This window comes from Chionomys nivalis, chromosome 9 (assembly GCF_950005125.1).
Source record: "Chionomys nivalis chromosome 9, mChiNiv1.1, whole genome shotgun sequence".
NCBI classification, from domain to species: domain Eukaryota; kingdom Metazoa; phylum Chordata; class Mammalia; order Rodentia; family Cricetidae; genus Chionomys; species Chionomys nivalis.
This window is the reverse complement of record NC_080094.1, coordinates 71,429,761-71,573,939: the sequence shown is the minus strand read 5'-3', so window position 1 is coordinate 71,573,939 and position 144,179 is coordinate 71,429,761. Positions and strand designations below refer to the sequence as shown.

The window sequence follows — 144,179 nt, the reverse complement described above, 5'->3', positions numbered from 1 at the left end:
TTACGAAATATATTTTAAAAACTATAATAAAAAAGAATTTTTGCCCACCTTAAATGCCCTTGTTTTCTATGCCACTCTTCTTATGTGAGGTCATGTAACAGAATGTAGGAGGTTGTGGAAACTCTGGCACGGAGTCAAAGGTGTCTGAACATGTCACAAACAAAAGTTAATTCAAAACCAAACGCACACCACGGTGTTTCTGACGATTCTGAGCCACGGTTCACCCTATGACTTCTGAACACCCACTGTACACACCACAGTGTGCGGGCCATCACATCACACGGTGCCAACCAGCACGGCTGACAGCCCTGGCACAGACTCCAGACATTTGTGTATGATGAACTGCAGGCTTCTCCTAGGATCATTTTCTGCTCTTACAGCAATGTAACGGTTTAGTTATAAAAAACAAAGATTTCATACTGCCCTGCCATTATTCCTCAGTGTATAATATCCGATTCATATAATTGAATTTGGATGTTTGGTTTCTGAGGAACTTTTGTTTGGATCTCTGATGTGAGATTTATTTTACAAAAAAAAAAATCATTAATTTTGATTGGGATTAGGATAGGATTTTTAACAATTCCTAAAATGACTCCAAGCATTGTTCTGCCAGTTTATACCGCACGTTTATGGAGTTACGTTCTCGCATCTGTGATTATACAACCAAAACGGCAACCAACTGTGAAGAACACTACCGTTCTATGTCCTAAAGTATCAAATTCCATCCAAGATGTAATTCTTTATGCCAAATAGGCAAGCATGTCCACCTCATTAGCATGTAAATTTTAATCCATCTTTAGTAAATGGTAAAATTTTATGCATATGGAATAATTACTTTTAAAATTTCTTTATGATTTACTGTCAGGAAGTGATTTATATACCTATCATATATACCTATACTCCTGAGATTACACAAAAGTTGCTTGGGCCAAAAGATATCACAAGTGGAAAACAGTTAAGATTCCCTGTTCTGCTGGATGGCCAGAACTCTCAATCTCCAGGGTAGGGGAGGCAGACAAGCAAGATAAATCAGCCTGGCATCTTGTATTTTCTTAGTGGATTGGAACAGTCTCCTGTCAACAAGTGAACATTTTGGAAACACTCCAATGGGTTAGAATTGGAGTCTTAAGGTCTTAAGAATGGCTACTGTGTATATATAACAAGCAAGAACCAGGCCAGAAAAGGGTCTGGAGTCAAAAGGGAGGTTGGCGGGTGGCTGAGGCAGGAGCACAAAGGGCAGATAACAGGAGGTGCCCTGGCAGCTGTCTGTTGGTTGCTAAGTTCAATACAACATCAAAGAAACCACACAGATGGCCATACAGGGTTAGGCTAGGGTCAGGGGACCAAGTTGGCCTTTCACCTGGAGCTATGACTTCTGCTGACCGTGACCTTTTGGGAGGGAAGCAAGAATGGCCTTTCTACATTTCATCAAACCCAGAACACCCAAAATAAAAGTTCTGAATCCTCACCTACAAACAAAACACAGGCAGAAGCTGTGTTTCCAAAGGAGCCTTTAGAACAATAAGGTGGGGGAAGAAGGTTGAGTTCTATGTGAATCCAACCCTTCCATCAACTAATGTGAGAGTGGACAAGCCAAATTCTCAGGGCCCTCAGTGTCCTTCCAGAAACCGAGAAGGTTGGGCTACATATGTCTAGAGGATCTTGAGCTTTGTAGATGCTCAGATCATTAACACATAGGGATATCTGCATGTACAGACATCAGGATGCTGCTGCACCTACTGCAAGAGCAAAATCACATTAATAATGGCCACAGCCTCGCTCTGCTTCTTAAGCTGGTTCTGGGAAGGGAACCCTTTCTCAGAAACCACAACTGCTGAAACTACTCCAAAGCGCTGACACTTAATTCCTGTTTCCTAGCCTCCTGACTAGGGAGCCGGCAGGACTGCTAATGGGGGTACTTTCCTTAGATTCCAGCCACAAACTGAAAAGGGTAAACCACACTACCCAAGACCTCTCCAGCAGAGGGTAACTGTGGTCCAAAGCCAGAAGCCTGACTGTGGCTGGTGGATTCACAGCTCTGGCTTGGGGATGCACGGGGTTGCCCAGCAAGGATTTCCAATTTTCCCAGGATAACGTACTCCAGCTCTGATGAAATATTGGCTGCGGCTAGCTTCCCCTCTACTCACATCCTTCTTCCCAAGACTGCATTCCATCAACAAATGGACTTTCCATAAACCTCTGAAAAAAATTTCCCTCTCTAAATTCTAAGTGCCATACAAACTTCAAATCCTTCAGTGAATGACCTGCTGAGCATCTATGCAATGGATCTGAAACCCCATGCTAAACAAAACTGAACATGATCAAAGTCTATGGGATTTCACAGTCTAATTGTGAGAAAAACATACAAATGAAAGCAAAGGCTACTGTTAACTCTAACGGAGAGGGTATGAAAAGAAATAGGCCACGTTGCTGATGGGAATAAAGAGATAGGTGCAGAGGGAAACATTTGGGTGTGCTGATTAGAAAAAGTTTGCCCATGACCCTGACGCTAAAGCAAAGACCTGCAAAGACCAGGAGCCAGTTTTACAAAATGCATATGGGACAGCTGTAGTATCTAGAGGACCTGTTTATGAAGAAAAAGAGGCAGCCTGTTTCCTAGATGAGGGAAGACAGGTTGGTAGAAAGCTCAACTGATTCCAGGAACTGAGTAAAGTGAATCAAAAAAAGGGGAATGAGAGAGGTAAATCTGATAGATCTAAGATAACACAAAGATTAGTGGAAATCTGGTGTTTTTCCATAAATATTTTCCTCCTTAATTCAATAGGAAAGTGTTAAGCATTTTAAACAGGGAGCAATATAATCTTATTTCTATTTTCTATTTATTTTATGGACAATAAACTAAAAATTGGAATAAGGGTATAGAAGCCAAAAGTTGAGTAGAGAACTAGAAAGAGATGATGGAGGTTTGGAGGTTTGGACAGATTAGTGTCTTAGCCAGTGTTCTATTTCTGTCAAGACACACCATGACCAAGGCAGTTCTTATAAAAGTAAACATTTAATGGGGCCTTGTTTACAGCTTCAGAGGTTTGGTTTATTGTCATGGTGGGGAGCATGGCGATGCACAGGCAGACATGGTGCTGGAGAAGTAGCCGAGAGTTCTACATCTGGATCCTCAGGCAGCAAGAGTGAGTCAGCAAGGTCACACTTCCTAATTCTTCTCAAGTAGTACCACTTCTTGATGACTAAGGATTCAAATACCAAAGCCTATGGAGGCTGTTCTTATTCAAATCACTACAGTTAGTGAGTCATAATTCTTTTAGGGAGCCCTGGAGACAAACAAACAGAAACTGATGGGAATAGCTATCAGTTGCTATAGGCACCTACTATCTAGAGGTCGTATACAAGAGGGTTTCTACCAAATAATTAACTAACCAAAAATGCCAATCATATTAAGGTTGAACAACTCTGGGCTGAGGAAGGACAGAAGAAATGGAAGGAAAAGTGCATTTTGGGGTTAAAATGGTCAGGAAATTCAGATGGCTTAAATGAGGACAGTGGACTGGGAGTCAAACAAAGGTTGATGTTCTGGTTTCTGTCTTGAGAAACGGGGACTGGAAAGCAGGGCTATGCCCTCATTTGCCATCTGATACACAGAATGGGTTGCTTAGTCAATCACTTAGTCTCAAATTCTAGATCTATTTATCAATTGTAGGTTCTGAGGCAGAGCACCGCAAAAGTCACACCGATACTGAAGCATGGGGCTATATAGAAAGATCACTGAGGGGGTGGAGAGGAAAAGCCTGCTGTGACTCCAATTTCCCATCCACAAAACAGGGATAAAACTTTAAAAGTCTGATGTAGGGGTTGGTGAGATGGTGCAACAGGTACAACGGCTTGCCTTGAAAGCCCAGTGACCTGAGTTCAGTTCCCAGAATCATGGCAGTGGAGAGACAGAACCAAAAACTCTCAAAAGTTGTTTCCTGACTTCTACCCATGCTCTGTGGCAGGTGTGCACCTGCAGTCAACACACACACACACACACACACACACACACACACACACCACATCATCATCATACAAGATAAATTATGCAATCATGTTAAGTATGTCAATAGGGAACGTGATATGTACCGGGTTACTTTCCTTGATTCTTTTTCTTCTTGTTCCTCTTATAACCTGAGCAAGCCTCCTAACAGCTAGCAGATAGCTCAGACACATGAACTTGGCTTGAAAGCCATGAGCATAAAGGTGACAAATAGATACTGCTTTCACATTCATGCAAAGACTATGGAGAGACTTCCAGACCTGAATCTTGTGTGCCCAGTGGAAATCAAGGAGAATAAACAATAAGGGGGAATCAAGAGAAGGAGCTTAACAACAGGGGACTGAGAGGGAGCAAGTAGTGAAGAAGGAGGAACTGTCCAAAGAATAGCCAAAAGTAGCTATCTAAGAGGGGATGCTGTATTGGGCCAGGAGTGGATATGTAAGGGGGAGAGGGAGATGCTGGATTGGGCTGGGCAAAAAGAAGATGGAAAATTTCCCTTGAATTTCAAGATCACGGATAACTTTTCCCATTTAGGAGATGGGAATATAAAACTAATTTAGAAAAAAAAAACAAAAATTAGTGGATGATGATAGTGGTTGATAGATGGGATTCCCATATAAAGAAAGCATGAGAATTCTTCCCAGAGTGTAGCTCTGGATGAGGGTCTGAAGATGGATGGAGGCAAAAGTGGCAACAGAAGGAGTAAACACAGGACACTTCTTAGTCCCATTTTCGGTGATGGACAGAGAGGAAGCACATCCTGCGTGGAGATGCAGGTCTCAGCAGAGGATGTAAGGAATTGGAGAGGGGAGAAAGCAAGCCAGGCCATGATGGTTGGGAGAATCTTGCAGCTTGACTGACTGACAGCCAGCGTTCTTTATTTATACAGAATTTAGTAAGTAGGGATACTTTCATGTTGTTCCAAAACACAGATCACATCATTTTTGTTTTTGGACAAGTGTTTCACTTCCTTTTGTTCATCTTTTAGTCATCACTAATAAACTATGATGGAACAGAGTTATTATTTCTCATCATTTTCTCTCAAGTTTTGACATCGCTGATAAACAGAGTTATCATTTTTACTCATTAACCCCATAACCCAATTTTTAAGAATCTAGAAGCATATGACAGCCTGTTCTTAGGCCTGTTGTTTTTGTGGCAACAAGGACATTAGAACAAAACAATCTTCAAGTCATTCCAAGCATACTGCCATGCTCCCAAGCAATGTATTATTAACTCTTAATGGTCAGAGTGCCCAAGAAATGTCCCTAGGCCAAAGCTGCTGCAGTTATTATTCAAATTCTGGCATAACGCAATGTTTATAATTTATATCTTCGTATTACTTTTATCATCTTTCTACATCATTCTTTGCCCCTTATCATAAGTCTATGCAGGACAGAGGTAGCTTCAGTTAGTCTAACTTTGTTGCTGATATATGCCACACAATTGCCTGGGTGTAGAGTGTGAAGAGACTTGCAGTCTGAACTGTGGCCAACTCCTCCGGCCCACCGAATCTTGTTGACCTTTCTAAATTTGATTATCTTGTTCCTGAGTAAAGGGACAGATGTTTCAAAAATGTGTCATAAAGAGACCTCTGGCTTCATGTGTGTCACAACCTCCAGGGCTTAAGGAAGACATTCAAGTAGATAAGGACATCTCCCTAAAGCGGGGCGGGACAGGGCAGGGGGCATAGTATGTGCGGGATTGTCCTGGGGAAGCTTAGAAATAGCATTCCTGGGAGAAGGCACAAATGATTCATAAGAAATTTTCCATGAACCCAATATCCACAAATTGTCCAAATATTGAAAGTCTCTCAAGTATGCAACAGGTGGGGATGAAAACCAGGGGCGGCAACGCAGCCGTCACCCGTGCCTCAGCTTTGCTGCATCTCTGCCAAGCAGCTGTGCTGGCTTTAAGACTTCTGCCATTCCCATCAGTAATGGCTGTGCCGTCTCCCCCTTCTTTGTTTGCTTGTGAGCTTATGCTCTGTTCTGAGACAAAAGTGAGAGATTGTAAAAATCTTTTTGTAACCTGGGAAACCAAGGCGGACTCCAATCGAGCTGAACTAACGGCTGTAACTTGTTGACGCAAAGACTGAATGTTTATAGTTAGTTTAAAACTGTTTCATAGGCCATGGAGGTGGGGAAGTGGGTTGTTCATTCATAGCATTTACCTGTGAGAGGCAGAATTCAAGTCAATTACCTGAAGCTTACAGGGACCCTTTTTAAGTTTACAAAAAGGAGGTAAAAGACCATTAAGATTCCTAAAACCGTTTATTTGGCCTTCAGGAGGGTACCAAGGCCTGTCATTACCTTTGTAATGAAGATTTTTTTTTCTTGTTCATACTAGTTCCATGTTTCTGAGGCAAAACACAAAACCTAATGGTTCAGTCATAGTTTGTCAGCTTCTAAAATTTCCCTAAGTTTTTCTTCTTAAATGATGTGTTCCAGATGCTGTATCTTATACTCATTGGTACCACTTAGTTAATAATTTCTATAGAAGACTCAATTTCCTATACATCTAATTTTCCCAGGGAATCACCCTAAGTTTTATTCTTAACATCAGCTTTCACAAGAGCTGTTACGCTGTCCCACTCTAACCTTCAGTGAAGGGCCCTTACCAGCAAGGAGTCCAAACACTAAACACGTCAAAGACATAGGCAAGAGTTGTGCAGCAACTTCCAGCAAGAGAAGTGAAGTCCAAATCATCTGAGCACTGTGGTCTTTGCCAAGCAGCAGCTCCAGAATGCTTGGCATCGCCAAATTATTTAAAAAAATAAAGAAAGAAGAAAGAAGAAAGAAAGAAAGGAAGAAAGGAAGAAAGAAAGGAAAAGAAAATTTGGCCAAGATGAGGAAACTCGATGGAAGACTATTAGTAGGGATGAAGTTTCTTCCAGTTTTGTTTTCTCAAGATAATGTTATTATGTAATGTGTGTATATGGTTGGGAATACCATAACAGAAAGAAAAAATAGAGATCCAGGAGGAAGAGGAGATGGGTAAGGTATCAAAGTACTTTGGAAGATCAGAGTAGATAAGAGAGACAGACACTCATTTGTTGGAGGACTGTGCTTTAAAATAGGAAGCTAGAAGACAGCACAGCTGTGCACACAGACTTGTAGCTTTTGTTTTTAAAGTCATGGGAGGGTAGGGTGTGTCTTCCCACTGTTCTTTCTTTTCTTTTTTAACTAAATTCTTCTCATTTGAATTGTTTGAATAGGGATGAGCTACACATTTTTCCCAACTCCCCTTTCACCCTTCCCCTCCTCTTCTACCTTCCCCTCTGCCCTCCACACTCCCAATTTACTCAGGAGATCTTGTCTTTTTTTCCCCTTCCTAGGCAGATTCATGTATGTCTCTCTTAGGGTCCTCTTTGTTACTTAGGTTCTCTGGGGTTGTGGCCTGTAGGCTGGTTGTCCTTTGCTTTATATCTATTATCTACTTAGGAGTGAGTACATATTATATTTGTCTTTCTGGGTCTAGGTTACCTCACTCAAGATGGCCTTTTCTAGTTCTGTCCATTTGCCTGCAAATTTCAAGATGTCACTGTTTTTTTGTTTTGTTTTGTTTTGTTTTTCCACTGAGTAGCATTCCACTATGAAAATGTACCACATTTTCCTTATCCATGCTTTGGTTGAGGGACATTTAGGTTGTTTCCAGGTTCTGGCCGTTCTGATTAATACTGCTATGAACACAGTTGAGCAAAGGTCCTATGGTATGGGTTTCCATCCTTTCAGTATGCGCTCAAGAGTAGTATTGCTGAGTCCTGAGATCGATTGATTCCCAGTTTTCTGAGAAACTGCCATACTGATTTACAAAGTGGTTATACAAGATAGCGCTCTCACCAGCAATGGAGGAGTGTTCCCTTCACCCCACATCCTCTCCAGCATAAGCTCTCATCAAAGTTTTTGATCTAGGCCATTCTGACAGGTGTAAGATGGTATCTCAGAGTTGTTGTGATTTGCATTTCTGTAATGACTAAGGATGTTAGGCATTTCCTTAAGTGTCTTTCAGCCATTTTAGATTCCTCTGTTGAGAGTTCTCTGTTTAGGTCTCTACCCCATTTTTTTTTATTGGATTATGTGTTCTTTTGATGGCCACTTTCTTGAGTCCTTTGTGTATTTTGGAGATTGGTCCTCTATCTGATGTGAGGTTGGTGAATATATTTTCCCATTCTGTAGGCTGCTGTTTTGTCTTGTTGACAGTGTCCTTTACTTTACAGAAGCTTCTCAGTTTCAGGAGGTCCCATTTATTAATTTTTACTTTCAGTGTCTACACTATTAGGGGTATATTTAGGAAATGGTCTCCTGTGCCAATGCCCTCAAGGCTACTTCCCACTTTCTCTTCTATGAGGTTCAGTGTGGCTGGTTTTATGTTGAGGTCTTTGATCCATTTGGACATGTGTTTTGTGCATAGTGATAGGTATGGATCTATTTGATTTTTCTACATGCCAACATCCAATTATACCAGCACCATTTGTTGAAGATGCTTTTTTCCACTTTATAGTTTTAGCTTCTTTGTCAAAAATCAGGTGTTCATAGGTGTGTGGATTGATATTAGGGTCCTTGATTCAATTCCATTGGTCTACCTATCTGTTTTTGTGCCAATACCAAGCTGTTTTCATATCTATATCTCTACAGTAGAGTTTGAGGTCAGGGATGGTGTTGCTTCCAGAAGTTCCTTTATTGTACATGATTGTTTTGACTATCCTGTTTTTTTTGTTTTTCTGTATGAAATTGGGTATTGTTCTTTTGAGGTCTGTAAAGAATTATTTTTTTATTTTGTGCTGAGTCTGTAGATTGCTTTTGGTAAGATTGCCAGTTTTACTCTTAATCCTACCTATCCGAGAGCATGGGAGATATTTCCATTTTCTGATGTCACCTTCAATTTCTTTCTTCAAAGACTTAAAGTTCTTGCCAATCAGGTATTTCACTTTATTGGTAAGGGTTACCCCGAGATATTTTATGTTATTTGTGGCTATTGTGAAGGGTAATGTTTCTCTGCTTTCTTTCATACCCTATTTATCATCTGTATATATAGGAAAACTAATGATTTTCTTTGAGTTAATCTTGTATCCTGCTACATTACTGATGGTTTTTATAAGTTGTAGTAGTTCCCTAATAGAATTTTGGGGGTTAGTTATGTATGCTATCATATCATTAGCGAATTGCAAAAGTTTGACTTCTTTTTCAATTTGTATCCCTTTGATCTCCTTTTGCTGTCTTATTGCTCTAGCTAGAACATTGAATGGACAGCCTTATATTGTTCCTGATTTTAGTGGAATTGCTTTGCATTTCTCTCCATTTAGTTTGATGTTGGCTATTGACTTGCCTTTATTATGCTTAGGTATGTTTCTTATATCCCTGCTCTTTCCAATACCTTTATCATGAAGGGGTATTGAATTTTATCAAAAGCTTTTTCATCATTTGATGAGATGATCATGTAGTTTCTTTTTTCTTTCAGCTTGTTTATATGGTGGGTTACACTGACAGGTTTTCATATGTTGAACCATTCCTGTATCTCTGGGATGAAGCCTACTTGGTCATGGATGATGATTTTTTCTGATGTGTTTTGGATTCAGATGTTCAGAATTAAGATTTCACCTTGATGAATTTTTCCTGTGACAAATATGAATTGACCTTCTTCATCTCCATTGACTAATTTTATTTTGAAGTCTATTTTGTTATATGTTAGGATAGCTACATCAGTTTGTTTCTTGGGAATATTTGATTGAAAAATCTTTCCCCAACACTTTAATCTGAGGTAATGTCTGTCTTTGTCGTTGAGGTGTGTTTCTTGTATGCAGCAGAAGGATGGATTCTGTTCTCATATCCAATCTGTTAGCTTGTGTCTTTTTATAGATGAGTCTATTGATATTAGGGGATAATAATGATCAGTGATAACTAGTCTTGTTAATTTTGTTTTTGTTGGTGGTGGTAGTATTGTGTATGTATTTCTCTTCTTAGGGATTTACTAGTGTGGAATTATCTATTGCCTATGCTTTTGTGGATGTAACTAACTTCCTTGGGTTGGAGTTTTCCTTCTAGCACTCTCTGTAGGTCTGCATTTGTGGATAGGTATTGTTTAAATCTGGTTTTGTCATGGAATATCTTGTTTTCTCCATCTATGGTGATTGAAAATTTTGCTGGATATAGTAGACTGGAATGGCATCCATGGTCTCTTAGTGTTTGCATAATGCCTGACCAGGACCTTCTGACTTTCATTGTTTCCATTAAGAAATGGAAACAGATCTTAATATTCTTTCTTTACTCTGTATGTTTAGTGTTTTAATTATTATGTAGTGAGGGTACTTTTTTGTCCAGTCTACTTGGTGCACTGTAAGCTTCTTGTATTTTCATAGATATGTCCTTCTTTAAGTTGGGAAAGTTTTCTTCTATAATTTTGCTGAATAAATTTTCTGTGTTTTAAAGCTGGACTTATTCTCCTTATATCCACATTATTCTTAGGTTTGGTCTTTTCATGGTGTCCCACATTTCCTGGATATTTTGTGTTAAAAATTTGTTGAGTTTAAAATTTTATTTGATGGATAAATCTATTTCCTCTATAATATCTTCAACACCTGAAATTTTCTCTTGTCTCTTATATTCTGTTGTTTATGCTTGAATCTGTAGTTCCTAATCTTTATCCAGATTTTTCCATTTCCAGAGTTCCCTTGGTTTGTGTTTTCTTTATTGCCTCTATTTCAGTTTTTATGTCTTGAACCATTTCCTTCACCTTTTTGATTGCTTTTTCTTGGTTTTCGTTAAGGGATTTGTTGATCTTTTCCAATTTTTTGTCATTTTTTTCATTTCTTTAAGGGAATTTTCAATTCCTCCTTAAGGGCCTCAATCATTTTCATAAAGTTATTTTTTAGTGTCATTTTCTTCTGTTTCATCTATGTCGGGACATGCATGTCTTCTTGCTGTATGTAGGACCACTAATTTCTGGTGTTACTGTATTGCTCTTTGTGTTATTTAGTGTATTCTCACCTTTTTGTCTACCTGTCTTTTCCTACAAATAGTATAGGTAGAGCTTGTGCTTCAGGGAGTTCCTCTTTCTTCAATCGGTGTAGCTGGGGGCTGTGGCTCGGTTGAAAGCTCCTTCAGGTGCAGGCAAGGCTGAGTCTCCAGTGATGGCTCCTCCAGGTATAGATGAGCCCAAGGCTCAGATGGTTGCTTCTCTTAATGCAAGTAGGGCCACTACTCTGGTAGTCACTCCTCCAGGTGTAGGCAGGACTGTGGCTAAGATTCAGGTGGTTGAATAGTTTCTGGAGGCCTCTGTTGTCACCATCACTATGTTGTGTCTTGGCATAGCCTGGTCGCATGGTGGGGTGGGCGGGAGGTGATGCTGGCACAACCTGGTCCCACGGCCCCCATTCTTATTTTCATAGTGAATAGTGGAGTGAGGTACTGTTGGAGGTTGCATTTATTTATTTGAATACAGATATTCACCTTGGAAACGGGGATACTAGCTATGAAAGGTAGAATTGCTGAATGTCTTTTGTTACTTATAATTAAAAATTTCAAGGGAATATGGTGAACTTCATTCTTTTTATTTTCAATTGTCACATAGTAACTGTATGTATTTATGGGGCATATGTGACATTGCAACACAAGCAATGATCAGATCAGGGTAATCCGTCTCTGGTTTTCTCCTACAAGGACTAGCTGTTCAGAAAGCAGCATTCTCATTGGACTCATTGAGGATTTGGAGTTATACCATGTAAATAGGACACAGGATGACACCATAAGCCTGCAAGTGTTTGCAAAACAGTGCTTGTAATACTGGGCCATGGAATCTAAGGTAAGATGTGAATACAGGGCTGATATGCAGGGGGGAGTGTCTGGGAATCAGTGGATTTGCCTTGTGCTAGAATGATAGAGGAGGTGAGAAGAAGGGTCAGATACCAGAGATGTGGCCCCTACATCTACATTTCAGAGATGCTGCCTTAGGTTGATGTAGTCACAATATGGCCAGATGAATTGGGGAGTAGAGGGCATAGGGAAATAACTGTTACTGTTAACTGATCAAGAAACTGAAAAGCTCGAGCTGAACTTGACTGGTTGTTTACTAGAAAGTGGAGTCACTGAGAATGACCATGGTGTCTGGCCAACAGGGGAAAATAGAGGTTTTAGGTTCTTAAGATGTGAGTAACAGCGAGAGGACATTAGGCAGAGAAGAGTCAGGTGGGTAAGAACTAAAGCACAAGAAGCTGCTTCTTCCACCACCTGACCCTCAAGTCCAAGGGGATGTGAACAAATAAACTGTCAATTCAGAGACCAGGGGATGGGGTGCTATACTCCAGGCACTGAGATCCTGCTAGGGAGATGAGGGATTCAAAGAAGACTCACTTCTACCCTCATCTCTACAAGGCAGAGTCACTTACACAACTCAAGAACTGAACCTGTTTGCTCCAAGCCTCCCTCGCTCCTTCTTTCCCACCCTACCCCTCTCTTCCAGTGTGAAGCGAGTATTTTCAGAAGTCTGCAGACAAAACAACCACAGAGCAGGCTCATTAAGTGGTGTAAGCGATTCAAACAGAAGCCCAAGCTTGGACCAGTGTGGATTAAGTGAAGCCTTCCTTTATGGAAGGTACCCTGTTCTGAAAGCATTCTGGAACCTCCAGAACTCTGCTTTAAAACACACTTTTAAGTTTTGTCTTAAATACTACAGAGTCAAAACACCTTATGTGTTTTTATCAGTAGTGGAGAAGCTATCCAACTAACCCAAAGCTGATTTCTATTGTCTTAATTTAAATCTGACCCACACCCTTACATAACACAGATGCTCTCCAGGCACTCCTGGCAAGTGCCCAAATCAAGAATATCACCAGCATTACGAGTAGAATAAAATGAGACACTGAAGAGGAAGTGACTTTTCCAGTCACCATCAATAGGGGATCGAGACTATCTGTGGAGCTTGTCACATGGCCGTGTGCTTCAGCATACAGCACATATACATTTACTGTCCCCTCCCTCAGTGCAGACATTACTGGCCTATCACAGAACAATCCGACTGAGTTTAGTTACAAATCTATTGCTCTGAGAGCTCCTATTGGTTGATCAGTGTGGGCAATAGAAAGGAAGTATCTCTGCTGTTCATACCCTAGACTTTCATTTCCTCTGTTTTCTCTGCTCTCCATGAATCATTGTCTCTGCTCAACTAAGGAGACGAGTTCAGCTTCGATTCTGGCCCTCTACACTGGGAAGATAATCTTGGTAGGTCTATTGCAAGTTCAATATAGGCTGAAACGTAGCCCCAGAACCCCTTTTCCCTTCCCCCTCCCCCCCCCCGTCTCCTCCTCATCTTTCTTTTCCCAGTATGAGGCAGCTCGGTGATCTACTGTCACTAAATAGCTGAAGGAAAGTGGGAAGGCAGTGACATGAGGTCTCGGTAGCATTTCAGGTCAGAGTCTCTGAGGTGTTAGCTATCAGTGAGAGTTTCTGTGTAGACATTGTAACAGCAGAACTTCAGGCATGGTCTCACACTGCCAGATGACTGCTGAAGATGTCTCCTAAAATGAAAGGAAACAAAGCACACCTCCTCTTCAGCCAACTGAATTTGCAACCCAGGATTTTTTTTAACTTTGGAAGGGAATCAGGTGCAGGCCATGTAATGAAGACGATGGGTTGGGGAATTGAGAATAAGTGAGGTGTTACGGTATAATGCTGGAAAGTCACTTGGCCTCTCTGACCTATGGTTGGTCTGTGAAAGATACCAGTTAACTTAAGACTTATTGGTTCCCAGCAGTCCCAGCATTCTGGGTCAAGGTCACTCTTATTTGAGGAACCCTGTCCGCATCTGCAGTCTGGCAGTCACTGGCAGTGCCACACAGGGGCTAGCAGAGGTATCTTTAGTTTCCACACATTAAATGACATCTATCATTCTCTTTCTGCCTCAGTTTCCTGTTTTGCCCAATGCTATTGGGGACCCAGGAGAGTTGAATCGGTGAGTCTAATATCTTTCTCCCCCTTCCCTTTCCCATCCCCCAGGCATATGGCAACAACATCTTCATGGCGTCAAAGTGCTTCGTAGGACTTGTACAGCTAAGACTAAAACCAGAAGCAGGATAGGCAAGCTGCCATAGTAGCCAGGACTCAAGGCACTCTCTCTGAGGCTGCAAGGTTGCTGTGAACAGTCCAAGTGACACCACTCAAATTCTCAACTGTGTCAGGCTCCTCCATATTCCTACAGCAGAGACATGTACTTGCTAAACACTAAAGGTCCACAGAATATAGGACCAATCTAATCTGTCCCTGGAAGTCATTGTAGAGATGAACAAAAGAGACAAGTTATAAAGAGACAGCCACTGAGGCAGCTCAAGGGACCTAGCTCAGCAACTTACATATCACACATATCCCCAACCTGACATTTGCTGGGCTTTGTCCTGGGAGTTGGGATCCAGCCTATAACAAGCACTGGGAATTTGCTAGAGGAGGAACTCACTAAGCCCATGGGCAGCCACACTAACCACGAAGACACCTCTGTCTGGCACAAGAAGTTCAAACAGAGAGATAAAGCTTTCACCAGAAAAAGAAAATTTTTCTCTTCAGCACAAATATTGTCCCTGTAATTTTTCTCAGCATGAGATGATTGCTAATTTAGGCTCTTTACATGCTTTTCCAACAGAGACCTGAAATTTTGGTATTATTCTATAGTGTCCCGGGTCTGCATTCAGAAAGATTATGGGCTTCCAAATCTCAGCCCCAAGTCTGCCCTACTTTCTAAACCTTAGTTCCCTTATTTATGATTTTGTGTGCTTGTTTTTTTTTAGGGGCTGGGAAGATGGCTCACTCAGGGAAGTGCTTGATTCATGAGTGTGTGTATCTGAGTTCTAATTCTAGGACATATAAAACCCAGAGAAGTGGCACATGCTGGTGACCCAAGAGCTGGGGAGATGGCGATAAGTGACTATTTGTGGCTCAGTGGCCTGCTAGACTAGCTTATTAATTAAGTTGCAGATCCCAGTAATAGACCCTGTCTTAAAAAGAAAGGAAGGAAGGAAAATAAAGAGAAAGAAAGAAAAGAAGAAAGGAAGGAAGGAACAGAAGAAAGGAAAGGAAGGAAGAGAAAGAAGGAGAGAGAGAAAGAATGTAAGAGATTTAAAACACAGGAGGGTACAGAGTGGCTGGCTGGAGAAGAAAAGTCATTATCATAGGCATTGCTGGTCTTCTCCTGCTGTGTACCCTAAAAACCAGGACGCCAACATTTATGATATCAATTTGACTGTTTTTGGTATTACCAATGGCCTTCTGATTGAATTTGAGGCTTGCTCCATGCTGGGAGGGATGGCTTCCAGGTACTGTAAGTTTAGCCAACAACTCAAAGTCTAGGGAGGTTATAGGCATAGGTGGAAAGTTATTACTGTTGTTTAATTATGCTGGCATAGTGTCACATTGCCTTTTAGATATCTATGTGTAGGAGGAGGCTGCTTATTCATTCCATCCACCCAGAACCAAAATAACCACACAAAAACTATATTATTTAAAACACTGCTTGGCTCATTAGCTCTAGCTTCTTATTGGCTAACTCTTACATATTAATTTAACTCATTTCTATTAATCTGTGTATCACCACATGGCAGTGGCTTACTGGCAAAGTTCCAGCGTCTATCTCCGGCAGGACTACATGGCTTCTCTCTGACTTCATACTTCTTTCTCCCAGCATTTAGCTTAGTTTTCCCTGCCTAGCTCTGTTCCCCTATAGCTCTGCTATAGGCCCAATGGAGTTCCTTTATTTATTAATAGTATTCAAGCATACAGAGGGAAATCCCACATCATCTATGCTTATACCTATGGACTAAAGCTGCTCCCAACCTTAATCAGAAATTCTTCTTCTCACAGTGAACAGTGAGCAGAGACTCATGCTGTCCCGAATGCTGAGAATGAGCGAGAACTGTGATGTCAGCCCTAAATGAGATATTTACACCATCCCCTCTAAGGCTCAGGGGACATATCTAAGAACTGAAAGTATATAAGAGTCAGAAGGCAGGGTGAAGAGTTATGAAATGTCATCTGCTAGACCACATACAGTCATTGCAAATGTGTCTCTGTAGATACCTGCTGAGTCCATTTAGTGTTGCTCATGTGCTGTGTATTTGGGGATGACCACTTGGGACTAGACAACCTATGAGGCCTTCTCTGGAACATTCCATTGGGAGCCAGGGATCCTGCTGACGTATGTGACTGCTGAAACTTCTTTGATTGCGTTTGTGATGTCATACACGGTGCTCACTGATGTCCCAAGGAGATGCCACTCAGCTTTACTAAGCATTGTTCCATGTGAGATACCGAGATGTGCTAAACCGTGTCCTGCTTTGTGTTGCCTGTGGTAGAAAAGATGGTCCCCTACTTCTCACCTATCAGCCTGTTTCCTTTCCTAACGAAGCCTCCATTTATGCTTCTTTGGAAGGAGGGGTTCAGATGTGCTCCACTAGAGACTGGCAGAGAGTACTACCAACTACCGTGATGACTGACCTTGGGAGCAGTATTGAGTTTCTCCTTTGCCAAATGAAAAACAATATTGGAAATAGATCGTCCCCAGAACTGGCCTGGTGTGCCAACGGCATCTGCACTCAAGTTTACTCATTTTGTTTTCTTTTTTTCACTCTGACTTTTGGACATTTGCTAGATTTTCACCTGCTAAACTAGCTATAGAGGCTTGATATAGAGAAACTTAGCACACAGAAAAAATAGGAGGGATGAAATAAAACAGAAAATGTTGCCTTTAAGGGAACATTAGCAATTATGAATGCCCTCCCAATCTCATTTAGTGAGTTATGGACAGCTCAAAAAAGTGGGATTCCATATGTATGAATGGTTCTGAATTCTTAAAGAATGAATTCTATTTTTATCCAATCTTCTCATTGCCACTTGTATTGGAAATTAAGTGTCACAGTAACTGCTCTAACTTAGTAGAGAGGGAGTAATGTCTCATTAAAATGTGGCTGAGCCTCTTCTGTTAAGACTTACTTATAGAAGTTGACCACAGTCAATGGCTCCTGCTAGCAAGACCCACAACAAGAACATGATGAGATAAATGTCTCCTTTCTTTAACATATACAATAAATGCTGACTGAAGGGGCATCAGCTGTGCCCAAGTGCAAAATTAGAGAAATAAATGTCATTTATTCATTTCAGGAATCAAAAGTCAAAACCAAAGGATAATCTTCTGGGTCTTAGTGCACTTGGGAATAAAGAGTCAACAAGATTAACCCTTTGAACAGAACTTGCTGGCTTCTAGAAGATTCTTTTTAGAGTCATGTGTTGCCTGTGAGATTCTTTCAGAAACTAAACAAGCTGGGGTTGGGGAGATGGCTCAGCCAGTGAAGGGTTTGCTGTGTAAGCTTGAGGAACTGAGTCTAGATCCCTAGTACTCATGCAAAAAGTCATGTATGGCAGTGTGCACCCCAGTGCTGGGGAGATGAAGGCAGAGGAATCCCTGGGGCTTGCTGGCTAGCCAGTCTACCTGCACCAGTGAGCTCCAGGATCAGTGAGAGACTCTGTCTCAAAAACTAAGGTGGAGAGCAATAGAGGAGGACACCTAAATTTTTGGCTTCTACACTCAAGCGCAAACATGTGCACACACATGCAATTCCTAATAAACAAGAGCAACAAAAGCAGCCAGACCAAGTTGTCAGTATCTGGTCTTATAGCGTTTAGTTTGTGAGGTGCTGTGACCCTGGTTCATGAACATTAACATTTTGCTGGAAAATTAGCATCAAACATAAAACTAAAGACTCTTTTCTTGAGCGTATGACTGGCTAATTGCTCTTAGTCATTAAGCAGGAAGAGGCACTCTGGGGAGAACACTTGGGGGAAATTACATATAACAGAACACAGAGCCAGTGATTTAATTATTTCTCACATTCCCCTTTCCTTTGAGGTTAATTAGACAACACCCCCTTCTCCACCTTATCTCTCTGTTGAGGTCATATCAGCTATTATCTGCCCTCTAGTTTATTTTAAATCACCTGAATAATTCATTATACCAAGCATCTTATCATCTTTCTTCCATGTCCCATTGCTCAAGAATAATTAGCAATGAAATATTTCAAACCCACAGAACAATAGAGTGGTAAACAAAGCCACCCAAATTTAACAAAGCTTAGGCCTCTTTTATAGTTGCTTAATATGTTTCTAATAAAGCTCCCCAGTTACCTCTGGCTCATTTACCAGATATATAGTCTTCTGTATATATTCTTGTATGTGTATTAGGTATTTCCTTGACTTAATTATTTTATCAGTCAGCTAATGATCTTTACTGTTTCAGTATGGCCTACTCCATAGGACAGGGCATGAAGACAAGGTTTAGAGAGCTGCAGTATGGCTTTAAGCAGTAAAGAGATTGAATTTCCAAGCTCTAATCCCTGCTTCCTAGCTGATAAAATACAGACAAATATCTATGTCTAGTTTCAGTAGTCATTATCAGAATATGCGTCTGTTGTATGAATTAAACACTGCTCATAAAATCCTAGCCCAGTCCAACCAGAGCTGTGTTGGCCAAGAGCCAGTTCCCTTACATGGAAATTCACCAATATTATCCCAGTGAAAAGGCAATTTGTTGCTTACATTATTATTATTATAATCAACATCATCATTATTATTTTAAACTTACAGGTAACTTTCCTCCATGCCTCTGATTTTCAAAATGGATGGGATTTTTATAGTGTTTTGCTGTTGTTGTTTTTGGTGGTGGTGGTGGTGTGTATGGTGTGTATGTTCATGTGCTCAGTCATTGTGTCCTCACCAATAAGGCTAGAGGTCAACCTCGACTATGTTACTGAGGAGTTGTTCACTTTGTATTTTGAGACAGAGTCTCTTGTTGACTCAGATCTCACTCAGTATGCGAGATTGTGATCTGCCTGTCTGTCTCCCCAGGGTTGAGATTGTAAGCACACATGCCACCATGCCCAAATTATTTATGTGGGCCTCGGGGATTAAAGTCAAGGTTTTATATTTGCAAGGCGGACACTTACCAACTGAGTTCTCAACCCCAGAAGTGTATAGTTTTAAAACACTCAAGCTTATGCAAAGTCTAATGAATCCATGAGATAAGGTAACTGTGAAGAAAAGCCTCTCGGAACACATAACTATTTGATCATCATTACCTCTGTATTTTCTCTCCTTCCTAGCCTTAGGCTCATCAATTATTCATCATTAAAGCAAATTGCTCTCGAAAGATCTTGTTCTTTTTAATTACATAGCTCTCAACAACAGTTAAACTTCAAAAATCACATGTGGTGTTTACAGATGCGTGCGTACACACACACACACACACACGTAGGCACATCACACCACATGACCTCATTCATCCAAGGCATTCTAAATCTCTGAGAGTGATGGGGTAGGCTGTATGGAGGTGGGAGGGGTGGCTAATGTTTTGCCAAGGCAGGTTTGTAAACCTAGGACTGAGAACCACACTGGATAAACTACTCAAGGCGGGATCTTAATATGTAAGGATTTATATTTGGGGATTAAGTGGGAAGTCTTCTGTTCAAAAGGAGTAAGTTTGTAGGTGGCATGATGCTAGTCCAAGTCTTCTGCTGAAAATTACATCTTCCATAGAAACGATGTATTCCCTGGTCCAGCCAAGCACTGTATAAATCAAAACACATGTCCACAGCCGGGACAAGAGCATTAGGACCACCTAGCTGGATTCCATTGGAATGAGTCTATGTTAAACCATGCCAACATAATTGTAAACAATCTCCCTAAAGAAGTTAGATGAAGAGGAGCCAACAACCCCATCAAACATCAACAACATACATTGGATTTAACTCAGTTTTCTCGAGGGGGGGGGAAGCATAATGCAGACACTACAGAGCCTTGTGAACAAACACCATCACATATTAGAAACTGGAGCTCAGAGACATTGGCATGAAGCCCCTATTTTCCTTACCCAGTGCTTCCATTTTTTCTCCCCATATCCTCCTTTATCCCAGGAGTTATAGTTGGGTATGGGGCAGGCACATACTTACTGACTGATCTCACAAAAGCCACATGCATCTGCAGCTAGAGACCTTTTGAAAATCACGCCTCTCTTTATTTATTATGGTTTCCATGGCAAGAAGAAAATAAAAGGAAACTGTTTAACAGCAAAGACAATACGAGAAGCCCCAGCTCTCAGGCAGGCAACAGTGGAGCGTAAGCTAAGCTTTCTTCCCCTGTGTGGACAATGCTGTGGAACTCGCACCAACCAGATGGTGACTCTGGCAATATGTAGATGTAATTCATGAACAAAAGACACCCTTAGGAGAGGCTGAGGGGGAACCTGGGCTTTCTTTGAGGCCTTTGTTGCCAAGTTTTCCATTCAGGGGCCTCAAGAAATCAGACGAGTAAGCAAAGATTTCTGGTCCACCTAATTTGATAATCAGGTTCTAGACCGGGTCACAAGCCTAGCTGATTTATTTCATCAAACAGGTACCTGGAGTTTGGGCAACCCAGAGACTCCACTGGCTCTGTCCCTTAGGCTGGAGTCACGGATCATACTCTCGAACAGCCTGGATAGTTAGGTTGTCTCATGCATATAGGAGACAATTTCTAAGTTGGGTTGGGCCACTCCCACTCTGAGAAATCTGGTTTATCACCTTTTATGACTGAGATAGCAGTGAACTTCCCCGGCCTGTATTTTGTCACCTTGCATTCTGGTGTCTTGGCTCATGCCAATCACAGTCTTTAGATCTCCTGGGTCCAATAGCTCGGTGCTCACAAAGCCCTGGAGACCTGAGTGTGGGAAGAGCAGCAAGCGCAATGGTTTCTAGTAAATTCGCTGTGTTTTATTTTTTAAGAGAGGGAATTCCCTCAACGGACTTACCTCACACTAAAATGGTCTTGACACCAGGCTCGCCCTATATTCTTCACACTGGTACTTTACAACGACTTTTTATAGCGGTAGATTCCTCTGGCTAAAACATCGAGGGAAAGCCCCTGACTCTCTAAGTCACTCACATTTCTGAATGCCTTCTTAGGTGATTCATGCTTAAAGCCACATCCGAATTCAAAGGAAAGGGGCAGACAGGTCAGTAAAAACACCATTTATTTCCCAGGCTTTCTGGACTCGGTCATGTATAAAGAGTATCTAATTAATAAAATCTTGCCAACCCCTGAGAACCAAGAAGCAGAAGATATTGTCAAGGGGAAAAAGAGATTCTTTTAACAAAGAAAGTAAGTGTGTCTGTGGGTCTGTGTGTGTGTGTTTGTGACTTGAATTGCTCTTCTCCTTCCACCATGCGGGTTCAGGGATTATCTCAGGTCATCAGATATGATAGCAAGCACCATTATCTACTGAGCCACTTGACAGCCCAGAAGAGACCCTTGATGGGACAAACTAAAGAAGAAAAGATACATTCTCCAGATTATCCCAGGAGGATGGGGATGCGCAGGTGTCACTAGCTTGGGAACCATCCAATCAGTAAGGTCAATAGTTATGCAGATAAAAGCACAGTTCTCGTCTGCCTAAACTTGATCCTGTGGATGGGTTTTATGCTCAGGGTGACTTTGAATTACTTTATCCCTGTCCTGATGGTTCTTACAGTGACACTTCCCACATCCATCAACCTTTACTTGAAGATTAAGGTTTATGTAATGGATTCAATGGTAGTTCAGAAGGAGACGAAGATGGGGTGAGGTAGGGGAAGAAGCAAAGTGAGACTATAAGGCTTAACTTTGTCTGGTTGACAGAGTCATAATCTTGGGGAAAGATGGTGGAGATTTTGTGTAAATGATATGGAAACATGACTGGAAATTGGAAATAAAGGCTTACACTTCACTGCCTGGGTGGTAAAGCCAGCATCATTGTCAGCCGATCTACTTACTGAATATGCACACCTGCTGTGTAACGTTTACTTTTTTCTTTCCTCTCTTCTTTCTTTCTTTCTTTCTTTCTTTCTTTCTTTCTTTCTTTCCTTCTTTCTTTCTTTCTCTTTTTTCCTTCCTTCCTTCTTTCCTTCCTTTTTACTCTCTCTCTCTCTCTCTCTCTCTCTCTCTCCCTCTCTATTTTTTACAAGATGTCATTTTAATTTTTAATGTTTTTATTTATGTATGTGTGCCTGCATGCCAGCGCCTGTGTGCGAGAATATACGTGAGTGTGTGGGTACCCTCAGAAGCCAGGAGAGCAGAGAAAGGGGTTAGATCCCTTGGAGCTGGTGCTATAGGTAGTTGTGAACGGTCATGTGGAGGCTGGGAACCAAACAAGGGCGCTCTTGCAAGAGCAGCAAGAACTTAACTCCTAAACCGTCTCTCCAGCCTCCTAAATATTGGTTTGTTTTAAAAGACAGAGTACTTAGTTCAAGCAGTCTGACCTTGAACATTTGTTTCTTCTCCCTTCATGCTCCACCATGCCCTGTTTATGCTGGGGTATGGATCAAGCTCGGGGCTTTATACATGCTAGGCACACTCTACAAACAGACCAATAACCCCCTTTCCAGATCTTTCTATTGTCATTGTTTTAGCAGAGATGGTGAATACATCCTCCCTCCTCCTCCTCCTCCTCCTCCTTCTCCTCCACCTCTTCCTCCCAGAAAGCCTCCCTGGGTCACTTATCCATCCACAAGTCACCATCAAAGTAAAGGGAGCAAGGCAGTGCTGGCCATTGGTGATCTAAAATTTTATCCTTTGAAATTCTTATTTACTCTGGAATTCATGGAGTTCAAAGTTGGTAATTGTCTTAGTTAAGGTTTCTATTACTCTGAAGAGACTATGACCACTGTAGTCAGCCTTTCCTTTGGGTAGCCAACCAGCTTCCAAATAAAGATATAGAGTGTTGTTATTATGGATGTGCGACCTTAGCTTAATCTTGTCCCACTAGCTCTTTTAACTTAATTTAGCCTGTTTCTATTCATCTACATTTTACCTCAGGGCCTTTTAAAACTTTCTTTTATTCTATATGTCCTGCTTTCCTGATTCCTCCGTGTCTGTCTCTGTCTGGCCCCTGTCATCTCCCTGTCATCCTCTTGTCTTTCTCTCTGGAGTCTAAATACCTCCTCCTACTTATTCTCCCTGCTGGTAAGTTCTGCCTATACCTCCTGTCTTGCTATTGGTCATTCAGCTTTTTATTAGACAAATCAGGTGCCTTATGCAAGCAAGGTAAAACAGCAACACAACTTCACATAATTAAACAAATGCAACATATCTTTGCATAGTTAAATAAATATTCCACACCACAGAAACTCTTATAAAGGGAAACATTTCACTGGGGTGGCTTAGTTGCAGAGGCTTAGTCCATTATCGTCATGGTGGGACATGGAGCTGTGTAGGCAGACATGGTGCTAGAGAGATGAGAGTTCTACATCTTGACCCCACAGGCAACAGGAAGTGGACTGTGACACCAGGCATAGCTTGAGCATAGGAGACCTCAAAGTCCACCCCCAAAGTGACACACTTCCTCCAATAAGGCTGTACCTATTACAACAAAGCCACACCTCCCAATTGTGCCATTACCTATGAGCTTATAGGGGTCAATTACATTCAGACTACCACATTCCACTCCCTGGCCCCCATAGCTTATAAAAATATCATAATGCAAAATGCACTTAGTCCAACTTTCAAAGTTCCCATAGTCTATTACAGTCTCAACAATATTTTAAAGCCAAAGTTTACAGTCTCTTCTGAGATTCATGTAATCTCTTTACTGTAATCTCCTATAAAACCAAAAACAGATCATATCATTCCAATACATAATGCCACAGGATGTACATTACATTCCAAAACATAGGAGAAAGAGCATAGCAAGGAAATTCTGGACCAGAGCAAGACCGAAAAGCAGCTGGACAAATTCCAAAATCTGTATCTCCATGTCTGATGTCAAAACACTCTTCAGATCTCCAACTCCTTTCAGCTTTGTTGACTGCAGAATACTTCTTTCTCTTGGGCTGGTTCCACTCCCTGTTAGCAACTTTCTTTGGCATCTCTAACATCTTCCAGGCTTCTCCTTCACAGTGTCACACAATGGCTTCTCTGGGCCTCCATTCAGGGACAGCCCTGACAAAAACCTGGCCTCAGTGGCTTTCCTTGGTTGTGCATGAATAATCCAGGACCCTGTTCTTCTATCCTTGATTCTAAAGTCAGAACCATATGAACAAAACTGCCAAGTTCTGCTGCTTGCTGGGGCTGGAACATGGTCCCCTTGTATTATAATGTCTTCACCAACTTGTGGTTTTTGATGGTTTTCTTTACTGCCTAAACTTGGCTATCCTGAAACTGGATCTGTAGACCAAACTAGCCTCGAACTCAGAGATCTTTCAGTTACATCTGCATCAGTTTCCTGTTTTCAGTGGTTTCCTTTACTGCCTAAGCCTGGCTGCTCTGGAACTTGCTTTATAGACCAAGCTGGCCTCAAATTCAGAGATCTGCCTGCCTCTGTCTCTGAAGTGCTGGGATTAAAGGTGTGCACCACCATACCTGGCTCTGAGTTTTTCTTTAATCCCCTTTCACAAGTTGGAATTTTAGCTGGGTGGGTTCTTTCTCAGAGGTCACCACTCCCTTTATTCCATTTCCTAGTCTGTTTATCTCCTTAGATACAGGACTTAGCTGCATTCCACTCCCTGGTGCTCTCTTTCTTTTCTTTTTTTTTTTCTTTTTAATTTTTTTTAATTTTTTTATTTTTATTTATTTATTTTTTATTGAAAAAATTTCCGCCTCCTCCCTGCCTCCCATTTCCCTCCCCCTCCTCCCACTCCTCTCCCCCTCTCCTCACTCCTCTCCCCCTCCCCCCACTTCTCTCCCCCTCCCCCCACTCCATTACCCCTCCCTCTTGAGTCTGAAGAGCAGTCCGGATTCCCTGCCCTGTGGGAAGTCCAAGGTCCTCCCCCCTCCATCCAGGTCCAGGAAGATGAGCATCATGAATGGATAAAGAAAGTGTGGAATATATACATATTAGAGTACTACTCAGCGGTAAAAAGCAATGACATCTTGAATTTTGCTTGCAAATGGATGGAAATAGAAAACACTATCCTGAATGAGGTAACCCAGACCCAAAAAGATGAACACGGGCTGTACGCACTCATAATTGGTTTCTAGCCATAAATAAAGGGCTCTCTTTCTTTTCCAATTGTACATTTTGTAATTTTCCTTTCTCACTTTACTCCTTTTCATTATAAGTCTTCATTAGAGTTACCACTAATAACCACTTGAAAAAGATGGTACTAGGCTATTTCAAGATTTCCTCTGCCAATAGAACTAATCCCAAACTCTGCACTTTAGGCTCAGGCAAACCTTGCAGACAAGGGCAAAAGCAGCCAAATTCTTCACCAAAAAATCACAGGAACAATATCTAGGCCACATGCTAACATTCTTTTCCTCTGAAACCTCTTGAACCAGACCAGTTCACAGACCCTCAGCACCACTGTCTTCCATGTTCCTACTAGGATGGCCCATTATGCCCCACAAAGCATTCATCTGCTTTCCTAATCCACAGTCCCACAGTTCATATTCCTCCAAACAAAAACATGATCCAGCCTCTCACAGCAAGATCTCAGACCCTGGTACCAACTACTTAGAGTTTCTGTTGCTGTGACATGGTAGCATGACTACAGATTCTCTAATAAAGGAAAATATTTAATTAGGGTGATACAGGCAGACATGGTGCTGGAAAGGCAGCCGAGAGTTCTACATCTTGATCCACAGACAACAGGAAGTGAACTGTGACACTGAGCATAGTTTGAGCACAGGAGATCTCAAAACCCACCCCCACAGTGACACACTTCCTCTATCAAGGCCATACCTACTGCAACAAAGTCCCACCTAATTGTGCCAATCCCTATAAGTTTATGGGGGACAATTACATTCTGATTATCACAGTAATACAGGGTGGCTATATTTTTTTGAAACAGTGTCTCTCTCCATTTTCCAGGCTGGATCTGAACTCATGATCCTTGTGCCTCAGCCTCCTGAATGCTTGCATATTTGGTAATAGAGTTTTTGTTTTGCTTTATTTTGTTTAGTTTTAAGAAAGGATCTCATTCTCTAGCCTAGACTGGCTTAGAATTCACTGTGTATTTTAGGCTAGACTAGAACTCACTATGGAACCCATGCTGCTGTTAATCTCTCAATGATCCTCTTGTCTCAACTTCTCAAGTACTGATACTGTAGATATGAGCCATCATGACTGACAAACATTGCAATCTTAAAGTCCTTCAATTTTTACTCACTGATAAAGCATAAGCAAGCAGGACTAACTTAGCAAGTAGGGAAGTTTGTCTATAGAAAGCATTTCTACATTTCCCAACAACCATGCCATCTGAAAAGTTGCCTCAGGTGGAAAGTTGCCTGTATGAGATACTTTCCCTCCATTCCTCCCAGCCAAATGACTTTGAGAAAAGACCTCTCTTTGCTGTACTTTAGTTTTCTTGTCTTTAAAATAAGCAGCTGGTCAACTGAGCCATCATGTCTCTTCTGGCTGTATCTCTAGGCTTTGCACCTAACTGTAAGTTTGACAATCTGAGAACTTGTGGGTATCAAAAGGGCTTAAAAAATGATACTATTTAACACTTAAGCACTGTATATGCATTGATTCGTTTAATGTCCTCAATAACTCCACAAAGTAGATATTACAGGTATGACCTCTACATTTTAGACAAGGAAAAAGGCATAGAGACTGAGTAATATTCTGTGTCATATGCAGCTGGAGCTGGACTACGTACATCTAACCACCAAATGCACAAGATAATTAATATAATCCAAGAATAAGGTTTTGATGTGTACACACTTAGAAGGTAAGAGAGCTGTCTGAGAATGAGCTTATCAATCAGAAGACAGTATTTGCAGCAAATCACAACCAAGGCTACAGTTGTTCTCTCTCTCTCTCTCTCTCTCTCTCTCTCTCTCTCTCTCTCTCTCTCTCTCTCTCTCCTTCCCTCCTCTTAACAGATTCCCTCACATTATCCAGGGCACAACAGAACCATGGAAAAACACAAGTTCTTTGGAGAGAAATTGTACAGATAGGGATGGCTTAGGTTCAAAGATAACATGAGCAGCTTGGGATGTCTTTGTCCCCTACTGACCCATCTGTGCACTGAAGTGTTCTGAGGTGGGACACATTCAAATGATACTGGATGAGGGAAAATGCCAGACCAGGAAGAAAGAATGACCCAGAGGAAGCGGGGGGGGGGGGGGAATGGTCTCCCAGGTGTTTGCAAAACAGCCACTGTTCTGACCACCAGCCTGAGTCTCCTAGAAGCAAATGTATTCCACTGAGTCTGACCCTTGCTCGTTATAAAACCAGGCCCATTAAGAATCTGTAAACCAAACACAACTCTGCTTGGAAAGTGACTTGCTAGGACCTTCAAAAGGGTAATGATGAGAAGCTGTAATGCTGTCTGGGTTCTGAGCCCATGACAAGAGGACCACATCCTGAATGGGCTTTTTTAATATGCCATTCTCATATTACCATTGAGTTTTGTAAAAACCATGCTCAGTGTCATTCAGTTCTGTACCCTTGGGCTTTTTCATCATTAATCCTTTGGCATCCGGGCGGAGCTGCTGGGCACAGCACCATATAAACTCCAGTTGCTGTTGCCCTTATGCAATCTAGCACACCTATAAATCAACACCACCTTAGGAGCAGAAACAGCAAGGCAGTGCCCTTTGATACATCTCAGGCTCTGGTGGGCACGGACACGTACTGTTGATTATGCAGAAGGAATTCCAGATACCAATATTTCCTTTGATCCCACCAACCCATATACTATTATACTGACTTGAAATGCCATGCTTCTTGAGTTAAAAAATACCCCATAATAAGTTGTGCATTCTTTGCTACTAAGCCATTGATTTTCTGACTTTATTTCATAATTCAAAAGTTATGAATCATCCTTCCTAACTTCTGAGCCTAAAAAAAGGTTCTTTTTTTCATATACTGTCTTCTTTCTGTGGATTTATTTGTGCTGCAGCCAGATGCATTGGCAGACCACATTTCTCTCTGAAGACTGCACTCCCTTACTTGTTTGACGATAGCTTTTCTTTTGAACACCCCCTCTCTGCTTGTCCTTTTTCACAGCTATGGCCACAGCTGAGTCACACCTGGGCAGAGTCCTAGCACTCAGCCTTCACAAGAAACAAGAGGCCTGTTTCCTTGCCTATCTTCTCTCTCATGGGTCAGTGGGCACATTTAATGTTTTGCTTCCTTTTGGAGTGTTGTTTAAAGACAATACCCATCCTAGTTATTGGACATTAATTTTAATAGCAGGTAATGTCAGAGACTTCACTTAAGCCCCAGTTCAGGAACTACTATATTCCAGGCACTTCACTAGATGCTGGAGACGCTCAATGAAGAATCATGATGGGTTCTCAGGAAGCTCACAACATGGTGAGGATGGGAAAATGGTCCAGTTAGTGAGTGCTTGCCATGCAAGTATAAGGAACAGCACCCATATAAAATCCAGGCACGGCAACACACATCTGTAATCACAGTGCTATGGGAGGCAGAGACAGGTGAATCTCTGAGTTCACTAGTCAGCCAGTCACCAAATCCGTAAGTTCCAGGTTCAGTAGGACCCTGTTTAAATAAAGAAGGTGGCCTAAAAAGATGGAGAAAAGCAACTGAGAAAGACATCTGATGTTGACCTCTGACCTCCACATCCACAAACGTGTTACCTGTATGCGTATGTGCACATGTGAACATGTATACTCACATGTGTACACACACACACATTATGTATAAACGTAGCCAGAAGTTCTCTAAAGAAAGGTAAGCATGGCAATTAGTTACAGGTGTAGAAGAGAGTCTAGTTCCACTCAAAAAATACCAGAAAAAAAAAAAAAACCACTCTACAGTCCAAAGGGATCGTGATTGACCTGGACATAAAAGTTAGAAGCCTAACATCTAGGCTGGGGCATAGATGCAAGCATGGATGGGTTAATGTGAGTGCAGACGAGGGGCATACATAAGAGGCAAAGCCAGATCGTGAAGTAAAACCCTTTGTCCAAAGAAATTTGAAGTTTATCTTAAAGTAGAAAAGAGCTAGCCAAAGGGAAAAGCCCACAATTCTGACATAGCATGGTGAGCTGGTCAACATTTGTCAGCACGCTATAAACTGCAGTCAGCTGGGAAGAGAGGGCGGCCCTCCATCACTGCACTATGAATACACAAGTAGAATGTTTCTTGATCATTGATTAATGTGGGAGGATCCAGCTACTGGGGGCAGTACCATCCTTAGGCAGATATTCCTGGATGGTATAAGAAAGCAGACTGAGCAGGACATGAGGAACAGGTCAGTGGATATCTCTCCCCCATGGCTTCTGCTTCGGTTCCTGCCTTGAGTTCCTGTTCTGACTTCTCTTCACAATGGACTATAAATTGTAGAGTTACATTTCCTTTCCCAGTTGATTTTTGGCATGGTGTGTATCACAGCAACAGAAAGAAAACTAGAATGCATGGTACTGTGGCTGAAAAGGATCAAATCCCTGCACAAAAGAAGATTGAGTCCCTGTTAGCACTGTCTTACGTTGCTTCTTGACCTCAGTAACAGCATCACAGTATGCGGAGATTCTGAGCAGATTGGCTAAAACTTGATGCCAATTTGCGGAGAAACTCAGGGACAAGCACTGACTTTCAAGCACTGAAGGAGCTATGCTGACCTGGCATGGTGATGTGCGCCTATAATCCCAGCCTTAGGAGGGGCAGGCAGGAGAATCAGAAGATCAGGGTCAATTTTAGCTATGTAGCAAATCTTAAGCCAAACTGGGGAGCTCCATGAGACCCAAGGAAAAGCTGTAAGATCTTTTGTGCTTGTTCAGACCTGTCTTCTACAAGAGGTCAAAGAGTAGTGTCCACCCTAGAAGTTTCCTGGGACAAGATCATCTGCACAAGGTCATGGAATGAAGGTCCCATATGATGGAGAGCACTCTAACTGATAATTGTAGATGGGATGACGTGTAGGACAGATCAAATATAGGATACTGGGTATGATATGGGAAATATAGTTCAAGGATCACCATACCTGTTCCATGACAGTGTCATTGCACAGAATATCTCAGCATTTCTAAACTGAAGAAGCTGAAGTAAAAAGAACTAGATTCAGCGGCCTAAGCATGAACACTGGCAACGACATAAATCCAATCACCAGCCTTTGCTCCCTACCTCTTCTGTATGCCCAAGAGTTGTCATTAGACATTCTCCCTTTCAGAGCCTGCAATCACTGCGGTAAGGATGCTTTTAAATGGAAATTCACTACAGAAAGAAAAGAAAGAAAGCAATAACCGCAAGCCACTCTAATCACATCCTATTGTGACTGTAGCTGCAGCAGAGCTCAGGGGCCCCTGAGTGCTTAAGGCTTATCATAAGCCTGGCGATCACTCAGGCAGACAGCTAGACTCCCAACAGTCCCCCATTCGTCCTTCTTTTGTGTTACTCTATTAGTCTCCTTAGTTTTCCCTAAGAAATATTAGTTAACATTTACATAAATAAACAAGACAAATGTCAAATAAATAAAATAAAAAATAAATGTCGAATTAATTAACAGTAACAGAATTAGGGGTTCTGTGGTCCTTTCATCTGATTTCACAGCTCAGTAGCCTCCCTGCTCCCCAGCAACCTGTAATCTTTCCCCTTACATATGTATTTCATAATGCACTTTTCGGGGATTTAAAAGGAATTTAAAATTTTCAGTCAAGTCAAGGCACTTCAAGTTCCACCAGTAACTTCTCTAGCCAAGATGTTTCACAGGGACCTCAAAAGCAATTTCAAAATTACCAGCTCAGTCGCTCTGTCCAGGTATGGCTCAGCCTAAGAAGCTGTTTTGTTTCCTTGCTGTCTGCCATACACTCTTCTTCCCTTTTGTTTGCATGTGTGTGGAGTGGGTGTGTACTTGCGGCTAGAGGTCAACGCTGGCTGTCCTCCTGTGTAGCTCTTCACTATACTTGTTGAGATAGTTCCTCATTGAACTCAGAGCTCGATTCAGCTCCAATAATTGACCAGTGAGCCCTCAGAACTCTCTGGTCTCCATTTTCCAGCTTTTGAACCAGAGGTGTGTGTACGGCTATGCCAACTTTTTTACGTAAGTGCTGGATAATGGAAAATAAGTCCTCACTTTACTAATTGAATCATTCCCCCAGCCCGTGAAAACACTCTCAGGCTATCTCACACCCTGATACTCCTGTGGAGCCAAAGTTTCTGAATTATGGTCAGGAGACAGATCCGGGATGTTATGTGCTGATTGCAGGTCTAGTGAAGCAGGTATAGTTCTGAAAGCACTCACGGATATATCTCTTTCGAGACAGGGTCTATATAGCCCTGGGTGTCCTAGAACTCTCTATGTAGAACAAGAATTGTCTCAAACTAACAGAGATCCACCTGTCTCCCTCACAAATGCTGCGATCAAAAGCATGTTCTATCAAGCCCGATGCCATGCAAGAGGATTTTTTAAGCAACATTGAAAACTATCTAACGGGTAGTCTCTAAGTATCTTTCTCTGAATATTTTCAAAATGAAAATACTCTCTTGGAGAAAACAGAAGCAAACATTATTCTATTCCATATCTTCTGACTTTAGGTGGCTCTGTATTAATTTTAAATGATTATAGAAACATCATTCTCTTTCATTTATTGAATAAGCACCTCACCACCACAAGAGCCAATGATGCTCCATCCTTGAGCATTGTTAAACAATAACACAGAAATGTGGGCTGCTGATAGAGAAAACTTTCCCCATGAGTCATTAGTCTGCCTCAGCCAACTAGCTCACAATCTCATGGTTCCAGCTAAGTAGCCCGAAGCCCTTCCCACTCAGTTCTGCTTCCTTGGTGGCCTCTGCCCCTAACTTATGCTTAGGAACTGAAATTGGATGTTTTTAAACTTCTGTAGGATAATAGTGGTGCTAACAAACACACCCTGTGCCAACTGTAATAGAAACAGGCAGCTGAGTCCCAGGGTGTGCTACAAAAAAACCCCTCCGGTGTCAGTCCCTTTTCACTGTTGATCCCGTGGTGTCCCAAAGGAGCCAGTATGTACAAACAAGACCGGAAGAAGAAAGAGCCTATCACTAGCAGGGCTCCTCCTTCAAAGACTCTCAGTTCACCATGATGATTGGATGTTACGAGGACTCTGTTCCTAAATGTGGTTGTCCAACATGACCCCCTGCAGAGATGAATTTTGTTTTGAGAGGCAGTACCATGTCTTACCTCAGACTTACTTACTCCCAGAGGTGGGGTTCTGAACCCCTTTGCTAAAGAGAACAACTCAGAAGCCAATGCTGTGTTCTCTTTTCCCTAGCACCATGGGGAAGGTAGCTGTTAAAAGTTATTGTCAAAAGCTAAATGATATGAATTTAGGATTAAGTAAATCATATAAAAATAAATACTCAAAGTTTGCATTTTAATCATTTTATATTACCTGTGTTCTTGAGCAGTTTTACATCCACTGGACCTTTGTTTGCATGCTAATACTAATTTATTTCTCCAGATATTTATAGTATAGAAAAGAGCCAATGGAGGGAACACACCAGTGCTCTGGACTTGCGAAAATGGTGATGCAGCTAAATGCTGAAGCTTAACCTTGAAAATGTTGATTTGAGGAAATTTTCTTCACTGTCGAATTCAGAAAAGTACTCTCTTCATTGATAAGGAGAATTCCATCAGTCTTTCCTGCTTCCTATGAGGGCACTGACTGGTTGACATCTCTGTCAAGAAGCCAAACACCAGCAGATATGCCTGCCAGGAGCTGTGGTCACTCAGCAGGCAGAACCCTAGTTGGGCTGAGTTGTGAAGATGAGTTCTATGAAACCAGGGAAGCATCCTGTGAGGATGACCAACGAAAAATGTCCAGTAAAGAGAATTGCTCACGCTGCTGTTTGTAAATTCTATTGTCAGAATCTTTCTTCCCTAGAGAATTGCTTGCTACACACTTGGCACCAGACCACTAAGCCAAGAAGCAAAATGAGTCTCTGGCTGCCTCTAGTCTCTAGATCCACACCTCAACTCTCCACCAAGAAAAACACAAAACGTTACATCAAAAAGCTAAGTTTTCCTTATGACTCAAAGTAGACAACTTAATCTGCTAATCCGGCCCTCCTCAGTGAGGCTGTCTGTCAAGCAGGAATGCCTTTGGGTTGATATGACCACACCCCCATGTGGAAAAATGAGTAGTTAATCCTAAAAGATGGCAGTCTTGGTATCATAGTCTAACGAATATCCTCCCCTGGAGGCACTCCCACTTGTGAGTGGAACCATTCCCTGGGCTGAGCATCCAGCACTCTCCCCATTACAGACACAATGTGAACAGCTGCTCCCTGCTCCTTTCTCACCATAACCTTAAAACCAAGAGCCAAATAAAGCTTCCAGTCCTCGGGTGCTTTTGACGGCAATGAGGAGAGTAGCTGCTTCGGAAAGTTGATGCTGGCTGCCTGAGGACTCTCGAGTAGAGGACTCCACAAAGGAAACAAAGGGGTTTGAATGTCCCTGTCAAATCTTCAACTTGTTTCTGGTTCAGGAATGTGAACTCTCCATCTTCCAATGAGTGGACTGCAGGTGAAAATCACTTTTTCTAACATATTATGTTTTTATTTAAAAATATTTGAAGTCGTATGTACATGTATAAGTATGTTCACATGAGTATAGGTGGCCTTTGGGTCCAGAACAGAGCATCAGATCCCACCTGAGCTGGAGTCACACACAGGTGGTTGTGAGCTGCCCAGTGTGGGTGCTAGGAACTGAATTCAGGCCTTCCCAAAGTAGTATTCATTCTTCCCCATTGAGCATTTATTTAAATACTCACATTTATCTAAATGCTCACATTTACTTAAAAATCTACACTGCTTGGGTGATGTGGGAAGTCCTTCTGTATGTGTTGAATTTATTGATTAATGAATAAAGAAGCTGCATAGGCCTATGATGGGCACAACAGAGCTAGGCAGGAAAACTAAACTGAATGCTGGGAGAAAGAGGGCAGAGTCAGTGGGACACCATGTAACCACTGTAGAAGACAGAACCTTGCTGGAACCTTGCCAGTAAACATTAAGCCTCGTGGTAAAATATAACATTATGGAAATGGGTTAATTTACAATATAAGAGTTAGCCAGAAATATGCTTAAGCTATTGGTCAAACAGCATTACAATTAATATAGTTTCTGTGTGGTTATTTCGAGTCTGATCGGGCAGGAATGAACAAGCAGCCTCTGCCAACACTTGAGATTTGAAGAGATTTTTGTAAAGGTAAAATAGAATACAACCAGGCAAAGAAGTAGAGAAACTTTAAAAATCCTATTACTTATTTGATAACTTCAGGCAAATGCCAATAACCAACAATAACCATAAAAGAGTTTCCTGCAGAATGCAAGCAAATTTTGCTTTTGAATAGCCAGTGCTGCCTCTAATCAATTGTTGACCGACCATGTTACGCTTAGTCCTTCCTTCCCTATGTGACTATACAATTGTTAATATGTTCACAGTAACAGAAAAATTGCATGTTCAATATTTTTCATGAGCATTTATCCATTTTGTGCATCTCATTTTCCTTCCTCCTTTCTATATAAACTCTGGGAAGAATTGCTCCAACAGAACAGAAGTCCCCAGTCCTTAGAAAAGAAGTGTTTGTTGAAGATCAGCCTGACAACTCAAGGGGTCCTGGGTTGGGGGAGTCAGAGCAATCTACATAGCCTGGAACAGTGCAAAGAATGAAACTTGCATTTACACTTTGTGCTTATGCAAAAATCTATGAAGAAATTTTCAAAACAATTTGAGAAAAACGGAGATATATTTTGATTGATGAAGGTCTGATATTTGCATTAAAGTGTATAATTTCAACCACCAAGATAATTATTGTATTATTATTATTATTATTATTATTATTATTATTATTGACACAGGGTCTTACTGTGTTGCCCCGGCTGGCCTAGAACTCACTATGTAGATCAGGTTGGTCTCAAATTTATAGAGATATACCTACCTCTGTCTCCAAAGTGCTAAGATTGAAGGTGTACACATAACACTTGACTTTTAAATGTTGTATTTCTTTTTCTGGAACATGCTTTTCCTGAGCAAAACCAAAAGCCTTTTTGGTCACTGTCCAGCAATTTATCTCCTAAATAAAAAGAGATGGTACTTTCCTGTTTGACCCTAAACTTACTTATTTTTATTTTTTGTATATTGGTGTTTTGCCCAATGTTTGTCTGTGTGAGGGAGTCAGATTTCCTGGAACTGGAGTTACAGACAGGTCTGAGCTGCCATGTGGGTCCTGGGAATTGAACTTGGGTCCTTTGCAAGAACAATCGGTGCTCTTAAGCACTGGGTCATATCTCCAGCCCCAATCCTAAACTTTTTTTTAAAAAAAGAATGCTTTGTCTGTATGCATACATGCATGTATGTATGTATGCATGTATTACATGCTACACATATGTACCTTAAATGCCAGAGAGGAAATCAGGTTCCCTGGAACTGGTATTATAGATGGTTAGAGCCATCATGTGAGTGCAGGGAACCAAGTCTGTATCCTCTGTAGGATAAGAAAGAACTTGTCCTACTGAGCTATCTCTCCAGGACCCTTGGCAACTATTAACCCATACCAGCCATCTCCCTTTTAGTTATGAGAATGTTAAAGAAACACATCGTCCATGAATATAGAATCCACAGATTGCCATAGGAGATGCTATTGGAAAATTCAACATGCTGTTTCCACCTTATCAAGAGAGAAGCATTACCCTGTTCATAAAAAGTCTTGTTCACATGCTAATCGAAACCCCAGGATTTTCTAACAATTCTATGCTTTAGAAAGAAGAACCTGCTATGAGACTCTAGGGCCAAGCTATGGGCTCAAATCCTGACAATGTAAGCCATGTCATCTTGAACAAGTTATTCTCCTTTTGTGACATGCTGGTAATAGGTAATGCCTATGTTACTGATTGTGGTGGGGTCAATGGGTCAATAGTATATATATATATATATATATATATATATATATATATATATATTTCACAGCAATGCTGTGAGCTCAGTAAGTCAGTGACTAGTACTAAACTCATGCATTTTAAAGTTAGTACAGAACAGAGTGAAAAGATCTGTTTCTACTTAAGGAAAACTAAGCAACTAGAAAGCTCGAAAATCTATATTGATTTAACTGTTTAGAAGACAAGAAAGTCCTGTAATCCCCCAAATAGTACTTAAAAAATTAACAGTTATGAGTTTTCCTGCATTTCAGCTGTTAGAAAACCATCCAAGGGGCTGGAGAGATGGCTCAGCGGTTAAGAGCATTGCCTGCTCTTCCAAAGGTCCTGAGTTCAATTCCCAGCAACCACATGGTGGCTCACAACCATCTGTAATGAGGTCTGGTGCCCTCTCCTGGCCTGCAGGCATACACACAGACAGAACATTGTATACATAATAAATAAATAAATAAATATTTTGGAAAAAAAAAAGAAAGAAACCATCCAACTCAACCTTTCCTGACATTGTGATGACTCACTTGGGGAACAAAAAAAGTAGTACCCAAAAGCCCACAATACTGAGTTTCCATTTTGCCCAGTTCATAGGCTCATGAATCTGCGGCCTACAGTAACAATGACGTAGGCTATCTCTGAAAAAAATGGGTAAAACTGCAATATTTAAAAAAACGACAGCTTGCTCTCAGAAACAGAAACATCTGTGCAATTTAAGATTTTTTTCTCATTCTTCTGAAGTTACAGCAAACCATGAATACTTGGAATACATCATGATATTTAGATTAGGATTTAATAAGACAAAATATATTCTTATTATCTTTTAAACAATGATTTGGTGTCGTGATGAAACACCTGTGTTCAGCATACTGAACTTAGTGATACAGTCCAATCACTTCGCAAGCTGTAACTACATAACTTGAGTCAAGTGCGTAAGCTAGGCTCCCACACTGCAAAAGCTCATTCCAACCTGATTCCAATACAATATTTACATTAAAGATAGTAAAGACTAAAATTAAAACTTGAGAGCCTGTGGCCCAGTGGGCAATCAGCACCAAGCCCAAAGACCCAAGTTCCAACCCTGGGACCTATATGGTGGGAGCAGGACTGACTCCCCAAAGATGCCTATTTACCCCCATACAAGGGCTATGACTTGCATGTACCCATCCCCCCAATGAGTAAATAAATGCAAAAACAAACAAACAACCCAAAACCTTAATTTTTATTTGCTTAGACAAATTTGCTCTGAGATGAAAACGCAATAGTTACAACCGCCTGAAAACAAATGTCAACTGGGTGTCACTGTAATCCCAGCACCCGGAGGCCACCCTGGACCACTTAGTGAGTCAGTCTCAAAAAGAATAAGAAGTTATCAGATTGACCCTTGAAACTAAAACAATAGGAATAGAGATTCCTAAAATATATATTTGCATATACAAGATACCCCCAAATGATTTAGAGGCTGGAGAAAAGGTAGGGGTGTGGACAAGTAAAAATATATTTCAATTAAACAAAGAATGAGTGTTTATTCCTAAATGAAACGCCCTTTCTTTGAGCCACTGATCTGGCCAAGAACATTTTCATTGTGACTGCCAAGACATAAAACATTTTGACCCTGGAATTTAAGTTATTGGAAAGGTACTAAGACAAACTCTTGGAAAACAAACTGGTTTACTTGATTACTAAAACTAGAGAAACAAGAAAAAAGGAAGGGGTGAGGGATATTGAAACCAGTAACTTAAAAATCTGTCTCAAATGTCACTTCCTCTATAAAATCTTCTCAGTTGCACACATGCTCTGATTATAGAACTTGTTAAATTATCTCCAGGAGCATAAATACCACTTACTGTTTAAGCTGACTGCAGGGACGGGCTGCTAGCCAGGCACAGAGATATTCACAGGAGCTGGGTGAAGAATGGCCCTCAGCATTCACATTTTACTTATCATTTGACAAATGTCAGGTTGTATTGTTTTGAAATAAATGACATTATTTTTTTATCCTCAATAATAGGTTGCCTTATTCTCTTCCTATTGCTATAGTAAAACACTCTGACCAAAACAGTTAAAGGGAGAAAAGTGTTATTTTTGCCCACGATCCCAGGTTTTAGTCCATTATAGCAAGAAGGTCATATATGAGGGAACTTTGAAGAGCTAGTCAGATGATGTGTCGTCAGCACCCTAATGCTGTGAAGAGACACCATGACCGTGGCAACTCTTATAAAGAAAACATTTAATTCGGGTGGCTCCCTTACAGTTTCAGAGGTTCAGTAAATTATCATCATGATGGGGACCATGGCAGTATGGAGGCAGACATGGTGCTGGAGCTGAGAGTGCTACATCTTGACCAGAATGCAGCAGGAAGTTGACTGAGACACTGGATGGTATCCTGAGCATAGGAAACCTCAAAGGTCACCCCCATGCTGATACATTTCCTCCAACAAGGTCATACCCATTCCAACAAGGCTGCATCTCCTAATAGTGCTACTACCTATGAGAATTTGGGGGGGGGGGCAATTACATTCAAACTATCACAGACACCATGATCAAGGCAATCCTTATGAAAGAAAGCATTGAACTAGGGATAGTAGCTGGAGCAGTAGCTGAGATCTACAACCTGATCTGTAGGCAGAGCCCCCCTGTAGGCAGGGTTGGGGAGGGAAAGAGGGAGGGAGACAGAGAGGAAGAGAGAGAGAGAAAGAGAGAGAGAGAGAGAGAGAGAGAGAGAGAGAGAGAGAGAGAGAGAGAGAGAGAGAGAGGAGAGAGAGAGAGACTGGGGCTGGGTTGAGTTTTTGAAACCTTAAAGTCTACTCCCAGTGACACACTTGTCCCAACAAGGTCATGCCTCCTAATTCTTCCAACTATAGCAAAATGTCCCATACCCTAATGAACAAGTATTCAAATTTAAGAGCCTACGGGGGCAATTCTTACTTAAACCACCACAGTCAAGAGCAAGCAAAGAACAAGGAACTAATGCATGCTAGTGGTCAGCCTGCCTTTTTTATTCTGTTGAGCACCCAGCTCATGAAGGGTTGTAGCCCACATTTAGAATAGGTCTTCCCACCTCAAAAAAATCAACTATAAAAGTCCCTCAAAGATGTGCCTACAGGCCAACAAAATCTGGACAATTCCTCATTGAGATCCCTCCCCAGGTGATTCTAGATGGTCTCAAGTTGAGAATGAAAATGAACCATGATAGATTTATAATCATCTTACCATTGTATCCTTTTCTAAATTAATGACATTTTACTTTTTTTTTCTCTTTTGTGCCAGATACTATATCAGTGTCACTCACCCTCAAATTTACTCTTAAATTCTGCCTGCTTTATAATTCCATAGTGTATTTTATGTCATTTTTCCTTTACAATAAACATGAAGCTAAATTTCTTCAGCGGAAGACATCAGAAGGATGACTGCAGGATCCAGCTGCTGATGGCTTACTAATAGAGAAAGTGATACTGGTTCTGCAGTGTCCAAAATGGCAGCCATTGGTTGGCCTGATAATCACCAACTTATGTTTTGCCCAGTACATGCACCACGTGCCCCAGGCCTCCTGCCCTCAATGTGTCTTTAGTGGCTATCCACATATCGGGTCTGGGTAAGCTAATGAACTTTGTCACCAGCTATTAACCTCTGACTGACTGGAGGCCCATGGACAGTTATTCATGTGGAAGATGGGAGCAACTGGAATTGAAACTAAGGTAACTATTTGGGGTTCTAAACATGGACCAGATTCAAAACTAAGATGTTCTTATTGAATTTATTTTTAAATTATTTTTTTAATATAAAACAGGATGGTACTATAGAGCCCAGGTTGCCCTTCAAGTCATGACCATCTTAATGCCACTTCCCAAGTGCTGTGTACGATTACACCTGGCCGAGCTATTCTTTTTACTATCATCTTGTTTCTCATATGGTTTCTAATGCATATACTTCAGTGATATTCTTGCATCTCCATCCTTAGTAACTGGGACTGCAGGCAAATGCTGCTGCACCTGGCTCATCTATATCATATTTTTATCCCTAGAGGTACTAAGCCCTTAAAAAATTTTGTGTGGGGGATAACTTTTTTTAAAAAATTTATTCTACTTACATTATATCCTGATCACTTCACCTCCTCTATTCCTCCCACTCTCCCTCTTCCCCAGATCCACTCCTCCATTTCAAGAAAAAGTAGGTCTACCATAGATATCAACCAAACATAGCATTATGGTGTAGGAAGTCCTTCTGTCTATGTGTTGCTTTTATTGGTTAATGGAATAAAGGAACTGCTTTGGCCTGTGACAGGGTTGAATAAAGCTAGGCAGAGAAAACTAAACTAAATGCTGGGAGAAATAAGGCAGTCAGGAGAAGCCATGTAGCAGCCAGAGACAGGTGCCAGGTAGAACCTTGCTGGTAAGACACAGCCATGTAGTGATACACAGATTAATAGAAATGGGTTAAATTAAGGTGTAAGAGCTAGCCAATAAGAAGCTAGAGCTAATAGGCCAAACAGTGATTTAATTAATACAGTTCTGTGTGGTTATTTCAGGGCTGAGCAGCCGGGAACAAACAAGCAGCCTCTTACAACAGATTGGTGCTCCAACATGGTTGACTATATCCACATAAAACCTGACAAAGCTTAAAAATAATTCTATACACAAAAGAACAGAGTTAAGCATGGCTTAACACTGTGGCTCCTTTATGAGGTTTTTCTGATTCAGCGGTAGCCAAAAAAAAACCAAACAAACAAACAAACAAAAACAAACAAAATATGTGCAGCTTCGAAACAGTAGCTGCCTGGGCCATGTAGCCAGTGAGAACTCTGGCTCTTTCTGAAGGCAGAGCATTTAAATAGGGTTTGTGAGCAGCATTTTACAAACTGCTTAATGGCGTGACACAGATCCACTGTATGCCTGGAACTGGGGCTCGCAGAGGGGGTGAACAGACCCCCACCATGATGAACTGGGAAGAGTAAAAAGACAAAGTAGCCTTAATTACTGCTTAGCATTTTAAGAAGTGCTCCTGGACAGAAAAGGATTTCAGATACACAATAGGACAGATTCAGACATAAAAGACCTCTAAACAAGACACAGTATGTTTAAAAAATGTACATAGGCTTGGGAAAGAGAAGAAAAAGAGTATAGAAAGTAATAAAAAAGTAAATGTTTTGTTTTTTTTTTTTTAATTTTTAAATTTTTATTGTGTTTATCACTATCAAAACACCCCAACCCAGAATAAAGTACAAAACAGTAGTGGCTGTCCCCTGGAATGGGTAGGTTGTGGTCATGGCTCACTGCCTGTGGGGGTCACGTGTAAATGTTGCTCTGAATCTCATTTGTTGTCATCAATTTCTTCAGTATTTCTGTGCTTTCAGGAATGTTCTTCACCAAATGGCCAAAAGATACTTAAGGTCATGCTCAACCTCCTTAGCGATCAGAGAAATGCAAATCAAAACAACTTTGAGATATCATCTTACACCTGTCAGAATGGCTAAAATCAAAAACACCAAGGATAGCCTTTGCTGGAGAGGTTGTGGAGAAAGGGGTACCCTCATCCATTGCTGGTGGGACTGCAAACTTGTGCAACCACTTTGGAAATCAGTGTGGCGGTTTCTCAGAAAAATTGGGATCAACCTACCCCTGGACCCAGCAATACCACTCTTGGGAATATACCCAAGAGATGCCCTATCATATGACAAAAGCATTTGTCCAACTATGTTCATAGCAGCATTATTTGTAATAGCCAGAACCTGGAAGCAACCTAGATGCCCTTCAATGGAAGAATGGATGAAGAAAGTGTGGAATATATACACATTAGAGTACTACTCTGCGGTAAAAAACAATGACTTCTCGAATTTTGCATGCAAATTGATGGAAATAGAAAATACGATCCTGAGTGAGGTAACCCAGACCCAAAAAGAAGAACATGGGATGTACTTACTCATAATTGGTTTCTAGCCATGGATAGGGGCCACTGAGTCTATAATTTGTGATCCTAAAGAAGCTAAACAAGAGGGTAAACCCAAGGAAAAACATATAGATATCCTCCCAGCTATGGGAAATAGACATGATTGATGGGCAAAAAATTGGAATCTTGGGGGTGGGGTGGGATGGGGATGAGGGGTGATGGGGAGAGAAAAGTGCGAAGGAGAAGATGAGGGGAACTGGGGGAATCGGGGAGATTGGGGATAAAGGAAGGTTGGATAGGGGAGCAGGGAAACTCATACCTTAGGTAAGGGAGCCACCTAAGGGTTGGCAAGAGACTTAAACTTGGAATGGCTACCAGATGCCCAGGGCAATGTCCCCAGTTAGTTCATTGGGGCACCTGAGGATAGGGAACCTGAAATGAACCTATCCTATAATCATACTGATAAATGTTTTTTTTAAAAAATTAAAGTCTTTAAAGAGACAGTACAGACAGTCATAAATTAAAGGAGTAAAGACAATAAAATAAATATTAAACTTGTAGAAAAAGTAATAGAGTAAGAAAAATAAGTCACGTAAAGATGGAAAATACACAGAGAGTCTGGATCATGTATATTATTGTGATTTCTTTGAACTTTTTGACTGTAAATGAGCTAAGTACAGAGAGGCATTTCATTGTACAGGCTGCTAAGCTAAACCAACATATACATATATATGATTTTTTGACTTCAAAATATGGGTCTAAGGATATGCTGCTTTGAAAAAGAGGTTCTGCTTTTCTTTCCACAGAAGATGAGAACCTGTGGATTAATTCCAGACTAATGGTGTCTAACGGACCAAGACCCCCCAAAAAGTCACTGTGAGCACTCCCAAAAAGTTACTTCACCCAACAAAAAGTAGGAAGCATGCCCTATGCCCAAATTACATAAATGATTGTTTATAAATGTTCGTTTACATTTAAAGGGAGATATGCTATAAAGATTTGCATTGGTATGGATCTTGGTTTATTGATATAAATCTAAAGTCAATTTTGTTATCTGTATATTTCTATTCTTGATTAAGGTATTGCATTTATGCAGCCCATTTAAAAAATGTAATATATAATTAAAAAATATAGGTTAATAGAGTCATCTATAATAGTCAAGTTTTTAGTCATATTAGTTAGGTTTTCTAGATATATAGAGATATATTTCAGTTAGATAGGTATTCTTTAAATCTTTCAGAGACCTTCAGAATATGGCATTTAAAAAGTTTTAAGACTTTAAAACTTTTCATGACAATGAGACATATTTGCTCCTGGCAGCACCAATCTACTTCAAGAGGATAATGGACATCAAAGAGGCTCCTCATTGAGTTTATTAGTCACTTGGGCAAGAAACTGTTCTTGGCTGGACTGCTTGATATTATGCTGTATGAGCTGGACATGCAGGACCAACAGTGATATATATGCTGAACTTGCTTAAAGGTGAGATGGTCCTTCAGGGTTCCTGCTACATGAAAGAGTATGCCAGACATTCTGCAGGATACAGAAGAAAGTGACTGACAAACTGCCAATATAGGTGGAACTGTCTTTGAAATTTCCGGCTTCACGGAAAACTCTGCTAGATACTATGGGCCAGTAGGCTGAAGATGGGTGACCACAACATAGAAGAACTTTGGGTGACTGTCCAGGCAGTGAGATGTCGCTGTCAATTCTAGAGTTTTGGAAATTGCTTACAGTGCACTTTCTGTTAACTTAGGTAATATTATATCCTTCTGCAGTCCTTAATGGAGTTGAAGAATAGATAGTAATAGTTTTCCTTAGTTATGATAAAAGATAAAGTAGACATAAATATTGTAACTATAATTCTTGCTAGATAACTGTTTTGCTATATGTAATTTTACTATGTTAAAGTTAAAACTTTCCTTTTTATTAAACAGAAAAGAGGAGGTGATGAGGGATTCTCCACTGTATGCTGTGAATACCATTGGTTGATAAAGAATCTATGTTGGACCTGGCAAGGCAGAATAGAGGTAGGCAGGGAAAACTAAACTGAATGCTGGGAGAAAGAAGGCTGAATCACAGGGAAGCCATGTAGCCCCACCAGAGACAGATGCTGGACAGAACCTTGACAGTAAGCCGCAGCCATGTGGCGATACACAGATTAATAGAAATGGGTTAAATTAAGATGTAAGAGCTAGCCAATAAGAAACTAGAGCTAATAGGCCAAGCAATGATTTAATTAATACAGTTTCTATGTGGTTATTTCAGGGCTGAAGCAGCCTTCTACAACAGCATAACAAGATGAAATAAGATGAGGCACAAACCCTCATATGAAAGCTAGATGAAGTAACCCAATAGGAGGAAAAGGATACCAAGAACCTGAAAAAGATCCATAGATATCCCAGCTCCCACTGTTAGGGGTCCCACAAGAACACCAAGTCACACAATAACATGCATGCAGAGGACCTAGTCAGACCCATATAGGCTTCCTGATTGCCACTTCTTTCTCTGTGAACCCATGTTCTCCTAGTGTCCTTAACCCTCCTTGTTTCTATAATCCTTCCTCTCCCTCTTCTGTATGGTTCTTCAAGCTCTGCTTCATGTTTGTCTGTGGGTCTCTGCATCTGTGGATTGTAACATGATTATCTTTTACTTAACAGCTAATATCCACTTATGAGTATACACTATGAGTATATTTCTGGGTCTGGGTTACCTCACTTTCTAGTGAGTTTGCCTTTTTTTTTCAGAGCTGAGTAATATTTCATTGTGTAAATTATCCATTCCTTGTTTGACAGACATCTAGGTTGTTTCCAGCTTCTGGCTACTACACATAAAGCTGCTATAAACACAGTTGAGCAAGTGACCTCGTGGTACGATAGAGCATCCTTTGGGCATATGTCCAAGAGTTGAAGCCCTTTAAAATTTTTAAGATTTGGTTTTTTCTAAGGTTTTCATTGGGAGTTATATATAAGTCATGACACTTAACACAATATTGCATAAATGTATTTTTAACGAAAACAAAACAAAAATATCCCTCAGTACGTCTTGTGCAATCTTACCAAGACACAGAACTATAAAGAGAACATGAACTAAGAGCAGTGATAAGGAAGCACACGAAGTGACCACTGAAGAGCTGCGGTGTAACCAGCTCAGCAGAGTCAGAACTCAGGAGGCATGGTACACTTTAAGCTCGTCCCACACAGACACGGGCTCCATCTGAGGCGCAACTCGTCCAAGATCAGTTCATATAACCTCCAGTCTGCAGAGATTATGAAGGAGGCCTGCTGGAAAGGAAGGAGTAGGCTTTCCCACACAGAGCTGACGAGATGACAGAAGATAAGCAGCTGCCACACAAGCGAGTTTTCCTGCCCTCCACAGATAAGAATTATTAAGGCACACAATAAGTTTACTGCCAAGGCTACCAATTTCAGGCCAGTCTGAGCCTAGCCTTAAAATACTCCTGATGCAAGCATGCAAACTTGAATGCGTACTTAGAAAAGGACAGTCCCACAGAGCCGAAGCCACAGTGTTAGGAAGGGTGACTGTCAAGCTCCATCTTATAGCTTCTTGGTAAAACAGCATGCTCTGCTAAGTGGACAGAGCCATGGAGAGCCATGGAGAGAAAGTTTAAGTGAAGTGTGGGCCAAATGTTTGTGGCACACACCTTTAATCCCAGAACCTGGGAGGCAGAAGCAAGTAGATCTCTATGAGTCCAAGGCCAGCCTGGTCTATAAAGTGAGTTCCAGGACAGCCTGAGCTATTTAGTAAGACCCTGTAAAAAGTTTAAGGGTAACATACAAATAAGAACTCCTTATATTTATAGTTTATACTTTTTAAAGGCCATAACTAACATAACATTTGGCTACAACAGTCAAGACCTACCTGTCTGTGATAGGAGCAAAGGAAGATATCATAAAGAAAAAATTTAAAGCATTGAAATGTGAAAATCTTGACTTATTGAGCTAATATTTTCAGAAGCCTACCTTTCCCTTAAATTCATGTCCTCTGTGGTATAGTTTAAATCAAGGAACTTTTGAGAACATTCGCTAGGACTCTTCTGAAAATCAAAGAAATGACTTTAAAAATGTGAAGATGATCAAAGAAACAAACTAATAGAAGTTAGTATCCTTCCAAAGTTCATCACACATGCCCTTTGTACATTTCAGTTACGGGTGCTTAAGAGATGGCTCAGTGGTTAAGAGCACTAGCTGCTCTTACAAAGGACCCAGGCCAGTTCCCAGCACTGACGTGGCAGCTCACAATTCCTGTAACTTCAGTCCCAGGTGATCAGATAGCCTTTTCTGGCCTCTGTGGGCCCCAGACATTCACATGGCACACGCAGATGCCTGCAGGCAAGTGGGTTCATTGTTCTATAACCAACTAGATAAAACCACTCTGTTCAAATCGTCATTCCAAAACCAATGCAGATACCAGAAAAATAGGTAATCAGATAGAATTATTCAAGATAACTTTATTAAGACTAGTCTTGTTCCCCGGGAGCAGGCCCAAGCTAGCAAGCTCCCAAGGACAGGGCCCAGCCCAGTTCTTCCACGGGATTAGGCTTAAGTCAGTATCATCTGCAGGAACAGACCCAAGCCATCCGTCTCTATGGCAACAGGCCCGAGCTAGCAATATCCACAGGACCCGGCCTGAGCCAGGGACCTCTGAGGGACAAGCCTGAACCAGGGACCTCCGCGGGACCTGGCCCAAGTCACTGATATCCGCAAGTGCAGGCCAGAGTCAGCTACCTCCTTGGGAGCTGGCCCAAGCAAGCAATCTCCATGGGAGCAGGTGTGGAAGACCTCTGGGATGGCAGAGTGACCTCCAGGTGCACTGAGCGACATCCAAGGTGACTGGGACTATGGCCCCAACTCCGCCATGAGGAACAACCATCCAGTCTTAGATCCATTGGCACCTGGAAGAGTGATCACCAAAGACATGGCCCCAACTATACCAATCAGATGAAAAGATGGGTAGACAAGATAAGAATACACTCAACACCACAAAGAACAACATGGTACCATCAAAAACTATGACAGCAAGACTGGAACAGTCCAATATAGATGAAGCAGAAAAAAATGACCTAAAAAATAACTTTAGGAGAATGTTTGAGGTCCTTAGAGAAGAAATGAAAAATTAGGAAACAACCTGCCTCAAGATCCAGCAATACTGCTGTTGGGTTTACAACCAAAGGATGCTCAATCATACCACAAGGACATATGTTCAACTGTGTTCATAGCAGCATTATTTGTAATAGCCAGAACCTGGAAACAACCTAAATGCCCCTTGACCAAAGAATGGATAAAGAAAATGTGATACATTTATTTATACAATGGAGTACTACACAGTAAAAAATCTTGAAATTTGTAAGCAAATGGATGCATCTAGAAAACATCACATTGAGTGAGGTAACCTAGACCCTGAATGACAAATACAATATATACTCACTCATAAGTGGCTTTTAGACATAAAGAAAAACAAGCCTACAATTCACAACCCCAGAGAACCTAGACAACAAAGAGGACCCTGAGAGAGACATACATGGATCTAATGTACATGAGAGGTAGAAAAAAGGCAAGATCTCCTGAGTAAATTGGGAGCGAGGGGCTCATGAGAGAGGGTAGAAAGGGAGGGGGGAGACAGGGAGGGGAGCAGAGAAAAATATATAGTTCAATAAAAAAAAATAAAAAATTAGCTACGCAAAAAAAAAAAAAGATCTTGATGAAGAAACCCACAGAAACAGCTGACCTGAGCTAGTAGGAGCTCACTGACTCTAGAATGACAGTGGGGAAGCCTGCATAGGACAGAGCTAGGCCATCTAAATGTGGGTGACAGTTGTGTGGTTTGGGCATTCTGTGGAGCCACTGGCAATGGGAACAGGATTTATCCCCGTCTATGAGCTGGCTTTTTGGAGCCCGTTCCCTATGGAGGGATACCTTGCTCAGCCTCAATACAGGGGGGATGGCTTGGTCCTGCCTCAACTTGATATGCCAGACTTTGTTAACTACCCATGGGAAGTCCTACCCTTTCCGAGGAGTGGATGGGGGGATGTGGGGAGAGCAGAAAGAAGGAAGGAGAGAGAACTGAGGTTGGTATGTAAAATGAAAAAAACCTTATAAATAAAACAATAAAACCCCCACACGCAGAGTGAGGCACCAGAAAAAAACAAACTACCTTTTTTTACAAGCTCACATGCATCCTGAGACACACCACTTGCTATACTGCTTGTCAGCATCACTTCTTTTCATAGGAAAATGGTGACCCGGCAGGAACTGTGTCTTGGAAGGGGGATTGCACTCTGCTTGTGGCACTGTCATGGAAAGGCACACTTACCTTGTGTTCATAATACACACAGAGGCCTGACATGGCACACACGCTTCCTTCTCCCTCTTTAAAACCCCCGAGGGAAAGTCGATCCGGATTCACTCAGGCTTCAGTTAGCACAAGCCCTGCAGCTGTTTCCTGTTGCCCAGCATCCGCTGCTGTAACCTACTTGGCATCACAGCCAGGCCCATCTTAAAGTCATTCGGTATCGCTATAAGGACTGCAAGACTACATCTTACATCTAATGAGTGCAAATCAATTGCTTTAATTAAGCTAAATCCTCAACTAGATGTGAGTGGGGGTAATCCTCCTGTCGATAGTAAAATTAGTGAAATTATGGGTAGGGCTATTGGTATTTTGGTACTCCTTTCTTCAGAGATCTCGTGTTTCCCATTCATAGCCCTGGTTAAAGGGGTATTTTTTCCTTATCTGTATCAAATAGTTCATTCGTTTCTTTGCGTTGCAGAGGGAGCCCAAGCCCATTAGGATGCAGCCTATCATGAGAACAGAATTTGAAAGCGAAGATCGGAAGCCAGATGACTTCTCCCCTAACGAACGATGATATATTAACTCACAGCACCACCTACCTTTCAGAAAAGGGGAGAAAATTAGGTTTATTTTCCAGATAAGCCCATATGGTTTGCTTAAACAATTACTGGTAAAGTTAGGTTGAAAGAGGAAAAAAAAGTAGAAAGTAAAAATAAACAAACAAAAAAAAAAAAAAAGAAAAAAATTGAAGTTCCACTGGTTATTATGTAAACACTTGTAACAGTGTTCATAAATTACCTGGAAATGTTTCATTCAAGTCCGGCCAGCAGCATCCAGAAGACTTTAACGCAACACAAAATAATGGACAAACTGTGTTATCCTTGACAACTAGGTAGAAACTACAGTAAGGGGGAAGAGCCCGTTTTGACTAGTGGAGGTGAAGATTCATTGATACTTTCTCAACTGAACATTAGCTACATCGGATATTGTTTTCCCTCAGAATTTTTTTCCCTTGTTTAAACTGGGGAAACAAAGGGGGACAAGGTACAAACCTTCTTTTTGCCTCTCAGCACATCTGTCTGTTATAAACAGCAGTGTGGTAGTGTGGTGTGGACGGGCTGGCCGATGCACACATAGCTCACACCATGTACCCACATCCTTCAAATCAAGGTGATTCTTTGATCTCAGGCTTTGATAAAATTCGTTCTATAAATGACAAATCCAACTGTCCCAGAGAATCTAGAGACATTAATTTTGATTAAAGGAGCAAGCATCTGCACCCATTATTACCTAATTATAAAGGGGTCAAACCACGAGAGGCACTGGGTTTGTGCTCCCACGAACTGAAATGGCTTAGCTGAAACAGTGCCTGTGTGCGAGCTCGGTGGGGATCATTGTCCCTTGGATCTACAGGAAATGGAGGCACTACCGCTCATGACACCCGTCCACAGAAGCCAGTGCAAATAAAGGGTTATTTATGGCTGTCTCATGCTCCCGTCCTCAGGTGTAAGAATTAGAGAAGGGAGCTGAGGAGAGGGCTCAGAGGCTGAAAGCACTTGTCTATGCCCTGGGTTTGGATCCTCAGAACCCCTGTGAAAGCCAGACACAATAACCCTACTTGTTCTCACAGGGGTTGGGAGACAGAGACAGGAAAATTGCCAAGAGCTAGCATGTAGCTAGCCTGGTGTACACAGCAGTGAACAAGAGATCACGTAGCAAACAAGGTGGAAAGCAAGAAGTCCCACCCAAGGTTGTTCTCTGCCTTCTACACACTCACCAGGGAGCACATGTACACACCCACACAACCAGCACACACAGACACTTGCACAGTATTTAAAGAATTTCAGCCAAACTGACCTTGAAAACAATGCAAATTATAAAAGCTACGTGGAAAACAGCACTGGGTCATAATTTTAAGTTAATTTGAGAAAAGTTTCAAAGAGTACATTTTCAAATGGCTTCTTAAGAATGACTAGCTGAACTAAGTATTTTCTTAGCAAACGCTATACTGAGGCACTAATTATTTTTGAAGGTTCTTTTGTTAGGGCTATAGTTCATCATGTCGCACTTCATACAACTTGTACTGTACGGTCTTTCTTCTGGTGGATTTATGTCAGCTGACACTAAGGAGAACCTTTCTGTGACTGGTGAATTCAATTACCATTCATTACCATCCAATTTAAATATCGTTACCTTGCCAGAGCTGCCAGCGCAGAGGAGCTGTTCTAACATCAACGATAATGAGGGACAATCTGGTTCAACAGATGGAATAAAAGAAGGATATCTCCCCTCTGTTCTGCTTCCTAGGTCTTCTAGTCTCTTTGGAGACAAGGTCTCAACTCTGTAGCACTGGCTAGTCTTGTGAACTCATGGGAATCCTCCTGCCTCGGTCTCCCAAGATTACAGGTATGAATGCTGAGCTTATCAACTAGTTTTCTATTTTGTGTGTCACACCAAAGTAAACTAGACTTTTTTTATTTCCTCACTTTTGATTTTGCAATACAAAGGTGTTTACAAAGTTTTATCAAACAACACTTTGTATATAAAACAACACAAACTTACAATGTGCAGTGAGAAAGAACACAATTTATTTCCATTCTTTCCAAGTCGGCAGAAGAGCTCACTGCTGAATTTAGATCAACTACAGCTTTTCGCTGTAGGAAGGAAGCCCTCAGCCCTCTGTGAGATGGAGTCTCACTGTGTGGCCCATCTAGCCCAGAATTCGGAGCTGCCCTCCTTTCTCAGTCTCTCAAATGCGTGAGGTGACAGGTACAAACCCAGTCGCTCCCCTAACTTTTATGAGGTAGGGTCTCTGAACAAACACTCTTCTGTTCATTTCCTTTCTTCATGTTTATTCTTCAGAAGAAGTTCACAGTGTCATAGAAGTGAAAAATATGACTGGGAAGATATATATATATATATTTAGCTAAGACATCAGCTTTATATACACAAAAGTTTAATAATGTTGTCACAACCCCTAGTAAAATGTAATCCTTATTTACTAATCCAGAATAAACTAACTGTACATATTAAATTGTTCAAGTATATCAAGAGCACTCACTGCTTATAAAAAAAGAGAGGTCCCAATATGGACAGACATCTCTTTGGAGCCCACTTATAAGTTCGACACGATTAAGTTAGAATTCTATATTTTTTTAAATTTTACAATCTCATATATTCACTATTAGCGATTGGCATCAGTTCACCCCTTGTGTACAGCACCAGAGGTTAAAGATGGATCTGACTAGGCGAATGTTCTTTATCATCACACACTTCTACAGTGAACAGACAGGGAAATGAATACAGCTCAGGCCAAAGGCTTTCGCCTTATATAAATAAGTATTTCATCTACTTCATACTTACAATCAATTGCATATCTGGTTAACAACTACTCAGGAAACGTCTGGTCTTTGAAGACTATGCAAGTCTCATGGGATTCTCTAGGTTTGCTTTGAAACTTTCAAGAAACCTGGTAGCCAGTTCGTCATCAACCACTCGACTGTCACTTGACATTGTGACAGTTATAAGCTGGTGCTGCTGTAGCTGGGGGTTCCCCTCTTCATCCTCAGTGAGCTTCAGTACAGGTCGGAATCTCCCAACTGCCAAAATACAGGCCTGAGGAGGGTTGATCACTGCAGAAAACTCATCGATGCCAAACATCCCCAAGTTGGAAATACTAGGGAGGAGAAAAAAAACTGCTGAAGTTAAGCATGGCCCAAAATACATATGTGTACTATATTAAAAACCTGTGGTTTGCTACTGAGTCTCATACCATGCCACTTAAAGACAAAGAATATGTCTCTCAGTAGACACACGAATACCATAATTATTCAAGAGCCAGCACTCACTGGAGGTCCTAATCACTGACACACTCAGAGGAGAGGTGGAAGGCGTGACGAGCTACAGAGAAACTCAGCTGCTAGGTTCACAGACACCCTGGTGATGTCAGCACACAAACAGGACTAGTAAGGGAATTTCTGCTGCCAGGTAAAAGGTCAGTATTATTATACTATATGTAAGTTACTAACATTGAACTATGAAATCTGAAGATTGTATCATTTAGTATAATGTCACAAGAGAGATAGTGGTTAGGCAGTAGATTTAATGAAGATCTATGACCTCTATGAGAAAGATATAAAACAAATGAAAGAAACCGAAGTATGTAGAAACACTCAATACTGTTTGAACTGCCAAACTTAATGCAGAATTCCAATCAAAACCTCAGCTAAATATGTTGTGTGCCTGTCTGAAAAATGACAAAGAATCCCTAAAATTTGTTGGAATATGAAAAGGAGTCAGAAAAGATGATCATGAGTGTAGAGTGCCGAGCCGGAGCCAGGCAAACAATGAAGAACCGACACAGGCTGGACAGGACAGTCATGGCACCTTCCCAGTGCTGGGGAGAAAGCCTTCAGGAACAACCCTGGGCTCATCTCGTGTTTATGGGACAGAAGGATCCTTGACTCCTACTTCATACCGCATGGAACTCTAATTCCAGATGGACCGTGACTGATCTGGTGCCACGTGAAAAGAGAACAGCAATGCCTCCCAACGACAGCCTGGAAGAGCTTCCCTGGAAAGACCAAAGTTCCCAACAGACGACAAACAGCACCACCCACCAAGAGAAACATGGTCAAATAGCGAAGTTCTTTAACACACAGCGCCTCTGTTCGTTAAACCATCTCCAGGAGAGGCAGAGGCAAGGATGGGATGTGAAGCCACTGGACATGCATCCTACAGAGGCTGTGCATCTACACGCGCTCAGTCCTACAAATTGGTTTTCAAAAGCAGACGCAAGACTTTCTAATGACTTCATCTGATAAACCACCAGGCAACCAAATAATTGATGCTATTCATCACTATTCATTGTGATGTTCTTGACCACAAAAAGACCCCTCAGAAACAGTAAAATTTAAAGCCTACCATCAAAATGCTGCCAAGAACACAGAGCACAAGGACTCCGTGCAATGAAGTGCAAATCTGTACAAGCATTTTAGAAAACTCTTTGACAGAATCTATCAACACTTTTAATGTAGGAATTCTACTTTTAGGACCACACAATAAAAACATGCACCGTAAGACAAAGGTAAGCATGTGCCTGGTGCCATACTTGTAAGAGCACTAATGGGGAAAGAACTTGAATACCTATGGGAAGAAGACCGACATGAATACACTAACACAGATTAGCATATACTACAGCAGCGGACAAATGGCTGCTTCACAGCAATCACAAGGAACTCTTATGGACACAACACCAAAAGGCTAGACAATAAAGATTACTGTATTTATAGAAAGTATTATTTATATGTCTTTCATTCACATAAAGATAAAGCAGCAAATGAAGCTATGATCCTTTTCACAATGACATTACCTTTAAGAGAGAGGATAGGTATTATAGTCCTTTTAACATTTGACTAACAGGTTTTCTGACTTGTCAGGCCCCCCTCCCGCCAAAAAAGAAACAAAGAGAGATGACAGTAAGAAGGATAAAAAGCAACATTTGAAATGTGCTTTGTATATTTTTGGGGTGGTGTCATATTTCTTCTTCACATTACAAAATAAACAGGCTACACTCAGTGTATTTTATGTTAGTGACATTTAAAAGTAGAGTTGATAATAGAACGCTATTATAGGTTCATTATATAGATAATGATAATAACAAATCAAAAAAAAAAAAAAGGAAATGGGTGAGGTTTATAAATCTACTTTGCTTGTAAAGTAACTAAAAAATAAAAGCTTGCTGGCGCAACCCTTTAATCCCAGCACTTGGGAGGCAGAGGTAGGTGGATCTCAGTGAGTTCGAGGCTAGCCAGGACAGCCAGGACAGTTACACTGAGAAATACTGTCACACACACACAAAAAAAGTTTAAGAACTGAGTGCCACTTCATGTTGCTAACAGAAAGAGTGCTTCTCTCACACCCAATAGGCCCCTCTAGCTGTGGGGAAGCCTAACTACTCTGAGAGCTCCTTCCCCGTGTCCTGCTATTTACATTAAAGTACATGTACTGAGCCCACATTTTTAAAATGTCTTAAACATACAAAATATGGTTGACAAGGATTGAGTAAGTCTTATTCTATTGCTTGATGCTACTGATAATTCAGAGTTTAAATCTTACCTAAAAGATCCTCCTTGGTACTCCTCAGGTAACAATTTCCCATCTCTTGCTTTCTTCGACAGAACCTGAGGAAAGAGCAGAGCACAACAATGAAATCATGTTCTAGTTAATTGCATAACCGGAAATATTTGTACAGGGTATACTCTCACAACTCAGGGTAAGTGTTAGATGTTTAAACACTATCTAACACATTTACAGGAAGCTTGAGAACAGACAATCTGAGAAGGTAAAGCTCAACAGAATTCCTTGAAAGCTTCCGAGCTCTCAGTTTGCCACGTACCCATGTTGTGCAATGGTTCCGTGCCTTCTATACACAACACTTTATACGTTGCTTATAAAGCTTTTTCCTTGTACCACAGAAATATTAAAGTAGACATTCTTGCCAATCCAGTAGGTTTGAAACAGCGAGACAAAGGGAAATGGACAAGCCACGGACACCACAGAAGGCCTGTGAAAGGAGCACGAGAACGATACAAACAAGGAGAAGGAGCCAGCCAAGAGAGGCGCCAGGAGGAGCTGGGCACTGCCAACATGCCAACCTGCTCAAGATCCAGGGCCCCTCAAAAAGATGGCTCCCGCCTGCAGGCAGAGAGCGCCAGTCTCCTCACAACTTCTCACTAGCTGCTGAAGCCCGACCCTCACAGTCTCTGGTGAAGACTGGAAACTCAGGCCTCTCTGTTCTTACCTTTCTGTCTCAGGCTCTCAACTCTGAGCACAAGACTTGTCTACCAGTCAGAATACGAGTGCGGGAAGACAATCCTTTCAGTCCATGTAGCCCGTCCAGTCACTCTCAAGTGTAGGGCATAATTGCTGACTCTTCAGGTATGTCCATCTGCTCATTTCTTTAACATGAAATATGGTTTTTGTTTGTATTTTAAGAAAATATTACTGATTTAGAGGAATAATGGCCTTACCACTACCACCAAACAGCTTAGTGGGAAGTGAAAAGCTTGGCTGTTGGTAGCACAGGCTCTCCTCTAGGGCCCAGCTGATGGGGTTGAACAGGAAATCCATCACTTAATAGCACAGGGGCTGACACAAATTATTTAAGTGTTTTCCTTATCAGTTTATCCATCTCATGAAATTATTATTTTGCCTTCGGTAGGATGTCTTTAAAGAGAACCGGGGAGAATATATATGGAAGGCTTACAACAAAAGTTGACACACAGGGCTAGCACGGTGATACACAACTTTAGTCCCAGCACTCGACAGGAAGGCAGAAGTGAGGCCGAGGCCAGTCTGGTCTACAGAGGGAGTTCTAAGATAGCCAGGGCTATACGAAGACAGCCCTTTCAAAAGCGGGGGCAAAGCTGACACACAGAATCCAGCTGTTGTTATTCCAGTCATTGTTGTCAATGTTAATCATCCAAACACTTAGAATTCTATAACAAGATTGTAAAGCATTCATTTAAGAGATAGCCATACTGGTCTATATTAAAATCACTCTAAGTTTTTTTCTGCTCAAACACAAAAGCATTATACTTTGCAACAAGACACAGTATAAAATCTTCACATATAAATGGCAACAAAATAGCTACTGAGAAGTGATATTCTTCCAAAACTGGACCTTGGCTCGCCTTTCCTTGAGGGGAAGGCGGGAAGGCGCCAGAATCCGCGAGGCAGGCACAGGTGGGAACACGCATTTATCACCAGCAGAGCTGCAGCTCAGTCACCACGACTGGTCATATTAAGCTCAGCACCTAGCTTACTGCCTGGTTCCATCAGATCACGAGTGGCACGCTGACCTGGGCTGCAGCAGCTGTACCTTCTGCTAATGCTCAGAACTTCCTCATCTCCTACGCTAAGGTTCTTTCAAATGCAAGGGGCAGAGAATGCTAGCATAGCTGTTTTAATGATGTGGTATTACAGTAGTAAAACTTGTCAAATTGCTCAGAACCAATAAAATCTATAGTAGTTAAAATTTAATGCATATAAAGATGGGAAAATCCCAGCTCTACAGATTGTAACTTCCACCTAGCATTTTAGAAATGTTATTTCAACACTTAGTCTCCTTTCACCTTCACAACAGTGAAGTGCATGCTTCTCAATAGTGCTGAAATCCTTGATCAATAACGCTCATCAACAGTATTCCCCAACCCTACAGCTTCACTTTGTTACCCTGTGGCCAACCCATGAGCTGAGAATATTAAATGAAAAACTCTAGATATGAATAGTAATTTTGAAATTACATGCTGTTCTGAATAGCGTGCTGAAACCATGGAGCTATACAAGGCATGCACTGCCCCTCTGGTCCAGCGTTCTCCTGCTGTGTACACTACTCACCCACAGAACACTGAGCCCACCAGATCAAGTCTCCTGGCATCACCACAGTGCTCATGTTCACCGAATTCACACTGTACTTAAAAATGTTTCCAATGGGCAAGGTTAATGGTGCTGGCATATGACACCATTATAACTGCTCTACTTTAGCGCTATTGTTAACATGAATTAAGCATTGCACAAGTCTGCATGTACAGAGAAAAGTACATATGGACTGTTTTGGGGCTTTTACGAGGGAGCCTTGGAATGTATCCCTTGTGGGTAAGAAGAAACAACTTACATTATATCCCAGAAAAGCCATCTATTCGCTTGGACTTTTAAACTGACCTAACTAGTACAACCTTCCAAATGAGAAAAAAGATTGCACTTCAAGCCATACCGATAGATGTTGCAAACCTTTTCAAGGAAGAATGAAGAACTAAAAATGTTAGATCCACTAAACTCACCTTTAACTATGTATAATTCAAAAATTCTAAGTAAGATTAATTTTTATAGCATCATGCTTAAAAACAGACCAACACGCAATGTTTACTTTGGGCAATGGAACTGGGAGCTTCCCAAGAAAGTTTTACCTCTGCTTTTTAGCTACTATGTAACTTGTTCTACCAATCAGCATAAAATCCATCCTTGCTACAGGAACAATCAATCAAATGAGTATCAAAGTTTCAGCATGAACACTTCAAGACCTGTGCTGTGATGCTTCTGCCAAGAAATGCCCTTGGGGATTACTGTGGCTGTCAAAGTTGACTTGCATGCAGCACTACTTTGTAATGTGCTATGCTTTAGTGACAAAAACGCCTTTATTTTGGAACTTCAAAAATTGCTTTTCAAGAGATTCAAGAAAGCTAAAGTACTTTACCTTGGTTTCAGTGGTCTTAATCTACAACTTTAAAATTTACCTGAAACAGCATCACTGTGCTAGCTAGTCTATGTCAACTTGATACACAAACTAGTTATCTCAAAGGGAACCTTAATAGAAAAAAAGGTCTCCATAGACCTGGTTGTAAGGCATCTTCTTAATTAGTAGTTGATAGGAGAGGGCCCATTGTTGGCGGTGCCATCCCTAGGCTGGTGGTACCAGGTTCTATGAGAAAATCAGTGGGGACCAAGTCAGTAAGCAACATTTCTCCACGGCTTCTACATCAGCTCCTGTTTCCAGAATCTTTCCCTGTTTGAGTTCCTGTCCTAGTTTCCTTCAGTGATGAACAGTGCTGTGGAAGTGTAAGCCGAATAAACTCTTTCCTCTCCTATTTGCTTTTTGGTTATGGTCTTTCATTGCAGCAATAGAAACCCTAACTAAGACAATCTTTAATACTGAATTTTGGACTTTGAAAAATTAAAGGTTTGCCCAGAACATAAATAAAGCTGACTTCTAATTTATCTATATTAGTTTTAGAATTTTTGAATATTAAATTTCCTTAAAATAGGTACTGCCTTGAGAAAAGCTGAAAACCTAAATATGTAAGAGAGACACTTGAGATCACCACTCCTCCCCACAAAAACCACAGTGTAAACCTGATCACATCAAGAATCTCAGTGGCGCACGCCTTTAATCCCAGCACTCGGGAGGCAGAGGCAGGCGGATCTCTGTGAGTTCGAGTCCAGCCTGGTCTACAAGAGCTAGTTCCAGGACAGGAACCAAAAGCTACGGAGAATCTCAGAGGAGGGGTTGAGATGGCTCCAAGGTTAAGAATGGGAGCTGCTCTTGTAGAGAACGGGCACACACCTGTACTCACACATGGACATACCCTCCCCTAACATACATACATATAAAAAAAGGTTCTCAGCAGGTGCTAAGATGAAAACAGCCCAACAGACGAGCAGTCTATGGGACACATACCTTTACAGAGTCAGCGATCTCCTGTACACCCTTAGCAGCAGCATCTTTGATGATTGGTGTAATTAAACCTTTATCTGTTGCCACAGCCACTGAAATGTCAACAGAGGGCAGCTGCTTCGGGCCTTCTCCATCCCAGCTGACATTAACCCCAGGCATTTGCTGTAGGTAGAAGAACGACGTGCCATGAAGGAAGCAGCTTAGGGTTAGAGCAGTCAGGGAAATATGGTTTACGTTATAGTGCACGTGAATACAGCTGGACAGAGAGATACAGAAAACTGGTTTGGGAGAAAATGGTGTGGCTCACCACTGATTACTACTCATGTTTGGGAAGAACAAACACTTTTCGGCAGTATGATTGAGACAATTCTGATGGTAGACATGTTTGAACTACATGACCAATGTGAACAGAAAACAGTAGTGATACCCAACTACTTTCCCTTGTCATGAAAGCTTGTCTTACAGGCACAACTCTGTAGTACATATAAACAAGCATTCGGTCATGAGTCCTCTATTTAAACTCAGTTCCCAGAGCATCACAAGCAGGAGACAGACATCACAGATGCACAGGTTCAGAGTTAACAGAAAGATAACTATCTGAAAGATAAGAAGAATATACAAAATGACTAAACGCTGGAAGGTATGTAGTGATGTTGCCAAATATCACAGGACGAAAACGGTGCTGAATACAGAAATCAAAAGCCAGCTTCTCTTCTCAAGATTCTCTGCTTTTACAGAGTAAGGCCCAAGCGTCCAGGCATGCTATTTACCCAAGAGCGGCTGGCCTCTGCTCTGCCTGTCTCACTGCGCTTGTGCCACTCTGCTGGGATTGACTTTCCTCACTACGCAGATTCTCGTTTTACTCCTTTACACTGTAATTAGTCCATCATTCTTAGAACCTCTCTACATTATCCATTCACAACAATGCCACAACATTAAAATAGAAAAAAAAAAAAACCCAAAGTCCTAATCCCTCAAAAATCCCAAATTCTTCAGATAATACAAAAAACAAGGGGTCAGAAATGGCTCAGGCTGAGCTCACACTACTCTTGTAGAGGGTCAGTGTTGACATCAGGAGCTTGACAGTCACCTATACTCCAGCTTGAAGGGTTCTAAAGTCCGTTTCTGTACTCCATAGGCATAGACACACATGTGTACAAACCCATATACAGAAATACACACACATGCATACATGCACACCAGTAAAACCTTCAACATGGAAAGCTACCTTGAAATTACATTTAATTAATAACTACATAATGAAGGCCCATGGGACATGGTCTAAATTGGATCCAAAACAATTTTCATAACTTTAATCCTTTTTACAAATTGTTACAATTATTCCCACACTCAAGTTTTCTAACACAGACCCAAGAGAAGACACACACGGCAAAAACAAATGGGAGCACAGGTCAGCAACAACACAAGGGTGTTTAGACAATATCTCAGACAACAGCACTGAACACCACAGCAGTCAGAGGCTCCAGGCTAACACGTTCGCGAATCTGCACATTCTTGGAAAATATATGCTTCAAAAATAAAGAAGACAGAAAATCAGGCAAGCAATAACTATGACGGTAAATGAGAAAGCACCAAATCTCATTAAAATCAACTAGATTCGGTGATTTTTATTGGTGAATTCTATAAAACTCTAAAAATAAGTCTTTTTAATTACCTGAAATGAGTACAGGTAAAGATAACAAACAAACAAAAAGCCCGGAATCCATTTCATAAAGTCCAGACAGGCTGGAGAGCGGCATGACAGTGTAGAGACAGAGCACCCGTGGCGTGGACGAGACCCTGGGTAACCCAGTGCCCAGACCGAAACAGAACTCTGTAAAGCCACAGCTGCAGAAACCATGGGCTTTGGTCCATGCTGTCACTCACTGTCATTGCTCAAACTTACTCTTCACTTAGTACAACAGGGGACAAATTGGTGTTTACTGAATAAATGTGCTCTATTCTGCTATAATTTGGGAGTCCTTTTGATTTTCAGTGTCTTTACCAGTAAAGCAAACAAAATTAAATAACAGGATATTTTTAGCAATAAAATGATACCTATTTTAAGCCAAGAGTCATTTAGAAGCCACAGTTATTTTGCTCTGGCCACTTACTTTAAGAGTCACAGCTGCTGCTCTGATGATAAAGTCATTCACTGAGACTTTGATGTCATCTGAAAGAAAAATAAGCATATTCAAACCTCTAATTATTACACTGAACCTTAGGATTTCAAACTTGTAGATTATGGACAGGTCTTGCACACAGCAATGAAAAAAAACACGAGATCTGCACTTGTTCCATAAAACAGGTCTCACTGCTTCAGCAGAATGTGGGTCACACGAAGTCCTGCACACAGTGGAAGTTGTGAGGCACAAGCTCACTTCCAGGGTGCAGGCACAGCTTTGGGTAACGGTGTCAGGATTGCATTCCATTTCCAGTATTCTTCCCCATCGAGAAGTTCAGCTCCAAGTCTACCTCGATTACCATTTTGTGAAGTTCTTCAGAAATCATGCACGAGAACTTGAATAAAAATGCTACAACTACAATCAAATAAAAGGCCCAACTAGCACGCCACTAAAGGGCAATCTCTGCACTTGTATAGAGCTTCTTCTCATTTTCAAATGTCTTTATTCTATGCACATTTTATAATATATTGATAATATTAGAAGAGCAGTGTAGGTAAATACACTAAATAGATGATTGAATTTATAAAGGGTGCTTAAGTTTCCTTTTTTACTAAGAGTATACAATGGAAAGAATTTAAGACAAGCACCTTTAAGCATTAAACGGGGCTTAAATGGGAACTGCTTTTTAACTCAATGCCATAGGATACAGCAACAGCCAAAGATGAAGTGACGCTGGCACCGATCCTGGTGCAAGGATCTGGGGGCAAATGCTGGGGATCTCTGTGAATTTATGGTTAATCCATGTGGCTAAATTTCCTTGCAGTATACATAATAATTAAGAATGAAGCTGAGTTTCCCACTTTCCGATGTTAATGATCATAACTCAATATTTGACTTTTCTCTTGCTACTGCCAATGAATATGATGTCACCTGAGAGGGAAAAGCACACCGCTTTCTTTTAAGAATTTGTAGAAAAACTTCTTGGTAAAGATCTAGTGAATAACACATGGCAAAAAACATGCATCCTGTTCCTGTGGTGTCACGGAACTCCACGTGAGCAACAGTTCACTACAAAAGTGTGCGGGAGATTTGAAACAGAGTTGAGAAAAACTGCACCAACACATGTTCTTGAAACCATAATGGAAAGAATCTGCTTCACGTCAGTCTTCTAGGCCACGTCCAAAAACATGTGAACATTCTGCTCTGTTTGTTTAAAATCTCCTCTAGGAGTATAAATTGCCACACCAACTCCAGTGTCGTCTGTGTGACATGACATATGTCATTATGTCGGACGGGAACTATGTGTCCCATGGGACTAGGCTTCCTGGAGGTCAATGGCAGATAGCCCGGTATTGGCCACCGCTGAGGCAAAGATGGGTTTCTCGAGTAGCTGGCTATATGGAATATGAGCTTTGCACAAATTCTTTCATAATAATGATAGTCTTTATATATCCAAGACAAGGATCATTCTCTTCAGGAACAGCTTTGAGATAGGGAAGCACAGTATGGGAATGTATAAGACTACAGCAGAACCTTTGTCATACACAGGGATGTATGATGAGCAAGGGAATAGATGGGTTAATGTTGATGGACAAAGACTGTTATATTATACTTTGAACTTTATGGATAGGCTTGCTAGATCCCAACCCCCATAGTGTCTGCTGCATAAGAAGGTACTAAAAAGTATAGTTCAACAGGTGCAGAGAGCTGATTAGGCATATTTGGTCACTAGATGAGATAAAGAAAGGGTTAGGAAGAGGAAGGGCCATGATAGTGATAATGAGACAGAAACTTTCTATTCTTAAGATGAAACCACTTGTCTGAGGTTTACATTCCCAAGGACAAGATTTCCTCTTCTAAGGATGCTTTATGTCTAACACCTGTCCTTGATAATATGCTTTTCTTAAATATCGCTGATGTGACTAAAAGAAGCTTTCATACTGTGCCAACCAATGGCACATGACCTTCTGATTTGTTCTCTGTTTGAATACTATATAATGAAAACATGAATCCAGTAAAATCGCAGCAGATTCCAACCACTCTCTTGTGTGTTGTGTCTGTCTGTCATTCGCCTAACTTGTGCCTTCCTGTTACCAGGACCCTGCTTCTCCCACGATCTGAGTGGCTCCCCTGAGCCGGTCTGTGGCAATAAATCTAAGTGCATTTCCAGCATTTGGAGACATTAAAAGGATAACCACAGTTTAAAATTTGCTCTGTACAAATTCAAATATATGATAGTCATATTAGGAACTCATTCTGTCAACCTCACCAGGCCCCCACAGGCACAGAGTGACAACCCACATTCCTATAGCCATAAGCTCCATAGCCCTCACCTGGAATTCAGACCTCCACCCACACAACATCCCTTTCTTCACCTTGAACACCCTCGCACTTACTGGCTTCCTTTGACTGTCCAGATCCTTCCAGCTTTCTCCTCTGACTACCCCTTTTCTCTAAGTTCCCTCCTCTCAATGTTCGTATGACCCAGACAGCAACTTGCAATTCCATGGTTCTGATGCCATTTATAGGAGGATAATCTGCCCCCAATTCCATCCTAATTTTCATGTTCAGAGCTTCTGGACTGTATGTCCAGCTTCACATAAGATGCCTCCCTCTCCAAAGCTACAGGCCTCTCAGATCCAGTGTGTGCAAAGGCGACTTCATCTCAACTATCTTCACTTTCAGTTCCTTACTATGGGAATTTTAAGTATCATTGATAGTTATTAAACACATAGTGAAGAAACTGAATTTGGTAATGTTCACCTACATAACCCTAGCATTAGAGAGCCAAGGATAGGATAATCATGATTCTCAGTGGGCTACAAAGAGAAATTACCTGCAAATGCCAAACAAACCAACAAAACCCCCAAACAAACCCCAAGGATCAGTTAAAATCCCAGATGTAGCCTTTAATCCCAGCACTCGGGAGGCAGAGGCAGGAGGATCTCTGTGAGTTCAAGACCAGCCTGGTCTACAAGAGCTAGTTCCAGGACAGGCTCCAAAACCACAGAGAAACCTTGTCTCGAAAAACCAAAAAAAAAAAAAAAAATCCCAGATGTAGACAGTTTTACTCTCAAATATTATCAACATTAAAAAGAGAACCTTATTCTACCAAACAATTCCATAAAGTGAAGGAGGAAGAAACATTTTCTAACTTTTTTACAAGATCTAATGACAAGCCTTGGGAACACAAAACAAACGCAGGGAAAGAAAGCAGAGGGGTAGTTTTTCAGACAAGCTATGTATAATTATATGAAAACATAAATATGATTATACATATACAGACCAGCTTGGAACTTGGAGTTCTCTTGTCCTAGCCTCCTGAGTGCCACCAACACCCAGCTGACGGACAGATCCTAAACAAATGCTAATAAAATCAGACAATACATGAAGAAGCTCTGTGTGAGGAATACTGGGTGGATACAACTCAAGTTCAACCAATGGAATTTGGCATCTTAACCAAAAGGGAAAGGCTCTCTCAAAAGACAACCAAAAACTTTTTGACAAAAATTTGGCATCCACTCATGCTTAAAATTCTCAGAATACAGAGAATGGGAATTTCCTCAACCTGAAAAAGATCTATAAAAAACTTAATGTAAATGTGAAAGACTGAATGCTTTTCCCTACCCAAAATATAGGAACATAAAAAGAATAAGCACCTATTAATACTGAATTTGTCATGGTACCAAAAACCTTCACCAGTGCAATAAGAAAAGCAAGCAAGTGGATTGGGAAGGCTGGGGTAAAATATCTATGTTAACGATCTACACTTCTCTGAAACTTAATTTAAAATTGAGAGACAATTCTATTTAATGTCAGAAAATGTGTTTTTAAAATACAATTAAAAATTGCATAAAGAAGGGTAGCACCTACATGATGTCTAAAATACACAGTACTCTTAAATTAGGCAAGGGTTTTGTTAAGATCTTTGTGTGTCTAACTAGTACTATCAAAAAGTATTCAAAATTAAGAAAAGCATTTAGCCTGAGAAAGTCATTCATCAGTCCTTTCAAAATAAATTAATTAAAAAAACAGACCAAGTTAAGGGAGACAAAAATATTGAGCTTATTTACACTTATGAAAACAACCACCAGTCAGTAGGCGACACCGTAATACTGTGGCAGGGCTCTGTGTGTGGCAGAGTGCGGGATGAACATGAACTGAATGAGAGGATGGTAACATCACAAAGAGAGTTTGTAATGGGAGCACAGAAGAATAGGAATCCTTACTGAAAAAGTAATAATCTGTGGTTAATTCAATGTTACACACCCAATCTAGTTCATGTAAGAAAAAAACATTTTCTCCCCCACCCAGCCCTGTGCAAAAGCAAGCCGGAGTGGAGTGCAATCAGGTTATGAAAGGATGAAAAGCCACACAAGGTGCATTCTATAAAGGACTTGATGATCACCAGATTAGCATGCTTTCTGCATTAAGTAAATTCAACTTTCCTAACCTTTGACCAGATCTCGTCTAACTTTCAAAACTGCTCCAAGGTCACAGTCAGCAGTAGCATAGGCATGAGGCACAGTGCTCTTTGATTCAGTTAACCTCTTGGCAATAACTCTTCGAATATTGCTGGCAGGAATTTCGGTGAATGTGCCCTGCAATAAGTAAATAAATAAACAAATAAAAGCAATTTGTTCATTAAAACATAAGTGGAATGGAAGAAAACAATAAAACTATCTATCTGAAATACAGTCTTAGAGACCTAATAATTTATGACAGGATTAATTTAAGAAAAGTACTATTAAAACTCTTTAAATAAAGGGAGAGTATAAGAAATCTAAGTACTTGGCTTGAGTTTACACAACTATAGACAAAAATAGCAAAAGTTAAATTTGAGTTATGAGTAAGACATCTTGTCTTATCATGTTTAAGATATCTAGAAATAAATCAACCCATCATCACCATGTACCTATGTGCCATGAGAGTATATATACACAAGTATATACACGCATGTTGAGTATGGGAGGAACACATCACTATATACATATGTACGATGCATATATGTGCACACATGCACAGGAACAACGAGTACGAGAATACAGAAAGAAATACCTACTTATCCATCCAGATAGCCTGTAGGCAGTTTGGGTTACAAATGCTGACTTATAAAAACGGCATATTGTAGAAAAAGGTAACACACTACATAGTGGATAATTAGTCAAAGAACATGCATTTTTGTGATGTAAAGATAATCATGAGTGTCTTATTTCATAGGAATTCAAAATATAAAGTATAAATGAAATAATAAAATCTTCCCATAGTTTTAATATAAATTTTCTTGTAAAGGCAGGGGCGTCCAATTACATTTAACCCCTTCTTTACCCTTCTTTCCATTCTCAGATGGAATTATAGTCACCGAAGGATAATAAAAAGCCAATAATTTATTTTTCTTTTGACAAATGCTATTTTAAGGACACTTTCTGTTAGCAAAGTGTTCTGATCACATGGACTACATGGTCTCTATATTCTGTGAGCATTTGAAAGACTCATCTTCCTACTTTGAATAACCTACTACAGTTACTTGAAGGAAGAGTTGACACCATCAAATTTTTGTACAGACAGTACAAATTGGTAACATTACATAAAAAATGTGGCCTGTGAACCTTAGTCCTCAGTCCTTTCCAAGTGAACAGTCTTCTCTATTAGTGGGCACAGAGTGCATTTACTGCCCTGACTTTAAAGGAACACAGAAAAGGAAAATGGGATAAATAAAAGAAAAAAACAAAGAATTGTGACAGTGTCTCTGAGGAGAAACTGGACCATGCTGCACGGTAAATTCTAAATAGCTCTTTATTCCCTCAATACAAAGCAAATCTCCCTGCAAAAAGGAGCTGTGACTTAGTCTTACATCCAAGGAAATGCCCCGGCTACAGCACACATGTACTGTACGGAGGGGCTAGAACCCATGGTAAAATGGAACGGAGTCACAGTTCTACCCTGAGGACGGTGTCATACAAACAATTCTGTTTGCGCCATGACATCCAGAAGAAAACCCTTATCTGGGGTATTCTCTATATTTACAACTTTAAGCTACTGTTTAAATGAGTGGATAAAAAGTACTTAAAAAGCACACAGTACATGTTTTAATTTTCTTTCTCATGTATCTAAATTATAACATCTTACTGAGAGAACTTACCGCTGCATTAGGTTGTCCAGGGATGGATATTGGCGGGATCATTGGCCGAGGATGAGATGGTCCGGCTGTGGCCTGAGGAGGCGCAGATGCTGACAGAGTGGATGGAGGAGCTGGGGCTGCTCTAGGTGCCGTAATCTTGCCCATCTGTTTCAGCTCAACTAACTTGAGTGCATCTCTAGAAATGAGAGGAAATTGGATAACCATGAAGCAACAAGGGGTTTAGACAGTCCTAGAAAACAGTGCTGAGAAGAAGATAAACACCAAGACAAATACTACAAAATCTAAGCAAGTCTTTCCTTTGGACCAGCGGGTCTCAACCTACAAGTCGTGACCCCTGTGGGATTGCACAGCATACATGTATTTACATTACGATTTATAACAGTAGCAAAACTATAGTTATGAAGTAGCGACAAAATCATTCTATGGTTGGGGTCACCACAACATGAGGACTATATTAAAGGGTCAAAGTGTTAGGAAGAAGGTTGAGAACCACTGGTCTAGATGGTCTTCTGATTCTTATTAGACAGTCATACATTTTCAAACCCTAATGGATAATTTGAAATTTTTTTCATATTTTATTTTTTATTAATTAATTAATTTATTTAATTATTAAAGATTTCTGCTTCTTCCCCGCCACCACCTCCCATTCCCCCCTCCCCCAATCAAGTCTTCCTCCCTCCTCAGCCCAAAGAGCAAGCAGGTTTCCCTGCCCTGTGGGAGGTCCAAGGACCACCCACCTCCATCCAGGTCTAGTAAAGTGAGCATCCAAACTACCTAGGCTCCCACAAAGCCATTACGTGCAATAGGATCAAGAACCCATTGCCATTGTTCTTCAGTTCTCAGTAGTCCTCATTGTCCATTATGTTCAGCGAGCTCCTGAATATTAACCTTCATCAGGCGATGAAAGAAGACAGAGACAGAGACCAACATTGGAGCACTGGACTGAAGTCTAACGATCCAAAGGAGGAGCAGAAGGAGAGAGAGCACGAGCAAGGAACTCAGGACTGCGAGGGGTGCACCCACACACTGAGGCAATGGGGATGTTCTATTGGGAACTCACCAAGGCCAGTTGGCCGGGGTCTGAATAATTTGAATTTATAATAACTAGAACTCATTGGGCATATTTGAGATAATTCTTTCCCAAACAAAACCTCTTCCTTAGCTTACTATCTTATAGCAACATGATGAGCAGAATTCTGTGGCAGGTCTATCTATTTGATCCTAGAGTGTACGTCACAAAACCCCTCAGTATTGGGTAAAGATAGTAATTTTTAATAAAAAGTAATCCTGTCTTTTATTGGGAGACAAATTCACTAGTCAGACGAGCAAGACAGTAATTAAAACATATTTTACTTTACGTTCATGAGATAAGTGTCACATGGCATTCAGAAAGTGCCAAGTTCATAGTACCTATGGCTTTCATTAGAATACTTCTTAAATTATTATCATTTAGAATGAAAAACTACTTACAGACCTGTCTTTTGTACTACTTTGTAAAGCAAAGGTGCATCTGTTTGCAAAGGGACATAATCAAGACTATAAGATGTGTGAAGCCCTGAGTTCAGTTTGCTAGGCTACAGTTAGCTGGAAACTGAGCAGAGCCTAGAGCCACCTGAGAAGGAAGTCTTAGTTAAAGGACTGCCAGGTCGGACCGGCTCCTGGGGGACCGCCTTGACTGCTCATTGATTCAGGAGGCCCAACCCACTGTGGGTGGCACCACTCCCTGTGCGGTCGTCGTTTCTAGGCAGGTGTTCTTGGAATATTTTAGATGAGATCAAACGACAGAGCAATTGAAATGCTACATCATTCCTGATACTGAAAGAGTGGGGGAAGAGTGGAAAGGGGAGCCCACCAAGGGTCACGTGTTGCTCATGTTATGTAACTCACACCAGTCAAGTGGGAGAGGTATTACTACTCCTAATTGAGACACATGTGGACTCTGAACACCTAACTCAGTGTCTAACTCACTCCTTCTCAAGCACCTACTCATTCCAGGTGTTGGGAGAAAACGTTGTTAGACAAGACTCTTCCCACCAAGCCTTATTCTACAGAGGAGTCATCCACCACACACACAAACAAGCCAGAGCAATGGAAATGCATCCTTACAAGGCAACAGAGCAGAGTACTGAGACCGAGCAATGAGTGAGAAGACTGGTTATTTAAAACCAGACAGCAGGGAGAGGCCTGGCCAGACTGGATGTTTGTGCAGGATGGTGTAGGTAGGCAAGTTAAAGGGCTGGGAGAAGGGTGCATCTAGGTAGGAAACATGTGGCTTCTAAGAAGGTGAGGTTTCTAAGAGAAGGAAGGCCAGAACAGAATTGCAGTGAGCAAGCTGAAGAGGCAGGCAGCTGAGTACAGCCAGGGTTGAGAACACTTGGGGCTGCCCAGGTTCAGAGCCAGCTGCAAAGCCTGTGTGTTTTCTACCTTTCTAAAAGCAGTGGACTTGGTACGCAAATTAAATAAGTGGAACAGAGCTGTCTCCTAAGAGTAGAGCAGCTAAGAATTAAACCACGGTGAGCACAATGCTGGGACTCAACAAGGACCTGGGATGCGCCTCATCTAAAATTACTAGTAGCACCTTCTGACAAGGGCCCTCTACGCACCACACACAAAGTCACAGAAGGATAGCTGGCAGCAGTGCCGCTTCTTACAGTCTGGAGATGGTGACAGAGTGGCAAAGGGAGTGAAGGGGACAAGTGTCCAAGGGAGTGATCTGTGGACCTTTAAGGTTTTTAACCAGTTTACTTTTACTTGGAAATCAACTTTTATCCATAATATTTATAGCCCAAACTCAAACTGTGTCAAAGTCAATGAAAGTTGACACAACCCTGGAGACTGATGCCATGTGCCCAAAGGCCAGCTAGAGAAAACGTATGTATTGATATAAAGTAAGACCTACCAACTCGGAATGATGCCTCCGAGAAAGGAAATTTCCCTTTCTAGAGCAAGGCTTGTAAGTTACAGCCCAGCATTTTAGTCTCTTCCCGTTTTATGTGAAGTAATTAAAACTTATCTAGCAAAGTGTATTATCCCCAAGTACCAGACAGAATTTCTTACACGGCTTTCTAGCTTTCTCAGTCATCAGATGAAAACAAACACAAGAGATAACAAATATCTAAAAGGCTAGTAACTGATTCATCAGCCTAAAACTGAGGACTAACTAGACACAGCCCTATCACTCCACTGGCACGTCTGCTTTATCAAGGAAAAAATGATTTGGTTTTACTCTTGAAGTAATTAAGATTACTGGGTAAAACAGTACTTGGTGAGGAATAAAAGTGAAGAGGAGCCATTAATCATAAAAAAGTAGAAAATAATTCTGACCAGTGATTTGCAATGAACTTTTATTATTGATTTTGCAATTATATATAGCTCATGAAGCATAAATATTAATTGTTGTGTAGTAACAGCCAACAATTTAGTCACTATAATTCAGAGATGATTTTAATGATTTCTGCCCATTAAAACAATTAATCAAATTAAACTGGAAGCATTGCTTGGACATTAAGAACTCTAAAACATGAGAAAACAAATGAATTGCTTGGAAAATTAGGAAGAAGAACCTTTCCCACCTCTCAGAAGGTAGTTAACTCTGGTACGAAATCAACTAATTTTAAAGAGCATTACATAAAACTAGACAACTGCCAACATGCCAAGTTTTGATGCTGTGGTTGACATGAACGAAAACATTCAGCCCAATTCTGATTTAATAGTTAGATATACCAAAGATATTAAGGCAAAGACTCTAACAGTGCTCACGAGCCTCTGGATGTAGCCTGGCACTTGGGGCAGGCAAGCTGATGACTCCATGCTTCTGCACAACACACATCTGGAGCATTAAGTTTGCTTTAAATTGAAATTAAAAGCCAGCTTTAGTCTGTGCTTTGCCCCACAGACACAGTGGCTCAGAGGTGCTGCTCGGTGGCCAGCACCTCTGCCGTGCCACTCGCCCTTGCGTTCTCAGCCGAGGAAGAGCGGATGGGAGATGGCACTCATCATTTTCGGAGCATGTGCTCAGGAATAAGGGGGACGCTCAGGTCAAAGCCTCGAGCTTTACAACTGTAAAAAGGAAGGCTTTTCCCCAAAAGCCACTGGGGCAATGCCTCTTTCTAAACTTTACCTTAATGTCAAACAGCATCCAAAAATGAAAACCCTAAATAGGACATGCACTGAGGATCACTTTTTCTCATGAAATCTGTAAAGTTTCATACTTAGAAGACTAAAGTTGACGTCCTGGTAGAAAAGACATAAAGACTGGAGAAAGAACTAGGAGCATCATAAGTATAGCTCTTAACACTGTTTCCTTAGAGTATCAAGAAGATAACTGCACTAACACAATGTTAAACCAGTTCTTAAAATACTTGTGCACGCATTAAGCACAGTGGCACACACAGCTGGCAGGCAGGAGAAAGGCTACTACATGTTTAAAGCCAGCCTCGTCCATGTGGTGAAATCCAAACTCGGGAAAAAAGAGCAGGAAGTCCCATGTCTTTGTTCTACTGCTGCCCTCCCCAGAAGCTGCTTTCAAAGGGCACCGAGTCACCAATCAGGAACCTTTCCTCAGGCCCTATATTCCTTGACTTGGGGACCATTTCCCAACACGCTACCACAGAAATTTAGTCTTCTAAATGATGCAGCAGCTGCTGCTCTCCATGACAACCACTGCTTCATGATCCACTCAAACTAGCTCCTTCATCTTCATCCAGGGCTCGTGATCCCTGGACGGCTTCTCAGTGCTGACAAAAGCTGTGGGCATCAGTTACTCTGCTACAGCAAATGCTTCCGCAAACCCCTTATTCAATCTACTTCTGGAGCCAAGATTTCTATTACCCAGACCAGAACCCAGACGCACACTCTCGATGTCTCTTGCATGGCTTCCAACCACGTTAATGGCAGTACTCATTATCTCTTGCCTGCATTACTTGATGAGCCTCACTTCAACTGATCCCATTGCCTCAGAGGCCTTATCTGTTGTAATTTCTGCTGTACGAACTTGCCATGATGATCCTTCTCAGGTATAGCTATAATTAGTTAGCATTTCTTCAAATCTTCAGTGGTCAATGAACTAAACAGACCATTTACCCTATCCCTCAGATAACAGACATGGAAAACCTGTCTATTATGAAGATTGTTGTCTTATTCCATTTTTGCAGAGACTGGTAGGTGACTAACAAAATTAAGACACGAACTAGTGAAACAAAGACCAGCTTCCCGGGCCAGAACCTCCACTTTACATTATTTCCAATCAATATTAGCTAAGCTTAGAGTGAACCCACTTCTGAAAACACGAACCCACTCTCAAATAATCGGCGACTGCCAACAGCAAAGGTGCACGCAGTGCTGTGAGGACTTCACATGTGGTGGCAGGCCTGTCTGGTCAGCCTCTGTTGTACCTTTATTAGCTAAGTCCCATTAGAGAAAGGCTCATCTGTATCAACAGACTCTCAATTAATAGACAATTTTAATCAAAGATACAACAATTTCTTGAATAGAAAGTTGTCCACATAAAGAGGTCAGTTCTTGCTAAGCTAATTCAATACATCTCATAAATGACCACGTTCTCCCTCCCACAGAGCCCTCAGACTGCTTTACATCCACGAGGATATACCAATAAGGCTACTTTGTTGGGAAAAAAAGAAACAAGGGAAATCTGATATGTTTATCAGATTTTTAAAGCATACTATAAAGTATTTATAATTAAAATGGTATTAACTCACAGACAGATCAATGAAAGAGAATCAACTGCAGATAGAGATGCTCTGGAAAAAGTAAACTGTCTGAAGGGCTAAGAATTAAATTATTTTAAAAGTATAGTTCCATATCTGGGAAACTGAAATGTGATTGGTGATGTTTTTACACCAGTTAAGGGCTCTAATTCTCTGCACTATCACCAGTGGCTTAGTTGCTAAAATAAACCTTTTTCTTATTAATAGTCCAATTATTCAGAAAACAATCATTGCATAGAATTTAATTTATACTAACAAAAGCAATTAAAACCACAAAAGAACAGTGCACCTCATTTTAAATTTCAACACAGAATAAGCTCTTTAAAGATCTTTTCAGAAAAAGCTAAGTGATGGGATTGATGAGTACAGACGCACACACGTACTCTTTAGTGAAGATCCCTCGAGGGCCTGTGGCTGTGCCCTGGCTGGCATCCAATGAATGCTTTTCCAGAATGTTGCGGGCAGCTGGACTTAAGCGGAACCTAAGAATAAAAACATGAAGACGAATGAAAAAATGAAACTAATTATACTTATATCTATTCAAATAGATCTAAATGTCAACAGTTTTGCTGATAACTAGGAATGTGAAATCTAATACCAAAGCTAAAGTGACTCTCAAAGATGGTCACAGTCACATAAATTAATCTATATCAATCTATATTATTGTCAAGACAAATTGTACAGCAGTAAGTAGTTACCAATTCTAAATCATCTTTAAATAGGGGTAAATGTTCACTAGGAGAAAGAGCATGGAATTTGACTGACTACATGTTGTATGGCTCAGCTCACAGACACCAATAGGTAACCAACCATAGCGCTCCTTCATACACTTACACAGTACAAGTATAAGCTAACTGTCCACTCCAAGCACTTTTGAGCATAGAATAGAGAAGCTTTGAGTGCAAGTACTCTGCTGTGCGGCCACCATGGCCATCTATCGCTGGATTCTCTCCTCTTCCAACATGCCAACTCTGCACCCATTCAACGGTCTCTTCATTCCTCAGGCCCCAGTAGACTGTTCTGCTGTTACTGAATTGTACCTTTGATGCAAGTTTTCAAGTTCTTGGTATAAACACGAACACTCCCAGCAGAAAATACCACTGATTTTATAGGAAAAAAGCTGAGATACACACAGTCCTATAGCAGATGAGTGTAGACTCCTATCAAGACCCTTAAGCAAAGTAATCACTGTAAATATCTACATACTCAGACAAGGGGGTAAAACAAGCTGGGTCAAATGGTTTAAAAGGAGCAAATGGAGGGGGCAACTGTGATGCTCCCTAGAATTTTGGAGAAATGTATTCAGGTAAAAGGGTCTCAGGCTACCAAGTCTTTATTAGATTTTTCAAGACATTGAAATTTAAGACTTTTTTCCTGATTGATTGCAAAGCAACTTTGAAAAGCCACTGTGTGGTCAATACTGTATAGTTCCAAGGATCAGAGGTTTTAACAGCTCTTGGCAGATTCACAAGAGTGTCGTCTAATCATGGCTAGTCTTAGTAAGACAGAGCTCACAGTGTTAGCTCTGCAATGGAGAGAAGACTGTGAAGCACAAACAGGTGACATAGCTTCTGACCGATACAAGTCAGAGAGGTGAACACACAGGGAGCCCGAGAATGGAAATCAGAACTACTCTGTGGTAAAGGGAACTAAAGAAACATTACTGATTACCCAGATCTGATCAAATTATCACAGTATGCTTTATAAACAGTAATATTGGGGCTGAGCCATGAGCACCTGGGTCTGGACCCCCGTACCCACATAAAAGCCAGGTATAGAGGTGCGTATCTGCAGTACTGGCCTGCTGAGGCGGTGACAACGTTCACAAGTACCTGCTCTATCATGGAATGGTTGGGAAAAATTTACCCCAGTCAGAATCTCAAATACAGAACTGTTTGAACAGGAACACATGCCAAAATGACAATTCCATCTTGTATCAATTATACTCTGGAGACTAGAATTCACATTTTCGTAATTAGAATTCTGTGAATGGGAACACAAAAATGAAGCTAGGTCTCATGAGTGTCATTCTGCAAATTTAGAACCTAATTCAGGTTCAATGAGGATACAGATGATTGTATTCTATTCTGGCCAAGCAAGGCTTTTAGAGGATCCGAACAAAACAAGCATTCACTAATGTTCATTGAATGAAGAAGGGTGTAAACTGCTAATTACGTTTCATTGTCCTAGGAGGAAAAGTGGAAGGCCAGCAAATCCCAATGAAAATGCTCTGAACAGGAAGGATGCTGGCTTCAAACCCCCAAAACAATTGTAACCTGTTTTAAATGATAATAATCATTCTTGACTGAACATATATGTTCAAATAAATGCACTCACCGTGGTGTTCCTGCTGTGTGCTCCTTCCTAGCAGGGCTTGACATCTGTGGTTGTGGAGAGGGCTGAGGAGGCACTGCTGGTTTTGAAACTGGAGATGAAGCACCGACATCTTTGGGAATTTCCACGTGTTTCCAATCTTCTCCTTCTTCAACCATCAAGCCAATTAGTGAACCCAGCTTTATATTTTTAGCTCCTTCTTCAACCTGTATTTTTTTTTTTAATAATGGTTGGAAATGGAAAAATGTAGGATCAGAGAAAGTCACTAATTCTCTGCTTGCAAGAAAGACTTGGCAGCCTTCAAAACCAGAGCTTCCCTTACTTCTTCTTGATGTCCCATAAATTCACATTCATGGAGGCTAGCCATGTCAATTACTTATCTTCACTAGTTTCTACAATGGTTTCGTAATTTTAAAGGGACTGAACTATCCAAATTAGTCCTACCCACTAGAATATAATTTTAAGTAAAAAGTTTTCAGTAAATTTAGTCTGTGGGGAGAAAATGTCCCACTATGCAGATAAAGTGAGCTAACAATTCTGGTTAATTTAAGGATAGTTTATGGCTTTCCTTATTGCTTAAGTCTTTCCTGGAAATATTTCATGAGCTTTTCATGAAGGTGTCAGTGATACAGTGGTGTCCTAACTAATGAGACAGTTTTTACATAGTATCTGCCAACGAAAAATCTAAATAAGACAGATTTCTTAAGACAAAAATATTTTAAACATGTCAACGGTAATTTACTTATTAAAAGATGACAATATTGAAGTTTTGGTAGTGGGAGACAATGCTATTCCTGTAAGATTTCCTCTCTTCCCGCTCAATAAACTGAAGTTTATTACAATTGGTTTCATGAACAGTAGGACCGGCTATAGGTGTTCACTGATGTAACAATTCCCATGAAAAGCATGACTTGTGGAATGTGTGACATTTCAAAGTAACACTAATTTTGATGTTTATTAGTAAGTACACTAGCCCTAAATTAAAATAAGCATAAATTCTATGGGTTAAGCAGCTATCTAAGCTTAGTAATTACCAGTAAAGAAGTAGGAACAAAGGTTTAATGAAGACTTTCATATATGTATAAGACTAGAGCAAAAAAAAAAAAAAGTGAGGTTATTTATAAGCTTTGGAAAATAATTTTTTTAACTTAGTTGCTTAGCTGTTTGTCATGCACTAAAACATTTTATTTCTGTTGATTATTAATTTTCCTTTAGCACTTCTTATTTTTAAAGATTTATTTATACTAGTTTATGTGTCTGAGTGCTTTGCCTGCATGCGTGTCTGGAGTTATGCACGACTGGGAGTCACCATGTGGGTGCTGGGAACTGAACCTGGCTCCTCTGCAGAGCGCGAGCACTCCTAATCTTGGAGCCACCTCTCCAGCCCTACCTTTTCTTTTTCAAAAGACGAGTAAAGATTGTACTGGGTTAGTGTCTTTTCTTCTCCTGCCTGATGATGAACTGTTAACTGAACATCAAAAGTAACTTTTAAAAAAGACAACAAAAACAAGTAGTGTTATGAAGTATACTTCCTTTCAAAACTGAACCAGAGAAAATCAGTATCTACTTACAAACAAAGAAAACCCAAGCCCCCTGCTGAAGGAAAAAAAAAACCCACCCAAACAAAGATTCAAATGCAGAATATTTTGGGGGAAAATTTTCACTTTGAAAATATAACCAGATTTCTGACGGGTGACTGAATCCGAACCTGGCAGCTCGCCTTCTGCCTCACTCACTACAAAGCACACTAACTACTTGACATGCTCCCCACCACAATGACACTTTGAGTTAGTAGCCAACTGCATCAAATAGCAAATAAAACTTACAGTGCTCACATTTTCTTACTTACAAAACTGACACCGTGAAGCATATAATGGAAAAGGACAGACAATAACCACGCTACAATCTGACTGTACAACAGAAGTTACAGAAAAGAATGGTCATAGCTGTTCCACTTAATGTCATTAACATCATCCAGGCATGCTAGTTTGATGCAAACATTTACTTCTGTTGCAGTTAGCAAATAGTCAAAGCTGCCTCAGACACGGTGACAGAAGCATAAATAAGATTCTGCAAAAATCACACTTAGAAACCTACCAGGCCTTTGCCACACTCCCTTCTCCTGGCTTACTGCTCTAGCAAAGCACCCAAAGTCTGAGGACAATAAGCATCCAAGATGTTCTTACTGTCTTAACCCAAGACCTCTACTGCTCTAATGCCAACGTGTTTTAATAACAGATGATGTGTTTGTACTCTATGTTCTACTCACAGCTGATAAATAAGATCCTGAATCTTGAGTCTGTTCACGTCAACTGTCTTCCCCCCCATGTGTACAGTTTCCTGGGTTTCAACACAGTTCTTTACAACAGTAAACAGCTAGTAACAACCAGCTGTGAGCACAGTAATGACTACTTCACCAGGCCTGTTTCCCGATCTGTCAGTGAAACAGCAACGGAGCCATTCCACAGACTTGTCAGGAGGATAGAGAAGTTCCAGATCTGGGGGATTTAGAACAGTGCCTGTCATTTCACATAAACAGTAAATGTATAATTATAACTTCTGTGTTTACCTTCAAGTCATTAATTTTTAAAACAAATATACTTAACAAGGATCAATATTAGACTACAAAGTAAATTTGGTAAGGATTGGAAAATCACGCCTAATAGTTCAGCACATACCCAGGGATAGAACGAGAGACAAACTGCCTCCCGATAATATTTAAATAGAGGCTGAATTGCATCCCTCAGCCTAGACTAGCTCAGTATTTTTTTCTTCTTAAGCAGAGATGCTCCTATAAACTGACACTAGGTATGGACATATGTTAAATCCAACTTAAGTGGGCTTACTAGCAGAATCAAAGGGCATGATGCAGAGACTAAGAAATGAAGTGTCCACAGCAGACTACTGGATAAAGGGTATCTGAGAGTTCACGTCATCACAAACACTAGTAAAGGCAGATGTGGTGACACACATGTGTAATCCAGCATTGCAGAGGTGGGAGCAGGAGGATCCGGGGATCAGGAGAGATTCAGCTACACAGGGAATCCTGGGCCAACCTGAGCTACTTGGGACCCACTGTCACTTATAAAACCAAAACAACAAAAGTGAATGACGTTACCTTTTTAATTTTGGCATTACAAAATAACCAGCACACTAAGTAATTATTTAAGTATTTTTTTTCTTTTAAAATTGAACTGTCTACTGAGTGGTGGTGGCACACACCTTTAATCACAGCACTTGGGAGGCAGAGGCCTCTTTATGAGTTCGAGGCCAGCCTGGTCTACAAGAGCTAGTTCCAGGACAGACTCCAAAGCTACAGCAAAACCCTAAGATTTAAAGGAAGTGACCACCAACAGCATGCCGTAGATCAACACCATGTCCATTAGTGGAATCGTAACCGTGAGCTCAGGGCTGCCACCTGGCATCTCTAGTTGGTGCCAGTATCTATACAGTGGACATAAAACTGACTTAGTTTTAAACTCAAGAAGGACACCCTCAAAATTCATCACTTACCGATTTCAATATGAAAAAGATTAGAACTGAGAATAGCCTCCATTTGGTAGAACTTTCTCTGAGCTTTGAGAGGGCACATTCATAATTACAAATATCATGGTCTACGGAGATTAATTCAAGGTTACACAGGTTTAAATTCTAAGCATAAGCCTTCAAATTCTAATATGCACCTATGGAGGTAATTTGGACAAAGCTGAACTGAAAACTACGGTCTTAGGAAAACGGCAATGCCAGGCTTGGCTTTAGAGAAACAGCTGACACTGCAGACTGTAAGCAGTGCTGAAAATAACTGTTGGGTTCTTTTAATGTCCAAATGAGCAAGTCTTTTCTTAATTGCTTTACAATTCATTCATGGAACTTTGTTTTAGGACAGGGGTTGTATAGCCCACTTAGCCTGGCTTCTAACAAGCTGTAGGCAACTCTGACCTTGAATGCCTGATCCTCCTGTCTTTGCTTCCCAGGTGCTAGGATTACAGCCATGCACCATCACAACTGGTGGAGGTGCTGCTCCCTACACACACACACACACACACACACAACTACTACTATGGAAAATTGCCAATGGAATCAGTGAGATGACTGACACAGTGAGATGGCTGACACAGTGAGATGACTGACACAGTGAGATGACTGACAGTGAGATGACTGACACAGTGAGATGACTGACAGTGAGATGGCTGACACAGTGAGATGACTGACAGTGAGATGACTGACACAGTGAGATGACTGAGACAGTGAGATGACTGACACAGTGAGATGACTGACAGTGAGATGACTGAGACAGTGAGATGACTGACACAGTGAGATGACTGAGACAGTGAGATGGCTGAGACAGTGAGATGGCTGAGACAGTGAGATGGCTGACACAGTGAGATGGCTGACACAGTGAGATGACTGAGACAGTGAGATGGCTGACACAGTGAGATGACTGAGACAGTGAGATGGCTGACACAGTGAGATGGCTGACACAGTGAGATGGCTGACACAGTGAGATGGCTGACACAGTGAGATGACTGAGACAGTGAGATGGCTGACACAGTGAGATGGCTGACACAGTGAGATGGCTGACACAGTGAGATGGCTGAGACAGTGAGATTGTGCTCTAAGCTCAATTCCCAGAATCCAAATGGCAGATGGAGAGACCCAACTTCCACAAATTGTCCCTGACTGCCCCATGAGCATCACAGCAATAGGAAGGGTTCATGCATGTACACAAATATAAACACAAAATAAATATATTTTTAATTAAAAATATAGAAAGTTTAGTTATATATTTGGATTATATTCATATATGTAATATTTGCCATAAGAAACAAAATATTATTATGAAAGCAAGATCAGAGAATTTCTAATAACCCCTCTTACTATGTGATTCTAAGCCCAATCTACTGAATACTAAACCGAAGCCTAAGCTGATAGACTGATTCTACATGTATAGTAATTAAAATTTTCTGCACAACTTAGCTGATTCAAGGAATTTTAAAAGTCCTAGCACTAAATGAAATAAATTGGAACTAGAACACAAAATTATTCATACCAACAGTATTTATTCTGAATTAATGTATTAGGAACATTTAAGCATCTTCTGGTTCTAATTAAAATCTAATAAATATTTCCTATTTCAATTGACTTTGGATACAAAAACTGTAACACTGTTAAAAAGATAGCACTGTGTGGCAAAAGAACCCAGAACTTTCCCAGGGATGAGGAGTTAATCACCAAGAGAGCACAAGTTACTCTATGATGGTCTCAAAGCTGCAGGGAGGGAGCTGCAGGATGAACTCAGCAGCAGCCTTATCTTCCGTAAGCTCAACCATTTAACTACTTGACTCTGAAAACAAAACCTGTTGTGCACCGTCCTAGCAAATCATTTTAGTATGCTCACTAACATGAGGATTTTCTACAATGAAAGGCAAAGGCATAGCTCTTGCTTGGATAGAGAAGGGTGGACTAAAAATAGCACCTTAGTGGCTCCTGCTCCCATTTGCCTAGTAAAACTGCACGCTGGCAGCAATACACTGCTTACTATTCCTGTTACTGAGAAAGCATTAGGATGCTACTAAAGACATTAAAGGCCTAAAACCTACATACAATCTTTCCTCTGGTGGGAAAATAGCTGCCACTAAAGCAGCCGTCCATTGTATCCATTTTCTGCCTATTTTCAAGGCATTAGAACAGAAGAACAGACACTACTGACCCACTGGAACGACTAGTGATCTGAAATGCATTCCTGAGCAGTTGAGTGGAAAATGCTATCATTATGGAAGACCTACACAGTCAAACAATCTGGAGCTGCAGCCAAGCACAGGCCGCCAAAAGCACGTAAAGGGAAATGTAGTTGAGTTTGAGGCATATGGTAAATCAAATCATCCTTTTCTTTTGCAAAGTACGGTAAAATTATTTTAAAAAATGACTTTTGGTATGGATTTTTCCAGTTATAAAGACAGAAAAAAAATTTGCCCTTCAATTCACATTTCCTTCAAGGGCATTAACTGTATGTTCCTCTGTGTGTTTTAACCAGGCTGCTGACAAAATACAGGACAAGGAATGGATGCTGGAAGTCCTACATGTTAAGAATAAAACATCAAAGGCTAGCACAACTAAACACCAAGATCATCCTATAGTAGGGAACACAAAGGACAGAAAGAATGTCTACAGCAAACGAGAGTATAAAATCCTAGAGTACTGTGTGTGTACACAGAACAGACAAAAGAGGGGTATACCTATTCAACTAGAGACAAGCTGGGGTCTCAGACCCAAACCTATCCACAAAGGATGACCAACAGAAAGGCAGCTTGCTTGTGCAATTCAAGTTGTAGAGGGCAAAGAGGATACTCACTGCCCAGTCTCAATCAACCAATATGACATAAGACTAATAGTTACCAAGAACCAAGTGAACAGTGGTAAACAGTGGCACTGATGGATAAAGCAGCTACCGGAATTCTGTAGTATTTTTGTACTTAATCTTCCCCACTACTGCATGACTTAGATGATCTCCACATTCTAAGAGAAAGACACCAACAAAATGAATTTGCTACTCATGTAGACTGGCAGCACCTTTCGGTTCCTATAAACTTGGGAATGACTGGTGCCCGCAGTCTCTGCTGCTACACCAACACCTGCTCTGTCTCTGCTCTAGGGACAACATCCGATGGGCTCTACAGTGAGCTCATAGCACGGCCCAACAGTCATGCTTTACCCACACACAGCTTTGAGTTGGTTAGGTTACTTGCTTTTATATTAACAGTCTAAAATTCTAGCCAACAACCATTATACGCATGACAAAAAAAAAAAGGCAATTATTAAATTTTGGTACTAGAACATTGTAAATGTAAATAAAAAATGTATTATACAGTAGATTACAAGACAAACAGGAGGGGCTTTATTTAAGGAGTGTACATAAAGAAAGACATCCGCATCTTACCACTATTTTGGCTAAGATGCCATCGTCGTTAGAATCTAAGGTGACCACAGCCTTGTCCGTCTCAATTTCACACAAAGAGTCTCCAGCACTCACAGCTTCACCTAAAAAATAAAACAAGGTTTTTGTTGTTCTGTTTCCTGAAAAAATTTTAAATTATATTTTATTTATAATTTTGTGTGTGTGTATGTGTGTGTGCGCATGCAAACTACAGCTCATGTGTGGAGGTCAAAAGACAACTTTGGGGAGTTGGTACTCTCTTTCAATCATGTAACCAAACTCAGGTCATCAGGCTTGGAGGCAAGTGCCTTAACCTCCTGAGTCATCTTGCCAGCTTTGTTTTGTTCTTTTAAATATGAAAATTAATACGAGCATGTGTACAATATAAATTAATAACAAAGTATTCTGTGTTATGGAAACACAAGTATTTGTACATGTGTATGGATGTCTTGTGTCTTCTAAAAGCTCTATAATAAGTACATTCGCTATAATAAAAATTATTACAAAAATTAAAAATGAATTCATACTTATAGAGATAATAAATACATTTCTTCTCTGGGATAAATATTCCATGTCTCTTTATTCTTATATTTGGTTTTTGAAATGAAGTTTGACGTTGTCCATGCTAAGCTTGAGTAGACAAGGATAGCCTTGGATTCCTGATCCTTCTGAATCTCAGGTGCTCTTCTGTTTTTTAAGTACAACTTGACTATTCCATTCAAAGAGATGTTTTATCATTTATAATACTTTTTGGTTAATACATTAGGGTAAATTCAGAAGCCCTAATAGCACTAAACAGCATTCATAAACAAACATAAGAGCATACAGAAAATAAAACACATCAGTGGGGTCAACAAAGACCATTACTCGCAACAGAAAAGATGTGAAGCCTGAAATGTGGCCAGGAGCCAACACCACAGACTGCAGGATTCTGGGCTGAGAAGCAGGGGAAGGGATGCTGGGGGCTGGCAGAATGACCAATCAGGGCTTGTGACTATTAGAGACGATGGCTCTCATCAGGAGCTGAAGGATGGAAACAGGAGGACTGAAACATTTCAACAACATGAGTTGTGGCAAGCTACCCCTGAAGACAAAACATAAACCAAACCCAGGGTGTGGGGAACAGGCAGGAGGAAAACAAAACACTGTCCACTTGAAAGCAAATCACAAAACAAGGTTCTCAAACACATTAAGAAATCTAATATTATGAAAACAAAATACATAATAATTGGAACAGAAACTGAATTTCAGAAAAGCTACTATAGGGGCTGGAGAGATGGTTCAGAGGTTAAGAGTACTGACTGCTCTTCCAGAGATCCTGAGTTCAATTCCCATCCATAATGAGATCTGGTGCCCTCTACTGGCCTGCAGGTATACATGCAGACAGAACACTGTATATATAACAAACGGAAAGAAAGAAGGAAGGGAAGGAGGTAGGGAGGAAGGAAGGAAGAAAAGCTACTGTAGCAAATATTTTCAGATAAATATTTTGAGGTAAAATAGCCATTACAAACACAAGAAAATTTTTTAAAAATTATAGAAATGAAACAAAATAGTGTCAAGAAGAAAAACAAAAATTGTGGAAAGAACTCAAGCCACTGAACTAAGGCACCACTGAGACACTGCATGGTAAGGAAAGAGACGCTGACAACACTAATAAGGGCAAACAGAGACTTAAAGAAGGGGAAAGCAGGAAAGGGCCAGTCTGAGGGGGTGATGTCTCTCTCAGGGGCTCCGGGGGAAGTGGCCTGAGGATGTGAGGGAAGCAGCTGTGAAGACACCACTCTCGAGATGTGGTCCCCAGGACTAGATGGCTGTCATTTCTGAATGGTTCTACTGACTAGAATGGGTACATAAAGAGTCTTCTGGCATGAACAAGGGAACCGTATACATAAAAATTAAATGGACTTCAATTTTACATGTTTTACTTTGACAAAAATTGAGCAGGGAACAAAAGAGTATTAGGCTGTCTAAGCATGAATCCACACTTGATACCCAGAGAGTCTGCAACTAGAAACAATAGAAAAAGCATTTTAAAAAGCTATCAGAGGAAAAAACAGATTACCTCAATGAATGACAGACTGGGAGCATACTTCAGCTGCTGCGAGACCAGAGGACAACGAGTAACATTCACACTGAAGAAAAGAATTGTCTGGAATCTTAGACACAGCTAAACCATAAATTGAGAATGAATGGTGAAGTAATTTTAGGCATATAAAGTGTAGGAAAATTTACTACTAGTGATTACTTTAAAGAGCCCTTACAAGATGTAGTTCAAGAAAGTAGACACAAAAGGGGCAGGTGGACATGGCAGGACAGATGGACACAAGAAACAAGTTACCACAGAAGGCACTAATACTCACCCCCATTTAAACTGCAGCGCTTGAGGATTTTAAGAAGTGAAAACAAACTCAAAAGCTAACAGGATAGTTAAGGGGAAGGGTTAGGGAGAATGCTAACTGTGCTCACAACTTTGGTACAGCTGAAGAAAAACAAACTGAATTAACTCTATGTTCAACTGGCAAAACTTAGGGATTTAAAAATACAAATAAAATCTATAACACTCAAAACTCAGGAAAAGCAGAGAACAACAAAATGATTGTCTAGTAGAAAGAAATAAAAAGAGAATAAAAAGAGAAATGTCTAAAAAGATTACAGAAACTAGCCTAATATATAAGTAATCACAATAAGCATAAGTAAATTAAAACCATTTGTTATAAGCAGATTATCAAAATGAATACAAAACTAAAATATTTGCAAATGTGGCTTATAAGAGACAGACCCAAACCAAAGCTGAATAAAAAACACAGAGACAGAAAAATACGAGTTATATAAAATACCTACTCACACATAGTTCCCAGCTGTATGCAGCAGAGATATTAACGGGCCAATACAGTAAAAAGAATATGAAAAGAAAAACCTAAAGCATTAATAAATATGCCATGAAAATTCAATTATGGAAACATAATTGTATACCAGAATGAACAACCAGGCCTTTCTACCTCAGCCACAGAAGCTCTGACTACCAATAGTAAGTATTTTAATGATGTAAATTTAGCTGTTAGATGGTATTTACTGAACACCCACCCAAAGGTCCCTACCTCATCTGACCCAAACAGGAAGCTTCTGGTCAACAAATATTCATTGAAAACCATGTTTGTCCACTGAGGATGCCATAGCAGCACACGAGAGTGGGTTCATTTGTTTGAACTTCAGACCTCAAGAAGCTCCCTGCACACCTAGTGAAAAGTCAACTGGAGAGGACGGCAGGTAAGAAGTGAGAACGCTCTGGGAATACTCAGGAGGACATCTAACCCTGTTTCGAGAAGGGAAGAGAAGTTTCCTAGAACAAGAGGACAGCTCCTCAGCCTGAAAAGAGTGAACAAGTGAAAAGGGCAGTGAGCCAGGCACAAAGGTACACTCCCAGGGTCCTGAGAAGAGGACATGCACTTCAGGCACCTGGCAAACAGAACAAGGGAACACGTGGATATCAGACTGGAGAAAGGCAAGAACAGACTAAAGAGACCTGTGTACGTCAGCAGGGAGAGCTGCTGCTGCTGCCCCAGCCCTCCCTGCTGCTGCCCCAGCTCTCCCTGCTGCTGCCCCAGCCCTCCCTGCTGCTGCCCCAGCTCTCCCTGCTACTGCCCCAGCCCTCCCTGTTGCTGCCCCAGCTCTCCCTGCTGCCCCAGTTCTCCCTGCTTCCCAGCTCTCCTAGCTGCCACCCCAGCCCTCCCAGATGTGGGAGCTTCCTCTGTGTGCTGTGATTACCATTAATGAATAAAGAAACTGCTTTGGACCTATGGCAAGGCAGAACTTAGGTAGGCGGGGAAAGCTAGGCTGAATGCTGGGAGGAAGAAGGGCAAAGTTAGAGAGACACCATGGAGCCCCATGGAGCCGCCAGAGTCAGACATGCTGAAACTTTGCCGGTAAGCTACTGCCACATGGCAATATATAGATTACTAAGAATGGGTTAAATTAATATAAGAATTAGCCAATAAGAAACTAGAGCTAATGGGCCAAACAGTGATTTAATTAATACAGTTTCTGTGTGGTTATTTTGGTTCTGGGTGGCCAGGATGAACAAGCAGCCTCCTCCTGCAACACCTCCTGCTGCCCCAGCCTTCCATGTGCATCATCGTTGTTGTTGTTTAATCACAGATGCTTTGAAAGAGTCAAAGATTTCCAGGGGGGCTCCTGCTGTTGGAGCAATGGGAGAAGTGACGAGGCTAGGAAACTTTTCACATATTCTTAGATGCACACAATAAACTCTGGCCATAAAGAAAAAGAATGAAATAATGTTGTACCATTTTTCACTCTCATTTAAATTCCAACAACTTTTGAGGAACCATGTACAAATTTACTTCAGCCATGTAAGTTTCTGAGTCACTTCTGGTGTTTCTGATCCTCTGCTAACTTGAAAGGAATCATGAACCGCCTCAAAAATGCTTTCCCGCTGCTGCTGCTACTTCCTCCTAGCTCCTGGTCACAATTTCTTCACACCCAGTCCAGGCTAGCACCCCCACCACCACCACTTAACTTCAGATCAAAACGCAAAAAAAAAACAAAAAAACTTCAGAAATCATTAGTTCCTCATAAGGAAAATATTAATTGTTCTTTACATTTACCTGGTTATTACATTTCATTTGCAGCAAGTTGTAACATCTGACAAGATATTCCCTTTCTTTCTCTTTAAAGCCACATTTCTCTCTTCACGTCAGGCTATGAGCTATGAGAGCCAACGGAGCACATGATCAACAGAGCAGGACACAGAAAAGTCAGTCAGCTGCTGAACCAAAGAGGAGCTTAAGACCGAATTATCACATGAGGAAGCGCTGTCCGTAATGATCACGAGACTGAAACTCTAGCGATAATCACTGTGAGTGGACACACGACATTTGAGGCTGAGTCATGAGTCCCAAGGATCCAAACCCAGGGTTCCAGCACTGATCGGCATTGGCCTGTTTGGCAGAGTAGTGACGAGGTGCTTCTGCCAACCCCAGCTGAAAGTTTATTCCAATCCCAGACACAAACAATCTCCACCAAGTTTCCTATCTTCTAACTTTCAGGAAGATTGAATGTGTGGCTATGAAAAAAAAATCACGGACCTGGAAGTGTTATGTTAACAAATTCACATAGACCTTTAAACATTTTGCAACATTTTCTGATAAAAATAAAGTTGCAGATATATTTCTAGCTAATAAACCACTAATAATCAAGAAGCAGCCTCCCTCCTTATTCCATTCACCATTCCCACACCATTCACAGGGCACACACACACAAGAATGGAAGGCACTGGAAAACATCGGCTACAATAAAGTGTTCAGTTCTGCCCAGCAGTTTATGTTCTAGTGGGTCACTCTTAGCTGAGGCTCACAGGTAGGTTCTCAGCGCCACGTGGCTGGCTGCAGAAGACAGCAGCTCCTCTGTTTCCTGTACCATCTCCCCCTGGTCCATGTCTGTGTTGGAGGTAGAGGGGACCAGGAGCAAGAGTAGGCCCCAGGAGGGGCCAGAGCAGAGGCCTGCCCGGTAGCCGCTCCCCGGCACCGAAGCCAGCATCATCATCCTGGTCCATTGTCCTGATGGGCAGCTGACAGAACTGAGGATGAAGTCCACAGAAGCATCCCTCTCTCTTAAACATGTCTCAAAAATTGTTAATGGTAATGTTCATTTTAGAAACAATCACAATCCCCTGCCTCCTACGAAACAATTTTGTTCTACCAAAAATGAAGACTATACATCTGTTCCAAAGATGAGTGCTGAGGATAGCCGGCTGTTATCTGTAGAGCAAGTATGAAGATAAAGGAAAATGTGCTCGTTAGAGCTACAGTGACTCACCAGGTTGATAAAAAGAAGTCAAATCAAAAAAGCCTACTTCCGCCCTGCTGCTGGGGCTGCAGTCTCTGCTGTGATCTGCTGGACCTGCTCTGCCTGCGCCCTACTTCCATTAGTCCCTGGCTCATTGGGGCATCCAGGAGTTCCTGTGTAGGTGCCGAGAAGTTTCATCGGGACGGGTGAGTGTGTGCTATCCTGGGGCGGACTGTCCAGGTAGAGAGCACAAACACCCCTCCCCCAGCTCCTGCTGCAGGGCTTGCTCTCCTACACACCCGACCCCACCCCCACCCCCAAACCTGCCTTATCTGCAAGGTCCTTAGCTGTGGAACAGTTTCCTGCCATTTCACTAAGGCTACCAACCCAGAGCAGTGAGTCCCTGACCAGAGGGCAGGCCTCAAGGTCCCCGCCAGGGAAAGCGGGCCCCTGCTGCTGGGGCTGCAGTCTCTGCTGTGATCTGCTGGACCTGCTCTGCCTGCGCCCTACTTCCATTAGTCCCTGGCTCATTGGGGCATCCAGGAGTTCCTGTGTAGGTGCCAAGAAGTTTCATCGGGACGGGTGAGTGTGTACTATCCTGGGGCGGACGGTCCCGGTAGAGAGCACAAACGCCCCTACACTAAGGCTACCCAACCAGAGCAGCGGGCAGGCCTCAGCAACCCCCGAAAGGGAGCGCAGGCACCTCCAGCTTGTACTGCAGTGTCGCCTGTGTTCTACTGGACCCCGCCCGACCCCTTGCATTCGGCCTTCTTTACGCGGGTCATTGGAATACCACGCATCCATGTTTTGGTGTTGAGGAGTTCACCTGGAAGGGAACGGTTCCTGCCCCTACACTGAGGAGATACACCTAGAGAGTTAGTCACAGCAAAGACTGGTCCAAGACATCAGGCCTCTCCTGGCTCCATTTGAAGGAAAAGATGGGCAGGCACCAATGCAAGAATTCCCCCAACAACTTGAAAGGCAACGTGACATCACCAGGATCCAGGAATCCCGAAATGAGAAGTCTAAACCCTAATACAGAAGAATCAGAAGAATTCGACTCAAAAGTGAATTTTATGAAAATAATAGAGGACCCTAAACAGGAGGTGAAAAACTGCCACAACCAATTAGAGATTACAAACAAAAAGGTAGAGGAAATGAATAAATATCTCAAAGATATCCAAGAAAACCAAGAGAAACAAGAAAAAGTAATCAAACAGGTAAGGGAAACGGTTCAAGACTTGAAGAACGAAGTGGAAGTAATAAAGAAAACACAAACCGAGGGAAGGATGGAGATGGAAAATTTGAATAAACGAACAGGAACTACAGAGACAAGTACCACCAACAGATTACAAGAGATAGAAGAAAGAATCTCAGACACTGAAGATACCATAGAGAAAATAAACACTCTCATCAAAGAAAACAGCATAACCAACAAATTCTCATCACAAAACATTCAGGAAATCTGGGACACAATAAAAAGACCAAACCTAAGAATAATAGGGATAGAAGAAGGAGAAGAAGTACAGCTCAATGGTCCAGAAAATATATTTAATAAAATTATAGAAGAAAACTTTCCCAACCTTAAGAAAGATATTCCTTTGAAGGTCCAAGAAGCATACAGAACACCAAATCGACTGGATCAAAAAAAAACATCTCCTCGTCATATAATAATCAAAACACAAAACATACAGAATAAAGAAAGAATATTAAGAGCTGCAAAGGAAAAAGGTCAAGTTACCTATAAAGGTAAACCTATCAGACTTACACCTGATTTCTCTATGGAAACCATGAAAGCCAGAAGGTCCTGGATAGATATACTGCAGAAACTACGAGACCATGGATGCAAGCCCAGACTACTATACCCAGCCAAGCTTTCGTTCACTATAAATGGAGAAAACAAAGTTTTCCAGGATAAAAACAAATTTAAACAATACGTAGCCACAAATCCAGCCCTTCAGAAAGTAATTGAAGGAAAATCACAAACCAAGGAGTCCAACAATGCCCACAATAACTCAGACATCTAAAGACCCTTCACCAGCACAACTTGAAGAAGGGAAACACACAAACTCTACTACCAAAGAAAAGAAAGAAAGAAAGGAAAAATGACCGGAGTTAACAACCACTGGTCATTAATATCACTTAATATCAATGGACTCAACTCACCTATAAAGAGGCACAGGCTAAGAGATTGGATACGAAAACAGGATCCAACATTCTGCTGCTTACAAGAAACACACCTCAACCACAAAGACAGACATCTACTCAGAGTAAAGGGCTGGGAAAAGGTTTATCAAGCAAACGGACCTAAGAAACAAGCAGGTGTGGCCATACTAATTTCTAAGAAAGTTGACTTCAAACTAAAATCAATCAAAAGAGATGGAGATGGACATTTTTTACTCATAACAGGAACAATTCACCAGGATGAAATCTCAATCCTGAATATATATGCCCCTAATATAAAAGCACCCACTTATGTAAAAGAAACGTTACTAAAACTCAAGGCAGTCATCAAACCACACACACTAATAGTAGGAGATTTCAACACTCCTCTCTCACCAATGGACAGGTCAATCAAACAGAAACCTAACAGAGAAATAAGAGGATTAAGGGAGGTAATGAATCAAATGGACTTAACAGACATCTATAGAACATTCCACCCAAATAGGAAAGAATATACCTTCTTCTCTGCAGCTCATGGAACCTTCTCGAAAATAGACCACATACTCGGTAACAAAGCAAACTTACACAGTTACAAAAAAATATCGGTAACCACCTGTGTCTTATCAGATCACCATGGATTAAAGTTAGAATTCAACAACAATGCTATCCCCAGAAAGCCTATGAACTCATGGAAACTGGACAGTCAACTACTGAACCTCACCTGGATCAAGGAAGAAATAAAGAAAGAAATTAAAGTCTTTCTTGAATTCAATGAAAACGAAGACTCAACATACTCAAACCTATGGGACACTATGAAAGCAGTGCTAAGAGGAAAATTCATAGCATTAAGTGCCCACTTAAAGAAAACGGAGAAAGCACACATTGGAGACTTAATAGCCCACCTGAAAGCTTTAGAAAAAAAAGAAGCAGACTCACCTAGGAGAAGTAGAAGACTGGAAATAATCAAATTGAGGGCTGAAATCAACAAAATAGAAACACAGAAAACAATCCAAAGAATCAATGAAACAAAAAGCTGGTTCATGGAGAAAATCAATAAGATTGATAAACCCCTATCCAAACTAATCAAACGGCGGAGAGAGAATACGCAAATTAACAAAATCAGAAACGAAAAGGGAGACATAACCACAGACTCAGAGGAAATTCAGAGAATCATTAGATCTTACTACAAAAATCTGTATGCCACAAAATTGGAAAATGTTATAGAAATGGACACTTTTTTAGATAAGTACCATATACCAAAGTTAAACCAGGACCAGGTGAACAATCTAAATAGACCTGTTAGTCGCGAAGAATTAGAAGTTGTTATAAAAAACCTCCCCACCAAAAAAAGCCCAGGTCCAGATGGCTTCAATGCAGAATTCTACCAGAACTTCCAAGAAGACCTAATACCTATACTCCTTAATGTATTTCACAATATTGAAACAGAGAAGTCATTGCCAAATTCCTTTTATGAAGCTGAAGTTACTCTGATACCAAAACCACACAAAGACACAACCAAGAAAGAGAACTACAGGCCAATCTCACTCATGAACATCGACGCAAAAATACTCAATAAAATACTGGCAAACCGAATCCAAGAACACATCAGAAAAATTATCCATTATGATCAAGTAGGCTTCATCCCAGAGATGCAGGGCTGGTTCAACATACGAAAATCTATCAATGTAATCCATCATATAAATAAACTGAAAGAAAAAAACCATATGATCATTTCATTAGATGCTGAAAAAGCATTTGACAAAATTCAACATCCCTTTATGATAAAGGTCTTAGAGAGATTAGGAATACAAGGGTCGTTCCTAACTATAATAAAAGCTATTTATAGCAAGCCATCAGCTAACATCAAATTAAATGGAGAGAAACTCAAAGCTATTCCACTAAAATCAGGAACACGACAAGGTTGTCCACTCTCTCCATACCTCTTTAATATAGTGCTTGAAATTCTAGCAATAGCAATAAGACAACATAAGGGGATCAAAGGGATTCAAATCGGAAAGGAAGAAGTTAAACTTTCATTATTTGCAGACGATATGATAGTGTACATAAGCGACCCCAAAAACTCCAGCAAAGAACTCCTTCAGCTGATAAACACCTTTAGTAGCGTTGCAGGATACAAGATCAATTCCAAAAAATCAGTTGCCCTCCTATACACAAAGGATAAGGAAGCAGAGATGGAAATCAGAGAAGCATCACCCTTCACGATAGCCACAAATAGCATAAAATATCTTGGGGTAACCCTAACCAAGGAAGTAAAGGATCTATTTGACAAGAACTTTAAGTCAATGAAGAAAGAAATTGAGGAGGATACCAGAAAATGGAAGGATCTCCCTTGCTCTTGGATAGGGAGGATCAACATAGTAAAAATGGCAATTCTACCAAGGGCAATTTATAGATTCAATGCAATCCCCATCAAAATCCCATCAAAATTCTTCACAGATCTTGAGAGGACAATAATCAACTTTATATGGAGAAACAAAAAACCCAGGATAGCCAAAACAATCTTATATAATAAAGGATCGTCTGGAGGCATTACCATCCCTGACCTCAAACTCTATTACAGAGCCTCAGTATTGAAAACAGTTTGGTATTGGCATAAAAACAGAGAAGTCGACCAATGGAACCGAGTAGAAGACCCTGATTTTAACCCACAAACTTATGAACACCTAATTTTTGATAAAGGAGCTAAAAGTATTCAATGGAAAAAAGAGAGCATCTTCAACAAATGGTGCTGGCAGAACTGGTTGTCAACGTGTAGAAGAATGAAAATAGATCCATATCTATCACCATGCACAAAACTCAAGTCCAAATGGATAAAAGACCTCAATATTAGTCTGAACACACTGAACCTGATAGAAGAAAAAGTTGGAAGTACTCTACAACATATGGGTACAGGAGATCACTTCCTACGTTTATCCCCAGCAGCACAGACATTAAGGGCAACATTGAATAAATGGGACCTCCTGAAACTGAGTAGCTTCTGTAAAGCAAAGGACACTGTCACTAAGACAAAAAGGCAACCCACTGACTGGGAGAAGATCTTCACCAACCCTGCAACAGACAAAGGTCTGATCACCAAAATATATAAAGAACTCAAGAAACTAAACTTTAAAATGCTAATGAACCCAATAAAAAAATGGGGCACTGATCTGAACAAAGAATTCTCAACAGAAGAAATTCAAATGGCCAAAAGACACCTAAGGTCATGCTCAACCTCCTTAGCGATAAGGGAAATGCAAATTAAAACAACCTTGAGATACCATCTTACACCTGTCAGAATGGCTAAAATCAAGAACACCAATGATAGCCTTTGCTGGAGAGGTTGTGGAGAAAGAGGCACACTCATTCATTGCTGGTGGGAATGCAAACTTGTGCAACCACTTTGGAAATCAGTGTGGCGATTTCTCAGGAAATTTGGGATCAACCTACCCCAAGATCCAGTAATACCACTATTGGGAATATACCCAAGAGATGCCACATCAAATGACAAAAGTATCTGTTCAACTATGTTCATAGCAGCATTGTTTGTAATAGCCAAAACCTGGAAACAACCTAGATGCCCTTCAATGGAGGAATGGATGAAGAAAGTGTGGAATATATACATATTAGAGTACTACTCAGCAGTAAAAAACAATGACTTCTCGAATTTTGCGTGCAAATGGATGGAAATAGAAAACACTATCCTGAGTGAGGTATCCCAGACTCAAAAAGAGGAACATGGGATGTACTCACTCATAATCGGTTTCTAGCCATAAAATAAAAGACATTAAGCATATAATGTGTGATCCTATAGAAGCTAAATAAGAAAGTGAACCCAAAGAAAATCATATAGTCATCCGCATGGAGAGGGGGAAGTAGACAAGATTCCAGGGCAAAAACTGGGAACTTGCGGGTGAGGTGGCATGGGGCAAAGGGGAAATGGGATGAGAAATATGAGAAGGGGAGGATGGGAGGAGCTCGGAGGATTGGGATGGTTGGGATATAGGAAGGATGGATACGGGAGCAGCGAAGTATATATCCTATCTAAGGGAGCCATCTTAGGGTTGGCAAGAGACTTGACTCTTGAGGGGTTCGCAGGTGTCCAGGAATATGTCCCCAGCTGGTACCTTGGGCAACTAAGGAGAGGGAACCTGAAATGACCCTATCCTATACTGATGAATATCTTGCATATCACCTTAGAACCTTCATCTGGCGATGGATCGAGGTAGAGACAGAGTCTCAATTTGGAGCAACGGTCTGAGCTCTTAAGGTCCAAATGAGGAGCAGAAGGAGGGAGAACATGAGCAAAAAATCAGGACCACGAGGGATGCACCCACCCACTGTGACAGTGGAACTGATTTATTGGGAGCCCACCAAGGCCAGCTGGTCTGGGACTGAATAAGCATGGGTTGATTCCGGACTCTCTGAGCATGGCGGACAATGAAGGCAGATGAGAAGCCAAGGACAATGGCACTAGGTTTCGATCCTAATACATGAACTGGCTTTGTGGGAGCTTAGCCTGTTTGGACGCTCACCTTTCTGGACGTAGATAGAAGGACCTTGGTCTTCCCGCAGGGCAGGGAATTTGGACTGCTCTTCAGTATCGAGAGGGAGGGGGAATGGAGTGGGGGGAGGAGAAGAGGAGTGGGGATAGGGGGAGGGAAGTGGGGGGAGGGCAATATTTGGGAGGAGGGGAGGGAAATGGGAAATGGGGAGCAGGTGGAAATTTTAATTAAAAAAGAATAAAAATAAATAAGTAAAAAAAAAAAAGCCTACTTCCTTCTTTGTTATATAACATCGAGAAAAAGCAAACTTTAAAGACAGGACAATCAGGCTGACAAGAGCTGGGCTAGGAAGGAAGTGGCTGATCAGACACCAGGTATCTCTGGGGTGAGAGGCGCTCTAACTGAACTGTGGAGACAGCCACATCATCCATACCTTTCTGGACCTGAGTGCCGAAAATCCATAGAACTGTCAAGATAGTGCTATACTGAACAACTCGCCTTCCAAAATTTCCCACTTTAGCAACACAAACAGAAGCCAAGGCGTCTGCTGCAGTACAATCCACTCAGACTCCAGGAGCACCTACTCAGAGAACGAAGCTTCCTCAGACACAGCGTCCTTCAGAACCACCGCTTCTGAATTTTACAAAGTAATACTATAGTAGGTGCAGATATCTATGTTTTACACGGAAGTGTGTGACACTCTCACAGCTGAGGTAAGGAAGAGAGTGAGGGTGGATTCCGAAGAATCACATTCCCCACTCACTCTGTCCCATCCAGGCACTGCCCTGGCTTCTGTGCAATTATCTCAGTTTGGTCTTAGTCCACAGAGCTTCACCACAGAGCAGAAGACAAATTTTTACAAAAAGTGGGAAACAAGAATCTTTAGAATACACTTGACTTTCCAACTGGGGAAAAAGAAATGATGCTGACTTTCCAGGAGAAACACAGAAACATATCCCAGTAGGAAGCTTTCAGCAAGGGTGGGATTACAGCTTGACCCATCTTTCAACTGACTGGAAACGTGGATACAGACTAACATTTTAAAAGCACACTCTCCAATTCTATGTTGTTTTATTCCATTTTTATAGACTGAAAGTAAATATAATATAAAATACAAAACTACTATTCTGACTCACTCATTCAAAAGATGGAGTTAATTTACATGTATAGTGGCATTTCATTTGTATTTTAATAAATAAAGCTTGCCTGAAGCTCAGAGAGAAAGATAGCCACACACTGGTCAGTCTTACAGACCAGGCAGTGGTGACACACATGTTTAATCCCAGTGGCCACATTAGTTTGCCATAGAAACCAGGCAGTAGTGGTGCACAATCCCAGCACTAGAGAGGAATATAAAATGGGAGGAGACGGCTCTCAGACAGTCTCATTCTGAGATTCCTGGTGGCAGGATTGCCAATTCGAACTGAGGTAGAGATAAAAGCCAGCGGCTGGCTGGTTTGCTTTTCTGACATTGAGATTGAACCCCAATGTCTGTCTCTGGATTTTTACTGATCATGCTACATAAAAGCTCTTATCTTCCTTTCCTTCAACTTAGAAAAAAAAAATGAAAATGAGTTTTGCTAGAATTCTGAAGCCAAGATTTAATTCAGTTAACTCCCTCCCAGAGTGGCCAGCACAGCACACAGACGTGAATCTCAGGGTGGGATTCTAACATACATGTACTCAGAACGGCATGGTCAGGCTTGGTTGCAATTACAAAGCTTCAGGCTTTTAGGAACCTTAAAGTCTCTGAAGATCACACTCGGCTGACAGGGTACCAGACCGTTATCTAGTCTTCCCTTGCAATTTCAGCCGTTTTACATGGATTAAGTGCTAAATAACTGCTTTAAATCATAGTGACTATTGTCAATAAAGACCTCACTACCAAACAAAAAGAGTGAATACAAACCACCTGTCAGAATATAAATTTGTTTTCTTTTTTTTTTCAAAATATTTATTATGTATACAATATTCTGTCTGTGTGTATGTCTACAGGTCAGAAGAGGGCACCAGACCTCACTACAGATGGTTGTGAGCCACCATGTGGTTGCCGGGAATTGAACTCAGGACCTTTGGAAGAGCAGGCAATACTCTTAACCACTGAGCCATCTCTCCAGCCCATAAATTTGTTTTCAACACAAAATGAAGTAACCAAGTTATTATAGATATTGCACTTAGCACATTAGATCATAGTGCAACAATCTCCAAATGATTCCTGAATTACCAAGAAACAAGGATTAAGAATGGTCTCTATTACTTCCAATATATTACTAAACAACACCCCCTTCCACACATGCAAGCTGGTTAATACAGAATTTTAAGAGCAAACTGCAGGGAGATATGCTCCAGAAGATTAAAATATATCATTGTCTGTCACATGTGAAAGGAGTGCATTGTTGGAGAAGCTTTGCAGAGACTGAACCGCATTCATCCTGCCTCCGGACCATAGTGCCCAGTTCCACTGGGAGCACCTCATCAGACTGCCAGTGAGCTGCAACACTCACAGCTACTGGTCTAGAAATTCTCAAAGTGTGAAGGAACTTGATCTTTTTGAATCACTATTTAGGGGTGCCAACATCCTGCAGCAATGAATATGGAAACAGACAAAGCCCTAAGTCACGAGGGGAAGAAAGCTCAAACAGACGCCCATGGATCACATTACTGATAAACGTGTAACTTTCTCAGGCACTGATAATTAAAGATGCAGCAGCCATGCAGAGCCAGTCCTCCAAGGGCTTCAGTGAAGCTCTGGCTTCGGCTTACACAACTCAGCACAGTCAAATGTTTCTTTGAACATTTTCTGTCTTCCACCTTCTCTGTTAGCCCTCCTGGATGTGCCTCATTTTAGCCTTCTCTTTCTGATCTCCCATGGCTTTAACTCCTTGCGTGCTTCACAAACCTTCTGTTCAGTTATGACTTATCACATTCTCACCCAATCTTCAACGATATTTTCTAATTCTATGGACAATACTTTTCACGACAAGAACTTCCAATTAATGTTTTCTCTGCCTGATATTTTTGCATAGCATTTTAAATTCCTCTTATAAATTTAATAAATTCAAATTCACACATTTTGAGTTTAGTAATTCCAAGCAGGGGCAGATCCTGGAGGTAGGTGTCGCCTTGCTGCTGGCTATGCCTACTGAGTTTTGCTCCTAGATGACTACTTCTGAGCACATCATTAAGTTTGGGATCGCGTTCTCAGCAAATGGGGTTTGACCTTGAATTCCACATGGATTAAAGCTGTGTACCATCAGGATGGATTTGGCCAGATAATTTAAAGTTATTAAAAGCCTCGGCCAGTGAGTTCTCACTCACAAAATTCTAAGTATTGTAAATTTGAACCCCAAGACTTCATAAGGTTAGCTCATGAGAGCAAACTTTCAAGGGAATGGGAATTCTTAGACCACACGAATTGCCAAAAACAACAGTAACTGTGCTGTTACAGAGCACTGAACTCTGCCCATATGATAATTACTCACACTTCGGTCACCAACCCACACCTTGTGCTGGAACGTCAATTCCTGTAACACGCTGAGTATCTTGCCTTCAGTGACTAACAAGAATCTCAAAACCGACCATATTCAAGCCTGAACTAACCCATTTCCTTCTTCCTGCCTCTTGACCTGCTCAAATCTCTCTTCTCAGCAGCTCCAGACCACAGCTATGGCACATGGCTCCACTTTCTGTTTCCTGCTCTGGGTAGACTCTGGGGTGTTTTCCTTAGGTCATTTATTCTATAGGGACGAGCTTGTCTGTAACGCCTTCCAGGATCTCTGTTACATTGCAGGCTTCTGGTTCTACTCAAGGGTTCACTAATTAACTGTGCACAGTGGCTACCAAATTGCTCAGAACCGGGGAAGAAAACATACTAACACACAAACACATTCCCCATAGGTGAAAAGAGCTAAGCAAAAGTACCAGCCAAGTGTAATACCCAAGACCCAGCAACCATAATATGACATACTCCTTACCTCCATTCCAGCCTCATCTGCTGTGAGGCCCAGTCTGTCATGCATATTCTTGCCTTTCCTAGTACCCAGATTATTATTATTTTTTTTTTTTAAAGAAATGCAGATCTGTTCTAAGTTACCAAGTTCATTTGACAAGCTCATTTCCAGTGTGAAGCCATGGTGGCCACTGCTGCTTCCAAAGTTCCAGCATTCTGACTGTGTGGATCTCAGTTCCCCAGCACACTTCTACTTTCACTTTAACAACCCTCCCATTTGTTATGAGAGTTCTCCGTGCCTTGGGAAACTTTGTGAAGACTTTGAAGGATGAAAATGTATGAAATGGCAGCTTCTTTAAATAAAGTAATTCTTTGGAGAAAAAATCCCTGCCACCATGGAACCATATGGCATGAATACCCTGCCTACTCCCGTATTAGTTAACACCAAGCTGCTAGAAATGTAGATAAGTAAGATGCTTGATAAGTAAGACATATTTGATAATCAAGATTTATAAATTTCTAAGGTCTACTCAGGTTCACAGTAATATTTGTCTAGCCTCATCTTTGCTCACGTTTAAGCTTTAGCTATTTGGATAAACTAAGCCACACACACCCCTAAAAAGCAATATTCTATAATGGACTGTCTGGACCCCAGAGGAAAGTCTTTTCCCCAAAGTCAGGCATTAGACAAAAGTCCCTATTCCCTTAGGGTCTTGAAGTGGGTTCCTGCTTATTAAAAAGGGAGTCATTCTTATCTCTGGCAAGAGGAATTTGTGAGCCTCCCATTAATATACAACTGGTCCCTATTATCTTGTCAAGGTCAATTCAGCTTCCTCAATCCAGTTCACATACTCCCTTCCTCCCATTTAATCTTTGCACAATTATAGCGCATAAAAGGTGTAATGGGCAGCCATCTGATCTCCCTCATACTGTTAGTAGCCTCCATCCTCTTGCAGACTCCACACCTCCTCTTTGGAACCTGAATCCTGCTGGACGCCAGTATATTTCTCTTCCTGGTCTCCACACTTATCATCAATGGCAGCAATGACGTTAAGAACGCTAGACTTCCAGGAGTCCGAACATTAATTACAAGACACGGAATCTCTGTCCACGCCCTCAACGCTGCATACACTATATTCACTGAATACTAGACTGGACATCTACATCACACGGGGACAACCTCAAAGGTCTTCCCAGAGCGAGCTACTTGCTCTTCCCTCCTCTGTCCTCTTTTAACACCTGCCTGACCAGCTCTCAAGACAAATACTAGAGAATGAACCTGCTTGCCTATAATTTCTCTGTTTACCTAGTGAGTCTGACAGACTAAACATCTGTCCTCTTTCCTTCAAATGCTGCAGCATGAATAAAGAGGAGGATAGCTAGACAGCGTGTAGTAAGACACTGGCCAGTGGCCAGTATCTGGAAGGGTTACTATTAACTACCAATGGAACCATGACAGAAAGATGGAAAAGGAAAGCAGGGCCTAGAACACACAGAGTCTTCCCCAGCTCCCTTTACATCCATGGTACCTTCCCCCTTGTCTGTCATAACAGCCACAGCACACTCATCTCCTTGGTCTAGAAATTATGTCTTTCATTTTTAAGCACCATGCTAGACACTTGAGGTCTGGTAAAATGGCTGTTACACACACCTTTAAAGACAGTTTTGTATCAAGCATTCTTAAAAACTAAGTATCACCAACAATCAAACTCATTTGATGTTTTCATTAACCAATAAAAGTAACACATAGACAAAAGGACTTCCCACACCCTCTTAAGTTCGTGCCTCACTTCCTGAGCATATTTCCTGCTCTGGCAGCAGCGCGCTCCCCACAGCGTCACTCACTGCAATGGGCACTGGCCCTTAACAGACTGCAGTTTGAGGCCTTATGGTAGTGCTCATGACTTCTAGGTTGGTCCTTGTTTCTACACATTTCCAGGAAAGGCCTTGAAAATTACTGTCACGGGGTCTTTCTCTAACCTCTGCTCTTGTTCATTGGTTTTGTCTGTGACCCACACCAAAGTCAGGGTTCCCAGATCCATGACCCCAACTACTCCTTTGATTTATTCTGTAAAAAAACATATGAGTCTGCCATTCATACCACCAATCCAACCATCATGGTGTAAGAAGCACTCACCCTCAGCATTGTTTCTGGAGCTCCTTTAGCTAGTCTATTAGGTATTTATAGGCAACTTCACTGACATTTAAAACAGCATTCCCTGAAACCAGATATATGATCAGATTCACCTGTTTCAATTTGACTCAATATTAGGGCTTTTTTACATTTTAATTTTGTTTTAAGATCATGCAAAATATGTATTTTTCCAAAGTCAAGGAGAAAAGCAAAGCTATACTCAGAGACATCTACCTTCAGGCCTTTCTGTCACACACACACACACACACACACACACACACCCGCCCTGTACTCTCCACCACAACCACTTGCCGCTTTTAAGCTTTTTGCTTATCCTTTCCCCGGCACTGATTCCAGGGCCTCTCACCGCTAGGCACTGCTCTACCGCCAACTCTACCCACAGTCTTGGCGGCTGAAGTCTGGGCACTGCCGTTCCTCGTCTCTACCCTGCTATTTTTACCGGCCATCATTCCACAACATGAAAAGGAGAGACTATATACTTCACTACACAGTTATAGACACCTAAAGTTAGCCAACGGCTCTCATCCTCACCACCCTTTGGGCTGCCTGCATTTTCTGTTTCTGTAAACAAACAGGGTTGTAATAAACAGCCTTATGTGTGGTGTGTTTTGTCTTATTCTTACCAGTGTAACACTAAGATAAGTCCCTGGAAATAGGGTTGCAGGGCCAAAGAGTAAATATAAACGTAATCTTTTTAGACATTGCAGATTCTTGGGGCTTAGACTACTTTGCCCTCTGAGTATTTGAGAGCACCCACTTCCACCGTTCCATCCACAGATCAAATGTCAAACGTCTACATTTCTGTATATAACAGAGAAACATGATTATGTCCGTAGCACTTACGTGTTTACAGTGAACATATTCCGACCCACATTTAAGAGCAACTTAGAACCTTTCTTCTGGACCCACCTGTTTATGTATTGAATTTTTTTAGGAGTATTTATACTTTACGATACAAACCACAAATATTCTTTTTTTCAAATTGTCACTAGATTCTTTTTATTTGGTTTACAATGTTTTCTGTTATACAAGCACATTATCATCATAGCCATCATCATTATTATGAGCAGTTTGTCTGCACGCATGCCTGTGTACCACGTGTGTTCCTGGTGCCCATGGAGGCCAGAAAAAAGAGTTGTATTTCCTTGAACTGGAGTCACAGATAGTTGTGAGCTACCATGTGAGTGCTGGAACTCAAACCTGAGTTCTTCCCCTGGAAGAACAGCCAGTGCTTTTAACTGCTAAGCACTTTCTCAAGCTCTACAATTTTTTTTTTTTTTTTTTTTTTTTTTAGCAAATTTAATTCTTTTTCCCATTTTTGTCTATAGAGTCTGAGAGGCAGGGAATTTACAACACTATCAGCTATAGAGGAATCTATCAAGTGTTTTCCTAGTATCTGCAACAAATATTTATATAGTATCTGACTTATTTGTAATTTAGTCTTGACACAACACAAACAATGAATCTAAAATTGTGTAGTTTTCAAACTCAAAACATCTGTGAGTATTTATTGCCCCATTTTCTATCCAGTTCCACCAGTGTGTGTTTTGAAGCACCAATCACAGTTTTCATTTCAGAGCCTTGGGGCCCAGTAACTACACTCCTACACTGCTACAGGTGAGAGTTTTCCTTATATTCTTATTTATTTGTTCTTTCTAATGAGAGCACCTCCCAACTTCCCATAAAAAGGACTAAATGCTGAAAGCCTTGAAGCATTCACCGTCATGTGAAGTGAAAAGAGATGGTTAAGCCAGAAAACTCCATACACCAATATGGGAAGCTTTTATTTACATCAATTTACACCAACCAGCAAAGCAACACATTTCCTTTGTATCATGAATTACATCAAATACATGGTGCAATGGAGGACAAAATGATCCAATAAGCAAGCTGGAAGACACTGGAAGACATCAGGAACACATTGCTCACCTTCCTTTTTCAGCCACTTCACAATATTCCCTTGTTCCATTGTAGGAGACAGCGAAGGCATTAGGATCTTAATAGGATCCGCTGAAATGAAAACAGAAGATATTAACCAAAATACATACCTACCTCTCTCTCTCTCTCTCTCTCTCTCTCTCTCTCTCTCTCTCTCTCTCTCACACACACACACACACACACACACACACACACACACAAACACACACACAGTGCCTCACAGGTTATTGAGAAGTGACTATGGAAAAAACAAAACCATAGGTTTTTAAACAAACACTTAAATATTTAGAATATTTCAGCTCCTTTTTCATGACCAAAAGGCATGAAACAAAACCAAGACAAGGTTTTAATGTCCTAAAAATAATAATCAAGATCAGACATTAAGAACCTGGCTGCTTTAATTTCTTCTAATTCTACACTATTCAATCTGCAACTGATGTTGTCAGTAAGAACGAGCAGGATCATCAGCCTTGTCAAGGGTGATTGAGCAGAAAAATCTAAGGGGTTCAGCAGACCTCAGATCCCAATAGGTGATCTAAAAATGCATGCATGACCCATGAAATCTCCTAGTGAAGCATAGCTAAGGAACTATTTTCTCCTTACACATCTAAAGGAGACACTACATAATCACCCAGCACCCTTCCCAAGAGTCTTCACTGTTTAGGACCCCATTGAAAAACCTCATGACTTTTATAGTATAAATTATATGCAAGTTATTCCAGTAAAATACCAGAGTAACAAATGTCATTCCCAGAGTCTCCCATAGAATGTCTTCTTCCCAATGAACCCAAGGACTGCAACACAGTCCATACATTCCAAATGTAAACAGGACCGAATATGGTTTCCTTTTCTCTTCATGTTAGAGGGTTATAAGCAAAAGGATTTAGCACAAATGTTTAAGGGGATCAGAAATTTCCTTTTGGAAACCTAATTGATTTTACTCTAGTTTCAAATGGAGAATGCCTGTGGCTTCATGGTAAAGGCATTGTCAGTCCTCTCTGAAAGATCAGGGAAAACATAAGGAGCCATGTCCTCATTTCTTTGAAGAATTATCTGGTTATAGGAAATGTGTGTTTTCCCCTAGGTCTTCTTTCAAAGGCAGATCCACAGGTACATTTCTTTCTGTTCCAGTCACTGAGGCTCTGTGGACTTGAGGCAGCAATTCACACACAACCTCCCGCCCATAACCAAAAGCCCAAAGTCTAAATACAGGGCTGTACTGAGAAGTCCATGCACAGATGGGCTCAGATATTAAGCCATTCCCTATTCCGGCCAAGCCAGTGCTTAGACTCTACCTATCCATCTGATCTTCATTCACCTGACTTTTAACTGGTATCTGCAGTATGAATTCTAGTTGGTCTTAATAAATAAAACCCAGAGTCAGATATTAGGGGGTGAAAGCTGAAGGGTCAGAGAAGTAGTGCAGCAAAGCAAGCCACTAGAGAGACTTTTACCTCTACCAGTGCTCAGACTGAGGGGCGATCCTGTCCTCAGACTGCATAGGCAATCCTCAGACTGCATCTGAGTTCCTGTCTCTTTCAACCTTATATTCCCCTCTCTGTCCAGCAATACTGATCCCATCTCCACCTCCCCAGTGCTGGGATCACCATTGGGTGAACTTTGTTTCTCTTTTACAAGATCTCCTGTGTAACCCAGGGTGGCCTTGAATTAACAGAGGGCCTGCCTCAGACTCCTGAGTCCTGGGATTAAAGGTGTAGGCCACCACTCCCTAGCCTGCAGTGGCTTAGCTTTATTTGTTAAAACACAAAATATCACTACAGGGATCAGTGTTAAAGAGCTAGAAAAGTGGAATGACCATCATAACAGCCCAATGATGTCTACACAGCATTCCTTATCAACATTCCCCTTCCCTATTTCCTTTCTCTTTTTTTGGTTCTTCCAGACAGGGTTTCTCCATGTAACAAATAAACCTGGCTATCCTGGAACTCGCTCTGTAGACCAGGTTAGCTTCAAACTCACAGAGATCTATCTGCCTGCCTGAGTGCTGGGAATAAAGGCATGGGCCACCACTTCCCTGGCAACATTCCCATTTTCAAGAGAAGACTGCAGCTCATGGTAAGAGAGTTTAGTTTTCCTGCCTAACTCAAGGCTGGCCCCTACTATACTATGGCACTTTGTGTCTCTGTGTCCCTTAATGCCCCTTAAATGCAATTCATCATTTAACCACTGGTTATGGGTAGCCTAGTCACCAAGAAATCAACCATAGCAAACCAGACATATCGACTCCACGCAAGCACTCTTCATAAGTCTAACAAAACACTTAGTATACCTTTACCTTGGGCATAAAGACCTGCAGTATTAAGAAAGCACTTTTACACCTGGTAAGGAGTGTTCCAAACGCAGCAGAGAGCTGCTAATCTCAAGTGTGCTAGGACGGATGTAAATAGGGCTGGAGAGCTAGCTCAGTGGTTGAAAGCACTTGCTGCTCTTCCAGAGAACCTGGGCTTAAATTCCAGAACCCACATGACAGCTTATAACTGTCTGTAACTCTATCTAGTTCCAAAGTATTTGATGACCTCTTTTGGTCTCGTGGCTCCAGGCATACATGTGGGTACACAGACATACATGCAGTTAGAATGCCCACACACACAAAATAAAGTAAAAACTTAATAAAAAAAATATGAGGGGTAAATAGATTCAATGGGTCTCCTAACTCCAAATTAATTATCAAAGCATTCTTATTTGGAAAGTTTAGAGAACACAGACCATTCACCTCCTGCCCATTCTGGGTCTCCTTCACTATCACTAATCATTTCATTTCAATCCCAAGTGAACACTAGTTGAGATACAAATTACAGCTACAAAACAGCTCTAAAAGTCTTTTTTTTTTTTTAGTAAAACAGACCTTTGTTCACTAAAAGCAGCACATTAGGATTCTAGAGAGGTAGAAATAATACAAAGGTCTAAGTACCACCTCAATACTGTTACCTTCAGAGACCATCAAGTCTTAGGTCAACTGAAGTAATCTTCTCACAGAAAACACACGCGCACACATGCATGGGTGTGAATACTGACCTACAGAACATTAGTAATGCAAGTCTAATTTCAAACTGTAACGACTACACACTCTTAGCTATGAAAATTTCAGCAAGAGTTCAAAATCTAATACATGGAACACGTTTTGAAGTTAATGAGTTTTTAATCTCTGATTATGGTGGGTCCTGATTACCTTTTTCACAGCTTGCTAAACAAAGACACCTGCCCAAAGAACATTTATCAAGCTCAACTTTCAACATTTATTTTTTAAACTCAGGGACAAATGTGCTTGGAAAATAAGAAAGCACAATCACCCTTACTTCTAAATAGCACCATGGTGGTAAGAAGTGAGTGTCTCATATATCGTCCTTATTAAAAGTTCAAGCCTGGCATAATGGAGCAGGATGTCATGATCATGAATATATTTATCTGCCCTCTAGAATTCCACTTCAGAGAGGTGAAATAAAAAGACACAGCGTTCCCACAATCGGATCCCAATTTACGACAAATATTAAATCAGTTATCAAGACAGACTCTCCAGCATTTCCACACTTGGCTCAGATGCCGTGACATGACGACTCTCATTAGTATTTTCTATGGCAGTGGCTCATCTAAGAGACCTTCACGTTCCCACTGCTCCTCCCATTAAAGACTACGTTATGAAATGTCTGCATTTATTAAGCATTATTTCCCAAAGTACAACATCAAGAGCTCCAAAATTTTTATTTTAAAATTAAAAAAAATAAAAATCGTAGGCACTCTTCACACAGTCACGGTCTATGGAGAGCTGGAACTGCATCTTCGAGTAAGGACAATAAAATGCAGGCTGCTGCTACAGATCACTAGCCGTCCTCTCCACGAAGGCGACAAAGGCAAGCAGGCATATTCTGGATGTTGCCATTACTCAGCGCTGTCTAGGGACTGACAGCAGGCTTACTACAGATGTGCCACACGCTTTAATTCTAACTGAGCAGTCTGCAGATTCTCCTGCTAAAATGCCATTTCAAACCATGCACATTAATTTATTAACAAGAACACGTTTCATTCTAATAGATCCTCCTTGGATTAGAATATTACATCTTTCCCAAACATTTTTTTTTCTGCTGGAGAAAGTTAAATATGCAATAATAAAGCAGGGATCAGGCCTACACATAACCACTGTCTGCCCTTTGTGGCTGCTATCAACACTATGAAAACAGCACATGCTTCTTCGACTCCCTGGAGTGGAATTAACCTGTAGCCACGTCATTTTCATGAGGGAGCACTGACGGCCCCCTCCTTCATTCCGGTAAACAGTTCTTCACTGCTCCCGCCAGACTGAGAAGGCTGTGAAAGGCGCACCAACCGTCTCCTACTAATATCAACTTGCCTAACGACCAGTGAGGACAGAGCAAATGTGAGGACAAAAGCAGGTCAGGAGTTTGCTCAACTGGTTATACCAGTTTGTTTAAAACAATGCTTAAACATATTTAATATTTTGCTAGAATTTAACCTTTTGTAGCAGTGTAATGCTTGCCCCTTTTTATAAACCAGCTAGAATGTTTCTAACTGGCTGGCAAGTGAGTCAATAGTAAGATGATCCCAGCGCTGCATGTTTCCAGAATCTTACTTTGAAACACTAACTTTTAAGAGAAAATGTCTCACAAACCATTAAACCTATTTTACTATCTCTCTGCCTCAGAAGAATAGCACAAAAATGACAACCGCTTGGGACGCTGCTGTCCGAGGCACAGTATGAACTGTCTGAACAAATCATCACCGAATTGAAGTGATTTCTTCAGTTCTTCAAATCTCTTCTGTCAATTCTCCGTCAACAGAATTCTGAGTTTACCTGTGAATGTGGCATAATAATCTGATTCTAACTTATTTTTCCTAATGCATATTTTTATCCTGGCAACAAAACTCATATTTCTGCAAAATCAATTATATTGAGGATTTAAATTCATGACATATACAGGAGTTTTAAAACATCACTAGATTAACAGAGAAATTAATCTAACAAACTCTTAAAATAAAAATGCAGAGCAAACTGCTTTGTGGAGTTACTGTGAAGCGGATCTAAGCTCCACGACAATAATGGAAGTAATTAGGGCCATTGGGCAGTCTACAGATGGTACAGTCAAGTGGCACTCTTCAGCCCACTCACTCAACTGTTACCTAGGCACACAAAAACCATGAAATGAATAGACAAAGACAAAAGCAAACAGCCCAGTGCTTTCTTAGCTCAGACCTGGCAGGAACTCACTGATAAAATGCAACAACACTGCTGTACAAATAAAATAAAGCAATGCTGCCATCTGCAGGCTGAACGGAACACAGCCAAATGAAGGGCAGGTGATTTAAACCCAGAACAGGGAAGAGAACAGTAAGATTGCAGCCTGTCTCAGGGAGAAAAAAACAGCCTGCAGCAGTGAATAAAGGCGGCTTCTGTGTCACTTTAAAACAAATGACTGCTTGTCAGCTTCCTCTGTGCCGCACTATTCTGCTGTGGTGCTGGTAGGACAGAATGAGACATCTACAGCCTGTGACAGAAACAAACGTATGGCAGCAGCATGTACGAAACAGCTGCTCCAGGCCTCGCCTGGCATGCTAGCGATGCTCCAAAGACAACGGTAATACATGGTATCCAGTTGCTACCTACTGTTTGCACATAGCAAAGACAAAAACAGCGTACTCAAAATGACAACAGCTCTTCAGTTCTAGTCGGTCATGTTAGTAATTGTTCCTTTAAAAATAAGTTTTGGAATACATTTATGGAATTTCACTCCCTCCCCCAAAACTTACCTAATACTGAGGGAAAATGTCCTTGTTTTTGTCATTTTGAAAACAGGAGCCAATAAGAAAATGGAGAACAATGGCATACAACTTTTGAAGTAGAAAAGTAAACAGTTACCTAAAAATTGACTAAAAAGACCCTACAAAGCTGCATCCTATACCAGGGAGGAGATGGATGCCCAGGTGTCTCAGTTCAGAACTAGGTGACCATCCCATTCCTGTTTAACAGCACACCAGAGAGTCCTTTCTCTGGAGGGAATTAAGAAGGGGCTTTTGGAATTTAGGTTCAACCTACCTAGTCTGTGTTACGAAAACTCCAAATACATACATACATATACACACACACACACACACACACACACAATTATTAAGGGGTGCTTTGGGGAAAAACAAACTCACAGAGTTGGGACTAAGGAAGTTAGGGACCTACCACACGCTACTTCACACTGCCTGGCCAGGTCTTCACAACCCAAGACAGCAGTGACTCCTGTCTCTCTCCTTTTAAGACCTCTCTCCTTTTAAGAGATCACATACTCAGACAAGAATCCATGCCCTAAGGCCAGAACCCCAAAGCTACTGGCGGAATGAATTAGCACAACACTTCCCCTTTTTGTCTAATTAAGAAAACTATGTACAATAAGAATAATTATTAAGTATTGTACAGGAGAAAGAAAGGGTAATAGCATATTCAAAATTAGAACTACAACCAGCGAGAACAATATCAAGCAAGAAACGCATACTAAATGTCTAGGCTATAGGTAAATAACGTATTATTCCAATAGCTGCCCTATCCTGAAGAGTCTAAGTCTTAGATCTAATATGCCTTAGCTAAGATATGAGAGGATAGTAGTTGTGACTATCTAGTCTTCAGCCCTATCAAAGACCTGAGAAGGAAAATAATATTACCTGAGTTAGCAAAAAATGCATGCAAGTGACTTCCAAAAGATGCAAGAAATGACAGAAACAGTTGGCTACCTGAACAGTCACCCAAAGTATCTCTGAAACATTGGGGCAACCAACTTTGGCTACAGGTCTAGAATCTGACAGACCAATTTCAGAAGCATGAAAATTCAAAAGACTGTCCTGCTCTGTCCTGGCAATGTTTAGTAGTCACTTATCCTTGCATCCTGATTTTCCAGATTGGACAGTGTGCTTAATATTAGCAGTCAAGGCAAGGACAGTTCTTTGCTCAATTTTTCCAGTTTTGCCAAGAAGAAAGCAAGCTTCATATAGAGTGTCTTTGGTGCCCACCATTGTCTTGGGAGTAGATCTGCTGCCAGGAGTAGTTGTGTCTCATGTCAACAGAATTGTAAATTATTAAAACATTTAAACACCATATTGTGTATGTCTTTGAAGTGTAGGAAGATTACCTATCTATGCGTTTCGAGTCTAATTATCACACAGAAATGAAAAATTAAAAGTCAACCAAAACATTAGCTGATGTTCTTTTATGGAGTCAAAAATGTTTTACAAGACAGCAATTCCTGCAGGAAATGCAAAACAAAGCTTTTAAAATATGGGCTGGATCATGGTCCTTTGGGGCATACAATATAGTTTAGTACAAGCAATATCTATAAAATAAACTAATACAAAATAAAAACACTGAGTAGCAAAAAGTGAGGACTCTACTGTTCAGAAATCATCCACAATGTCTAAATGCAAAGAAGATTGTCTAATGACAGAAAAAAGGTTTAGAGCCAAACCTGTGGCTTTTAAAGAAGTTGACTGGAGAAGTACAAGACAGGGGGCAGAGATCTACTCCAGGGTTATAAGCCTCTATTGGTGTTTGGCCATATGCATTATTGCACTAATAAACATAATACTAATATAGTGTGTATTGCTGTACTAAATGAAATGTTTTCTTATTTAACAAGTATACACATACTGATAAGTATTTAACTTTTAAAGGCACAAGAATGGAGTAGGACTAAACTACCTGTGTCAAATTGCAGTTCCTTCACCTGTAAGTTATTTATTATTTGTACCTCAGCTTCCTCTTTTATAACATCACAATACAGATTTTTATAAAGAAGTGAGGTAATGCATGTAAAGTCTTTACAATGGGCCCTGGAGAAGACTAAGTCTCAACTATGTGTTATTGACAGGCAGCGTATTTTTGATAGACACTTAGAAGATGAATTCCAAAGGTATCCAGATAGTTGAATATACTGAAATACCTTACAGTATTCCAGAATATCACAATTTCTTTCTAGAGTAATGAGAGATGGAGTCACAAGTGCCTTTTTTGCCTTCCCAGCCTAAACTCTTCCCATCATCCAGCCATATTCTGACAGTTCAAGTACATTAACTTCTGTACCTGCTCTATTTCATCTTGATGCTAACTGTATCTCTCATTAAAATCATTAGCAAATCTACCTTCAATGCTATCACACTACTAGCTATCATAACTAAAAGTCAAATGGTAATGACAGCCACATGACAATGTCAATGCATCAAAACAGGACCTCAATAGTTAAAATGAAAATTTTTATGTTACATGTGATTTCTCATGACATAAACTTAAAAGAAATCTTTGTTAGGCAACAAAGCAAGGCAAGGGGAAGAGAAAAGATACAGCAGATAAAGGAACCCTTATGCAAAGAAAACCCGGCAGTTGTGGGTAAAACACAGATGGCAGAGAAATGAATGCCAAGTGAGTCTTCAAGTTGCAGCAGTATGATGGGGTGGCTGTATAGACTTCCACAGCATGTCTTAAAATTTTCCCATTCACAATCCACTGCATCTGAGAAATTTTTATGCAACCCCAGCTATATTTTATAGATTTATAAAATAAGTATATTAGCATTGGACATGGTGATGCATGCCTGTGTCCCAGAAATTCAAGATTATCCTTTACTACTGGGTGCATTAACGATTGAGGGTCAGCTGGAAAAACAAGAGACTATGTCTCCAAAAAATAATATAATTAACCAGTTATTGATAGTGAGTCAAAAAGAAGGGCTGAGGAGATGGCACGGTTGGTAGAGCACTACAACATGAGGACCTGAGTTCAGATTTCCAGAACCTACATAGACGGCTGCCAGCCAGAACGCTCACATCCTTAACCAGAAATCAATGAAATAGAATCAAAGAAACCAAATCAAAGAATCAATAAATCAAAGAGCTGATTCTTTGAGAAGATAAACAAGGTTGACAACCCTTGGCCCAACTTAACCAAATGAAAGAAGGCAAAGACTTAATTTAACAGAATCATAGATGAACAGGGAGGGAAACATTACAATAGACACCAAAAAGTTTTTCATAATATTACAAAGAACTACTTTAAAAACCTGTGTTTCAATAAGCTGGAAAATCTTTAAAAAAACAACAAAGAATAAATTTCTAGATTCAACCAAACCACCAAAATTATACCAAGAAGTCAGCAACCTAAACAAATCCAAAGCAAATGACGATATTGAAAGAGTAATAAATGAAATTAATTAAAGACAAAAATCATATGATCACCTCAATAGACAACAGAAAAAGCCTTTGACAAATCCAACATGCTTTCATTATAAAATTCTTAGAGAATTTAGGACTAGAGGGAATATATTTCAACATAATAAAAACTATGTATGAGAAACCCAGAGCTAACATCATCCTAAATAGAGAAAAGGTTTGAAGCAATCCTACTTTAGTCAGGAATGAGACGAGGATATCATTTTTCCACTCCTTTTCAATATTATGCCTGAAGTACTAGCTTGATGGAGGAGGGTCATCTGTCTATGTGTTACTTTCATTGATTAATAAAGAAACTGCCTTGGCCCTTTGATAGGACAGAAAATTAGGTAGGCGGAGTAAACAGAACAGGATGCTGGGTAGGAGGCAGTGAGGCAGATGTGATGAAGCTCCGGCCCAAGATGGTTGTAGGTTAGAATCTTCCCAGTAAGCCACCACCTCGTGGTGCTACAGACATTAATAGAAATGGGTTAATCAAAATGTGAGAATTAGCCAGTAAGAGGCTGGAGCTAATGGGCCAGGCAATGTTTAAAAGAATACAATTTGTGTGTTGTTATTTCGGGTGTAAAGCTAGCCGTGCAGGAGCTGGGCGGGATGAAAAGCAGACCTGCTCGCCTCCTCACTACACTAGCTGGAGCAGTAAGACAAGAGAAATAAATTGAGGGATAGAAATAGGGAAAGAAGAAGTCAGTCTATCACTATCTGCAGATAACAGATACAATACATTAGAGATCCCAAAACTTCTAGCAGAAAACTACTAGAAATGATAAACTCAGCCATGTGGCAGGATACAGAATCAGCTTGCACAAGTCAATAGCTTTTCTACACACCAACAAATGTGTTCTGGTAGGTCTTACTCTGCTGCCCATTCCCTCTGTCTTGCTAGAAACCATTAGATTACATTCCTGAAGCTCGCCCCACAAGGTCCATTCCCTTATTTGGTCAATCTCTCCTCCGGTCTACCAAGGTCCAGCTATCAAAGTACTGAAGTTCATATTTATAAACACACATACACACATATGCAGGTAACAATTAATGAAGAAAGAAACTGAATTTGAAAGAGGGGGTGTATGGGAGGATTTGAAGGAAAAAGGGAAAGGAGAAAATGACATAATTATGTCAAAAGTAAAAGGAATAATAATTAAAAATATGAGTCTAGTGCTGCTATGAAATATTACTTTAACAGTGTAAAGGTGTGTTACATTTGTTTCTGCTGTCTTTAACAATGTAAGGGTGTGGGCTGGAGAGATGGCTCAGCGGTTAAGAGCATTGCCTGCTCTTCCAAAGGTCCTGAGTTCAATTCCCAGCAACCACATGGTGGCTCACAACCATCTGTAATGAGGTCTGGTGCCCTCTTCTGGCCTTCAGGCATACACGCCGACAGAATATTGTATACATAATAAATAAATAAATATTTAAAAAAGAAAACAATGTAAGGGTGTGTTACATTTGTTCTGCTGCATTTGTTTAATTATGAAAAGGTGTGTTGTTTTACCTTGCCCGCCTAAGGCACCTGATTGGTCTAATAAAGTTCTAAACAGCCAATAGCCAGGCACTGAAAGGACAGGTGGAGCTTGTGGGCAGAGAGAATAAGTAGGAGAAATACAGGAAGAGGAGAGAAGAGATAAGGGGAGGGGAGAGAGAGAAGAGGGAGGGGAAAGTAGTGAAGAAGAGAAAAAAGAGGAGAAGGGAGAGGAGAGGAGAAGGGGAGGAGCGAGGGAAGGGGAGAAAAGAAGAGAGGAGTTGAGAGGAGAGAGGAATGATTCTGAGGTATTTTAAAGTTAAAGACAGAAGCAAAGTTTTATAGAAGATGGATATGCTTGCCTACTTTTACATAAAGAATAAATCTTGGCTGAATATTTGACAGGCATCATCAGTTCAAGGCCAGCCTGAACTGCAGAATAAAATCCTGTCTATGTTATTGTTTGACAGATACATTCCACAAAAGCTACATTGACTTCTCAAGTATAGATATCATCTTTAGATTGTTCCACTCTTTGACATGAGGACCTTTATATACATACATCACACAGTAGTTACTAGTTTAAATACTAAAGTGATGGGAGAAAAGAAGTGTAAGAGCTGAGGGGAGAAGTCGGTGACATAGGCTGCGTGTCATTTGTCTTTGTCCACACTACACGAAGTGGGTTACGTAGACTGGCTTCCTTGCACTTGGCCTCCAGCTGAGTTCAGCCGATGGGCAGTACAGTCAGGAAACTAAAAGAAGAGTGAAGTTGGTGTAGTTTTTCCGCAGCATACCGCTTCCTGTGGGGTCATCAGGGGCTGGCTGCATCCTTTAATAGGACAAGGCACCTCAGAGGTCTCCCCAACTGGCTCACATTAGGCAGCACAGACAAGCACCTTGTTCTAAACAGCACCTTGAATTCATAAAAATGTCACTTACTAAGTCCTCCTCCAATTACCTTTTAGAAAGCACTATTTCCCATCTGAACTCTCAATTACATGAAAAGACTTGGGAGAGATGCACTTAAATAAGGAAGGAAATTCTTCACTTGAGGGAAGAGTCTGAGCAAATGAAAATACAAAGTAGTTATGTTTAGGGACAAGTGGTCTCATGATCCTAAATGCATGAGAGACTTTAACCCACATCTAGATCTGAGTCAAGACTTCCAATTTATTGGCTTTACTGTGGTCACTTATCTACATAAATGACCTAGTCATTTATTTACAACTGAAACTTTTATATTAAAATATATCTTATTGCTCGCAGATTTATTTAGTATGCTTACAAAGCAGCACAAATACTTTCTATAGGAAATGGCCAAGGTATCCTTGGAAACAGGCTAGGTGGTACTTATGAGTATATTGTGGTGGGATCCAGGTCTCTTTGAAATACAAAATTTTGCAAATGTGCACTTTTTTTCTAAAAGGTGGGGCACTTTGTGTCAGTTTTCAAAAAGATTTGTGCCCCTCTCCAAGCCAGTGCTAGTAAACTCTCCCAAAGACTGCCTTAAATGCTTGCTTGCCATTGTCAATTCTCCCCTAAAAAATGGTTCAGTAATGAAAGAAAGTTCTTTATAGTTAACAGACATGGTAAATATACTGCCTACTCCAGGGTCATACACAGCTCATTTCCTTTAGATGATCTGTTGATATCCCCAGCACCATCCCTCAGTACAGGGAACTAAACCCTTCATCCTCCTGCCTCCACCACCAGCTTGCTGACTGTTTCACATACTTTCAGGAGGTAGTCAATGCATATTTCGAAGAAGGCTGCTAGAAGGGGTTGCATAGTTTTATTGAGTAGAAGCTATGTCCTCATACTGAATATTCCAATGGCTCCAGAAGAGTTCTGTGCTGGGCTGCTTGGTATTAAACCAGAAAGTAAAATTTTACCTGGATCCCAGTTTATTCTACAGGATTGCAACATAGACAAAGGAAATCATCATTCCACTTACTTTAGCAAAAGAAATGGGCATATGCATCAGAGCCACAAGGTCTATACATTTTGCTGTCAAAAGCAAGTAAGGCTTAAGGGAACACTAAGAAGGCAAATTAGAAACAGACAATAGCAAGAAATAAACATTTCCAAACTATGCTGCGTAATTCTTCTACTGTTTATATAGTCTAGAATTGCATTTATCCAAAATTATATTAAATGACAGCCCCATGAGGACTGTCACTAAACTACTATTTCACAGTGCAGTTATTAAGGTTTGTCTCACTCCCGATACAGAGAAAACACACACTCAGGATGGACACGCAGTGAATAAAATGTCAGTTGCTAGGGCTACTCTGCTGTCTATGACCCAGCAGTCACTTGATAGGCAGCTTGGTGTCAGGGCAGATGGTTTGTCACAGAGCATATACCATGGATCTGTGAACACCAGAGGAGTTATTCATGCTAACTACTGGGAAGACTGGACAGTGTAAGGGAAGCTCTCAAGAAATAATATATTACTTCTGAATCCACTTCCTAAACTTTGCTATTCAAGGCTCATTTTAAATATATATTTTGTGTTAACTTTTTGAGAATTTTGTACTTTAAACAAATTCACCGCTTATTCCTCCCTCTTAACTCCTTAATCCACCCTTCACCATCTACCCCCTCCTAACATCAGGTACACTTCTAAAAAAAAAAAAAAACCATGGAGTACAATTTATGCTGCCCATATAGACATGGGTGTGGGGCCATTCACTGGATTGAGGGCAACCCACAAGGACTAAATCCTAAAAGGACTCTCCTCACTACCAGCATCAACTGTCAAAAGCTCCTAAGTGGACCCACCACCCCCTCCTGGAATACTGACTGGCTTGACCTTGTATGGGTCCTAAGCAGAGAACCACAGCTGCTAGGATTTCAGGAATGCAGCGTCCCCTCATGCCCAAAAGACACTGTTTTATCCCAGTCCTTCCTGATCTCCGGCCTTTACAATCTTTGCCCACACCTCCATCAAGGTTCATTTTATGTTTTAGTGAAAAATTAGCTCAAAGTTGGAGCCTGATCTAGTTTACCCAATACAAAACAAGGGAATTTGGTAGCATGCTAGCTTAGGTTTGTTATAGTATGCTAGCTTAGGTTTGGTATAGCATGCTAGCTTAGGTTTGGTATAGCATGCTAGCTTAGGTTTGGTATAGTATGCTAGCTTGGGTTTGGTATAGTATGCTAGCTTGAATTTGGTATAGTATGCTAGCTTGGGTTTGGTATAGTATGCTAGCTTGGGTTTGGTATAGTATGTTAGCTTGGGTTTGGTACAGTATGTTAGCTTAGGTTTGGTACAGTATGTTAGCTTGGGTTTGGTATAGTATGTTAGCTTGGGTTTGGTATAGTATGTTAGCTTGGGTTTGGTATAGTATGTTAGCTTGGGTTTGGTACAGTATGTTAGCTTGGGTTTGGTATAGTATGTTAGCCTGGGTTTGGTATAGTATGCTAGTTTGGGTTTGGTATAGTATGTTAGCTTGGGTTTGGTACAGTATGTTAGCTTAGGTTTGGTACAGTATGTTAGCTTGGGTTTGGTATAGTATGTTAGCTTGGGTTTGGTACAGTATGTTAGCTTAGGTTTGGTATAGTATGTTAGCTTGGGTTTGGAATAGTATGTTAGCTTGGGTTTGGTATAGTATGTTAGCTTGGGTTTGGTACAGTATGTTAGCTTGGGTTTGGTACAGTATGTTAGCTTGGGTTTGGTACAGTATGTTAGCTTGGGTTTGGTACAGTATGTTAGCTTGGGCTTGGTATAGTATGCTAGCTTGGAATTGGTATAAAATGCTAGCTTAGGTTTGGTATAGTATGCCAGTTTGGGTTTGGTATAGTATGCCAGTTTGGTGTAGCATGCTGGCTTGGGTTTGGTATAGCATGCTAGCTTGGGTTTGAGTTTGACTTCCTGCTCTTAAGACATTGATGCCATCCATCATGGAGCCACTACTCTTCTGGCATCACCTAATTCTAACCCTCCGCAGTGACTCTACCTCAAAATATCATTATCAAATGGATTTGGGTGTTTAGTTTCCAACACATCACTGCAACATGAAAAGAACAAGTAGAGGTGACGCTAAACACAAGCAACATAGCCCTTGATGCTTGGGGTAATGCTAAATACCTTAGAATCCCAGTCTCTGGCTGAAGAGATGGCTCTCTCTGCCAAATACGATGAGCTGAGTTCGGCCCCTAGGGTCCACATGATAGAAGGAGAGAACAGAGTCTGACAAGCTATCCTCTGACCTCACACATGTGCTGTGGCACTCCTATTCCTACCCAAGGAAATGAATTTTTAAAAAAACCTAACCCAAATCCTATCTATTCTAAAAAGGTAGTAACAGAGAAACTCCAACTCCAAATCTGTGTCATCTGTAATCACTATGTGTGGCTTCTGGGAGTTTGTGTAGTAGGAGGACTGCTACTTCTTCCTCTGGGTACTCCTTACTTCATCATCATTAACTTACTGCCTAGAGCTCACTGTATACACCACTGAAATCCCGTCTTCATTGCTGATCTCGCCCAAGTAGCTTCTAAATACTGTAAAAATGAGGATATCAAACAAATTCAGGACTGCATGCAAAAAACTTAATACGAGAGAATTCTAATAACGTGTTGTCAGGAGCCATGTCCCCCCCCCCCAAAATTATTATAAGGATCATTGCCCTGAGAAGTTTGCAGAGGGCTCCACTTCCCAATTGTATTGAGAATTGTTTTATTGACAAAGCCTATCCCACACCCAAATTAACTGTTAATAGAGAGCTATCTGTTAGCGGAACCCGCCTCACACTCTAACTATCTAGAGAACTAGGTGTGTCAACTTGTGAACTCCTGCCAGAGGAACCGTCACCTGACAGATCGTAACCTCCTAGCCTACGTGACCGGCGTGGACCACGTGCCCCAGTCCCCCAAGCTCCTCATCCAGGGGCTATATAAGCTGCAACCATGACTCTAATAAACGGAGGCTTCGACAAATCTGCCTAGCCTCCTTCTTCTCACCAGCCCATGTCTTTCAGGTGGTGCCTCTCCGTGACCCTGGAATAACTGACCAGCCAGGTGGGTTACAGACCCTAGACAGAGTAACTCGCCGAGGCGGTCAACAATGTGTTCTGCTGAGTAGAACACACTTTCTAAGTAGGCTGCTATGTGGCCACTACCTGACAGGCATTTGTTCCTTTGCACAATCACACAAGTGACAAGTAAAACTGCCTTCTCAAAAAGCATTTCAGTTGAAAGAATGAAAGAAGGATCTATTAAACATAAACACAGAGAGCATTGTTTGGTTTCTTACAATAAAGCTGCATGGCTTCATTTTTCTGAGCTTTTGTAGTTTTACCCAAATAAAGAGACAATGCCAAAGTTTTGGATCATTGGGAGAAGTTAGCAAAAAATTCTAAGAAGTACTAGGCACACAGCATGTCCCATAGCTCACAAAGGCAGCCAACAGATATCTTTTAGTAGGGGGGGTAAAAACAAGTGCTTCCAAATTTACAGATTTTAAAATCCTATGTAAGTGTGTTAAAGAGAAATAGGTTTCAATAAATGTACCTAATTCATAGTCTTTGATTATCCAAAAAGCAGGTTAGTTTTATTAAAATACAATTTCTACCCAACTCATGGGGAAACTCCTTCTACATAAAGATGAAAATACAGCCCAAAAGTTCATGTTCCCTAAAAGAGTCCACGTGTATTCAAGGAACTTAACGAAAGCCTATAGGTAAGAGTTGGTAGACAAATTTGGGCTTCACATGTAGCATAGCATCTCTACCAGAGTTCTCTATCCAAAACCTACAAATATGTTACATATATAACAAGAAAGAATTAAGATAAATGTGGAATTAAGGTCATTATCAACTGATTTTGAGATAGGGAGAACATGCACCCCCCCCAGGTGGGCACAACACCGCAACAAGACTTCATTTCCCTGATGCAAGAGAGGCAGGAGGAAGTGGCAAGAGACATACAAATGTGATCAATGCTAGACTAGCCATTACTGAGCTGTGGGGTAGACAGCAGCTAGGAGCCCATGAATCTAGAAAGCCCTATGAAGGGGAAAAAACAAAACAAACCAACAAAAAAAAATGTAAATTTCCAAAGGCAGAAGCAATTGACTGTGAGGAAATCTTGGAAATTACCCATGCTTGTGTGTAAACACATATTCTTTCTTTTTATGGACGGTTTAGGGCATTCAGACTCTCAAAAAGATCCCAGAGCAAGAGTAAGACCCTTCACGGGCATATCCCACCCCAACCCTGCACAACTCTAAGCTTTTAACATTCCATGATGTTTTGAGGCAGGGAGTCTCAAAAGTGAGGTCCATCAAAACTCACGGAGAATGGAAGGAGCAGATCCCTAACACAACCTGAGTCAGTGTTCCAGTTACATGTAGGAAGGTTCAATTCTAACAAATGAATGAGGACGGGGCAAAGAAACTATGACACCTTATATTGTAAAAGACCACTATTGAGGGACCATTTATTAAACATACCAAAAATGACTTAGATAAACTGTCCCCATTACCCACTCTTTAGGAACCCCCAAGGCACCCATTTTACTGTATATGCTGTGTTTTGTTTTGGTTTGGTTTCTGGGCCTTGGACAGCTTAGAAAGTATGGGCAATGCCTATTGCACCAGAGGGTGTTAAGAATGACTTAAATGTCTAATGGTTTCTAAAATTGTCTTCTCTGCCCCCATCCTAAACCCCAACCCACACTCACACAGGTAAAAAAGGCCTGCCATTTTATACACTGTATGTCAAATAATGGAAGGACAGTGGGTATATCTCTAAGTACAATATCATTACTTAGGAGCAATTTTGTGTAAGAGGCTGTATGAATCTCATGCTACATGTTTTATTTGAAACATTCTGGTCATGTCTGTGATCTCGTATTCATAAATTAAGTCTTGTATGCTGCAAAGGAGCCATTAAGTGGAGTAAGATTTAAGGTTTCCCAATAAGAGCAGGCCCTTTGAATGAAATAAGGATGGGTCACAGTGTATGGACAGCTTTATTATGTTAGAGATGAATGATAAAACTAAAGAAAACTGACATATAATTGAAAAGGGTCTAAAATAGGGGGATTTAAAACAGACACCCACCCCCCAACATCGAAATAACCCAAATTCCAAACCAAGGTCATAGAAAAGCCATATAACCCTGGAGGCCAGGGATCGAGTCAAGTTCTCCCAAGTCTGAGATGGTCCTTTGTCGCAAGCCACAGGCTAAGTCAGAAGACCCGTTCCTGGAAGAGGCTGAAAGAGAACCGGAAGTCTCGGCACCTATCCTCCGAAAAGCGGGTCCCCAAACAAGAACGCCCCGATCCAGGCCCATTGCTCAGCTAAAGAGCGAGCGACAGCCACTCACCCTGCAGCAGCTGAGTACCATGAAACCACCTCCAGCTCGCTCCGCGGCCGACAGGCCACGCAGCAGCACCCTGAGCCAGGCCCAGGCTTCGACGGCTGCCAAAGCCCAGGAGGTAGCGTAGCAGAGGCAGGTCATAGCGAAGCCTCCAGGAGGCCGCCATCTTCCCGGCCTTCTTCGGGACTGCTCGCAGCGCGCACAGATCTACGGCCTCAAGTCCCGCCCACGCCCCGCCTTGCAGGGGATAGCCCCGCCCACAATGCACGCTCCGCACCTTCAGACTCGTGGACCAGCCCTCCTAGCACCGCCTCCAGTCTTCCTGGGCACGCCCACCAGCCGGTCTGCGCCGGCGCAGGCTCTCCCAATGGGCGAGGCTCTCTGAGATTCCTCCTCTCGCCTTTGCTCCACCCCCAGGCTGCCCGTTCCACCGCCTAACAGCGTTCTTAGGCCTGGAAAGAGCGCGCGGCGGATAACCGAGCGGAGGTCGCAACCATGTCTGGCTGTCACGCTCAGGGAGACTGTTGCTCGCGGCCGTGCAGCGTGCAGGTAAGGACAGCGGTCTACGGCACGCGGGGTGGGGCTTCGGTCGGAGCAGATGCCCGATCCCTAGCCCAGTCCGCGCCAGTCCAAGGTCTCTCCTATCTCCTAGTGGGGCTGCTCTACCTGGTGCTGACCTGGCGCCTGGAAGACAGCACCCTTTTGAGTAGCCTGCCTTATTTGTGAGGTGGGAGATAGTGGAAATGATTCTTCTTTAAGGAAACCCTCGGGGTGCGTGCGTTTTTCTTTCAGTTAAACACGCCACAGTCTTATGGAACACCTTCTACATGCTAAGAAAACGGTGAACAAGAGAACTAGAAAAACAAAGTTTCGAAACAAAAGTTTCGATACTATGTGATAAATCTTGCAGAAGACTCAAGGAAAATCCACGAAATTATCCCCTTTTATTAGCCTTGTTTAGGGTCAAAGGTCTCAAAAATAAAACCCAGGAAAATTTTAGTGCAAAAACATTTGTCAACCATTATTGTTCTTGAATAAATGGCTTTCCCTAAATTCATAAAGAAAGCTTTGAAGTTAGCTAAGATTGAGAGGGAGATTTTGCACATAGAACACATGTCATTGGTGCCACCCCTAGGCAGGTGTGTGAGGAAAAAAAGAAGTATATCAGAATCATTGCTAGGATGTCTTGAGAGCAGAAGTGTTTATGACCCAGATTTTGAGGAAATTCGAATGAAAACTCTTAAGACCACCTTGACTGGACAGCCTATCGCATGTCTAGCTTTTTCATGCTGTGTGGAGGTATGGACTCATTGTTAAATTCTGATTTTTTTTTTTTTGAGGGAAAATAGGAAGTCACATTTTGTGTGAATTTGTCTTGATCTTAAAAATATTGGCTTGGGTTCTAAGTACTATACAGATCAAATTAACACACGGTAAATCTGATTGGTCTGTGCCCTAGTTAGGGATACTATCGTTGTGGTGAGACACCATGACCAAAGCATCTTGGGGAGGAAAGGGTTTATTTGGTATATACTTCATATCATCCACTGTTCATCATCGGAGAAAGTCAGGACAGGAACTCTTAATGGCAGGAACCTGGAGGCAGAAGTTGATGCCGAGGCCACAGAGGGGTGCTGCTTATTGGCTTGCTCCTCATGACTTGCTCAGCCTGCTTTCTTATGGAACCCAGGACTGTCAGTTGAAGGATGGCACCATCCACCATGCGCTGAGTCCTCTCCCATCAAACGCTAAGAAAATGCCCAGTGACTTGCCTACAACCTGATCTTATGGAGACATTTTCTCAATAGAGGGTCCCTCCTCTCAGATGACTATAACTTGTGTCAAGCTGATATCAAACTAGCCAGGGCAGACACCTAACTACTTTTTCTCTTGGTTAATTTATGTATCTTTTAAGATTTGTCCATGTGTTAGCTGCTTGGAAGTCTTCACCAACAGGGCATCAAACAAGCCAGCAAAGTCCACAAGATACAAGTTTGAACCCTCCGATACAAGGCTTTTCTTAATGTAAGAAATGTGATCTTAGTTCATCCAGTGTTTACTGAGCAAAACACTGTAGTAGTTAGAGCTTACCAAGAACATGTTTCTTGTGCTTACTTAGAAAGCCAAGCTTGGGGAGAAAACCCAGGAAGGCATCACTTTTATTTTTTTTTATTTTGCCTTACCTATCATGGTGTTGTGTATAGTGACTGTAAGGTTCAATTTCATTGGATCTGACCCAGATCGTCCTTTTGTGTCAGAGATTATCAGGAAGATTATTGACAAGACACAGCACAAGTCTCTTGGGACAGAAGTCAGTCCCAAGAGACACAGCAGGGTTCTCCCTCGTACAGGGTTCTGAAAAAGAGAAGGCCCATGGAGCTAATGAGTAGCGGTATTTACAGTCAGTTTGCTTGGATTTCCTGGACTGAGGAAAGCAAGAACGCTGGTCCCTTTATGACTTCAGAGTCACAGCAGAGTGCTTGTCATCTCACTAAGGCTGTGAGAATGACGCTCGCTCCAGGGTGGAGGTGGGGGCAGTTGCAGGTGGGCATGACTTAGATCTAGCAGTGATCCTGGTTGTTCTGCACCAACACTACAACCAAAGGCCATCTAATCCCTGCCTCGTGTTTTCCCTGCTCTCGGCATCCCGCCCACCTTCACCTCCCTGACTTAGCCTACCTCCTGACCATATCCATCCCGGCCCATCCCTGTCTGTTCATCACACAGTTTTCTTTCTCATACCTATTGCTGCCCCTGTACCCGAGTATCCTTTACACTATATGGCAATTAGTGTCTTTTCTTGAATCTCTCTTCCCCAAGCTGCTGAGAACCCACAAGAGCTAAGGAGAGGTCAGCCCAATGGATCAGTGAATCTGTGTGCTGTCCCTCTGGGGAGCTGCCTCTCATGCTACTTTAGGCGGTTATTCCAAAACCTTACCATCTCCCTTCATCTCATGCCCCAAGTGTGTTGCCCCTGAGAGCGCAATGACAGGAAAAGCTGTTACGTGTAAACTTTTCGACTTCAGTTTCTCCTTTTTTCCAGCTACAATGTAATTTAAAGTAAAGGAGTGGGGTCTGTATCCATATTGCCCGGATTCAAATCTTGGCTCTGCCATTAGTATCTGGTAGTCTTAGACAAGCTCATCTTTTAGTATAATAGGGTTGGTATATGGATACAGGAGGCCATACAGCTTTAACAGTCACAGAACAAGCACCCAGCAAATGTTGGCAATTCCTGTTGTTGACAGCATCTTCATTCTTTCGCTGGCTGAAGGCAATTACCTCCTTGTTCTTCCAATCTCATTTCCCTTCCCCCACACAAGAGAGCCTGTCTATCAGATCATAGCTCTCTATGCCTTCGTCTCTTCTTGTCCTCCAGCGCTGCCTCTTAGCATGTGCAATCATTTGGATGTTGAGTGTCCCCAAAGGTCTATATGGTAAAGGCTTATCCCCTAGGTTTGCACCATTTGGAGGCAGAAGCAACTGTACAAGGTGGGGACTAGTGAAAGATCCTTATGTCGTTGAGCACGTGACCCCAAAGGGCATGGTACACCCTATGTACCTTCTTCTCTTTTCCCTCCTGGCCATTGGGTGAACCATTTCTGCCACCATGTACCCTTTGCCCTGTACTCTACCAAAGGCCTAAAAGTGATAGACCCAGCTAACCATGGATGGAGCCTATAAAACTGGGCCAAAATAAGCTTTTCCTCATGGTAGTAGCGCAGGCATTTTGTTACAGTGTCTGAAAAATGAGTTCTAATACATATAAAGAGGGATTGTTTATGTTGACTTTCTGTTTCCTATCTAGGACTCCCCGCCATAGCAACATTACTGAGTCTGTAGATTTTGTTTACTTCTAAATAAAGTGAGTGATCCTCACTTTGGTTTGGCTTCTAAATCCAATTGTTACTGAGGGGACCTGTGAGATGGCTCAGTGGGGGAAAGTGCCTGCTGCCAAGCCTAACAACCTGAATTCTGTACCTAGGACACACATGGTAAGACAGAAAGAACCAACTCCTACAAGTTATTCTCTGACCACACAGGTATCATGCCCACATACATACATACATACACACACACACACACACACACACACACACACACACAAATAAATAACTAAATAAATAACATTTTTTAAAAACTGTTACTTAAGGTAATTAAGGCTGACTTAATTTACTGACACCCTTGGCCTCATGTACCCCCAGTCAGAACCCTGTTGTGCCCCCTCAAGGAGCTAAATGTTGTTAGAGAATATGCTCCAACTATGCTCATTAATCTCACTTCATCCTGGTTATTTTACCCTCCAAAGGGTCCCCAACACTGCCAGCAGCACTCCCCAGCAGTCCCCAGTCTCTAGTGTCCCTCTCCCCACAAAGGCTACTTTGTACCTTTGTGTACATTGACTGTGTGATACTTGTGGGCTCGCCACACTGCCCTTCAGTATCTTTTCTCCGCTATTGTAGTCAGGTGTGTGAACACTGCATATGAGGGCTGGGAGGTGGCTCAGCGGGCTCAGTAGACGCTGAAGCATGCCAACCTGATTTGGACCCTCGGCAAACATGTAGAAGCTGCACGTGGTTGCTTGCTTCTGTAACGCCAGCCCTGGAATGGATGAAGGTGAGAGGGCTCCCAGGACCTGCTGGCCAGCTAAGCTAGCTGAAACAGTGGGTTCAGAGAGACCTTGTCTCAAAAATAGTTGGGGAGATGACTCAGTGGTTAACAGCATTGGCTGCTTTTCCAGAGGTCCATTCCCAGCACTCAAATGGTGACTCACAACTGTCTGTAACTCTAGTCCAGAGAATCCATACCCCTCTTCTGGCCTTTGTGGGCACCAGGCATGCAAGTAGTGCACAGACACATATGCAGGCAAAACACACACACACACACACACATCAGTATATTTTCAAAGTTTTGAAGAGGCAGATATTCCCCGACTCCCCACCTTCATCCACAAGACCTAATTTGTAGCGCGATCCATCTACTGAGTTCTCCCCTGTCTACCTGTGTACCACCCTTCATGAGCTCAAGACCCCTTCCTAATTCCTTTCCTCCCTATCTATAGCTTCTGCTCCCATTGTGCTCCACCCATTTTGTATTATTCATTATCATCTCATAACTGAGAAGTTTACAGATTAAGCTCCTCAGAGGGGGCCTTATGTATATTTCCCTCGTCGGGGCCTATCATGTGTTTAGCACTCAGGCTTTGTTGACTGAAGGAGTGAAGTAAATAATAAATGACAGTAAACAAGTGTGAAGAGCACATGCCCATCGCCCAGAATTGGAGCGGGGGGGGGGGGGCTGCATCTTGCTTGAGAAAAAGCTAACCAGAGTTTGAGAGAATTGCAATAACTGGAGATCCAGCATGAGCAGCAACAGTATAAAGAAAACTGTATTCTTGCCAGGGAGGAAGACATAGCTTAGTTACCTATTGCTATATGCAAACCATCCCAAAATTTAGCAGCTGGAAACAGCACTCATTGTATCCCACAGACGCTCAGGGTTAGGAATCTAGGAGCAGCCCGGCTGTGTTCTGGATCAGGACCTCATGAGGCAGCATTCAGGCTGTTGTCTGAGCAATAGTCACATCAAGGATGACCGCACAAGGAAGATCTGCTCCCCGAAGTGCCTTCTGCAGGCTGTGGTGGCCTTCTGCATGGGCTGGCTCTGTAAAGAACCAGTGGTCCCAGAGAGAGAGATTCCCAGGATCCAACACTGACCCTCACATCTTACAGCCTCATCTGCAAAGTGGCATAGTAGCCACTTCTGCCACGGTCTGTTAGTGCATGGGCCAACCCTGGCACCATGAGGGCAGACCGCCAGCGTGACCACCAGGGTTCAGTGATCCCTAAGAGCCACCTTGTAATTGATTCAGTAAGGAGTTTGACTAGAACTGAGGGATTTACATAAAACATGACTGAAATACTTGAAAAATAAATTAGAACATGAAAGGACGTAACAGATCAAGGAAATGGTATTTGAACACTTGTTGATTTGAGGGTCCAAACTCGTGATCAAAGGACTGTGTTAGTTCAGTACTCAAGGTAGAATGGAGGATAAACTGGAGGAGAAAAGCAGACAAGGAGATCAAACAGGGAAAGTGTAACTTCTACTCAAAAGGTCAGTCCTGGGAAGAATGTATTGGCATTACAAAGTGAGAGCAATGGAAATATCAATTTCTGCAAATTCATTGCATTCACGTTAAAAGATTACCCTTTACTCTGACGTTATTCCCTAACTATGTTTAAAATCCATTCTTTCCTGAAGATAGTAATAGTGGGGAGTTAAATATAAATAGTGTCATTAGTTGGCAACCACATGTCATTCCTTAAAATTAATAAAACTACCTACCCATGGGCCTGTGAACTGAGTCATTGGGTAAAGCAATTGCTGCATAAGCCATTGACCTGAGTTCATTCCCCAGAGCCCACATAGAGGTAGAAGGAGAGAGCTGACTGCATGAAGTGGTGCTTTGACCTCAGCATGTGCACCCTCACCCCCAACTAAAAACAAAAAACTGGTGTTGTATCAGGGTCCCACATTGGGGTGACATCTGTCAGGTCCAGTCTCAATGGGTTCATAGGTTCCAGGATAGGGGCATGTGGATTAGAAATATCAGGCAGACAAAACAGATATAAAAGAAATAGAGACACAGATTACAGTTGGGAGGGCAACCCAGTGAATACTGAATTCACCCACATCTATTTTCTATATGCTTTCATACCCCAAAAGGTAGGGTACACACACACAAACACAAACACACACCAAAAAGTGGGGGAGGAAGGCAAAAGACTGCTTTACCGTGATATAAAGAACAAACAGCAATTACCTCTTCAATACCTGAAGCATCAAGCAACAATATCTTGAGCACACCTTAGGCCAAGCATCCTGTAGGCAGTCACTCCCTGAGACAAACCTCCTGTCATGTCCTTGAAGGAGTAAGAATTGGCCTGAACTCTCTGACCTTTGGTCAAGGTGGACCAGATCCACCTCTGTGAGCCATCTTAATACCCAAAACACCTAGGTCAAGATATCTTGTTAGTAGCCATACATTAAGTCAAACCTCTTGTCAATAACTTTGAGCAAGAATAGGCCAGAACTCTCTGACCTTTAGTCACGGTGAAACTGACCCCCTTCTGTGGGCTCCCACAGTGTTGAAATTCAGAAGTCTGGGGATGTCACTGAGCCCTGCAAGGAAGCCAAGCCCAAGCCCTGGAAAGTGTCCCTGGACCACAGCGGGGCCCTGCTTATGCTAATAAACATATGCTTTGAGTGCCCCCCAACCTGACAGTTTGTGTTTGTGGCAGTCTCCCGGGAAACCATTGTTTTCAAGTGAAAGGAGCGAGGAGAGGGAATAAATGGAGCCCTGATGGGCATAAGTAGGTATGTCTGTGACAGGCGAGGCTGGGAGGCCTTCACAGTGGAACAAAAGCACTTTACACTCTAATGTTTGTATTATATATAGTCTGTGTCTGCCACACCAGAGCTGCCCTTCTGCTAACAGTCCATTGTGGAGACTCTTTAGCTTCATGTCATGTAGTTATTATGCTCACTGAAAACCAGCTCCAGCGACAGCTGACAGGTACTGCTGGCCTCCAGGGGAGCAGTGGACAGCAGCTAAGCCTTCCCTTCTTGCCAGTTTGAAGACAGCTTTTCCATTTTCACACTCTCGGGCTGCACAGCTTGAGTGGCTGCATCTTCCACAGATGTGTCTTTGCCAGGTCTCCATGGCTTCCCCGGAATTGTATCTGCTGATCTGAATGACTGAGAGAGATGCTCAACTGTGCTGCCCTGTCGGTGTTAGGCTGTAGCAGGAGGCTGGCTAATTGCTCTAATACTTCAGTGCTGGGGAAAGACAAAAGGAAAGGGGGTCTATAATAATAGACCGTTTTCTGTAATGTTTGCAATTTGTTGCGCAAATTTGGTCTTAATGATTGGAACACTGCAGGAGTTTTCCCATTAGCTGTATTTAATATGTAATTAAAATATCATTTATGTTCCCCAAGAAAAGGAAATAGCAAATTATATGGGGCATAGAAATTTTTGGCTAGTTTCCTTGAGAAAAGTTAAGAATTCCATTTTATTATTAACTTTAAGTAATTAATTTGTGTTCAAGAACTTTAACTCTTTAAAATGGAAAGAAGCGAGTATTGTGCCACATGGTTTGTACAGAGTGTTGTTTTTCTGTAGAGATTTTAAATTGTATGTTTAAACATTTGTGTATATGTGTGTAGCTCCATGTGATATGTACACAGGAGTGCAGTTCCCAAGCACTCCAGCAGAGGGTGCTGGGTTCTCTAGAACTGGAGTAAAGAATGATTGTGAGCCTCCCGTCATGGGCGCTAGGAACTAAACTCCCACCCTCTACAAGGGGATATAAAACTTAACCTCTAAACCATCTGTCCAGCCCCAATTTTTGTTATTTTTAAGTGTGTGTGTGTGTGTGTGTGTGTGTGTGTGTGTAGGTAGGTAGGTAGATGTACATGCAGGTGCATAAGAAGGCCAGAGGCTTTTCAGTAGCCCCTGGAACTGGCTGGAGTCAGAGGGAGTGTGAGCCATTTGATGTGAGTGCTGGGAACTGGACTCTGGTCCTCTGCTAGCACAATACATGCTCTTAACTGCTGAGCCATCTCTTCAGCTTTGTGCTGTGTGTTTTATCTTCATTTTATCTCATTTTATTCCTCAACGTGTTCTCATTTAATGGTTGAGTAAAAGAGAGGCTCGGTGTCTTAGTTAAGGTTTCTATTTCTATTGCTATGACAAAATACTGGGGAAAGGTGCCATGGTGAGGAAAGGATTTATTTCACCTTACAACTTGGAGTCCATCATCCAGAAAAGTCAGGGCAGGAGCTGAAGCAGAGACTGTGGAGGAATGCTGCTTCCTGGTTTGGTCCTCATGGTTTATACAACCCAGAACCACCAGTGCAGGGCAGCACTGCCCACAGCGAGCTGGGCCCACATCATTTATCAGTAAGAAAATACGCCGCATTGTTGCCCACAGACCAGTCTGGTTGGGACATTTTCTCAGTTGAGGTTCCGTCTTCCTAGATGACTCTAGCCTGTGTCAAGTTGACATAAAAACTAGCCAGCACACTCAACATCATGCAAACAGAGAATTAGATACAATGTAGTTTTTAAGTCCTGCTCACTCTTAAGCCTGTGTTGGTCTGAGCTTTACAAAATGTCTAACTTTCTCCCATGCTTTCAGTTTTGTATTGTGAAGGCTCCTTCATCAGCAATCGCTCAGAATACTTGCCTAAAACTGTGTACGTGGAGAGAGAGGGAGAGGGAGTGAGAATCAAGAACATTTGGGAAAACACAGTTTCAGCTACCTGAGCATCCAGTCTATTGAAATCATGATTTTCTTCTGACCTCAGGAATGATTTTGCGCCTTTACGCGGGGCCCAAGGTAGCAGTCCAGTTATTTGCTCTGTATAGCAAGGGTTTCTTGTTTGCCTTTCCTTGAAAATGCAGCCCACCGAGTCCTGGGTTTATATGGGGCTTTTCTGTGTGATGCAAGTCTGGACTTCATCTCGAATTTCTAATGCTTGTCCAGCTCTCAGAATGGAGGCTCGGGGTCCCCAGAGTTTTTTCAGGTGCCTGGAAGGGAAAATCCTGGCCTTGGGGTTCCCTGCTCCCAAGATGCCCCACTCTCATTTCTTTTACGACCCCTGTGAAATCTTCCCATTTCAGCAGTGTATTTTGAAATATTTGTAAAGGTCACTTAATCAGCAGCTGTTACTTATTTTCTCGGTAATGCTATATGTCATACTGCCAAAATGGACTTCATTGTATTTCTCGTTGTTTTTGTTTTCATTAATTTAAACTATTAAGACAAAACAGGGAGAAACAAATGACATGGTTTTCTTAGCAGGTAATTATTGGAGTGACATGTATAAATGAGGCTCGATGTTCACTTCAGCCTTTATTCATGTGCTCCTTTAAACAAAATGCCTTCCCAGGAAAGAATCATGGTTGCTTTTCAGTAGGATATGCGTATTGCTATTTGCTTGGTTTTAATTTTAATAATGAGTGTTTATTATAATTGTAATAAGAGAAGATATTGAAATCACTTTGGAAAATCGAACATTTTTAAGATAAAAATGAAACTGAACCACAATAGACTGTGTTGGACAGATAACAACCATGATGTCTCATGGTGTTCTAGTAGGGTATTTTGTGTGAATAACTTTCCTGTGTGGCACTAGGTTCCACTGTCTTTCTGTTGACACTGTGTCATAGACCCCTGGCACTTCCCTGCCTTGTCCTCACAGCCTGTTCCATAGAGTTAGACTTAGGCCCCTATACTGACCAGTCCCAGATTGTCAAATAACTAAGTAAATCCATTTTCTAAATGTTAGGAACAGAACATGTTTGTTTCCTTAACTATCTCTTAGGTAGATTTCTTTGAACATCCTTAAGTTGGTTTTGTGTTAGAAATGCCAGCTGGAATACACTGTTTAAAAAGTCACTATCTTCTGTTTAAGGACAAGGAACACCCCAGATTCCTGATCCCAGAACTTTGCAAACAGTTTTACCATCTGGGCTGGGTCACCGGCACCGGAGGAGGAATTAGCTTGAAGCATGGGTAAGTTTCAGGTTGATTTCAGCTCTGGAGTTCTCCAGCTCAGCACGCCATGGGCGGTGTGTCCAAACCCAGTGGATAGCCAGTTTAATGTGATGCTGAAGCTGTTTACTTTCTAAATGATTGCTGGGTGTTTGCATGACCCAACGGAACCAGGAGCGGGAGCAACAAGCACTTTAAACACCGAAGGCTTTGAATTCCAGTTGTTAATTGGGATAATTTGATTCTCTCTTTGGAACAGTGAAGGTAGGTAACAGTCCAGCAAGTATGTTCATGTATCTTCACAGGATCCTCTCTAGACAGCTGAAGACTTATTTTAAAAGTTCAGAGACATATTTTGAAGTCACTTAAATCCAGATTATTAATCGTTAAAAATTCAAAAATCCATGTTTACTGAGTTCAGAAACAGGCCATGTACTATTGTAAGCAGAGATATCATGATTAATGGGCATAGCATCTGCTGATATCTACCCCTTTGAGGCACTGGATTTAAATCAGAAAGAAAGAATCATTTTTTATTGCTCATTGGATTCAGAGAATACCTCGTCTCCAAACAGATGAGGAATAAGCCCTGGCAATGACTCTCCAGGTGACACCTCATTTTCCCGAGACTTTCTGAAGGAGGACTAATGTTTTCCTCCTGAAATGCTGTATGGATGTTGCTGTCTGGAGGCTGAATGTTAACCTGAGTGAGGGCGCTTTATTTCTGTATTCCAATTCACCTTTTCTCTTTAGCAAAATTGGATTATTAAAACATTTGTATGTTGAGTATATATGTACATATGTGTGTATATACATGTACATATGTATGTGCATATATGTGTGTATACATATAGATGGATATATCCATTTCAAGGAGTCTGCATTTCATAATAGTAAATGGATTATAAAATAAAATCAGGACATTTTAAACAGAAGGAATTTTACTACATCTCACAAGATGATGATTTTATAATTTCATCTGCTTCAAATTACAGTGTAATTTATGAAATAATTCAATAGTGGGGAGTATCAAAAGGCACCTTAGTCGGCAGCTTGTGTAGTGAATACAAGGATCAGCGTATAGACACGGCACGGCGTGTTCCCTGACGGCCACACGTCCATCCGTGCCCCTCAGCCTCAGTCACCCAGCTGCTGGTGTGTCACTTCAGCTCTGAGCAGGCGTTCAGAGTGCTTTGCCTAAATTTTCAAGTTGTCTTGTTCACAATATACCCGGAACTATTAATACTCTGTTCTTGTTTCACTTTTCTATTTAAAAAGTCAAGTGCCTGTAATTAATTTCCCTGATGTATAATTTATTATAAATCGTGTTCTAAATGTATTTAGTTAACTACTGTTTATTTTCATGTCCAGAGAATGATTTTTTTTACATAATAGGGCTCCTACCAAACTGAGCTAAAACGGTCATTTCTGGATAAAGATGTTAAAACAAGTAGAATAAAAACTCAAAATTTCGAGAATTTTTTAAAGCAAGGAATTGTAAAGGACTTCTCTTTATGAAAGAACTTTACTGTTCCACACACTGATTGTGTGTGGCCAACATAAACCGTTTATTGGCACATCTCTTAATATGTAATGACTTTTATAGCCCTACAATCAATTTATAGGAAAGTTGCATCATGTGTAGTTTTTCCTTAGTTTTAATGAGTAAGGAGCGCCCCCTAGAGGCCACAAGTGGAAAGAAGCAAAGTTTTAAGGCGAACTGTTTGGCTTCCCGTTTATACTTTACAGACTAAAATGGGTGTTTTTAGTAAAATGTTGAATATCACCCCTTTATGAACCAACATTACTCATCTTAATGGTTCTGGTAATAGTTTTGTCTTTTATGTCTGACTTTTGGTGCAAATAAATTTGAAAAGACATAAATATAGTAGATAATGTTCTAGCATCATACAGACAGTAAAGTCTTTGGGAATGCAGAAATACTAACAGATTTCAAGGTTTGGCTGATACCACTCCGGCGTACATGACTTGGTACCAGGATTATACACGCATGTATACACATACACGTGCGCACGCATATATATGACAGCGAGGACACGCATAGGGATTGAAAGTAAGGACACACATAGGAGTCATCAAAGCAGTTCCACAATACTCAGCAGCCATTGCCTTTGGCTTGGTCGTGATGTTTAGACTTATCATTTCCTGTTTTCACCAGTATGTGCCAGCTACACTAAGCTTGTTGCATGCTGCTGGAATCACAGTTGATAAACTCCTACTATAGATGAGCAGTAACCACTCCAGAATGCATTCCCTGGAACTTCCAGGTTCTTTTTATAGAATCAAGCAAACATTTCCCTTCAGGCTTTTGTATGTTATCTAAAACAAAAGCTGTCACTTTGTGTGTTTCCTGTATTTCTCTTTCTGTGTTGGAGTTACTATGTTAAAAACTTACTTAGCTTAACTTTGAATTGCTCAAAGTTGAAGAAATTCTAAATTTTCATTTATAAAGCCAGCAGTACAAAGAGACTTAGCACAGCTCAAAGCTCTTCTCTGACCACAAGGCTGGCGAGTGGATCTCTGGGACCTTTGGCTCTGGGGGAAAGGCTGCCACACCGTTGTCCCATGCAGCAGATGCTCAGCACAGCAGCTGCTTGAGAAAACCTAATGTATGCATGAGCCACTGCTTCCTGGATTCTGCTCACCTATCAGGCATCTGTCTAGGCCTTAGCTCACCAAGAAACTCGTTTCACTGATACGCCTGTCAGTTCCAAGTCTGTATTTTGTAGTAACCACTTTGACAGCTTCATATAAGCCATCCTCGCTGTCACTTTGAAGCCTTTGATGTTTGTCCATTGTGCAGTTCTGCCTCCATGGCAAAAGCTGATGTTCTCTTGGTTTCCATTTTTGTGGCAGCTGGTTAATGTGCTCTGGCAACTGAAACTTATAAGTGGGCCGTTCTTTAAGTGGAGAGAATGAGAAAGATTTGTAAATTATGTTGCAAGTCAAATTTGACAGCACGGTAGAGGATCTTGTGGAAAAATGGTACAGCAGGTGTAGATCTCTCTCTCTCTCTCTCTCTCTCTGTGTGTGTGTGCGTGCGTGCGTGCGTGCGTGCGTGCACACTCAGGCGCTGTTTGTTTCAGATGTTTGCTGGTCTTGAGCAGCTCGTGGTCTTCCCTGCTCAGCCTCCTAAGTGCTGTGATTATAGGCATATGCAACCACACTCAATATCCTAATCTCATTTCTAACTTTTTGTGATTGCTTAATTGCCAAATAATTTCCAAGATTTGCATGCTTGTCTTAGAGGAAATTCCTCAGTTACCTAATGCTAATGCTGTAGTTAGCAAACTGTCCAGCAGAGGGCTCTGTGCTTCATGACTTCATGAAATGAATTTGAATCTCATTCTTTACAATGCAAAAATGTTTTCAATCAGACATATATTTTGCCTGATTTTAGGTTAACTATATTTTACATAGTATATTGAAATTCTATTCATTCATGCAACAAGTAATAAATAATTAACATATTCAAATTTACGTTTCCTCTAGATAGTGGTCTAGCTGCCACTAAATTTTTTTGCCCCATGAAAGAAATACGTATATGTGAAAGAGGAAGACAAAAGCAACTACCACGAGTTTTCTTAGGCCACTAGTGTTTCAAAGTAGCCTAGAACTCATCCTGTGCACCCTAACTCCTTCACTCAACCAAGCAGGCACTCAGGGCTTAATGTGTAGAGGACATTAATGGTTTATGCCCCAGGGATGCACTTTATTTGTTTAAAACCAGAACTTTAAACAAAAACCAATTTCTGTATTTTGTGTTACCAGCAATGAAATCTACATTGCTCCCTCAGGCGTGCAAAAGGAACGCATTCAGGTATGCTAAAGGGTCCTTTGTAAGCCCTCTGTCCCCTCTCCTTAACTGCCATTCCACGAAGTGGAATCGCTTCTAAAGGTTATGTTAGTTTTGAAGGGCGGTTCTGTTGTGAAGATTTAAGTAACTAATCAACAAACATTTGCTAAGTAACTATTCAATATTTGCTGAGTAATTATGAAATGTTTCTTTAAGGCGGCTAGTATCTTCCACGTCTGCAGCGTGTGTTGTGAACTCTCGCGGGGCTGGAGAGACGGCTCACAGGCTGAGAGCACTCACTGCTGTTGCAGAGGACCTGGGTTTGCATCTCAGTTCTCACCCTCACAGTGGCTCACAACTGCCTGTAACTCCAGTTGTAGGGGATCTAAAGCCCCTCTTCTGACCTCAGAGGGTACCGGGCATGCACATGGTATACATACATACATACATACTGGAAAACAAAAATAAATGAATTTTCAAAATCTCCTTCAGAGAGCTGTAGCAGGCAGCAGTGAGTAGTGCAGCCTCGGCGCATCTTTATCAGACTGGTGAGCCGCTCCTACCGATAGGCTCAGCTCACACAAACTGATTCCTATTCCAGTTCAAAGTGGAGAAGTTTTGTTTCAAAATTTTGAGACGTGGCATTCTATATCAATGCTAGAATATTTCCCCAAATCTAACCAAATACATAAAACATTGATTATATAGTTACAAGAGAAAAGAAAAGTTGCTCTCTTCGTGAAAGCTTATATTGTAGCCTGTGGTAAGCCTGGTATTCGGAAGATGCAAATTGGAAATATGCAGGCATCACTGAGAAACAGCTAGGTCAACACTCTCCCGAAAACTTGAAGAGTAGCATCATCACTAAGTTTCTCGAGGGATAAGAAAGTTCTGACACCCATCTGGGCATGTTATGTGGTTTCCTGAAAATGTAGTTGTGAAATCGCAGGCCTGAGTCTGGACCGACAGCAACATCCGAATACACATAATTGCTTCTACATCCACTCTTATCCTTGAAATTCTAAAAGAAAGTGATCTTTTTAACTCCCAAGAAAGTTTTTGATAGTATAAAACTATTAATTGTATTAGTTTGTGTGTATCAGTATTTTGCCAGCATGTGTTTCTGTGCACCATGTGCATGCAGTTCCCTTGGAGGCCAGAAGAGGGCATCAGGTTCCCCAGGACTGGAGTTAGATGGTTGAGAGCGGCCATGTGAGTGCCGGGTACCAAACCCAGGTCCTCTGGAAGAATTGTCAGTGCTCTTAACCACTGAGCCGTCACTCCAGTTCCAGTATAAAACTTGGACATTTTTTTTTCTTGGTACTAAAATTTTGGGGACTCCATGAATGTTTGGTTCGAATGTTAAACTTGTTTGCATATGCATATACTATATAAATATACCCAGTAGAGACATTTTAATTGTTATTTTTTACCTTCTTTTCTTTTTCTCTCTCTGTAAATAGCCAGAAGATATGTTTGTTTGTGACATCAACGAACAGGACATAAGTGGGCCTCCAGCATCTAAGATGCTCAGAAAAAGCCAGTGTACTCCTCTCTTCATGAACGCCTATACCATGAGAGGTACGCAGGTTCCAGGCAGAGCTGACCTCACTAGCACAGCCATCATGACTTCAGTTAACAGCTCTCTAGGATCTAACATGCAGGCATTTTGTTTCCCCTCATTGCATTCTCATCAGCCTCTGAAGAGAGTCTGTTGTTACTCCACTTTCCTCTTAGTTAGCTCCTGTCAGCTTGACACACCTGGGAAGAGTGACTCTCAGGAAGTGCCTCCATCAGACTGGCCTGTAGGCAGGTCTGGAGGTGCATTTTCTTGGTTAATGGCTGATATGGGAGGGCACAGCCCACTGTGGATAGTGCCACTCCTGGGTAGGTGCTCCTAGAATGTATAAGGAAGTGGACCAAGCAAGCCATGAGAGCCAGTCAAGCACACTCCTCCATGGCTTCTGCTTCAGTTCCAACCTCCAGGTGTCTGCCTTGAGTTCCTGCCCTTACTTCCCTCGGTGGGAAACTGTGATGCAGGACATGGAAGCCACGTAACTCTTTCCTTTCCCAGGCTGGCTTTGGCCAGCATTCTGTCACAGCCACAGAAGCTAACTAGGACCCCAGATTTTCCTCTGACAGAAAAAGTCAGGTCCATAAGGAAACACACGCATACATAAAGCGCATAGATATAGGTGTTGATTTTCTCTTAAAGACGTAAGTTCTCCTCACTGGGCAGCTGCCTCTTCATCCTGCAGGAGCAGGCGCAGTGATCCATACCCACTCTAAGGCTGCTGTCTTGGCTACCCTCCTGTTTCCAGGACAGGAGTTTAAAATTACACATCAAGAGATGATCAAAGGAATAAGGAAATGTACCTCGGGAGGGTATTACAGGTATAATTTTATTATTAAGTTATTTGGCATACATTTTTCCTCCTCTTTTCATGCATCTAATGAGATGCGGTGGGCTCTGTGTTCGGTAATACCCCACATAACAATGAACCTTCAAAGGCCTTCTCAGGGGCACAGACTGCTCCTCCCCTCCCCAGCCGTGCTGAGTTATTAGCAACATGAATAATGAAATGTTTGCTCCATTAAAACGAACAGAAGTCTTGCCTGGACTTTCCGTCAAGATGGGCGAGGACAGCCCCTGTTTTCAGCGCTGAGGAAGCAAGATCTCCTCACCTCCACTTTGTCTTCAGGAAGCTGGAACTGAGACTATTATTAGAATTTATGTTGATGTAATGTATTTCTAGAATATGCTCCTGTTTATAAAAACTTCTATTCGTTTTAATTAGAGAAATGACTGTATTTCAGAATTTGTGATGTGGTGACATGAGAGTGCACAGCAGTGACCTCTAACTAAATTTAAATAAATCCACCAGCCTGCAAAAATGTCGCCATTATTTATGAATCTAGACTTGAATGGCTTGAAGACACAGGTTCCCAGTGTCCAGGTACAAGCTAAGCCTTGCTTCCTAGTCCGCGGGGCCTGGTTCCCTGTCCCTTCAGAGGACAGTGCTCTTGGTATGGAAGACATCACAGCCGTGTCTTCCTTTGACTGCAGTAAGGGAACAGGTTGGATGTGTTTAAACCTCTGTGCTGAAAATCCAGCTCATTTGATTTCCTTGTTTAGCGTGTGCCTAAATTTCGGCACTGCGAAAATTATGTCGAAAAGGTATCAGTTAAAGCAGTGGCGTATGTGCGGGGCTCTCTCAAGGCCCTGGATTCAAGCCTCAGCAGCAGAGCTAAGCTAAACAAAGTCAGCACCAAACTTCCCCTCCTTACCAGGTGAGCTGAACATGCCTTACTGTGGCTGCCGTCAAGTAACATGCCTCTGCTGGAGTGCAGACGATGCCGACAGTCAATCAGAGGACTTCCGTGCCTCTGTTTCGTATTTAACTTGTGAGGATCAGTATCCTGTCGATGAAATAAGGGATTGCTTTGAATTTGTTTTCTAGTCTCACTGTGCTTTGAAATTATTTTGCGCCTGGAAATATCTCTGACTATGTGACGAATGCTATAGGAAAATCTAAATCTGTCGCTCTTCGGGCTGGTTTCAGGGAAGAGGTGAGACCAGCAATCCACTCCTTCCACACTACAGTATTGTATAATTACTTCTGTCTCAGCTACAGGCGGATCGTGGGCAAGTCTATACTACTACGATAATGGCTGCCCAAATCATGAATCACCCGACAGCTGCTTAGTCTATGCCTGCCTGCAGGTGGTTGCTTCAGATGACACTTGGCATTTCTCTGTTAATTTACTCACTGCTTTGGTGAAAGGCGGTGTGAGGAAGCCGTGTGTAAGGGAACACTTGTCTGAGGAATCATTGGTTACAAGCGACCTCAAGACCGAGTTTCACGTGTAGCAAAGTTGTTTGATTGAACATTATTACATTCTGACTTTATCTCATGAATTTACTCTGAAAAAAGTGAAAACCAAAGTTCTAATGCCTCAGGTTTGAGATTATTCTGAAAGAATTAACATAACCTTGGTAATTGTTGGTAGATGGTTCTTTCTATCCTGGTGCCACAGACCACACCTGCATTGATTGTTTTGCCTATCAAGACATTTTGGTATTCTGCCAAGATGAAATACAATGATTTTTATTTTGGGAAATATTCCTACTATGTCATATATAGTTTGAGATGTATCATTTCCTATCTTATGTTTAAAATGTTCTGATTATCTTTACTTCAAAGAAATGCTTGTATGGTCTTGATTTCTTTGTTAGGTTCTGGTATACTGTACAAATTTCTGCCATTTAAATTCAGGGCTGCCTGCTATTTGGTATCTTTTGGTATAGATGTTTATATAAGATATACAGAATAACTTGCACCATCTTGTTTTGAAGTTGGAGATGTTGGAGTGCTATATAGATATCAGCTGGTCACTAGCAGCAGAAACGACAAATAGAATATTGATATTTTAGTGGGCGTAGATGTTTTGTTCTGTCTTACAGGTATGATGACATATTAGTGGTACCCATTATTGAGAACACTCCTGAAGAGAAAGACCTCAAAGAACGAATGGCTCGTGCAATGGACGAGTACCCAGACTCCTGTGCGGTGCTCGTCAGGCGTCATGGGGTGTACGTGTGGGGAGAGACGTGGGAGAAAGCAAAAACCATGTAAGACCGAGTTAGAGATTTGGTGCAAATCACACTCAGAATGTGAAAATGAACTAACACGTTTTAGGACTTAAAACAAAATGCAAGTTTTCCATGTGTTTGTTAAGTGACTGGTTTCAACTAAAATAATCTGTCAGTGTTGTTTGGAAAGACCTGATTTCTTACTCTGTTAAATCTTCAGGAAGTATTAATTAGGTCAGCTCTGATTTAGGAAGACTCGGTGAAGTTTGCTACAAAGGAAAAGAGCCACATATCTTAAATAATAAATTCTATTTAAGAAATATAGCGCATAATAAAAACATAACTTCATGTGAGTTGTATATTTCCCGGAAAGTAAATGGTGTGGTGGCACGACGCAGTGTGATTCCTTTGCAGGTCTGAAGTTTGTTGGGGTCAAAGTAGTAAACCTTTGGTATGAACTCAGTAGCAAACATAGCCACGTAGCAAAGCTAATGTTAGGAGACATGGTAGTGAGGACCGGAGAGCTTTATCCTGACACACATTGAGTCCTCTTGCCTTCTCTTCTAGGTGTGAGTGTTATGACTACCTGTTTGACATTGCTGTCTCTATGAAGAAGATGGGAATGGATCCAGCGCAGTTCCCAGTTGGAGAGAATGGAATTGTGTGAGCCAAGTGGATGTCTAAGTGTCTTCGAGGATAAAGCAAACTTAATTACGCCTTAAATAAAACTTGGATGCTTTGAAATGAGTTGGAAGTTTTCTTGATGTCACTAATTTGTCACTGAATACAACAAGTCACACTTAATCTCCTCCACATTAAATATTTTCTTATATTCTTACAGCTTTAGGTGACAGAAAGGTGGAATAAAAACTTTTCACTTGGTATTTGTTTATTTTAAAGCATGTAAATTTGCATGTAAAGGCAAAATATTTCCTTTAAGTTAATTCCTTTTGTATACATTCTTGGGATTTTTTTCATCTTTAAAACACTGGTAATAATAGAATTCATTAAATATTTTCCACTTAACTGTGAAACGAACACTTTCTTATTTTAATCTGATACATAAAATTCATATTAACTATTAAGACTAGTGTATCCTTTATACCTAATGTAAAGATAATTCTATAGATTTCCCTTATAAACTGTAGTACTTCCATATAAAGGCTAAGTGCATATAATCTAAAAGTCCAGAGTCCAAAATATTACATGCAGACATGATGTCACAGATGGAATCCACACGTCACTTCATGTGGCAGGTCGTAGTGAAGTTAAAGATGCATTTAAAGCATTGTCTAAGTTACATGTGAAACAAATGAAGTCTGTGTTTATCCTTGATTTCCATCCCCAAGATAGCTCATTTTATATATATATATATATATATATATGTATATAATTTATTCTATATATACAAATATACATGGATATCCGCAAATCCAAACATTGCTAGTCCCAAGCATAAAATGAGAGACCATCAACCCACGACTTAATATAGGGCACTTAATCTTTCAGTTGTGAGATTCCAATTAAATGACAGCCAGTGCAGGGGTTCTAGTGGACTAGGTAAGTACTCTGCTGCTGAGGTACACCCAGCCCTGCTTCTACTGAAAGAAAAATGATCACCACCATCACCCTACTTCTTGAGCTTATTTACCCCAGATCATTCCCTTTATCCATTCATTCACCCTACCCAGACATTCAGACTCTGTTCCATTCTTCCTTTATATCCTTAAAAAAAAAAAAAAAAAAAAAAAGATTGCATGGGCTAGTAGTTTTACTACAGGAGAACCATCCTAACCCCTGACCTCAATCAAATTCACCTGGGAATGACCTTAGCCGTGGTTAAGCCACTTACATGACACCCGCACCTAAGCAGCAGGCCTGTTGGGGACAAATTAACACCATGTTGAAGGATGTCATCTCCGAATTGTGACCACTGGATCCTAACAAACAGGCCACTTGCAAGTCGCTCAATCCTCATTTGTCATATCCCCAACATTACTGCCTCTAACCTCACTCCAGAAGAAAGCAAATAGATTAATCCATGAGAGAAATACCTGATGATTCCACTTCACAAGCCAGTCAGCTTCTGTAACTAGCCATTTTGACCACTTCCTTCAACTGAGTGACCCAAGTCTTCCCACTATGCCTTGGACCCCTCATTGTCATCCTCTGACCTTCTCATGGCCTTTGCTTTGCCAGGATTCTTAAAACATGTGCTATGGAATAATGTTCTTGTACACTGTAAACATTAGTTACTCATATTGGTTTAATAAAACTGATAGGTCAGTAGCCAGGCAGGAAGTATAGGTGGGGCAATCAGAGTAGAATTTTGGGAAGAGGAAAGGCAGGGACATAGTCACCAGCCAGACGCAGAGGAAGTGGAGTGAGAATGCCTTACTGAGAAAAGATACCAAGGCTTGTGGCTGAAACATAGACAAGAATTATGGGTTAATTTAAGTTGTAAGAGGTAGTTAATAAGTCTGAGCTAATAGGGCAAACAGTTTATAATTAATATAAGCCTCTGTGTGTTTATTTGGGACTGAATGGCTGTGGGATTACATGGGACAGAAACTTCCATCTACACACATGCACCACATAGAGGCATGTGCTTGTTATCTTGCCTTCAGCCCTCATCCAGCTCTAGCACCTACCCACTGTTCAGCCTTTTTTCTGTACTCCCAGTTGAACCAGTCAGCTCTGCCACCCTGTTGAAACAGGTCTTACCAAGAATAGCCAGATCTTCCTGTATGCTCCCTCTCTCAACGTTTTCCCTTCCATGCTGTAAATGAAACCAGATTCTCCTGAAGACACTTTCCCTAAAAGCTGAAGTGATGCTTCCTTCTGCTTTCTCTCTTCATTGGGCCTGGGGGCAGGATGAATGAATTCCTTGAATGTCAAATCTCTGGTTTTTTCCTTGTTCCAACAAACTTTTGTAGTTTTTTTTCTTTTTTACTCTTTAGTGTAGATGGAAGTTTCTGTCCCACCTGCTCCCACAGCCACTCAGTCTCAAACACACAGAGGCTTTTATTAATTTTAAACTGTTTGGCCTATTAGCTCAGGCTTATTATTATTAACTAGCTCTTACAAATTAAATTAACCCATAATTCTTATCTATGTTTAGCCACGTGGCTTGGTACCTTTTTTTCAATGAGGCATTCTCATCTTGCTTCCTCTACATCTGGGTGACAACTGTGTCTCTGTCTTTCCTCTTCCCAGAATTCTACTCTGGTTGCTCTGCCCATGCTTCCTGCCTGGCTACTAGTCAATCAGTGTTTCATTAAACTAATACAAATGACAAATCTTTATAGTGTACAAAAGCATTATCCCACAACACTTTGACTCTTTTGGGAGGGCCTGCCACCCAGCTCTTAAATAAAGACACATAGAGTCTTTTGCTTTCTTTTGAATGCCCAGCCTTAGCTTGGCTTGTTTCTAGCCAGCTTTTCTTAAAACTTAAATTATCCCATCTATCTTTTACCTCTGGCCTTTTTCCTTTTCTTACTTCTGTATATCTTACTTTCGCTCTTATTCTGACTGGCTTTGTGGCTGGGTGGCTGGCTTCTAGCAACCTCCTCTCCTTGTTCTCTTATTTCTTTTTCTCCTCCCAGATCTTCCTATTTATTCTTTGCCAGCCAGCTCTGCCTATCCTTTCTCCTGTCTTGCTATTGGACAGTCAGCTCTTTATTATACCAATTAGGTGTTTTAAACATGCAAAATAATAGTTTCACACAGTTAAACAAATTCAACACAAATGAATACAACACATCTTTGCACCATTATACAAATGGTCCACAGCATAAACAAATGTAACACATCTTAAAATAATAGTCCACAAAAAAAACCTTTCACAATAGTTCCAGTCATTCTTTGTGTGTGCATCTTAACAAGACAGAAGAAACACTGCTGTGCTACCATCAAGTGAGTGTTGGGTGCTGTCAGGGAATTTTATTCTCATCCATTCATCACCCCCTTCAAGACAACTGTTGCTTCTCAAACCTCAAGCATTTCCCTGCATACTCTGACCTTGACTGCTAGTTCACTGAAAAGAATAGACGCCATCAAGAGAGAGGATCCATGGACTTTCCGCCCTGCATGCTCCACACAGAACAAGTAAGCTGGCCCTGCTGCCCACAGAGACCAGATCTCCCACTGTTGTGTTCAAGGTCATCACTGGGTGATTTCCCATTGCCTGCATCATCAGTTTTGCTCTCTTTACTAATTCTTTACCTTCAGAACATGAGATAGCATCATGGCTTATGAATATCTCATACCCTCCTGTGCTTAGGATACTGCTCTGTTCCTCTGCTTTTTGCTTTAGAATTTCTCAAAAAAAAAAAAAAAAAAAGAGTCAGTCCCTCTTCTCTCCCAGGCTTGAGTTTGGCTGGGCTTTTGTCTATACCACTCAACTGGAAGTACCATTACAACCTCCCATGGTGGTTATACAGCTAAATTCAGTGCTACGTTTCCCATCAGGATTAGCTTTCTCAGCCCTTCCTGATGCTAGGCTCCTCACAGTCTCAGTTCCTCTTCAACTCTGTAATCTCAACTGGTCCACTGCATCATCCCTTGGACCACTTTTCTCGAAACTCGCTGATCTCATCTATTCAAACACCAGTTGCACCCAGCAGATCTTTGTATCTTTAGCTATCTATTTTTCTTATCTCCAAACTCTTACCTGGCTTACCACACTAATGTCACCATCCTTCCTGGTGTATTCAAAACAATCCAAATTCCCTGAAGTTTCCCTCAGTTCCTTCCAGTTGCTCAGGCTGGCACCAATGATGGCATTACCAGTCTCACACAATGTCTAGCTGATCAGCACATCTCACTGGCTTCAGATCTTTCACTGCTTCACCATTGCACCTGGCTCAGCATCCACTGATTTTTGTTCTTTTTTTTCTCAATGTACCAGAAATGTGCCTTAACAGATTTTCCTGCTTCAGCCTCTGCCCATCCCAAAAGTCTAACAATAATCAACACTAGATCCCATCATCCTGCTGTAGTGGAGGTCAGCTAGGGTCTTCTGCTACAAACCCTGTCATTGGCTTCCAACCAAACATAGTTATTAGGGAACTTAAGATTCAGCAGAATGTTTTATATATTTTCACAAT

At 41.3% G+C, this 144,179-nt stretch overlaps 2 protein-coding genes across 3 annotated transcripts; one reads left to right on the top strand and one right to left on the bottom strand.

The window, feature by feature from the left end:
* Positions 1-50,639: 50,639 nt before the first annotated feature.
* Positions 50,640-120,277, bottom strand: Pdhx (pyruvate dehydrogenase complex component X). The gene is made up of 11 exons (XM_057780927.1): positions 120,100-120,277; positions 102,061-102,141; positions 81,561-81,661; positions 74,627-74,829; positions 72,673-72,771; positions 66,564-66,738; positions 64,875-65,022; positions 60,410-60,468; positions 58,299-58,457; positions 54,179-54,243; positions 50,640-51,737 (listed from the first exon to the last, which is right to left on the bottom strand). Exons 1-11 carry the CDS (start codon positions 120,257-120,259, stop codon positions 51,479-51,481), a joined length of 1,509 nt encoding a protein of 502 aa, XP_057636910.1. The 5' UTR covers positions 120,260-120,277; the 3' UTR covers positions 50,640-51,478.
* A 233-nt stretch (positions 120,278-120,510) lies between these two features.
* On the top strand, positions 120,511-139,803 carry Apip (APAF1 interacting protein). Of its 2 annotated transcripts, XM_057781840.1 has the most exons (7): positions 120,511-120,642; positions 130,578-130,678; positions 134,450-134,498; positions 135,938-136,055; positions 136,733-136,868; positions 138,940-139,107; positions 139,636-139,803. In XM_057781840.1, the coding sequence occupies exons 1-7, from the start codon at positions 120,589-120,591 to the stop codon at positions 139,733-139,735; spliced, it is 726 nt and encodes a 241-aa protein (XP_057637823.1). In that variant the 5' UTR covers positions 120,511-120,588; the 3' UTR covers positions 139,736-139,803. The 2 variants fall into 2 exon arrangements, with proteins under 2 accessions (XP_057637823.1, XP_057637824.1); XM_057781841.1 differs by lacking the exons at positions 120,511-120,642; positions 134,450-134,498 and having other exon boundaries at positions 130,577-130,678.
* The last annotated feature ends 4,376 nt before the right edge of the window (positions 139,804-144,179 follow it).

Excerpts from the sequence above, each read along its gene's own strand:
- Apip (XM_057781840.1), top strand. The coding sequence starts at position 120,589 with ATGTCTGGCTGTCACGCTCAGGGAGACTGTTGCTCGCGGCCGTGCAGC. Across the intron at positions 134,499-135,937 it reads TGCAAAAGGAACGCATTCAG|CCAGAAGATATGTTTGTTTG; the intron begins GTATGCTAAAGG and ends CTCTGTAAATAG. Across the intron at positions 136,056-136,732 it reads GAACGCCTATACCATGAGAG|GAGCAGGCGCAGTGATCCAT; the intron begins GTACGCAGGTTC and ends TTCATCCTGCAG.
- Pdhx (XM_057780927.1), bottom strand. The coding sequence starts at position 120,259 with ATGGCGGCCTCCTGGAGGCTTCGCTATGACCTGCCTCTGCTACGCTAC. Across the intron at positions 66,739-72,672 it reads CGAGGGATCTTCACTAAAGA|AGATGCACTCAAGTTAGTTG; the intron begins GTACGTGTGTGC and ends TCTCATTTCTAG. Across the intron at positions 60,469-64,874 it reads TAGACGAGATCTGGTCAAAG|ATGACATCAAAGTCTCAGTG; the intron begins GTTAGGAAAGTT and ends TTTTTCTTTCAG.